This window comes from Mixophyes fleayi, chromosome 10 (assembly GCF_038048845.1).
Source record: "Mixophyes fleayi isolate aMixFle1 chromosome 10, aMixFle1.hap1, whole genome shotgun sequence".
Lineage (NCBI taxonomy): Eukaryota > Metazoa > Chordata > Amphibia > Anura > Limnodynastidae > Mixophyes > Mixophyes fleayi.
In genome coordinates, this window is record NC_134411.1 from 5,918,442 (window position 1) to 6,062,620 (window position 144,179).

Genomic DNA, 144,179 nt, shown 5'->3' on the forward strand with positions numbered 1-144,179 from the left:
TGATTGGTTGCTATAGGCAACATCTCCACTTTTTCAAACCTGCAGTTTAGTAAATCTAGCCCTCAGTGTGGTATACAGAAGAGGTCAGATTCATGTATCTTATCTTATTGATGACTTATGATTTCACTGCAGGCAGTCTGGCATGGGACTGGGTACTATGATGGCACGGCTTGGAGGAATAGTTGCTCCACTTATTCAGATGACTGCGGACTATTATATTCATCTCCCACTCATTATTTATAGCTTCTGTCCTATAGCTTCTGGCTTTGCTGCCTGTTTCCTTCCAGAGACACTTGGTGTTCCTCTCCCTGAGACCATACAAGATGTGGAGAGGTTGGTATAATATTATTCTGGTTCTTCCAACTATACTCCATATTATAGTGGAATTTCTAGTCCCTGTTCTTTACTCGTTGTTCTGTAGAGGTTAATTAGTATATTCCCAGTGCCATGGACAAAATAAATATTTGCATCTTTCTATGACCGAGAAGAAAATCCAGGCAAGAATCAGTTTGGGTTTTAGTAAAATATAATTATTTTTTTATTCATATTTGAAAGTTGTGAGGTCAAGAACAATGCTGAAACAATAACACTGCAACCGACACAGAACAAATAGCTTTGATATTGTGGAACATTGAGCAAATAATAAGACAGAAGGACTCATTTTTCCACTCCTGAGTTACACCAACAGCTGTTTGGTAACACCACGCACACAAACAGCGCTGGTCAGCCAATTCAGTTACTTTTAAACAAAGCTTTGCTTCATGTATCGGTCATAACTGAGCTCCATTAAAGTCTGAAATTGTTAACATTTTAACTAGGCTTTTGGAAAACTGAAGTGGCCAATAGCTGAATCGGCAAGTATGTGCCATCACTGGTATACCGCATTGCAGAGGGCCATCTTCTGATCTGACAGCCCTCTTCAATCTGGTCACCTATTACATTGTCAGCACTCAGCTGAAAAAAACAATTCTGCCAGTGCATGGTCAGCATAACATCTAGTTACTGTATCTTTCTGTTATTGATGAGCAGCGCTATAGGTCATACTTAGCTTACTCTTTCTTGTCTAATCACATTTCGTTTAACTTGAGTGATGGAGGTTTGTGTTGATGTGCTCACTCTGGGATGCTAGACCAATTTTCATTATGTAGTGAGTCCGTTGCACCAGGGATAATTTAGTTTTTTTTCTCTACTCTAGTGAATTTTACAATTACTCTGGATTGATGGGGGGTTTTTTTTGTACAATATTTTAGTAAGTTATTGCACCTAGTATTACACCCACAAGCAAAAATGAGCTTTTGTTTTGTGGGATAAGATATTTAAATGAGATTCAAAGGATCATAAGAACAGACAGATATTGGAGCTGCTGCTTATACTTGCAATGGAATGTCATTTGGTTCAGGCCCGATGAACCTAGAGGCTGTTGCCCAGAAACCATCCCCCTCTGGGCTCAAATGGTAAGGGGGAGTCTAATGTTTACAACATTTGTTGAAATGCTGTGTAATTGAATATGCCCCCAAATGTTGACCCTGCTCAGCAGCAATGGTGCTTTTTGTAAAAAGATATATATGAAAGCTCATCTTGTGTTATCCTTACAGTGTCCAATCCCCATCAGCACCGACAGTGGACGGTTTCTGTCTGTCTACACATCTGTAATATCAAGGACCACAGTTGGACTATTTAGCCGGACAGAAATCTAGGTGATAACTTATCTTTACCCACTCCCACCCTTTTCCCTCTGCCTACAAAGTTAGACCAAGTAGAGGGTACCCACAAATCACTGCAAGAACATAAGTCTGAGAGCACCTCTAACAGAATCTGTACAAATGTATAAGAGTATACATTTATATATTGTGAAGCTGACACCTGGCAGTTGACAGACACAACCACTTCTTACTTGGATAACTGTATTTTTATAGTTCACAACAGAAGACAAAGCATTCTTTTGTCAGGATGACACCTGGCTACCCTAACTCAGGCCTCCTGCCTAGTTACCGGTCAACTAGTTTGCATCAGTCTCCCCACCCACAACCACAAACAGGCTTTTATTCGTCTCCCAAACACTACTTAACCAATAAAAAAATAACAAACTAATTTTACCCACATGGCATACCTGTGTGTCTGTGTGCTGTAGGAAAGACTGAGTGGGAATTTAATCCTATTAGCAGTATATACCTGCAGACTCTTTGTGATTTTACCTATCTCTATGCACCTTATATGTAATGCACAGAGAACAACAGACTGTATATAGATAATATATATTGTATGTTTATATATCTAAATATACTATTACATACAGAACACTATATGAGATCAGTATATATAATACAATAGATAGGTAGACATATAGACAATGATCTACTCATGCACTGCACAGTTAATATAATACAGATATAATACAATGCATTAAATTTAAAAAAAATATAAATTATTTTGATGATCTATATTTTATAATGAGAAATCAATAGCGATGTGGGGTAAATCCTTATCCCAATAACCTCACTACACAAAATTAATTCTCGGTTCTGCCCCAAGACACACTGGTTATTCTATACTTCAATAGGAATTCTCTCCACTCTGGCTCAATATATTCTATCTCCTCTCTCCTTCCTGTGCAAACCCATCCACCTATGGAATGTTTGTGTGTAATTGGAAAGTGCAAAATGATTCCATTAAAACTATAGGATGAGACCCGATCTCTGGCAACAAGTCATTCTGCAGAGTCAAAATGGCCATGCACTTCTGAGAATACTCTTAAAAATGTGCCCTATCTACCTCTTAATATCACTTCAGTAATCTGAAAACTGATTTTTGCCGCGCTCCAGAAAACTAATCAATGCACCTACTCCATACATTATAATTAAAACCCTCACTCCACCCAACTACTCCCAACTTCTGCACTTCTGCAAAAGCTGCCATCTTGCTTAGCAAACAAAATGCTCAGCGATCAAGGCACAGATAGAGTATTTTAATCTGTGCCTCCATTGTATACGCTTAATAAATAATACCCATTTTTGGAGGATTTAAAAATTTAGTCAATGTGCATCTTATTTGAGGGTACTCAATAAAAATCCCCACCTATGTGTCTAATTTATTAAGATGTTCCATAATGGAATGTGTATCAGTCAAACATATGTTTTTTACCTCTTTCTCCTCCATGTTGTATTGCACCTATCTGCTCTGTAATGACAACGATGGTTGACCATGTTCACTTCTTATATCTTTACAGACCAAGGCATGCAGAGGAGATCACCATCTACAACAAAGAGATTTCTTTGAAAGAGACTTAATTAAATCTCATAAACACAAAATCCTGTTACTGTCATGTTTTCCATCAATTCCATATGGCTTGACAAACGTATACGCACAAGAATCTGGGACTAGAACTCAGACGTGTGTTATTATAACTTATTACTAGTCATTTATAGATTTATACATTTTAAACAGTGCAGTTTAGCCACTCTTGTAAACAGTAGCTCATGAATTTTCTTTTTCTTCCTTTTCCATTTTTAATACTTTCTGGTTGCCTGGTCTTTGTATTAAAAAGCGTCAGACCTGTATGTTCTTAAAAACAAACACATACAGCACATATAATTAGCATACACCACATATAAATTTAAGTTAAATATACAAATTCTGTAGAGGTGCATTTGACTCCAAAATGTTCCTGCTGTATTTTCACAGGTCCCCCGCAAAACTACTCTGTGCTATAGAAACACCCTGCTCCTTCCTCTATCTCTGTGACTTCCTGTCCCTTTACGCCTCCTGATATTATGACACATGGGCCCTGTTGCCACTGACAATGACACAAGCTGGCAGGTCCCTTCCCCACAGCAGACTAGGTAAGCAGACTCATCTGAAATACACTGTACCTCTCTGCTTATTCTGATATTCTAATTAGCGACAAGTTGTTCTACCCCCCCCCTCCCCCAACCACACGCACACACACTTAAGATGAAGACTGATAACAAAGCGGTGCCCTGACCCTAGCCAAATCCAAATGAATAATCCAGGGAAGTCATAAAGAGATGTATTATAGACCCTAAATAAGGACTAAAATGAACAAAATAGGGACAACTGGTAAGTATGAAATAAGCTTTGTGATTGTATTTAAGTTATTGTTTTTAACTGGTACCTTATATAAACATTTCCAGTGTGGGTCCAGAAGGCTAGCTATGGGTCACTGAACTAAATATGATGTCCAAGATCACAAGACAGAACATCTTATCTATGTTGTCTATAGTGAACTGTAAAACATATGCAGGGTATTTAATGACCATCAAGGTGCTCATCATGAAGGTACCAAAATGAAGATGAATATGGAGATCCCCATCCCCAGCAATGACAAGGTTAGAGTAATTCATAGAGATTGAGAAAAGCACAAAGGGTAGATTCTGGCAGGAGCAGAATTTCATCCAGGGTACAGGGCAGAAGGGAGGTGGTTTAGGTTTCAGTGTCTGTTCCTGTTTTTAAGTTTGAAATTCTCAAAGAAGACAAGATGTAGGATTGAAATGTCCTGGTATAAACTGCAAATTTATTATGACAAAAAGGTCAGTCCAGTCCAAGAGTCATCTCACCTTTGATAATATATGTATACATTGATGGATTAATAAGGACAAAATAATAACCTTATATGGGTTAGTAAAATTTAAAAGAATACGTATTAATTATATCTCCACCACTTCAACCACTGTACACTACACAACATTATAACCTGACCATTTATATTTTTGTGCTCAGTATGTTCATTGCCCATCTCACTAATTACCATCCCATGCTCCCATTCCAGCTATAGAGCTCTAACACCCACAGCAGAGCCATTGCTTGATCCCAAACTGTGTATAGTGTTATCAGGCAAAGCAGCTGTTTTCAAATATCCTGCTAAAAAGTAGACTGCTGAGTTTTGGTTTTGGTTTTGGTTTTGGCAAAACTGCCCTTGCGTGTTTTGGTTTTGGTTTTGGATCTGTATTTTTTAGAAAAAATTGCTAAAAAAAAAATCACATAATTTTGCTCCTTTTTTGTTCTTACATTATTATTAACCACAATAACACTAATTTCCAGTCATTTCCAGTCAATTTTGAACACCTCATAGGTCACAATATTGTTTTCAATGACTTTCGAATAAAGACTGCAGCGAGCTAAGCGAAAGAGCAATGACACAAACACACAGCAGTTCATAGCACATCTAGGATACATTGCCACACAGCATTGATAGAAAAAAAGAAAAGTGGTGCAAGATGGAATTCTCCTTGGGCCCTCCCACCCACCTTTATGTAAGATATTGAAAAGGACAGTTTAACAAAGCAAGTGCTCCAGCAACAAGGAGTGAAACTTTTATAGCTGAAGTGCTTGCTTTGTTAGGGCCCCCACAAAACAAGCTAACAATGGGCCTAAGGCACCGAAGCAAACAGTGCTGTTAATGAACTCTACTGTGGCCAGTCATGCACCAGTGGAAGCAGTTCTTGCCAGTGATAAGAAGAAGGCCATTGTCATGCCTGGGCATAAGACCAAAAAATCCACCTCTTATGTGTGGAATTATTTTTACCCAAACCCTGACAAAAGTTGTCTAGCCATTTGTAGCATTGCAAAGCCACAGTCAGTAGAGGTAGGGACCTTAACCAACTAGAAACCTCATCCATGTTACACCATTTGCAGTGAGTTCATGGAAAGCTGTTGGGAAAATCAGAAACGTATGCTGAAAAAATAACAAAAAGCAGTCCAGCATCAGTTAGGTCCCTTCTCTTAGCAAGATCCCAGCACATGCAATCTACACCCCCAACACCTTCATCATCAATATCCTCAGTAGCGATTGGAGTTTGTCCTGCATCCAAGTTGCTAAGGCGAGATGACTCCTCTCCTATCCAGGACTTCACAGAAGAATCCTTGAGCGATAGGCCCACTGCTGCTGCTGCTGCTGCTGCTTGGGGTGAATCTTCAACCCAGAAGCAGACCAAGAAGAAGACTACTAGTAGTTTACAACAATTGACTGTTAAACAATCCATTGCAAGAGGAAGCAAGTATGGCAGCTGTCACCCAGTCGCACAGAGGATCACAGACGCCATGGCGACTATACTGATATTAGATCTGCATCCAATTTCCACCATTAATGCAGCAGAAATAAGACAGTTAATTGAGGTCCTGTGTCCCCGAACCAAATTCCATCTTAACACCATTTTGCTGGACAAGCAATTCCTCACCTGTACCAGGAGATTATAAAGAAGATAATAATTGGGATATACAATGCCATTCTACCCACTGTACACTTAACCACAGATATGGGGACAAGTGGAACTGGGAAAACTAAACATTATATGACTGTGACAGCCCACTGGGTTGACCAATCGCATTCAGCAGCAGGAACAGCATCTAACAAACAATGCCAGATCTTTCAGAGGCAGGCTACTCTGTGTATCATATGCTTCACTAAGAGGCATACCACTGACAACCTGTTTGAAAAACTAAGAGATGTCAGTGCAACATGGCTTAGCTTGGACATTCCTGAGAATATGTGATTTTTGATAACGCCACCAATATTGTTAGTGCATTACAGCAGGGGAAATTACCTCACATTCCCTATTTTGCTCACACATTCAACTTGGTGGTACAGAACTTTTTAAAAAATGACAGTGACATGCAGGAGATACTGTCTGTGTCCCGAAATATTTTGAGTCACTTTCGGCATTCTGCAACTGCATGTAGGAGAATGCAACAGCTGCAAGAAGAATAGAATTTGAAGGGGAATAGTCCAGTGTAGTGGAGAATACTTTCCGTGTTGTGCAAGGTGCTGAAACTACTCAAAGTAGTCACCTGTGAAGAGAGTGCAGACACTGTTAGCTGAGTCAAGTGATTCCCCTAATTAGACTTTTTGAAAAGCAGTTAGAGAAATTGAAGGAGGAGATGAAACAAAGCAATTCCGCTATGTTGGACTTGTAGATTAATAATTTATTTGCTTTTCCAGGATCCAAGAGTTATCAACATCTTGAAATTGGATCACTACATTTTGGCAACTGTGCCTAATCCTAGATTTAAGAACTCTTTCTTTCCAACTGACCCAGATCTCAAGAGATGCAATGAGCTCCTAGTCAGCAAGCCGACAGCTCAAGTGGTACATGACACAGCGACGTCTGTTCCTTCAGTTTCTCTGGCAACAGCTTCAAGGAAAAAACTTAGCTTTCCAAAGACACCCAGTGGTGATGCACATGAGTCAGCATAACTTTTTGACATATGGTCTGGTCTAAAAGAATTACCCAAAAATCATGACAGCTGTGCCATAAAATGAATGAACTACAAATTCCATGAGGAAGGCCATTACCGGCAATTACATCAAAGTACACAGACTTCTGTGATGGTGGATTCCAGGGATGAATTAGTATTGTTTGAGGATGATGTACACACTGATGAGGGTGAGGATGATGACAGTGTAGATTGCAGGTGCTGAGATCAAGCTGAGAGAAGTGAGCTAGCTGATGCTAGTATGCTTGGTAATATTTTGGGTAGAATGACATGTTGGCAATTTTATGTTTTTCTACAGTAAACTTTCACTTTTATTAGAGAGGTGTTTTTTTCTTTAAAAAGGTACAAGCTTTTTATTTACATTTTTGTTTCCCTTACTTAAAACCACTATGCACTTGAACATAGGCTTTAGCACATGAGGTAGAGGGATTAGTATCATCATGACTGAGGCTGGAGAGTGACAAGAACAATGTAACTGAAGACTGGAGAGTGACAAGAGCAATGTCATTGGAGAGTGACAAGGACAATGCCACCCCCCTGTTTCTGTATGAGCTATGGCACAGTAGAATGTAACGGTAGACTTTTAAAAACACTGCCAGCCTTATTATTTGAATTTCTGCTTCAGCACTGAACACTGCCACCTCTCCTATATCTGGATGAGCTATGGCAAAGTACAATGTGACTGCAGATTTTGAAGAATGCTGCCAGCCCTAATATTTCTATTTCGGCAATGACAATTAGCAATGGAGCAATGGACCTCTCCTGTTTGTGTGTGAGCTATATAACACAGTACAATGTGACATCAGATTTTGAACAACACTGCCAGCCCTATTATTTCTACTTCAGCAATGACAATTATCAATGGAGCAATGGAGCTCTCCTGTTTGTGTGTTAGCTATATGACACAGTACAATGTGACTGCAGAATTAGAACAAGACTGCCAGCCCTAGTATTTCTATTTCAGCAATAACAATTAGCAATAGAGCACTGGAGTTCTCCTGTTTCTGTGTGAGCTATAACTCAGTAGAATGTCACTGGAGACTTTAAAGAACACTGCAACCCGTCCTCTTTCTTTTCTAGCTATGATGCTGCCCAACAGCACTAGAGACTGCCAAGAACTGTGCTACCCCTTCTGTATCTCTCTGTGTATTGGCACTGGATCGCCATTGAGGCCGGTACTTATAGAATCCAAAACTCGTGAGATCTGACGACGTAACAATGAAGTTTTGCCTCGTTTTCAATTCCGAGGGCGTGCGAAAGTCGGCTCGGCTCTGTACTCAGATCTGCTAAGTTCGGGTGGACTCGGTTCTCGAGCCTGAACATCTCTACTAACAAGTAATAGTGTGGTACCTCCAACATTTTAGGAGATCATAAGCAGTGTGATACTAATTCTTGCAAAACGACAAAATAAAAATGTCTTTACTAAAAATTAATTGCAAGAATCCAGACTGTGTCTTTTTGTGTGTCCCTTGATCATTTACAATACAATACATCTTTGTTTAGCTCGCGGTCTTGCGGGTTGGGAAACAACGTGTTGGTGTAAACTTCCAGTATTGAAAACTCATTGTTTAAAACCATTGGAAATCATTTTTCAAATGCCTCAATTCATTATTATAATCCACATGGGACTTAAGCTAGGTACACACTGCCTAATTTTCCAACAACTTTTTATGCCGATCGATTTAACATCTGATCGATAGTCCGATTGCTCGTTCTATAGACTGCATACACACTAGCCTCGTTTTAGACAATAAAGGGAAGAACGACCGTCCCAATAGCGACTTTTTGCAGCCATGTTGTCGTGAACAATCTGTGACGAACAGACTTGCTCTGAAGGTCTTACCTGCAGGTATTGGTGCTGCTAAGCTAGGAGGCACAGAGTCTAAACATGCCTCAATTCTTCGCCAGGGACCCCCGCAAGGGGTTTTTTTTTTTTTTTCAGAGACGTGCAGGTCGCGACCCTCCCAGTTAGCTACCAGCGAGGTGTAGGTAAACTAGCATAGTCGTGCAGTCCAAAGGTCAAACCGTGCAGCCAATAAGGTACCGTAGGAATAGGCAGGAGCAGAGTCAGAAAGCCAAAGAGCAAAATCAGGAAAATCAAAAAGAGCAGTCAGGCAGAACCAGGTCAGAATCCAAGCAGTCAGGTATATACAGGGAACAAGCAAAGTGCCAAAGTCTAGAGACCTAGATACTCTGGCACCCTAGTGGTGCCAGAGTCAGGTTTAAATACATGATAGCTCCCTGTCATTGGTGGACTTGGGATCGGCAGCCAGCTGTTCTGACCAATGACAGGAAGCGCTGTTGAAAAAACAGTCAGTATTTAACTTATGTACAAAACAGAAAACTAATTTGCACCCCTTGTAACAGGGGACTGAAATAAGAAGTTTCTTAAGTTAAGATCCTTAATGAATCAGGCCCCAAGATATTAACTGAAAATGCTAGGGATGAGACATATCAGAATGACTGAGAAGCTAGGAGACTGTAGAGCCAATATACAGAGAGCAAGGATCAGCTGGAGAGTATGCAGGTATACAGAAGGCTGGTTGCTGTGATCTGCGGATGGATATGCGGTGGGCAGCACGGTGGCTAAGTGGTTAGTACTTCTGCCTTACAGCACTGGGGTCATGGGTTAAATTCACTACTAAGGCCTTATCTGTGAGGAGTTTGTATGTTCTCTTCATGTTTGCGTGGGTTGCTCTGGTTTCCTCCCACACTCCAAAACATACTGGTAGGTTAAATGGCTGCTAACAAATTGACCCTAGTCTGTGTGTGTGTTTGTTAGGAAATTTACACTGTAAGCCCCAATGGGGCAGGGACTGATGTAAGTGAGTTCTCTGTACAGCACTGCGGAATTAATGGTGATATGCAAATAAATGGTGAGGATGATGATGGATGCGCTGAGGACAAGTAGCAATAATCTGCAAAGCATTACCACAGGTAGTGGAGTAGACATAGAAGCTGTGATGATCTGCAGATAGATGTGCTGGAGACTCAGAGAACAGGTAGCAATAATCTGGAGAGCGTTACCACAGGTAGTGGAGTAGACATAGAAGCTGTGATGATCTGCAGATAGTTGTGCTGGAGACTCAGAGAACAGGTAGCAATAATCTGGAGAGCGTTACCACAGGTAGTGGAGTAGACACAGAGGCTGTGATGATCTGCGGATGGATGCGCTGAGGATTTAGAGAACAAATAGCAATAATCTGCAGAGCGTTATCACAGGTTAGTGGAGTAGACACAGAGGCTGTGATGATATGCGGATAGATTTGCTGGAGACTCAGAGAACAGGTAGCAAACAGAAGCCAGGCAACAGGGCGTCTGAACTGGAGGATAGACCTGAAGATCTGGCAACTTACACAGGTAAGAGGTGTGTTTAAATAGTGGGGTCAGGCATCCGATTGGTTGAAGGAACTGAACCGGGAGAAGTGCTGGATCGCGTGTGCGCAGTTCACAAGATGAGATGGCGTCCCGCCAGCAGTGCCGCGGCATCCGTCCCGGAGAAGCCCAGCCGCCATGAATCAAATGAGCAACAGCGGGGAGCCCGTCGATCAGCAGGTCTGGTGTGTGACAAAATGACAGTGACATGCAGGAGATACTGTCTGTGTCCCGAAATATTTTTAGACATTTTTCGGCATTCTGCAACAGCATTGTACAAGTTTGCAGCAGCTATAAGAAGAATAAAATTTTCCCTGTCCCCAAGTGAAGCAAGAGGGGATAACAAGGTGGAATTCCACCCTTTATCTGCTGCTGTGGATGGAGGAACAGCAAAAAGCCATCCATGCTTACTCAATAAGCCATGACATTGGGAAAGGAGGGGGAAAGTACTTTACTCCAGCGCAGTGGAGAATACTTTCTGTGTTGTGCATGGTGCTAAAACCATTCAAAGTCGTCACCTGTGAAGTGAGTTCAGACACTGCTAGCTTGAGCCAAGTGATTCCCCTAATTAGACTTTTGGAAAAGCACATCAAGAAATTGATGGAGGAGGAGATGAAACAAAGAAATTACGCTAAGTATGTCGGTTTGCCAAGATCACTACATTTTGGCGACTGTGCTTGATCCTATGTCCTCTCTTTCTTTCCAACTGACCAAGATCTGAAGAGATGCAATGAGATCCTGGTCAGCAAGTTGATAGATCAAGTGGTACATGACTCGACGACGACTCCTCCTTTAGTTTCTCCGTCAACTGCTTCTCGGAAAACTTAGCTTTCCCAAGAGACCCAGTGGTGATGCAGATGAGTCAGCACAACATTTTGACCACTGGTCTGGTTTAAAATAATTGGCCAAAAATCGTGACAGCTCTGCCATAAAATGAACTACAAATTCCACGAGGAAGGCCTCTACCGGCAAATACATAAAAGTACAGAGACTTCAGTAATGGTGGATTCCAGCGGGGATTAATTAATTAATGTTGTGTGAAGATGATGTACACACTGATGAGGGTGAGGATGAGAGTGAGGATGATGATAGTGTAGATTGCAGGTGGTGGGATCTAGCTGACAGAAGGGAGCTAGCTGATGCTGGAATGCTTATTAATATTTTGGCTATAATGGCATGTTGGCAATTTTATGTTATCCTACAGTAAACTTTCCCTTTATTACAGAGGTGTTTTGTTTCTTTACCAATGTGAAAGCTTGTTTTTGGAATTTCATTTTCCCTGACTTACACCCAGCATATCCTTAAGTATAGGGTATAGTAGATGATGGAGAAGGACTAGTATCATCATGACTGGGGCCAGCAGCTGGTTACCATATTGGTGCCACTGAGCTATGGCACTGGAGACTGACAAGAGCGCTGCTACTCCTGTTTCTTTGTGAGCAATGGCACTGGAGACTGGAGAGTGACAAGAACACTGCTACCACTGTTTCTGTGTGACCAATGGAACGGAGACTGGAGAGTGACAAGAACAATGTGACTGGAAACTGGAAAGTGACTAGAACATTGCTACCCCTGTTTCTGTGTGACCAATGGAACTGAGACTGGAGAGTAACAAGAACAATGTGACTGGAGACTGGAGAGTGACTAGAGCACTGCTACCCCTGTTTCTGTGTGACCAATGGAACTGAGACTGGAGAGTAACAAGAACAATGTGACTGGAGACTGGAGAGTGACTAGAACACTGCTACCCCTGTTTCTGTGTGACCAATGGAACTGAGACTGGAGAGTGACAAGAACAATGTGACTGGAGAGTGACTAGAACACTGCTACCCCTGTTTCTGTGTGACCAATGGAACTGAGACTGGAGAGCGACAAGAACAATGTGACTGGAGACTGGAGAGTGACAAGAACACTGCTACCCCTGTATATATGTATATATATATATATATATATATATATATATATATATATATATATACATATATATATATTCTGATTGATTATCGTCAGTATATAATGGTATAAAACTCCACCCCGTCCACCTTGCCAAAGACCAACAATGCGAGAAATGCGTTTGGAGAAGTGAAGAGAATAATTTGTGGCATTCTTCTTACCTACAACAACATCTTTGGGAATTACTGTTCGCTGATTTCCGCACCCCAGGGAACTTAACATCTTACTATACACTGTGACATTTATATCCTTTGTTTGGTAGGAAGAATTACACACATATGTTGGATACCTATTTATTTTTTATTGTGTGAGTGTGTTTTTTACTTATTAAAAAGAAAAATCTTTTACAGCAGTAATGCACTAGATCTGTCTTCATTTATGTTTCCACACATATTTGCCTATGAGGGAAATGAGTGAAGAATAAAAAGAAGAAATTGAAGACAAATCCACCTATACCGAGTAATGCTAAAACACAAAATTATATATAGTTAGTGCATCACCAAAAGTGTGCAGCACCTTCTGGAAAATAGCCACTATTATTTGGAGTATTTGGAACTGTGGGAAGAACAGCTAGAATCAACACTGGATTTGTTTTGTGAATATAACTATAAAGCTTAAGGTGTATCACATGGATGACACAATTTTATAATTGAATTACACTATTTTATTTATATTTTTTACTTCACATGTTGATTAAAATTTTGAAAGCAAGGAGAAAACAAGAAGAGTCATGGTGTTACGGTTTTCTATCAGTCAGTGTTAGCGCTGGCCTTCCTAAGGCTCGGAGTTTAACGAACCAAGAACCGCCGCAAGGCGGGATGAATTTTGCTGCCGGAGGTCCACAGGTTGCAGTCCTTAGGTTAGCCCACTGACGTGATAGGTTGGCAAGAGATCTGGCAGAATAAAGGAGAATAGACTCTGTAGAGTTAGTGCAGTACGGCACAGAGGAGCAGGATCGGTTAGCTAAAGAAACACAGCACATACAGAAGAATCCAAGCCGAATACAGTGGAACTTCGGGTCAGATACACTGAGGACACACCACACTCAGGAGAGTCACCGGGTCGGAATAGGCAGCAGCGTAGTCAATAAGGATAGCCGGGTCAGATACACAGATGCACAGGCAAAAGAGTAGTCAATAATGATAGCCGGGTAGGATACACAGGTACACAGGCAGCAGCAAATTAAGAAGCAGAGGTTAAACAGGCCTAAGGTCATGCACAGGTAAACACCAGAAACAGCACAGGATACACAGGGAGAGTCAGACGCAAAATGGTAACTTGTTGCTCTGACAAGGCTGCTGTGTCCAGGTGAGCTTTATATAGTCTGCAGATTGTACATGCGCCTCCCAGCCATGATCATGTGACCGCCCAACCAGGAAGTGCTGAGCTGTACACAGAGGCAGGGAAATCAGCAGCACAGGAGCTAGTAAGTTTGTGACAGCACCCCCTCTCTTAAGGGTGGACACTCGACACCTTAAAAGGTTTGTGCGGAAATTTGTTATGATTTTTTTTTTAAAAGACCAGGAGCATGAAGAATTTTAGTAGGAATCCAGGAACGTTCCTCAGGTCGTAACCCTTCCAGTTAACTAGAAATTGAAGAGAGCCCCTGGAAATACGAGAGTCTAAGACTTCATCAACCTCATACTCTTGGTATTGTACAGATACAGACGCGGGAGGTTTTTTAGAGGAAGAACATTTCTTAATAACAAGTGGATTTAGAAGGGATACATGAAACATATTAGGTATTCTCATGGTGAGAGGTAATTCCAATCTAAATGCCACCGGGTCGATGACCTCCAAGATCTTAAACGGACAAATGAAGCGGGGAGCAAGTTTCCCGGAAGGAAACTGGAGGAGAAGGTTGTGAATGGATAACACTTTATCACCTGGGTAAAGGATGGGAGCAGGCAATCTCTTCTTATCAAAAGACTTCTTGCTTAGAGTAGAGGTTTGAAACATTTTCTGCTTGATTTGAGCCTACCAAGAAGAAAAATTTTGTAAAAGAGAATCTGCGGCAGCAACTCCGGAGGGTGGTAGATCCGAGAATAGAGGAACCTTGGGTGGAATCCTTGAAGGGTAAAGAAAGGAGAGAGTGAAGTTGAGCTGTGACAATGGTTATTATGGGCGAATTCTGTCCAAGGTAATAGGTCAACCCAGTTATCGTGCTTGGCAGAGATATAGCATCTGGGAAATTTCTCCAGCTCTTGATTGTTTTTTTCAGTCAGACCATTGGTCTGGGAATGGCAAGCGATTGAGAAATTCAACTTGTACCCACATACACAACAGAAAGATCTCCAAAATTTTACCACAAACTGAGTCCCACGGTCAGAGACTATCTCATCTGGATAACCGTGGAGACGAAATATCTCTTTTATGAATAACTGAGCAAGGGTGGAGGCCGAGGGTAAACCTTTCAAAGAACAAAATGAGCTGCACGAGAAAAGCGGTCGGTGATAACCAACACCACAGAGTACCCTTTGAAACAGTGCAAATCGGTTATGAAATCCATAGAGAGATGACTCCAAGGACGATCAGGAATGGAAACTGGATGCAGAAATCCATAAGGAGATTGTCGAGGGACATTGCTGTATGCACAGATGGAACATGAAGAGACAAAATCTTCAATGTCAGAGTATAATGAAGGCCACCAGTAACTTTGGGAAACTAGTTCCTAGGTCTTCTTTTTACCGTAATGGCTGGCAAAGCGTGAAGCATGAGCCCATCTGAGGAGTTTAAGATGCAGATGAGGTTTTCCCACAGGAAATTTTTAGATGAGTAGGAGTAGTAGCCACGATGCATTCTGGATCAATAATAGGTCTTCTACAATCCAGGTCTTCAGAATCAGCAGAATCGAAAGAGCGAGAGAGAGCATCCACTTTTTTGCTTTTGGAACCAGGCCTGAATGTGATTATCATAGCGGTTAAAGAATATGGACCACCTGGTCTGTCGAGGGTTCAGACAGGATGCAGATTGAAGATATAAGAAAGTCTTATGATCTGTATAGATGGTTACAGGAAATAGGGACCCCTCTAGATGATGTTTTCAATCTTCTAGGGCTAATTTAATCACAAGAAGTTCCCTATCTCCGATGCCATAATTTCTCTCAGCCAAAAATATTTTCCGATAAAAGAAGCCACATGGACAAAGTTTCCCCATGGAGTTTTCCTGAGGTAGCATGGTTCCAACACCAATGGAAGAAGTGTCTACTTTGAGAAAGAAAGGAAGTGTGGAATCAGGTTAGAGTAATATAGGTGCCGAGGTGAATGCTTTCTTTAGTACCGTAAAGACCTCAAAAGCTTCAGGAGGCCAGTGTTTGGAATTGGTGGATTTTTTGGTTAATGCAGTAATGGGTGCCACCAAGGAGGAGAACCCCTTGATGGATTGCCGATAATAATTAGCAAATCTGAAAAAACGTTGAACCGCCTTGATTACTACAGTTTGGGGCCATTCTAATATTGCCTTGAGTTTCTGGGGGTCCATTTGAAAGGATGGGAGCAGGCCATTTCTTCTAGTCTGCAGATTGTACAAGCCGCCTACCAGCCACGATCTTGTGACCGCTCAACCAGGAAGTACTGAGCTGTACACAGAGTCAGGGAAATCAGCATCACATTGGGGTCACATTGGGGTCACTTTCACACTGCCGCACAAATCCCTGGTTTTTGCTGGGACAAGCTCTGATGACCCAGGAATTAGACCTGGGACTTTTGGAGGGTTATTCACTTGTCAGTCCTGGGTCACCTGCAGTGGGAATGGTGGGACCCGGGTTGAAAAACCCAGGTCTCACAGAAAAAAGCTGATTGGGTGTCTCAGACGCTGGAGGATGATGTAATTTCAATGCTGCAGAGAAGCCGGATAGGAGAAAGCATGGCACACTGGCTAGATGACGAGGTGCTGGCCGTTAGAGAAGATGAGGAGATAAATCAACAGATAACAGACACTGTTAAGGATGCAACAGTGTACAATAACATTGCCAAAATACTAACTCAATGTGGGATAAAGTGCAGCCAGCAGCAGGTGGTCAAAAAATTGAAATTGCTGCGAAAACAATACTTCAAATTGCATGACCACAACCGGAGAAAGGGTGGTGTTGCCCACATGGAATGGCAGTTCTATGTGCAATGTAATGTAGTGTTTTGGAGCTCAGCCCTGGCAAATCTGATCGCATTGTCATCATCAAATGCTGTGATGCTCAAAGTGCTACACCAGAAAGCAGTCAGTCAAGCGCGCCCTCACAGCTCATTAGCGACGATTCGCTTGAAGAACATGCTGAATTGCAGTGTTTCAATACTACAAAAGACAGCATCAGTATGTCAGCTGAGGAATTCCCAGACTCGCAACCTTTGCCAGCTGCACAGCCTTCAGCACATACGCAACCGTTGCAAGAGACAGAATCGTTGGCAGCGGCACAACCTTCAACATCAACGCAGAACACAAGCGTTACAGTCAAACAATAATTTTATTAATGTTAAAATTTTAAAAGTAATAATGAAATAAATATATGAAAGTTTAACATTGCTAAACTAAAAACTAAACAAAACTCCAAAACTAAACGTAAAAACATATTAAAACATAAACACATATGTTGCAGCGTGAAGCTAGTTGGCTGGAGAGAGGAGGCCTCAAAAATATATCAGCTTACAACACTGCTATTTAATTTTGCAGCAATATTCGTTGAAACTCTAAAAAGTGGTGCTGGGGAAAATAACAAAGAAGTTATAAAAATGTGTTTTCCAGAGACTGTAATTTTTTAATGTTGAACCCTAAACGTAATGAGGGATAAAATTCTGTTATAAGAGTAAAGTGAAAAATAAGACAGTTAAAATGTTATTTAATTGTTAGTTGTTAATAAGTGATATGAGCAGTCAAAATTGCATAAATTTCAAAAGAAAGCAGAAAAATGAAACAGCCTTTGCGCAGCGTATAGCATTTTCATGTATCAGCTCTCCCTCAATAAGTGAATGATACCGCTTTCATACTGCTGCCCCGGCAATATCCGGGTTTTTGCCGGGGCTTGGAGCGTCCCAGCTCAGAAACACCATTCATACTGCACCTCGGACCCGGGAATTTCCCGGGTTGAACCCATTCATACTGCACAAGTCTGTGCCCTGGCAATTTGTGGGAGTCATCAGCAGAGCAGTTTTCATTGGCTGAAAAATGGTGATGTCATTGAAATACTGAAAATAAAGCCCTCAATGATATGTTTAAGTGAAGGGGAATGACAATAAAACACACTCATATCACTGTGCTGTTGGGAGGACCCTGCTTCTTCCACCATCTAATCAGCTCTGTCCTCATTGACACAGTCACTGCCTACCACAAAATTAACTTTCCTGAAAAACGTTGTGCTTCTGTGAATGCTCCAGTGATTTGATTGGCTACAGGTTGTTATACTGCCCAGTTAAAAAAAACAAAAGCAAAAACCCACAAATGAGCAGGAGATAAAGGTAACAATAAAAGTGCCACAACATCCACTGATATTAAAATCCTGTTTCCTAGACGGAGTGCTAGCAGTACAACTGAACATCAAGAATTCCGGCCCTGATGCTGGAGAAGCCAGTCTGTGACATCACAAACCAATCAGCTTGTTTTCTGTGCAACCCGGGTTGAAAAACCCGGGTTGCACCATTCATAGTGCAGGCAACCCGGGTCCGACCTGGCAATTACCCCTCGATAAATCCCGGGTTGAAGACCTGGGTTTTTAGACCTGGGATTTTTGACTTGTACCATTCATACTGCACCAAGACTCGGGTCGTTTGAGCTCGCCCTGGCAAAAACCCGGAATTTTGGTGCAGTATGAATGGGGTATGACTTTTTTTTATATATTCTGATGGTTTGCATGTGTAACTAAATGTGTCTACCGTGAAAATACTATTGGTTCACTGCATATTGTACATTGTAAATTGAGAAATATTGTGAGTATTTCATATAAACAGATGCATATCGGAACTACAACTAAGATGTTGGAATTACATCAAACTGCATCCAGAGGACAGGTCTGGTAGCAAAGCTACTTAAGAATTAATAGCTGTCCTGCTGTATATGTCTAAAATACTTCATCTGTTTTTAGAATTGCAAACCTTACTTCAGCTGTTTTAATATTATTGATCAGTGAATTATTTGTTCCATATATGATAAAAATGACATGGTATATTTGTCTCGTACTTCTGTCATTCTGGGGCTATCAACTCAGCTCTATTTCAATAAATGCTGGACATTTAATTTCTTTATCACCTTGGTGACAGAGGTGTGAATAAATATGTATAGATGTAAATAAGTCTGTTTTGTGAAGACAGTAGACTAAAGACAGTCTGATTTTTGTTTTTGTAGTGCTTGTTAAGACTTGTAAAATAATAAGATTTGGTTTTAAAGTATAGATAAACGTCCCATTGCAAGCTAAGTGTTAACTTCTCTTAAGTTTATCTTGTGAATGCGCATTCCAGAGTTTTTGTGTGTGTGATTTCAGCGAAACAGCTGGTTTTAATAATGTGTCCAAATGTTAAACGTTAAAGAAATTGTGCCTTTACCTTTTTATTTCAGAACGGCTGGGAGATAGAAAAAAAAAAATTAAACAGTTTTCAGATTCAGTAGAAAGCTTGTGATTGATTGATTTAAGTTGTATTTGTGCTAGAAACAGTTGTTGAACATGATAAAAGATTGTTAGTAAATTTGCTGGTTTTATGAATTTGAAAGATGTTTAGATTAAGCCTATGATTAGAGGACTGTTTATGGATGGATTAAGCAAGCAAATACGAGACTTGGTCACTATCTCACACCCAGGGCTAGATTTACTAAACTGCGGGTTTGAAAAAGTGGAGATGTTGCCATTGGCAACCAATCAGATTCTAGTTGTCATTTTGTAGAATGCACTAAATAAATGAAAGCTAGAATCTGATTGGTTGCTATAGGCAACATCTCCACTTTTCCAAACCCGCAGTTTAGTAAATCTAGCCCCCAGATTGGAAGAGACTAGACATTTCTGTGTTGGTTGAATCGGCAGAAAGACATGAGAAAAACATATTTTACAAAAATAGTAAGACAAAAGAGAGGTTGATGTTGTTGCAGATAAAAACATTGGAAGATAAAATAAAGAAAGATGGGAGAGGAGCAAGGAAACAGGTTAAGACAACTCCACAATATGTTAATGACAAAGTTTTGAATCATGATTTTGCAAACATAAAGTCTGAAAAATGTTTTGCATGTGAAATTAAATGTATATTAAAATATTTTCAGAGGGATTGCCCAATATTTTTGGCATGTAGTGTGAACCGAATCTCCGATCATAGAACACAATGTGCGTGTGTTTAAACTTTGAGAATTCTTTGCTGGTTGAATTAGGTTAATTATTATTTAAAATATGGCAACAAAACCTGTGTTATGTTAGCTTTATCAGAAAATAATTGCATTGAAAGATAGTAGTTATTTTGCTTCGAAAATAGCAACTGTGTAGTGTTACATAGTGAGATTAGTAACTGCGTCAGATTATTGTTTGTTTGAAGTTTCCCATGTTACATCTCCCTCCTCCTATGAAATGAGGTGGATGACAAGAGGAGGTATATGGAAATTTTCTGTGTTCTGAGCCTGAACACAGTTTGTACCACAGAATGGACAAATGACTGGACCCCGCCCTGCTTTTTGATGCAGATCTATTTATTACAGTCATAGATTTTTGCAGCGTTGATTTTTAATGCTAATAAGAATTATTCAGAATATGTACCCACAGGTGACCAGAATATGTGACTGATGTTCTGCTGTGAAGATACTAAACAATTATTGTGTTTCTTTCAGAAGTATCCAAGAATGGGAAAATTCATTTATGTACTAACAAGGTTAAATTGTTTGACACCTGCCCAGAGATATTTAGATTTCCTAAAGGGTGGTCCTGATATTTGAACACCCTCTACCTCAAAAAACAAAGAAAGAAATAAAAAGAAATAAATGCAGTACATTTATTTCTTGATATGTCACAACTCTGTAGACAGTGAATACCAGAATTTTCAGGCACAGCTATATGCCAGATAAATTTGAACACACTCCTGAATTCATTGAGGCATTTGAAGAGATTAATAGGCTCTTGGCCTTTACCCCGGCATTAGGCATCCACAATTATAAGAAATGTTTTCTATTGTAATGATGATGAGAACACTGTTTAGGATATTTAAAATATAATTAGTGTACAATTAGATAGATAGCAAAAGCATTAAATACATGTTTAAGGTTCATAGCCATAGCAGCTATTATTGTGGAAAAGACACAGGCTATTGTGTTGCAGCGTGGGTTCCATTTATTTGTCCCTCGTGCTGTAACACAACTCCTGAATAGTGCACAGACTAGACATGTGTCTGTAGCAAGGTTTATACAATGGGAAATTAAAATTAAATTAAATTGTATTAATTCTTCTAACATTACAATACGCAAATGTCAGAATCTCAATCCTGCTTTATTGTTGCCCTCTAAAACCTCACAGGACAAGGAAGACAATGAGCATGATTAAATTAAGCAAATGTGTAAGTTTTCCTGTGTGACTAGACATTTCTGAAACTACATTGGAGAATCTAGATTAAATTTTCATTACTGATGAAAATGTTTCATAGATAAACACATGATAGCTCACTAGTGACAGGATATACAGTCACTACACAAGATGAGATAATTAAAGCCAAGGCGTTAGTTTCACCTCACTCAGTTCAGGTAGCTGAACTTACAGCACTCATCAGAGCATGTCAGCTAGGTAAAGGAAAACTAGTAAACATTTACACAGATTCCCGTTACGCATAGTAACTACACGCCGTAGTTCATGATTTTGGAGCTATTTGAAAACATAGGGGTTACCTAATATCAACAGGAACACCTGTATCACATGCACAAATAGTCAAACAACTGATAGAGGCTATACAGTTGCCAAAAGAGGTTGCAGTCATTTAAGTGCCAGGCACATACCAAACATACAGATGAAGGCCCAGTAGGAAACAAACTAGCAGACTCAGCAGCTTGAGAAGCAGCTTTAGAAAGGCAGCCACACACCCAATTGATTATTTTTCATGATATCACATTTGAGAACTTACGACAATGTCAGGAAAAGGCCACATTGAATGAAATTAATACATGGAAATTGAAACAATGTTATAAAACAAAGGATGACATGTGGGTATAGAAAATAAACCAGTAGCATTAAAAATGTTGTTACCAGCTTTTGCAGAAATTTCTCATGGATTAGTATACATGGGAGCAGATAACAGGATTAGAATTGTTATATCTTGTTGGTATGCCTAGAAATTACTACAGTTGCTAAGAGTAAATGTGAAATATGTATAATTTGTCTTAAGAACAATGAAGTAAAGATATTACCTACTAAGGTCAGACAGTTGCCTAATATAACCTTTTCCAAGGTTACATATTAGTTTATTGATTTTATTCAATTAAGAGAAAAAAAGATAAGAGGGTTACAGTATGTGTTAGTTGGTATTGATATGTGTTGGTGGGTCGAGGCCTAGTTAACTACCTCAGACATAGTGCAACTTACTGCTAAGAAGTTTTTGCCAGAATTTGTATGTAGATGTAGTTTACCTAGAGAGTGAACTCATTTCACAGAAAAAAGTGTTTCAAAGAATGTGTAATATGATGGGAATAGATTCAAAACTGTATACACTATATCATTCTCAAGCTTTAGAGAAATTTGAAATAATAAATGGAGTAATTAAAGAATAACTAAGCTTACTAAAGAAATAGGATTGGCACTTCTTTAGTTTATCATAGTTTTAGAATCACTTCTAAACCTCTTCTCAATTTCTCTCCATGTGAACTGCTATTTGGACTTCAGCCAAGATACGTTATTAATCCACAGACTTACTTGAAGCTGCATCATGATCTAACTGCTCAATATGTCATACAGTTGTCTGAACAGTTGCAGAAGCTTCAGAAGGCCCAGAAGAACACTTGAGCAAAGACATTCAAACAGAAGCAGCTCTTCGGCCTGCACACAGAATACAACCTAGAGACTATGTTATGGTAAGAAATTTCTTACGCTCTGGTTCCCTTACAGATCGATGGGATGGTCCTGCTAAAGGCAAGTTCTATTATCAACTGATACTGCTGTAAAGGTTGCAGCGAAAGACACTTGGATCCACAGTTCCCATTGCAAACAGGTCAAAGACCCAAGCTTAAAGGAACCAAAGCACTCAGAACTTAACACAGATAAAGAGACTGAGTTATATTTAAAAGAACTCTTCAATCAAGGTGGAAGTGATAATGTATAACCAACTACATGGTTATCGCCTTATGATGCAAAGAACCTTCAATCTTGTTGCCTGTCTTATAGAATCAATGATATTTGTAGCCTCAACATGTTATTTACATATTTTGGAAAGTAATTGAGGAGAAGGTGGGAAAGTGATAGCCCATCTGATATATTAGATGATTTTAATAAGATCATTTCTGCTTCTTTTCTAAACAGGAAAACCAGAGAATTCAGAAATTGTAAGGGATTACCATCAATTCCAAAATGTATTTGTAAGTATTGTGGTACTCCACCAAAAGAAAGGTGTTTAATATGGTGGTCCGATAATAATAAATATTGCTAGAGAGAATATCCAGTTGACCAATTGCATGTTATGTTAAGTGAATTGTTAGGAGTTACAAATTGTTGGGTGTGTACCAAAACTCCTTTATTGAGTAAAAATATGCCAATGTTATCATTTATGAAGAATGACACATATTAGTCCTGATATAAAATGTCAAGAACAATATTGAGATCTTAGTGATTATGGTCGAATTGTTGAAAGTATATATAACTTGACTAAACCTCCGATTATGGTTTTAGCACCACACAACAAATTCCTTTTTGTTTTAATAAAACAATAAATGAGGTTAAAACGATAACACCTCAGATAAAGGACAGCATCAGGTATATACATTGCTGCCGTAGAACAACAAGTACTTCAAGTTGTAAGAGTTAGCATGAAAAAGTGTAATACAGTAGTTACAGTGCCTAGAACATATGTTCCCGAATGTAAAGAACCTTGTACGTTTGATGTAGACAGAGATTTAGAAATTACATAAAATGAGAAAGCTAAACTAAAGATAGAACTTTAAACAGATGCAACTAAGTTTGAAATATATGCCAGCAAGTCTCTTAAGAGTAAAATATGTACACAATGCACTTTGTATTATTATAATCGACTTTTTAATCATGTACTACCAGAACCAGGCTCAGATTCTAAATTATGCTGTTTAGAAAGAGTGGTTCCTCAGTTTATACAGTGTTGTACGATTAGTTAAAAAATTGGATTTAATTGGTAATGTCACTGGAATTTATCATGATACCATTCGTTATGTTGGACTTGAATTACAGGTATTTAAAAATGAACTTTTACAACATTGAGTAGTTTTGGACTATCTAACGGCTCAAACAGGAGGATAAAGTTTAATCCTTGAGACTGAACTTGAAGTCCATTGTTTTACCTAATCAATGACACTTCCGATCCAGACGCTGTAATTACACGTTATATAAACAACACCCATAATATGGAGAAGGATTTTGATGACAAAATTATTATGAAGACTTTTAAAATGATTCATCATGGATATGGTTAAATCCAAGCATATAGTTCTTTGGACTTGGAAAGTGGCTATCTAACCTATTGTATATTTACATGAAATTTATTGTGAAATGTATTATTTATTGTGATAATAATTGTGGTAATATTGTTTCTGTATTCTTGATTAAAGTATGGTTTGTGTTGTTTACAAATATTTGCGAAAGCCAAACCAATCCTAGAACATCAGTGCTGACAGAACAATATACTCCTATTCAATTAATTATAATCACATGAAAAAGTGACCAAATAGGGTTTTGATATCTCTACTCAATATATACAATCTGTATTGACCAAATAGGGATTTGATATCTCTACTCAATATATACAATCCGTATGGACCAAATAGGGATTTGATATCTCTACTCAATATATACAATCCATATTGACCAAATAGGGGTTTGATATCTCTACTCAATATATACAATCCGTATGACTACTTCATCCCCTTTTTATTTTTATTTTTGGATCTTGTTTTATCCATAATTTTACATTTAGTTTTTTTCGTTTTGTATATTGCTGTGTGGTATTGTCTGCAGACATATTACAACTTCTATTTTTTATGTTATGTGTATATTTATGCATTTTATCTGGTTTAGCCATTTGTGGTATTCATTTTATAACTGATTGCAATTTATGCTAGCCACATATAAAATTATTTACTCTTATTCTCCCTTTTATCTCTCTTTTGGGCACCAGGGAGTGTATCTTACTACCACATGAAAAAGTACCTTTTTATGTGTATATAAAATGGTGGCATTGTCAAAGTAATAATTAACAAAAACCCTATATTACCAATTAGTTCAAAAGAATGAACCAATGAACTTGACTTTTATGTGTCTGTACTTTTAAGAAGGAAAAAGTATTGAACTTTACTCTATATTTTACACAATAACATATTACATAATAAGACAAAACAACAAGACACAGATTTTTAGTACATTTCCATTATTTCACAATGGCTGGACAAGGCCAAGGACATTGTTGCTTAAAAAAGGTTGAGATGACCAATCCAAAAGCCCTTCCAAGGATATGTCATTTTTAAGGAGGATTGATGATATGATGTCTGTCTTCTTATAGGTCAGAAGGTTTGGTTTTTGGCAAATGATAATTAATGTTTATGACAATGATCGAGACTTAGGGCTAGATTTACTAAGGTGCGGGTTTGAAAAAGTGGGGATGTTGCCTATAGCAACCAATCAGATTCTAGCTCTCATTTATTTATTGCTTTCTACAAAATGACAGCTAGAATCTGATTGGTTGCTATAGGCAACATCTCCACGTTTTCAAACCCGCAGCTTAGTAAATATAGCCCTTAGAGACTTAGAGTGCCAGCAGTGATGTAAGCTGGGAAGGTGTGTTTTAAAGTAATGATGAGTAACATTTTCTATAAAAGAATGACGTATATATAGATTGTCAATTGGCATTTAAGATCCTGGGCTTATGTCTGCTTTGTCCAGTATGGCTGTATCTCTGCATAATATCTTTTTAATGAAAAATAGAAATATTATATTTTGAAAATCTGCTCATCTCATTTATTATTTAAAAAGAAGAATAAGAAAAATCTTATACACCTCCAAATTTTGTTATGACACAAAACACCCCACATCATCCTCCACAAATGTCTCCCCATAACCCTGAGTACCCGGCTACTCCCCATAATCCGGAGTACCCGTCTACTGCCCCTAACCCAGAGTACCAGACAAGTCCAGATAACCCTGAGTACCCACATTGCCGACAGTTATAGATAACGTTATAGGTAATGTTTAGTAAAGTTATGTTTATAATGCTTATGTTTGAGGCTACAATATTTAAAATGGTATTTATTTTTTATAATATGTGTGATGTAAGCACTTAGCAAAACATTTGTTTAGCATTACTGTTTTGACATGTGTGTCTAAAGTGTCTATATGTAATAAAAAAAAATATTAATACAATATTATGACATTTTTGATAAGAAAAACAAGCACTTTTTTATTTAAATTGGATTTGTATTGGTAGATAGGAGGTAATATTTACTGTTTAACAAAGAAATTACCAACTTGAATAAAAAAAATTGTTAAGCTAATCGTTTCTCTACTCTACACAATAATGGATGACAGATTGGCGGTGATGGAGGTACGAATTAGTTCTGCAGAGGTATTTGTATGTTCTCCCTCATGTGGCATATGTTTGGTGTCAATGTCAGTGTGCTTCAATATGTCAACGTCCTTTCAAGCATCCAAAGGCATTTTCTACCACCGTCTGAGCTGAGCTGAGGAGTATGGGTGAAGCAAATTTGTTCCGCAGACAGTTGATGTTGCTGTGTGAAGCCCTTCATCAACCATCGCCGCAAAGGGTAAGCTGCATCCCCGGTGAGAAATTTTGTAATCTCAACACTATTCACGAACTTGGATTTCTGTAGAGAGATACAACAGATTCAATTTCTGTAGTGCTTTATAGAAAATATTGGAACTTTGACAACAATCACTACTACTATAGATCTTGCAATCTATAATGTCTAGCTTTAAAAAAAAAAAAAAAAAACATACAAACGGTACGCAAATGTTGGTTACAGCACACAATACACCTGCTTGTTGGTATATGTTTTAATTGCATTTGGAAAGCAGAACACCTACAGCTGGACAGGGGCAGTAAACAAATAGCACAAAATACTTGAATGTATTCACTAGATGAGGAAAACATCCATACAAAATTATATCTTTACCTCTCTAGGGAACATCCAGCTATCTTGCCTCTCTGTTGCAATCTGGTAGAGATCCGAATTGGCCAGAACTCTGGCATCATAGGAATGTTCAGGCCAGCCAATAAAGACATCTGTAAATGTAAATAAATAAAATATATTTAGCTTTTTGTTACAATATATTTCATATGACAGTCACATTTCAATAAAACTTTATGCTTACCAATATTTGTGGTCAAGTACAGCCTGCAGAATGTTGGAATGCCACCCTTTGCGGTAGTAGTAATCCGTAGGGTTGTCTTTGGGGGCAATGATAGGGATGTGTGTCCCATCGATTGCTCCAGTAAACTGTGGATATCTAGGTCACAGAAATGCAGTGATGGTGTCATCCAGTCGCTGTTGTTGAGGTAAGGAGATGAAGTGATGGTAAAGGCCTTCCAGCAATGCCTTGGTGCTTTCATGCACTAGAGTGCAAACTGTGGATATCCCCACTCCAAACAAGCAGGAGATTGTGCGGTATTCGCCAGGGGTAGCATACCACTGCAACACAATTGCTAGTCTCCTACTTGGTACAATAGGTTTTCTGAAGTTAGTGGTCTGTCTAGAAAGTGCGGGAGTGACAAGGTGACCCTGACAAAATAAAGATGTCGCTTTAACCAGGCTTTTGCAAGTAAGCGAAACGTGCGTCTGCATTCGCCTCGGTTTTTTTTTATCAGATAAACCCTACGCTGCAATTGATATCTAATATGAAAGACTGAAATATACAAGATAAGGGGGAGAAGGGGGATAGAAGCTCTATTATGCTAATGAATCAACTTTAGGTCATCTTATTATAAGCAGTCTAGTGAAATCGAGATTCTATCAGCATCAAGGATAGAAGAGAGCTAGATAGGTGCTTTATAAACAATACCTCATTGAATAACATTGACTAAGAGGAGAAAAGATTTAATAACATCTGACATAGCTAATTACTGCTCATGTCTGTATCTGGGAACCCCATGAAACTGAGAAATATAAAAACTTTTACCGGTACTGAAGATGGCTGCTCAGACGAGGTACCAGCGCTGGGGATCTGCACCCCAAAAATATATATATATAAACAACCACAAGATTGCGATGGTATAACCAAGTCTGCCACAAAGCACTTATGCACACTATATTCTATAAAAAAGGGTAAATTTATTAAAACATTCCATAAACCACATGGAGAGTGGTATATATAAATTTAAACACATAAAAAAACATGTGAAGTTGTATCAGTGCCAAATTGAACATATTACAAAGTGAGCAGACAGGAGCGGTGTACAACTAAGAGAAGGGATATTTCTACTCCAGGAAACGGACAATAAAACAAGGTATTGGTCCTACGAATTGTCACCAGGAATCTGGTAAGAGACTCTATCTAAACCTTTGATATGGAATAAAGTGGAATCCCACAACAACACTGTAGCCGCACCCTCCGATCAACAGCTCCACACCGCAGTTCCTTATGTGGTTTAAGAAACTCTGATACAAAGAGAATTTTTCACACAAATACAACGCACAACAATAGAAGTGGATAGCGAACAGTTGTCGGACTGGTTTATATATACATCTAATTTTCTGAGCATTATGAAGGTGCACCTACTTTGTGATATGTTCAATTTGGCACTGATAAAACTTCACATGTTTTTTTATGTGTTTAAATTTATATATACCACTCTCCATGTGGTTTATGGAATGTTTTAATACATTTACCCTTTTTTATTGAATATAGTGTGCATAAGTGCTTTGTGGCAGACTTGGTTATACCATCGCAATCTTGTGGTTGTCCATGAAACTGAGAACCTATAGTTATCACAGATAGATGATCGCTAAATCTTAGAACTGGAACACAATTAAAATCTATATACTCCCCCCTGAGAATTCAATATATACCTCCGTTTTTTGAACCAATATGTTTTGAATTATCTAAGCGGTTTATATTAACCTATATATACAAACGGGTGGTTTGCAGCGTGAGAACTTTAATAAACCTCTTATAAGAAGTTATATATCTATAGTAATACACTAAGGATATCAATTGAAAACACAGCGTAGCCTGGCGGTTTCCCTGCCATTTTATGATTATTATTTCATCACTTTATTTTATTTCTCACTTTATTTTTATTTTTATTTTTAAATTTCGCTACTAGGGATATTCAGGTTTATTCTTGGGAACATTATGTCATTATTTTAAGCTGATTTAATAAAGTTTATGTTTTAATAATAATTAATCAATCATGGAGTGCCCCTATTAAACATGTTTTCCTCTTTTTGCAATTTTGTTTATTATTCAGATTAGTCTTGCATGTATTGAGTGTACCATCCCAGATACGAGATAGCCATATTGCTGAGCGCTAATATAGACTGGGTATGTGATTACCTTGTGCGTTGGTATTAACAATTTTTCTCACTGTTTGTGAGTGTGCAGAGGGTGCTAAGGGAAACAAAGACACACAGACTACAATCCCCTTCCCGACACCACAGGTACCCACCTGATCCTGAGGGACAGTTATGGACACACCGTCCCTACTGCTGCTCACACTTCCTGAACCTCCCGGGTCTGCTCATACTTAGCTGCTCCACAGGCCTATGCCCATGGCCTGACCCCTGGCTGTTATGCCCACCTTCTGGGGGCACGGGACTTTAGGTGCCCTTTCGGACGATTAGAGGGGCTACTCTTAAATATAACTAAACTACTCACTACCACAGGACCAAGAGTCCCACCATTTTGAGAGACGAAAGCCCGCCTACAACTATCAGGACCTAATGTCCTTATTACCAAAGTGGGCCAGTCACCCTTCTAACCAAACTGGCCTTTTGCCCTACTAACAGCTATATAGGCCTACTGCCCTGCTAACAAGGACCAACTGTCCTTCCTTAACACTAACAAGGACCTAGCCCTTTGGTAACAATGCGGCTTTGTGGCCTTTAGAACTATGAGGCCTTGTGGCCTTTATAACTATGGGGCCTTGTGGCCTTTATAACTATTGGGCCTCGTACCCTTTATAACTATGGCGCCACCATAACTAAGGCTCAGGCCTAGCACCTGTATGCAGCTTCGGCCTAATACTGGGTGTAAGCAGAGTGAATTTTTATTGCCAGAAAAAGTGTAGGGGAGTGCGGTCGGGAGGTGCCCACAACGGCCCTACCTTCTTCCAAGGCAGAGCTGTCCTCAAGGATCTGCCACCACCCCGCCGCCATCCTCAGTGCTCTGCTGCCGCCTTTTTCGCTTGATCCCGGTGAGTCTTCAGGAGACAGAGTTGCTCTCAGCCGTAGCAAGTGCTCACTGTCTCCTCTATCTGTCCGCCGTCTTCCGGCTTCTATGTTGTCCTCTGTCTTCTTTCTCCGGTGCTTCCTCTTCTCATTCCAGTTCCGCCCGTTGTCGTCTTTCTTCTTGCTTGCGCCCGCAGTTTCACAACATCCGTCTTCTTCTCTCTCCACCGGCGAATGACTAAAATGGCACCGGCCGCGGCGGCTTAAATAGACGTCATGATGACCTTGCGCGATCAAAATTCAAAAGACCGAGCGGGAATCCCTGATTGGCTCACCCTCCCGGCCATTCCAGATGATGCCTCTGTGGAGCTGCGACGGACTGCGAGGGACCCTCTGGATGCATCCCATCCAAGTAGTCCAAGTCCCCCAAAAGTGCATAGTCTGTTAGATTAAACTGGTTGTTTTAGAAAGTGAATAGTAAGTGATTAGTTTAACACTGTAAGCATAGAAAGAGACTGTTTGATGCAGTTTAATGTAAACGCATAACAAGTAATAACATTGTATGGGAAGAGACTTGGGAAAGAAAGTTTAAATGGGAAATATACTGACATGGAAGAAGTATTGCAGTTCTGGTGTTGTAATAGTAGGGACTTGTTATATATTATGTGTTAAGGGATTGGAAAGTGAAGAAAATGATTGTTACATAGTAAGTGATAGGATTGTATTGCATGGAAATTGTAAGGTGTAAGTGCATATACCGTTTATTAAAGAATATAGCTGAGATCAGAAACATAGAAGATGAGAAAGTGAAATTGTTGAGATATATGAGTTGTGTACTGTACATGCAGTTTAGTGCTGGATAAATTGAGTGGACAAAATGGCTCTTTTAAACATAGATTTCACTGAATGACCGTTCCAAAACAAAGTAACAAGTATTGTAAAATATAACAGAATAGAATATATAGCATTTTTTGAGGTGTGCTGAACCTCACAAACACAATTTTTAAATATAGATTTCACTGAATGACCCTTCCAAAACAAGTATTGAAAAATAGAAAAGATTACAATATAATAATATATAGCCTTATTTGGGGTGTGGGGGTGCAGCTGCTGCTGAATCGCATACACAAACAACCAGTTTTTTTTCAAAATTATTTCAGTTGTCACTGCCCCACACCAGATTACTTTCACTAGAAAAACTTTCAATTTTAAAACAAATAAATCTGTTTGTCTTTTGCATTCTGCTGCTAATAGTCTGACAGCAAAAGCACTGTTTTTCTCAAACAATATACTAGTTAGATCAGAATGATATCTATGCAACTCAGTCTGTATAGTAATATTATATATATGCAATGCAATGCATTAACAACAACCAGTAGCCATTACTGTGTAAAGTATATTGAAGATTGAAATTAAAAGCAATTGATCAGCATACTATTGTAGCTGACTATTCTCTAAATAAATGCTTTACAATAATGACAGGATTCTATTGCTTTCCTATGTCCCTGATTCACCCTGAAAGCTAGTTTATGAGCAGAGCACTGCAGCTAACCTCCTCCCTACACACTGTCTGTTCTAAAATGGCACATGAGAGAACAAGGGCAGACTATATATACCAAAGATGGCGATCCAAAACTTACAAGAGTTTTGCAGAAAAAAAACCACAGAAATTACTTTTCGCTTTGTTTTGAGGTCCAAGTTTAGCAGGAGAAACCGAGTCATAATGCGGTTTCACTCAAATCCCCAACGTCGAATTTCGGCAGATTTCAAGTAATCCGAACCACTCATCTTTAATAAATATTACCAGAGAATATAAAAATCAAATGTGGCTGTTGTATCCCTGCCCTCACAATGGGGCTATTATAAGATTGAACACAACAATTAAGTGGAAATAAATTTATTATTAACACGATGGATTAGTTAGCTTTTCGCTGCATAGGCTGTTTTGCCTGATTGAAATAATTAACAGAGATACGACAGTTTATCCAGAACAAACACTATTATGAAATATTTCCTTTATGTTTTAGTTAAACAAATGTAATGGATAATCTTTTTTGTGACCCTGTAATTTCCTTTAAAATCATTATAACTTGCACTTGTAAAACAGCTACTTTAACGTATCACTAAGCAAAAACAACTTGCCTAATATATAAAAAAAAACTATAAAAACATCCAAAATATAATATAAGTAAACATTCAGAACCTGACACGTTTTAGTGTATTTACATTTTATATCCAGTCTTCAAACTATCCCCATGCTAACCAGAACATCCTGTCCTTCACTGCTGAGCCATAGCAAGGGTGAAGCAGTCTGTCCTTAGGTGAGTGCTCTAGGTCAGCACAGAATTCTTCTATATGTTAAAAATTGTATAAAAAAAATGAAGAAATGGCACAAATGTCTGCTACACAAATAACATTTCCCAAAAGTCTATTTTCCTGCATAACAGTAACACATGTTTATGAATGTTATTTGTAGAGCATTTATAGATAACCTGTATTTCAGATTTAGTGGCTCTTTAAGACATGAGGACTCATTTTCAGGGGCATTCTGTACTTTATTAAATCACATATTTCTGATATTGTGTGGACTGTGGTAAAAATGAAAATGAACAACTAACAATTAAAACATGTCTGAAACAAAAAATGAAAAGTTGGTGTTGGTATTGCTAACCTTTAAGTCAGAAATGAAGTGCCATGATCAAGATACACCAGGAGAGCTTCTTTTCCAAAGCTTTATAGCTTTATTATCTCATATGACAATGCTTCGCCTGAAGTGGGAGAAACATATTGATTAAGTCCATTGGTTACTTTTAAGTTTTGTACGGGAAATTGCCCTATATACCTCCTAAAACCTTGCCCTTTATCCCTTATTCATTTTTTTACTTTTCACAAGTTAATATTTCAGTATACCAGTAAAAGTTTAACACAATCCTATTAACTAATGGACTTTCCCGCCTCCAAATCCTAATGCACTCTACCCTTATATAAGACCGCAGCACACACAGTGTCTGTGAGTGCCAATCGACAGAAAAAAGTCTACTGTTGGTTTAATGATAAGTATGATCTCTGCAACAAACATTACATGATCCTAGTGTGTGGAGAGTGGGAGCAGCAACATGGCATTTCAGGAGATCCTGGAGAGGATAGGGGGCATGGGACGTTATCAGATCATACACGTCTTCCTGCTGTCCATGCCAGTGTTCATGTTAGCAAGCCACAATCTCATGCAGAACTTCACTGCAGCTATTCCGAAACATCGTTGTAGACTCAACGAATCATGGGAGGATGGCAATTTTACAGGGATTTGGTTACCTGCCTTTATTCCAGCGGGGTCTAGTGGAAATCCCTCTAGCTGCTTGAGGTATACAGACCCCCAATTTAATTTACTCAATGGAAGTTCTACAAGCAACACTAGTGACATAGATACAGAGACGTGTGCAGATGGCTGGATCTACGATGACAGCGAGTTTCCTTCAACTATTATAAGCCAGGTGTGAATTTTTGAAATGTATTATTCTCTATCTCTTGTTCTGTCTGCCTTTAACTCCCACTATCTTTTACTCATAATCAGGGCTATTTACTATTGTGAAATTACTTAATAATAGCTTTTATCACGCACACTTTAATGAGAGAAACATATCTTATTTGCAAATTTATTTTTGTAAGTATGACTGAAAACTGACATGTTGTTAACTAACACCTATTTGCTCATAACTATGATAGTGCTGCTTATTGGAAAATACTATATACAGTTGGTAATATAAATGGGCTATATAATATAACAGCGGCAATCATAAGGTCCTTTAATGTACTAAGCGCTCAAGAATAGAGCATGCATCTACAAAGGCAGAAGGTTTTATTTATGTAACTGCGGACATGCAGAGCAAATGTTATATTGTCATGTCACTTTTGTTTGATTGCACCTATTTATACGTAAAATGCATGAATTAGGCACGGTAGTAGTGACTGTAGGAGTGCAAGAGTTAGGTCTTCTGATGAAGAACTTGGGGATCAGGTATTCCTTGCTAAATCCAGACTAGGTGCAGCAATGAGCCTTGTATTGAACCCACATGTACAAATTTGATGTTGATTTGTGGGACAAAAAATATTTAAATGAGCCATAGGGGGTGAATATTGTGCATTTTTGTGGGGCGTTCCAAGGATATTACTTGGCTACAAACACCTTCCCCACAACCAAAATTTGACCTGCTTTTTCCACTTCATAGAATGTACAAGTAGCCAGGTGTCAGCTTATACTTTCAAGGAATCATATTTTCCACCATGCAGATGCATTTTACGCGGGAAAGCACTTTTAGAAGCAATAGAGTACCATTAAAATGTACAAATGTGACAAGAAAATAAACACTGTCCTAATGTCACCCTACTCACATGACATATTTAACACATGAATGAGAAACAATTGAGCAAAGCAACAATTTACAAACATTGACTACATTTTGGTGAATTTTACTTGTTGCTCCTTCATATAAACATGCATTATTGTAGGTGGTCATTATTAGTGAATAAAAACAAAATGGAGATGATTTAGGGTGATACAGGAATTACTGGGATTGGAGGAGGGTGAGTGACAACATTTTACATAATTAATATTTTATTAGAACACATTTATAATTCAACATTTTACTATTTTGCAAACATAACAGATTGTATTCATATTATTCCATGTCCTGTTCCCTTGGTCTATTAAGTCTCCTCTTCTCCCTCCATACTTTCTTGCAGTGGGATCTGGTCTGCAGTCATCGCAGAATGAGACAGCTGGCTCAGTCCATTTACATGGCAGGTGTGCTGGTTGGGTCCATTGTGTTTGGGGGTCTATCAGACAAGTAAGATTTTTCCAAGTCCAACTGAGTTTTTACTCTCCCAATAGTTTTTGATTACCACATGTCTATGTACAACTGTACATCATAATTATTTCCTTTATTTATAAGACGTAATCATATTACACTGAGCTGTACAGTAAGAGGATCATATTATCATGCAATTCCTATATGACTATTTCACTTGCAGGAGGTCCCTCAAAAACTTCCTTAAAACCCACCTCTCCTTGCTTGCCTACCCTATTCAATCCTAGACCCTCATGTCTATTCGCTCTGCTTCCTCCGTCCACCACATCCACTCATGTCCTTTTGCTCCTACTGTCTCATTATCACTGCCTTCTAGAATGTAATCTCTCTTGGGCTGGGTCTACTCTACCCTATATCATGGTTAACGCTGAATTGTTTGCTGTATACTTACTGTCACGTATTGAATTCGTACCTCTCTCCATGTTAGCTATAATTGTTAGCAGGGCTGTCATCAGAAACTGTGGGGCCCAGAACAAATTAATCTGGCAGGGCCCCCCTCCCTTGTTACAATACATGCCACTCCCCCATCAACATACATTTTTCCCTTCCTTTTCACTGTATATGTCCGCTCCCTCTTCAACATACATGCCCCCCTCCCTCTTCATCGTATATGCCCCCTCCTTCTTCACAATACATGCCCCTAATTCACTTACCTTGCTCTTGACACAATGTGGCAGCCCCAGACACTGATAGACCGGGAGAGCGCCACACAGAGATGAAGTTGCTGAGCCGCACACTTCCAGCCTATCAGTGACTGGGAGCCGCCGCATAGCAGAGGGACGCAGAGTCACAACGGTCAGACTAGGAGGCTTGGACCGACACAGGGGTCTGTCCAGGACCCTTACAGCTGTAGCGTCTGTACCACCCTGATGGCAGCCCTGATTGCTAGCTCAAGACTTTCCATGTTTGTGTGTTGATAATTTATTGTATTCATGTATATGTTATTGTATTCATAAACTGTATGTCATATCTGTACAATAATAATTGACCAGTGCTGCTGAATCTGTGGTACCCTAAAATTAAACTGTGATGATGAGGTAAAGGTATAGCCACATTTTGGAAACTTTACCTTTGATTCAAAACAAACACAATTGTTCTCTTTGTTAAACATAGTACAGATGCACCCAGTGCCATGTTATGAGAAGGAATGGTAGCTGTGACACTTGTTGTGTTAACGATTTCAAATAAGATTTAATAACTGTGCACTAAAATGACTATACCAGATTGTGTCCATTTATTTTTTTAACCTACGTAAGTGTTTATCGCAATGTGTATGTATGTCTTGATTCGCTAGTTTCAGCTCTAATGCCTGGTTTGCTGGGTTTGATAAAGGGAATTGTCACTTGGTTTAGTCTCAGCTGACAGTTCCTCCACTTCAACACTTGTATGATTGAGCTTATAAGGGTCAAAGTGGAAGAACCCTGCCTGCTTTACCCTTTGCCCATTAACAACTCTAATATAGACTTATTTAGAGTTGCATATATGTCTGTTTTTTGTGAAAGATGCGCATTTCCATACTGTGCATGCGCACCAAAAATGCAAATCCATATGTAGACTGTTGCATATCATTGACATATGTCTCCCTACGTCTTGAGTGGCTGAACTTGGTTGGAAGGGGTGGGTAAATGTAGGGGTGGGTAAAATGTAGGGGAAATACAGTGTTCATATAATTGGCGACATAAGGAGGCGTGGACAATTCTGCAAATACACCTTTTAGGAGGCGTGGGTGCCGGTGTAACTATTTGCAAAGATGTTAATAACTATCTGTAGCACTAGCTAGATGATTCTGCTTCACTGATTATATATTGACGCCTCAAGTTAATAGCACTTAATTCATTAGCGCTGTATCTATGTTATATGAACTTGTGTTCGCCTATTGACATTATTTAATTGGCATTTCCATGTGAACTACTGCAAGATTTACCTAAAAAGTAAGGCATAATCACTTGGGGAAAGTCCTACTTTGTGAACCTTGAGACCCTTGTGCCTATATGAAAGATGTTTGTCCTGATGTTTTTATTTTAGTTACTGAGCAAGATCTAATCTCCTACGCCATAAACTACATTAGGCTTTGCCGAGATCTTTTGTCTCAACTTAAGACACCCATATGGATGAATCTTAGTCCTCAGCCTGTCCTGCACATAATATCTGAGAGAGCATGGGTGTTTCACTCAGTGGAGGAGGTGGAGAGTTCCCTGCTCTGGAACTTAGAGAGAAATGGGTGATGTCTTGAAGTTTTTTGTTCCTCTGCATTTCAAGGTTCTTAGTTCAGAAAAGATCAGAGTTGGGAAAGAATAGTAATATTAGGGTAGTTCAGTCTTTTTGTTTCAGGTTTTGGCCACCTAAGGCGAAGCTCGAGCTTTAAGTTTCAATCTCAGACAATGATATCACTACCTCTCCATAAATTCAGTCCTAACACTATGGGGCTGATTAAGAGAAAGGTACAAATAATTAGCATACTTAGCAGCCAAGCAAACCATGTATAACTGCAAAGGGTGCAAATGCAAACTTTTTTTTGCATCGACAAATACTGCACGCTGCTCACACATACTGGCAAGCTCAATTTTTACACCATATTTTATACTTGGATTAGGCAACGCCCCTATCACTCTAAATCAGGTTGTGCATTTTCTATTTTACCTGCTGCAGCACAAAATAATTTCTCCAGGTTAAAGTACTAAATATCATAGAATTTTGTTGACGCTAGATAGAATTTGTTAGCTAGTGATTTATGCCTGTGCATAAAGGTATTAATTAATTCAGTCTCTCTTCTGTTACATTTTAACAGCTCAATGGAGATGAAAAACAATCTTACATAAAGATCATTATCTATCAGTCCAAAGTGTATTATGTGTTACATATATCACGTGCAATAAAGATTTTCCGATGCAATCGCTGTGGTTCCAAAGCACATAGGTTTTATTTGCAAAATACTACAAGGCAAAGTTTAGCATGCCCCACAACGATTGCATCAGAAAATCTTTATAGCAAATGATATAAATGGACGTAACAGTTTGGGGCTCTGAGCAGACTCCACACTACTCTAGGACTCCCTGATCTACGAAATATGGTTTATCAACAAAAGGTGGAAAAAGCATCACACAAGGCAAGAATGCATATCAATCTATACTTTTATTTTACATCTTGTGTTGATAAGCCGAATTCCTGATTTGAGAGTCTATCAGAGATGCTGGAGTGAACCTGGAGGGACAAAGGTAATATTGTTTTACATAGTTCTATGCATAGTCCTATGCAATTGCTATGCACAGCGTTTTTTTGTTTAAATATCGCATGTTGGGCCTGTTTCATTAAGAAAAGTAAGGCAAACAAATTATTAAGTTTTCTCCTGGACCAAACCATGCTACAATGCAAGGGGTGCAAATTACTTTATTATTTTGCACATAAAATACTGTCTGTTTTTCATGTAGCATACAAATTCTTGATAGCTCATTTGCACACTGAAATTTGAAGTTGATCTAGGACATTCTCTATCTCAATTATAAATATGTCCTTACATTTTAAATTTACCTCCCCCTTTAAAACAAGATGGTTTTGCCAAGGTTCAAAGTTACTCCATGTTTTTGCTTTACTTTCCTTAATGAATCAGGCCCATTATGTTTTTATATTGCCACATATTTAAATATAGAGATATACACTATATGGACAAAAGTATTTGGCCACACCTGTTAATTATTGAATTGAGTTCTTTCAATCAGACCCATTGCCAGAGACGTATAAAATCAAGTACCTAGCCATGCAGTCTCAATTTGCAAACATTTACGATACAAAATGTGTCGTACTAAAGAGCTCAGTGACTTCAAGGGTGGTACTGTGATAGGATGCCACCTTTGCAATAAGACGGTTCATGAAATTTCATCCCTGCTGGATATTTCAACTGTAAGTGATATTAATAGAAAGTGGAAGTGTTAAGAAGCAACAGCTTCCAACTGTGTGGCAACAGTTTGGGGAAGGTTCTTCTTTCGTCCAACATGACTGTGCCCCGTGCACAAAGCAAGAACTACAAAGACATGGTTTGATGAGTTCGGTGTGGAAGAACTTCACTGGCCCGCACAGAGCCCTCACCTCAACCCCATTTAACACCTTTGGAATGAACTGGAACGGAGATTGCGAGCCAGGCCTTCTCGTCCAACATCAGTGCCTGACCTCATAAATGCTCTACAGAATGGATGGGCACAAATTACCACAGAAAGATTTCAAAATCCTGTGGAAAGCCTTCCAAGAAGAGTGGAAGTTGATATCGCTGCAAATCGTGGACCAACTCCATATTAAATTATATGTATTTGAATACAATGTCATTACAGTCCCTGCTGGTGTAATGGTCAAGCATCCGAATACTTTTGTCCATATAGTGTAAAATAGATTTTGGATTGTTATAAGAAGTAAAGTAGATTGTAAAACGTATCTAGTAAAAAAAGTTGTCAACAATAGGAAATTGTACTAACTAAATGTGCTTGTGAAAGTAAGGGTATGTGTGGGTGAAACGAAGATAAGAGTTTGTATAAATGCGCAAAGCGGATAGATAATAATACTGTCTAGTGTGGCAAATATTTTGTATTTGTACGCAACACAGACAGTTAATAGTACCGCCTGGCTATGCAATTAATACCTTTAGAATATAGAATATAGTTTACTGTATTTTACATTATATATACATATTATTATTATATTTTATATATGAAAAATTTAAAAGATTTGCCTCGCTGGAAAAAAAAGGGTTTCTAGAAAGGAAGGATTTGCCTTGCAGCAAAAAGTTTCCAGCGGGAGGAGTTCCTCATTAGGAGAAACAGTTCCCAGTGAGAAGAGTGAGTTGATGTCGCTTTAGAAACGCTTAGCTCCGCGGACACGTGATAGTGTCTGACCTGTATTGGATATAATTTGACATTTTCTTAACCTATCCTAGAGTCTGAAGGACCACAGACCATGGGAGCTAGGCAGGCTTGACATGGGGAACATTAAAACAGCATAAGTATATGGTAAAACCCGAAGGATCTGCAGTATACATTATGTTTAGGAAATGTGGTCAGAGAGCAACTGTGTATTGTGAGAAGTGGACAAAAATGATTGCTGAATGTGTGTTTCCTAAATTTGATAGCTTTGATCCTGATATACTGAATACAGTTAATGTTCAGATTTGTATGCTAAGTTCAAGAAAGTTATGTCTCAAATATATCACGTGTTTAAAATTGTGGCAGTATGAGGGCAAATTAGCGCAGGTGAAAAAAGATAAAGAAAATTGTTCAAAACCTGACCACACAACAACGCCACCCCCACCTTATGTGGGAGTGTAAACAGTGAACCCTGTACATTATATCCTGATTTGGGGAAAAGTAAAAAGTATTATTTTTAGTGAGGGAAATAGTGAGGAGCCTCATACATTACAGTTATCAGAAGGTTTTCAGAGATAAAAAAGGGGGGATATTGTCCCATCCTCATTTTCTGCTACAGACACCAATAAAACCCCCTCACATACTATTAAACACAGGAATCTCCATTGTGCAGAGACAATAATTCCAGCTATTGACCCTGGGTGCAGTGATATTGTAGAATTACACCCAGTAAGAACAATAGATGATCCCAATGATAAGGCAGATAAGGATGAGGTGATTCCAGTCAGATATGTGGCCATATATTGCCTGTGGAATAAATCTAAATTGCATTCTATTATCTCTGATTTTCCTGACCCTAGGAAAATTATTGCCAGAAAGAAGGTAATGCAGAGTGATAAATTAATGACAGTTAGTATACTGGCTTTACAAGAACAACATTCATTACAGCAAACGCAAGATTACACAAGCAAAACAATTTACAACTGTGGAAAAAAAGAGCAATAAACTGGGGAGAGCTTTGCATCAGGGAAGTACTCATTCAATGGCAGCAAATGTCAGGAGTACGCATGCTAATCTCTGAAATCTTTGCCACACCTGTAATCTATAGATGGTTAAATTAACTAATAATCAGAACAAGAACCAAAGGTATAAATGAATATATCTGGTACTAATCAAATTAGTTTTTTCTTAGACACAGGGACGGCCAGATCTGTATTCATTTCTCCTCTAAATTTGTCTATCAGTAGGGAAAACGTTCTAGCTGTGGAAATAACAGGAGGGGTGCATCATTAGCCCTTGACGGAACCAGCAGAAATTACTATTTGGCCAATTGTATATTAAACATTCTTTTCTTCTAGCTGCAGCGGCCCCTATTAACTTACTTGGCCAAGATTTATTATGTAAAATTGGGTGTGTAATATACTGTAGTTCTGATGGGGTGTTTTTAGATATTTCAGGAAGGCACACACAGGAGGTACAGGATATCCCGCACCCTTCTGTTACAGAGACAATTCCATCACAGGTACAGGAATATTGTCATATATACCAGGTACCTTATGGACTAATGATGGACAGAACACTGAATTGATGGCTAAAGTAGCTCCAGTTATGTTTAAAAAGAAGGTGGGAGAAGTTGCAGATTAGTTCAAGCTTTAAGGGGGAATAATAAAGTTGTCAAGAGGCAATTCCCCATAGTGCCCAATCTAGCTGTCATTCTAATACCAATTTTCTTTTCTACAAACCATTTCACTGTTGTTGATCCTTGCTTTTCCTTCTTCTCTGTCCCTATCCATGCTGACTGTCAGTACTTCTTTGCTTTCTCTTATAAAGAGGTACAATATACATAGACAGTGTTTCAAGGATTTATAGACAACCTCAGTAAATTATAGACATGCCAGACAATGGTTAAATACTTAGGGCACTCTCTCACCCAGGGGATGAGAAATGTTGTCAAGACATTTGACAACAGACATGATTCAGGCTATACAGGACATGACATTGCCACAAAGCCAGTAACATATTTGTACTTTCTTAGGGATGTGTGGGTACACTAGATCCTGGATATCGGGTTTTCCTATATTGGCTTTAGCATTGCACAAGTTAGTCTCATCCTCTAAATCTGAGCTTGTCTCACATATTGTGGAGTTAGAGCAAACATGTTTTAACCTTATAGAGAGTTTGACTAAAGCACCTGCCCTGGGAATACCTTTTGAGTTATACAGTACTGAAGCTGCTCATTGTGCTACAGGAGTCTTGACACAGAAACATGGTGACTCTAGCAAACCAGAAGCATACTACAGTGCACAATTGGACACTGTGGCAAGATCTCTCCCTACGTGTTTAAGAATTGTAGCAGCAACTGCTCTTCTTGTAAGTAAGAGCAAGGACATAATACTGGTATTATTATTATTATTATTATTGTTTATTTGTAAGGCGCCACAAGGTTTCCGCAGCGCCGTACATGGTACAAACAGTAGACTATACAGGGTAAGACAGTACAGAACAATAAACACAAAGTACCAGTACTTCAGAAACTCCAGGCAGGCAGAACATGATTCAACTGTCTAAACATCACATGCGGTATCTGCCCTCTTAAGTACTGCCTAAACTAGGCATATCTCCTCAGCAAGATTTATGAAATGTGCCTCAAGATGCACAAAGTGTGGAAGCAGAGGAGACTCTGGCTTAAGGTGAATTTGGCAGTTATACAGATACGCATGATTGTACTTGACTCAGACTTTTACCACAAGACCTGACATAAGAGACACCTCCTTAAAAAATGTAGACTTTACATTTTACATGGATAGGAGTTGACATATACAAACAGATACAGGAGTATTCTGTACTGGTTATGCTATTGTAGATGACTCACAACACATAAAAAGACTTCTGACAGTGATACAACTACCTAAGGAAGTACCGTTATCAAGTGTAAGGCAAAACATAACATAGGGATCCCATATCACTTGGTAATGACAAAGCAGATGAGGCTTCTAAGAGAGGAGCAGGCTCCCTCATAAAAACAAATGCAACCAAATGAATGACTATTGAATCTCTCAGTGTACAGAAATTATTAGAAATGCAGGATTTGTGTCCAAGAAAAGGCTGTCTGGAAGTCAAAGGGATGTGATCAAGAGTCATCTGGACTCTGGAAAGATGGACAAGGTAGGTCAGTAGCTCCCATGACATATCTTCCAAGATTAGCAAAGACAAACCCATGGTCTGACTCACCTGGGTAAGGAGCGTATGTGCAAATTAGTAAGAGCATACTGATGAGCACTGGGTTTTTCTTCACAGGCTAGTAAGAAAGCAATATCTTGTCTTACTTGTCTGAGAAAGAATATGGGAAGAGCGATAACACCAGAGCCATCCCAATTTCCTCCTACAGATGGACCTTTCCAGGTCATACAAATCGACTTCATCCAATTACCACCATGCAGGAATCTCAAGTATCTATTAGTATGTATCAATGTATTTTCTAATTGAGTAGAAGCTTATCCAGCTGCTTCTAATACTGCTGATTTTACTGCTAAAAAAAAATCATTCAGGCGTTTGTAGATTTGGTATCCCCAAAATCATTGAAAGTGTATGGGATACACATTTTATTGGGGATATCTTTCAGCTTATGTGTAAGCTTCTGGGTATTAATAGTAAGTTACACACTCCCTATAGGACACACTCCAGTGGGAAAGTAGAGAGAGTAAATGGTACTATCGAGAACAAATTGAGCAAAGTGACAAAGTGATGGCTGAAACTAGATTACCACTAGTTCTCCACAGCATCAGAACCACTCCTAGACCACTTCTTAACTTGTCATCTTATTAAATACTTTTTGTCAGACAACCTCATTTAATGGTAGATCCCCAAGATGATTTAAAATGCAACAATGTAGTGACAGTTCAATATATTATGAAGATGAGCAAACAGCTTAGACAACAACAAAAGAACCTCAAAATACTGTCTCCTGCTATGCCAGACACTAACTGTCATGATGTTGAACCTGGGGAATATGCTATGATGTGCACTTTCTTATGCTCAGGGGGCCTGATTCATTAGCGGGCATATACTGTGCGCAATTTACGCAACGTATTATACGCAAATAAACGCAAGAAATGTACTCACCGATTCATAAAGCAACAGATCTCCAAATACATACCAAGATGAATTTGGGTCCAAAGTCGTTTATACAACGTAAAAAGCTAAGTAACGTAGGGATGCGTCGAACCACAGATATCAAGCATTGAGGTCAACACAGAATTAAAACTTGAAAGTATTTAATAAAATTTCCGTATTCAGATAGATCAGTAAAGTTGAGTAGCCTAGTGTTAAAATAAGATGCGCATTTGCTTTATGATTTTTTAAAAAAAATAAAATATATCCTCCAGTGTATTGGTTATTTTTTATTATCACTTATATATTTATTTTGTCATTGTTACATTATATAGATTATTATCTGTATTATTATTATTATTATTAATATTGATATTAAATCATCAGAACACAATAGTGCAACTAAAATCTAGTGCACAGAACTTTTTATTTTTATTTTATATGTTTGATAATATCTATTTTAAAAAAATATTAATAATGTATTTAAAAAGAGTTTACTTTGCAGGGCAGATAATTTTGCATCATCTACCTGGGTTTCCATCTATTTGGATCAAACTATCATGTAGGTGACCAATAATGTGTGTGTAATTTTTGACATTAAAAATGATGGGAAGCACAGTGGCTAAGTGGTTAGCAATTCTGCCTTACAGCACTGGGGTCATGAGTTCAATTCCCGACCATGTCCTTATCTGGAAGGAGTTTGCATGTTCTCCCTGTGTTTGCATGGGTTTGCTCCAGTTTCTTCCCAAACTCCAAAAGCATACTGCTAACAAAATGACCCTATTCTGTGTGTGTGTGTTAGGGAATTTAGACTGTAAGCCCCAATGGGGCAGGAACTGATGTGAGTCAGTTCACTGTGCGCTGTGGAATTAGTGGTGCTACATAAATAAATGGTAATAATAATAATGTTTAAACGTGGGTCTGTGTTGTATTACGCTGGGGTGGGGGGAATATATGTGGAAAGACGATTTTCCTCATTCATTACAGTCATAGGGGAGGATGTAAAAGTTTGAGGATACCTGCTACCCTCATTACAAATTTCCTTATGACTAAAAATGTATGGGAGTTAATATCAGCAGTTAGCACTTCTGACTCCCAGCTTGGGGTCATGAGTTCAAATCCCAACTATGGGCTTATCTGTGTGGAGTTTGTGGGCCTGAATCAATAAGGAAAGTAAAAGAAAAAAATGTGGAACTTTGAACCTTGCCAAAACCATGTTGCAATTCAAGCTATGCAAATTAGTTTAGTATTTTGCACATATTTAAAATAGTGGCTGTTTTTACATGTCGCTTTATTTTAACACTGACATTAAAAGTTGATCTAGGACATGCTTTACCCCAATTTTAAATCTGTCCTCATATTTTAAATTTACCTCCCCTCAAATGCACCTTGTTAGGACAAGGTGCATTTTTGATTTATTACAATGCTTTACTTTCCTTAATGAATCAGGCCCATAAGGCATATTCACATTATGTGCATGCTGGCATCTATTACTATGACTGCCCTAAGACTTGGAGGGGGGGGGTGTGGTTGATTTTGAGGAGACAGGCTCCGTTGAGGTAAATGCAACTAGTGTCTGCAAATCTTGTTTTCTTCATCTACCACTTGTATGTTATGTACTCAGCTTTACCAAAAATCAATGCAGACAACACTGGAGCAGCATGGTGGCTTATTGGCTAGCATTTCTGCCTTACACCACTGGGGTCATGAGTTTGATTACTGACCATGGTCTTATCTGTGTGGAGTGTGTATGTTCTCCCTGTGTTTGTGTGGGTTTCCTCTGTGCACTCCGGTTTCCTCTAACAATCCAAAATGATTCTATTAGGTTAATTGGCTGCTATGAAATTGACCATAGTTATTTTCTGTGTTTGTTAGGGAATTTAGACTGTAAGCTCTATTGTACCAGGGACTGTGTTCTCTGTACAGCGCATTGGAATAACTTGAGCTATATACATGAGGAAATGATGATCTAGTAGGAATGGACCAATGTAAATGAAAGATTAATATATGTTGTAAATGTACATTCATTATTGCCAAAATTCACATGAATACATGTTTTAGAATTACATTAAAAAAGACACACACACATACCAATGTTTTTTTTCTTTACTAAACAAAATGTAAACAAAATATAATAAAAAATCTAAGAAGTAAAAAACTTAAGTAGTATATATGTTTCATAAAGTACAACATTTTTTTAAAATTAATATTTGGTATTTTTGTTAAAAAAATTGATATTTTTAATATTTTGGAAAATATTGTACACAGATGGTAGGTTTCCTGCCTCAGTCAGGGTGTCTTTTTGAGCTGTAAAAAACAAACAAAACAAAAAATTAGCTTGCTTAGGTAATTGTGAAAACATAAATGACTTCTCTGGGTGTACTTTTCAGGGATAAGCAGAGGTGTGAAGCAAGGGTTAGTGATATGCTAAATACAGTAGTAGCCAGAAGACTAATACTTTTTGGTGGCAGATGTATATATATATATATATATATATATATATATATATATATATATATATATATATATATATACATTTGTGTGGTGGCCTGGGGGGAGAGTTGTTTTCCACAAAACACTTATTAGGCCCATTATGGTCAAAACCTGTGGAAAGGATAAATAGGTCTAGGGTAATGCCATGTGGAAAATCCAGGCTTTCTGATGACTTCAATGGACCTCCAAGCCCAAGAACAGTTTGCAAATTGTTTCACGAAAATACTTACATTCTACCAAAGCCATCGCCTGGTGCAACTTCTCCTCCCTGTGCTCCTCCCTGGCCTCCTCCTCTCTGTTCTCCTCCTCCTCCCTGGCCTCTTCCTCCTCCTCCTCTCTGGCTTCCTCCTCCCTGGCCTCATCCTCCTCCTGTCTGGCTTCCTCCACCTCCTGTCTGGCTTCCTCCTCCTCCTCCTCCATGGTCTCCTTATGGCCCTCTTCCCTGGCCACACCTTCATCCCATTTGGGACGGTGCCGGGTCAGACAGTCTGTTGGAATAAATATGACACATAAAGCTTATTTAAAAATGTTCTCCCTGTTTCACACTTTCCTGCGCATAGCCAGATAATGTGATGTGACATTGTAAAAAAAGCATTTAAAGACAGAGGAAATTCAGAGTCTTTAAAAATAAAAAAATATACACATACACCACTTACAGATGGCCTTGTATTTGGATGTATTTGGCTTATGTAACATATTGATTGAGAAATATCACTATTACAGTCTAATTTTTATTAATGTCAAATAATGTCAGACTCATTGACAGGTGAGGAAGACATATTACAGTAGGTATTTGGGTAAGGCCTTGTAATATGTGAAATTAAGCGTTGCAAAAAAATTATCTAACATAACAGCTATATAAACAATCCGATTACTAGAGAACTCACGTCTTCTGATTTCCTCCCTCAGCTTCTCTAACTGTCCAGACTCCCACCGCCGCAAATTGTTCCTGTTGCGCTAGAGCTGGACAACAGTCCACCGTCAGTTGAAATGCCACCATATATGGCAGCAAACTGCCTGATAAGCTCTCAGCTTGTCTTCATTTGTTATGTTGCCAGTACAAATTATCCATCACTTGAGCTGGGACTTAGAGCTCTCTTTGCGCAAAAGTTGTGGCTCTCATTTTCCTAAGAGACTAACTTTCCAACATTCGGCAATGTGATTGGTTCTCAGTGCACATCTGGGTGAGCTCACATCATTTGTGGATCTCTTTAATACATCTATGTGAAATGTCTGTCATTCATTCATTCATCGTATCCTAGCACATGGGGGTAGAGACCTATGAGAATTATACACAGCTCATCGCACCTGCATGGTGTATTTAAAGACTGCTCCGCCGTTCATTCAGTCCTGCTATTTTCCAACTTGTGCACCATTTGTATTTGAGATTAAATTCCATCTTGTTTGGCACTACATAATTGGGGTAAGTACATTTTCCTATATCTCACTATGTGTTCCAGAGCTGTTTGAAAATATAAAAAGCAATTAGTTTAGCAAGCTAAGGCCAGTTTGACATTATATATATCTCCTAGAGATATAGTTTGTCTGCCTCTGCAGAGGTGTGCAGTGTACCATTACCTGCAACTCTATGTAATGCTATTCCCAGTAGTAGCCAGAGGAATGAACTGTTTGTGTGGTATGCAAATATATATATTTATGTGATGGTCTGTGGGCGGGGGGGGCTTTAATATACCACAAGCACTTATTACAATATAACTCCTTAGTTCTCTCTTTTAGTCTCTCTTTAGAATATTTGAGATAAATCATCTCCAAGTGATTAATAATTATACTGCACAAAAAGCTGTTGGATAGAAATTTGGTGAGTTACTAGGCCTTTGGCAGTGCCTTAAAGGCCATGTAATGGTGATTAATGAGGTCTCTCTTTTTGTCTCTCCTTAGAATGTCTGATGAGGATAGTGGACCTAGTCAGACCTCTGGCACCACAAGTTCCAAAAAAAGACTTTACACACCATGAGGTACAAATTACTGTGGAGCTCTACTCTTCAAACCACCAGCTCTGCGCCTCCTTCAAAGCCTACATATGGGATGAAATTACTGTACAGGTCAATGCCATGGTTCCATATCGTCAGATGTCGAGTGAGGTTACAAAACGGTAACATTTAAATCTTTTCCACACTAGTTAATATATTTGTTTACAGCAAACATAGTACAGATCAGGTTAGTGTTAACATTAAACATTATCAGAAAATATAAGCATATGTCTATGTATTTTTATATTAGAAGGCAAAATGGTAAAAGTGTTGAAGAGGTTTTGAAGACGGATCGGTGTATCTCAACAGAGTGCAGTGATTTTCTTTTGGAAGCCATAGAATTTATTTTGATGCACAATTATTTTTCGTTTGATTCTGTTTTAGATTTACAGGTCATGGGGACGGCCATGGGCACCAGGTTTGCCCCGAGCTATGCCAATCTTTACATGGGGGAATTTGAAGAGCGTCAGCTGTGGGGTGGTCCGTTTGGGGCGAACCTGGCGCTCTATGGCCGTTATATTGACGATTTATTTATAATTTGGGAAGGAGGTTATGATTTGGCACTTCAGTTTGTCACTTATTTAAATTCCAATGATTATAATTTAAATTTTACCCACCAATTTAGTCTGGTGGAAATGAATTTCTTGGATGTGACTTTCTCTTTGGAGAATGATAGAATTATATCCACTAATTATAGTAAACCAGTGGATTCTAATTCGTATTTGAATTATGCTAGTGGTCATCATCGCCCTTGGGTGAATAATATCCCCAAGGGACAAATGAATAGAATCCGTAGAAATTGTACAAGGTTGGAAGATTTTGAAACTCAAGCAACTATATTACAACAGAATTTTACAGATAGAGGGTATCCAACAGCATTGGTTGAAGAAGCGAAAAAAGTTGCTCTTGGTAAAAATAGAGAGGATCTACTAATCTCAAAAATCAAGCAGAAAGATAAGGGGAGAGATTGGAGCCAGAATACTTCATTATGTTTTGTGTCAAAATTCAACAGTAAATCTATGACTATTAAGAAGATTATTGGAAAAATTTTTAGGTTCTTAAAGCAGGATAATATCCTGCGGGATTTGATAGGAGAGAGACCTAATATTGTATTTAAAAAGAATCGCAACTTTTTTTTTGGCTCCCAGTTTTTTTAAGCCTGAAATGAAGTTGAATGTAGAACCATCTTGGATACCATCAAAACCTGGTGGTTGCTTCAGGTGTAATAAGAGAGTCTACCTCCGTTGTAAACATATTGTCAATGGAGTAAAAGAAGTTATATCCACCACTAACAAGACAGAATATAAAATTACACAATTTATTAATTGTAAAACGATTTATGTAGTTTACGTATTGAAGTGCCCGTGTGGCCTCCAATACGTTGGAAGGACTACTCGCCCCTTGAAAAATAGATTTAGAGAGCATTGTTTAAATATCATCAAAGGAGTTTTGACAAACGGAGTTTCTAAACACTTCGTTGAGAAGCATAATAGCGATCCATCCCATAGCACTCTTATAGGACTAGAGAAAATAGAGTATACTTTTAGGGGGGGTGATAGATACAACAAATTGTGCCAGAGTGAAGCTATGTGGATTTTTAGACTACAAACCATGTACCCTGAAGGACTCAATGAGACCATTGAATTTAATGATTGGCACTGTTAAAAGAAATGTATGGGAATCGGTATCATCTTATATATATAATTATATATGTACCGTATATACTCGTGTATAAGCCGAGTTTTTCAGCATACTTTTGTATGCTGAAAAAGGGCACTCGGCTTATACACGGGTGAACTTACCTGGTGTCCGGTCCCTCGGCTTCAACTTCTGCATATGCGTTCCAACACAGGAAGTTCGGCATTTGGAACGCAAACTTGCGTTCCAAATGCCGAACTTCCTGTTGTTGGAACAGCCACCATGTTCATACATTTATATCCCTACCCCTTATATACCCCTTTATTTAGGTTAGGTTGTACCCAATGCCAATGATTTTATAATCATTTATGAATGTTCCTTGTCATCTACTGTTATTTATGGTTTAGCTAAAAATGATTTCATAGATTGAACCTATCATTTTTATTTAGGTTTTTAAATTAGCGCTCTTTTCCACCCTAGGCTTATACTCGAGTCAATAAGTTTTCCCAGTTTTATGTAGTAAAATTAGGTGCCTCGGCTTATATTCGGGTCGACTTATACTCGAGTATATACGGTATATGTATGTTTATATGTGTACTTTTTTAAAAACATATCATAAATTGGTTCACTGATTGGTGGAACTAGGTTCTCTAACCACTGAACGTGTTTTTGTATTTACTTTAATATCCAAGGCAATTGTTAAATAGAAATATGCAGAATTTCATTTTTATTTTTATTTTTATTTATTTTTATTTATTTAATTATTTTTTTATATATATTTTTTTCTACTGTGTACAAATGTAAATTAACACAATGAAAAAAAGAAAAAGTGTGTTTATACACATTATAAATATAAAGGAGTGAGAAGATAAAACTCTTCTTAAGAAAAGGAATAACAGAGATTTATACACAAAAAAGACCAGAGACCACTCCCTTATGCCATTTACTTTATGGGAGTGTTACCATCAAGCCTAATTAGGTAATGAATGTGCAATATCCAATGTGATTGATACTAGAGGTGTACTTAAGACCTCAGACTCATGGAAGTTTGGAGAGGCTTGAGAAAGACCATCTGTTCGGCGTACTCTACGATTTCCCTTACTGGAGTGGACAATTCAAACAGGAACTTATCAGCCGGTATTTTGTTACGCGGAACTTATACAGGTGCGCACCTGCATTATTACCAGGAGTTCATCACAGCCGGACGAGTACTGGAGAGCCAGCGTGAGACCGTGATTCATGTGGAGTGATACCAGAGAGACAGTGAGTGCATATTTTTGCTAATATCTCCTACATCTATCCAAGTCCCTGGCAAGACTACTCAGCTCCGTTAATATTTTCTATCTGGACGGTCCAGTGTGCTTTTCCATCAGACACATAGTGTCATTTTTCCGGAGTGGTATTTGCTTCACGGAGGAGTAAATGTATCAGTCTCCAATAATTATACTTGTGAGAATATTGCAATTTTTTTGCTATTTTCCGGATATTTTTAACTAGTTCCAGATTTATTTATGTCAAGCTGTATACCGTGGATACTAATTTATCATTTACATCTTCTATAATAGTTCCACTGGTGTTTACACTTGTTAATATGATTGATGATCCATAATCGAATCAAATCAACTATTTGTTTATTACTGCAGTAATATATACTTCTGATATTGAGTATTGTGATTTGTGATTTTTAATTGTTTATATTAAAATGCTATATTGTATTCCATATTGCCTTGGATATTAACTTTTTTCACTCTGATATTGTTATCGTGTGATATTCACTTCTCTGGAACCATTTTTCAGCGCTGTGTATTTTTCTTCTTTTGAGATTATCTATTCTAGGATGTGACACCATCCTCACACAGCTGCGTTATCTGATTCCATTGAGTGTTTTTACTATTCCATCTAGCGCCAGGTGATTGTTTTTGGTTTGTTAAAATGGTAAAAGTGTGATTTTATTTTGCTGCTTAAAAGTAGTTTGTTAAAAATGTTTTTGTTCGCTTCTTACAAGTATACAACAAAGTTAAGACACACATTTTGGATTGTATGTGTGTTTTTGCACAGCTGGTATGACTTTAAGCGAAGGCTAAAAGAAAATAATGAGGGACCAGAGTGTCCCCGCTCAACTCGACTTCACTCCGCTGAAGATCACAGCATTGCCCTTTATTGATGTTGCAGGCGTGCAAGGTGTGAGTTGTATTGATACAGGCTGCAACCCACCCCTATTACGACCTTTAACTCCACTAGGTACATGGTAACTCTATAATAATCGTAACAGATATTTGTTTGTTTTGTCTTGTATAATTTTGCTCCTCTAACAGTATGAAGCTTATTGATACCTTTCAACTACACATTACAAATAATTGAAACTTCAGCAGCAACATCTTACTGTACATTCATTCCACAGTGTATAGCATGTATGTTGTTATTTTTCACAAATCATATCCAAATTCTAATGATGCCAATTTGATAATCTACCACTCATATATGCTGGTTGATACAATGTGACATTCACCTTTTCCTCCAAAAATAGTTGCATGTCATGTTAGAAAGGTATTACACATCTACATGGCTGGCAAACTATTGCCAGTGTTTCCCATAGGGTACATGTTGCTAAGATTGTAATTAACGATATACTTTTCTTCTTCATATTTTTACAGATCAGGTGAAGGAGGAGGAAGAGGAAGAAGAGGAAGAACCCAACCAGGGGACAGTGGTTTGAGCTGCCCGTCATGTGGAGGGGACTCAGAGAGAGGAAGCATGGGTCATTCAGCAGCCAACATTTGCTCACTTATCTGACCACCTGCAAAAAAGTAATGAAGAAATTAGAGACAATACCCATGAGATCTGCACAACCCTCACCCGTCTCGAGCATAATTTAGACACCATTTTACAAACAATTAGTTCTACCCTCACAGATATGCACAACTTCTTCTCACGCTTCTTATACCAGCAGTTCCAGCATCACACTTCACACCTTCCTCAACAAATGTTCACCCCTATACCTCATCCAAATTTATCCAGCACAAACCCTCAGTCCCATCATTCTATATTTTCCCCATTTATAGTCCCCACTTTCCCCCTGCTATGACTATAACCCCAACAAACACACAACCTGACCACAATACATCTCTGCCTCCAGTCCCTCCTGTCACATTTCTGCCTCCAGCCCCACCTGTCACATCTCTGCCTCCAGTCTACCCTTCTGCCCAACCTCAGCCCAACCCCCTGGCCTAACCTCAGCTCTACCCTCCGGCATAACCTCAGCTCTACCCGCCGGCCCAACCTCAGCCCTACCCTCTGGTCCAACCTCAGTCCTACCCCCGGAAAAACCTTAGCCCTACCCTTAGTCCTACCACCCGGCCCAACCTCAGGCACAACCTTCGGAACACACTCCAGACCCTTATGTTCACACTCCAGACCCTTCGGCACGCCATCGGTCACACCCTGCTGGCCTATTGACCTCTGCTTCCTCTTCCAAGCCTTCCACATGACGGATGACCCGAAGCCAGGCCAAAAAAACAACACAACCACAATCCAAAACACCCAAAAAGTGATGTAACCTTTAACTGTTTTTTATGTTTTGTTTTTGGTTTGTTTAATGAAAACTTTAATATAAAAATGTATTAATCACAAAGCCAAGTGTCTGGTTTTTATGTAATCTAGTTCAAATATTGAAAATTTCAAACAATTGATTACCAACATTAACATCAAAATAAGTACACAGAACAAACATAGCTTGCCACAAAAAAAAGTATTTAAAAAAAACTGCCTTATTGAAATAAGTAAAAACAATTAGGCAGATTTTCTTTAAGGGGGATGTTGAATACTGTCTATTTTTGGGGTGTGTTTTATGACAGACAAGCATCTTACCAAACCAAAATTAAATAAATAAACAACCTATGAGTCGTGTTAGAAACATTACTACATTTGACTTAAGAGAAGCATCGTTAATGTGGTTACAAAATAAATCTCTAACAATTTTTGTAATATTTTATTTTACAAAACAACATAATACACGGTTACGGGTCCCTAAATGAGAGTTAAAAAAGCATTGGTATAGTTATAACAATGGATGCTTGACTTTATTTTTGCCTGGGATTTCTTAGGATTGGATTGTGCATCTTTTTACCAAAACAACACATACCAGATGACAGTTCCTTCATGTGGGTAACCAATAATGTATGTGTACTTTAAAAATGATGACCCGAAAATATATTTTGTGCCTGTGTTGTATGTACATGTTTTTTGGGAGCACTCATGCTGCTTATGGAAGGTCTATAGTGCGGTCTATAGTGCCTTCATTCCAGGGGTGGAAAGCCCTATGAAGGGGGGGGGGGTGAAGTGCAACATCTCCCTAGGGAATTCAGCCTAGTGCTGACTACTCTGGCCTTGATTGCCAACATGGAAGGGGCCCCACTATGCTGTGGGTGGGAAAGCAAAGTGCTGCATGATAGTGAATTTGTGGTCAATCAATTTGGTCAACTGTTTGGTTATTTCATTTCGACAGTTTTTGGGGGTTTTTGTTTTTTTTTAACATTTGTCTGTAAAAATGTAATGCTTTATACCAATCTTGTGACTGGATGACATATGATGATAATGACATAATGGCTGTGTGACCATAATGTGTGTGTAAAGTAAACAATAACTTCATTCATTACAGTCCGGTTGATGTTCAAGTTTTTGGCTTCCTGCTATCCTCATCACAAACTTCCTTAGGACTAAAAATGTATGGGAGTTTATATCTAGTAGGAAGGGACCAATGAAAGTGAAATATTAATTTAAGATCAAAATGTACTTCCATTATTTGTTAACATTATACATAGACAATTTTTTAAATTCGAAAGATACACACACAAATGTATTATTATTATTATTATTATTATTATTATTATTATTATTAATAGTGTAAATTTGTAAGTTGCCATAGTGCTTGGTAGCACCATACAGTAGGGAAAACAGTACAAACATAAAACAATGACATGCAAGGTAGACCAAATAAATACAGACATGAAAACAAAGGGTATGAAGGACCCTGCTCATTAGAGAGTTTACATTCTAAGTGGAAGAGGGTACAGCTGAAACAAGAGGAGCGATTGTGGTTCAGTGTGGAGATTTGGACCGTTGTGAGGATGTATTAGTGTGAACAGTCACATCAAAAAGGTCACATCAAAAAAAGAGATGGGTTTTCAAAGAGCATCTAAAGATTTGAAGGCTGTGGGAAAGTCTGATTAAGCGTGGTAGGGATTTCCATATGTGAGGATCAGCATGGGAGAAGTCTTGTAGGTGCGAGTGAGAGGTGGTTACCAGAGACGAGACGAGATGCAGGTCAAAGGTAGATCTAAGAGGCCGGGAGGGAGAGTATTTTGATATGAGATTCGAGATGTATGCAGGGGTGGTGTTGTTGAGGGCTTCGTAGGTAAGGGTGAGTATCACGCATCGCACCAGTTTAGTTCCGTGTGGTTCATTGTGTTCACTGGTTTCCCTTGGTTACCGCTATCTGCTGTTCCGCCTGACGTAACTCTCCCATCGGACGCCATTTTGCCTAGTGGTCTGCGCTTGCGCTACTCTGGGAGCCTTCAAACCTCTGCTCAGCGGTGATTGGATCATCTGCACCCAGTTCCCTTTATAAGGGCCCTGTTCCATTTAATGGGTGTCAGATCATCAGCTCTCTCTACTTGATAGGAAGCATCTCCAAGACTTTTCCCGTGCAGCCCCCCTTCTCTGGAACGACCTCCCTCGTTCCATCCGTCTCTCTCCTACTCTGTGCTCCTTCAAACGTGCACTCAAAACTCACCTCTTCCTCAAAACCTACCAACCATGTACTTAACCCCCATCTCCTCCCTTTGCTCATCCTCCCTTCTCTCCTCTTGCCTCAACTGGCTCCTCTTGTGCCTGGTCTGTTTATCCTCCCTTGGGATGTAAGCTCGTATGAGCAGGGCCCCCTCCCCTCCTGTCTCCATACCTGTTCTTCCGCTTCGTCTTTACTGCATATGACTAGCCGGAGTTTCTGAAGTACTGGTACTTTTTGTTCATTGTTCTGTATGGTTTCACCCTGTATAGTCTACTGTTAGTACTGTGTGCGGCACTGCGGATACCTTGTGGCGCCTAACAAATAAATGATAATAATAATAATAATCTCCTCTGACTCCTGTTCAGCTACTCCTGTGGTTCCTGACATGGACGGTGCAGCTCACCACTTCTCAGCAAAAACCTGTGCAGCTCACCGCTTCACAACATTTACAGTGCAGCTCACTGCTTCTCAGCAAACACCTGTGCAGCTCACCGCTTCTCAGTATTTACCGGTGCAGCCCATTGCTTCTCAGCATTATCGGTGCAGCTCATCGCTTCCCAGAAATAGCTGTGCAGCTCACTGCTTCTCAGCCTTACCTGTGCAGCTCATCGCTACCCAGCATTGCCTGTGCAGCTCATCGCTTCTCAGCACTACTTGTGCAGCTCCTCGCTTCTCAGAATTACCTGTGCAGCTCATCGCTACCCAGCATTGCCTGTGCAGCTCATTCTTTCTCAGCATTATCTGTGCAGCTCATCGCTTCCCAGCATTACCACTGCAGAGCATCGCTCAACATTGGCCCTGTACCAGAGTTATAACACCTGTGTGGATCTCAGTGCTATTGCTCTCTGCAGCTCATCGCTTCACTGCCTTATTGGTTCAGCTTATCTCACAAGTCAAGACCTGTGGCTTCACTGCAGAGCATCACTCATCGTTGGTCCTGATCCAGAGTTATAACACCTGTGTGTATCTCAGTGCTTCAGCTCTCTGCAATTCATCTTTTAACGACTACTTCCCTTCTGCCTTACAGTTGCTTGGTGGTTCCGTGCGTTATCTGCTCTGCTCCCCCTAGAGGACTGCGACATGCAGTTGAGAGCAGCTAAGACCATATTGCCTTGCAGGAATCCCTGGTGAATACCTCTCCTCCGTTAGACTCTGCACCTCTCTGAGGGTAAGCTGTCACTCGAGCAGAGGTCAAGACCATTCACATTATCTGACTTTTGTGACAGTGAGTAATTTAATTTTGAATCTGGAGGACATGGGGAGCTAGTGTAGGGATTTTCAAAGAGGTGCAGCAGATCTGTAGCAATGAGAGATGAAGATCAGTCTTGCAGCAGCATTTAGGATGGTTTGAACTGTGGGTATATCTGTGTCATGAATGCCAGATAGCAGGAGTTTGCAATAGTCAAGATGGAAGATGATGAGAGAATGGATAAGAGTTTTGGAAGCATTTTGTGTAATAAAATAGCGTATTCTGGCAAAGTTTTTAAGGTGGAGTCGACAGGACTGGGAGAGTCTGGATGTGACCACCCCCTCCTACTGCAAACTCTTCTCTCACTCGGCCTCACTGGCTCTGTCCATGCCTGGTTCACCTCATATCTTGCTAATCGCTCCTTCTCCGTATCCACGTCTGGTTCTTCCTCCTCCCCCTCCCCTCTCCCTGTTGGAGTCCCTCAGGGCTCTGTTCTTGGCCCTTTACTCTTTTTGCTCTATACTTCCTCCCTTGGGGCTCTCATCTCCTCTTTCGGTCTTCAGTATCATCTATATGCTGATGATAGTCAACTCTACATCTCTTCTCCTGATCTTTCCTCCTCCCTCCTCTCTCGTGTAACGGACTGCCTCTCAGCCATCTCCTCCTGGATCTCCTCTCGCTTTCTTAAAATTAACATCTCCAAAACCAAACTCATTGTATTTCCCCCACCCAGACTCCCTTCCCACCATGACCTCTCTATCGTTGTTAACAACTCCACTATCTCCTCTGTCACCCAACTCCACTGCCTAGGTGTCACTCTTGACTCCTCTCTCTCTTTTGCCCCCACATTCAATCGCTAGCCCAAGCCTGTCGCTTCCAACTCTGTAACATTGTCCCCATCCGTCCCTTCCTCTCTCAAGATGCCACCAAAACTATCATCCATGCTCTCATTATCTCCCGTCTCGACTACTGCAACCTCCTCCTTACTGGCCTCCCCTGCTCCCACCTTGCCCCCTCCGCTCTATACTCAATGCGGCTGCGAGACTCATCTTCCTCTCACGCCGCTCCTCCTCTGCCTCCCCTCTCTGTCTTGCCTTACACTGGCTCCCCTTCCCCTACAGAATCCTTTTCAAACTCCTCACCACCACTTACAAGGCTCTCTCTCAGTCTACTGCCCCTTACATCTCTTACCTCCTCTCCATTCACACTCCCGCCCGCTCCCTGCGCTCGGCCAATGATCGCCGCCTCTCCTCCACTCTGATCACCTCTTCCCACTCTAGAATCCAAGACTTCTCCCGTGCTGCCCCCCTTCACTGGAACGACCTCCCTCGCTCCATCCGTCTCTCACCCAATCTGTGCTCCTTCAAGCGTGCACTTAAAACTCACCTGTTCCTTACGGCCTACCAACCATCCACTTAACCTCTCACCTCTTCTGGTTCTCCCCTGCCCCCTTTCTCTCTCCCCGTTGCTTCACTGGCTCCCTTATGTACCTGATTCTGTTTACCCTCCCTTAGGATGTAAGCTCGTATGAGCAGGGCCCATCTTCCCTCCTGTCTCCATACCTGTTCTTCTGCTCCGTCTCTACTGTATCTGCCCTCCCGGAGTTTCTGAAGTACTGGTACTTTGTGTTTATTGTTCTGTACTGTTTTACCCTGTATAGTCTACTGTTTGTACCATGTACGGCGCTGCGGAAACCTTGTGGCGCCTTACAAAAAAACGATAATAATAATAATAATGTGAGGAATACAGCAGGGGGTGAAGTCAAGTGTGACACCAAAGCAGCGGCCTTGGGATACTGAGGAAATTGTGGTATTATAAACAGTGAAGGAGATTTAAGGGCAGGAGGGAAATTATTAGTTCTGTTTTGGACATGTTGAGCTTTAGGTAGCGTTGTGACATGTGGAGATAACAGAAAGACAGTTGTTTACACAACATAGTACAGAAGGAGAGAGGTCAGGGGAAGAGATATAGGGGTATATTTAAGAAAGCACGGTAGTGCACTATCGTGCACTTACCGTGTAAATTAGGCCAGGATGTGCTCTCCGCAAATTTATTAAAGGTGCATCGCAGCAGATATCATTGATATCTGCTGCTTTGCACTCCTGATCGTTTTTGCGAGCAGTCACCATTCAACAGAATGGTGACTGCTCCTGGCCGCAATCTAACAAGTCCCGAAAAAATATTTTTTTTCGGGAACTTGTTGTGTTAATGTACCAGCTGAAGCTGGCGTACATCATAGGAAATTCTTGCAAAACTTGTGTTCTTCGGTATGTCCAGCTCTGCTCCGGAGAGCAGAGCTGGACAGCGCATGCGCAGGGAGTGATCTTGTGATCCCTCCCTGTCACAGCTTTAAGTTCTCCGGTCGGCACATGCGCAGTAGCATGAAGAAGAGAAAGTAAGCCGAAGAGGAGGAGATCCGGAGCCAGCGCGACCGAAGAGGCAGTGGTGAGTATGGTTTTTTTATCACAGAAACAGCAGTTTTTCGGAACTGCTCTGTGATCCATTTTTAATGAATTTGAGAAATACATCAATGCGATAAGGATTGATAAGTATTTCTCGTTTTGTCCGATACATGATAAATGTGCCCCATAGATTTGTGTGTCATCAGCGTAGAATAATTAGTGCCCCAAGAAAAGAGGTGTACAATTTAAAAAAGTAGTGGGCCAATAACAAAGCCTTGTGGAACTCCAATAGATAGTGGGAGTGGAGGGGAGGATGTGCCATAGGTAGAAACACTAAAGGAGCGGTTCGATAGGTAGGAAGTGAACCAGGAAAGAACTGTGTCACAAAGGCCAATAGAGTGAAGGGTGTGTAGGAGAAGAGGCTGATCAACAGTGTCCAAAAGCAGCAGAGAGGTCCAGGAGAATGATTATGGACAAATATAAATATTTATATTTATTAATAAACAATATGTTACAAAAACTGACACTAAATAAAACATAAATAATTCAACTTTTTGAAAAATTTCCTTAGTAAAAAAAAAATTATCGAAGAAAAACGAAGTCATGAATTTTTCGACATGGGTAGAGGTGTGGTAATGCAGATCATGCTGGATCTTCCTTATCTGTTTCAAAAATTAAAAGTAAAAAATAAGACCAAGCTTAGGGCATTTTGCAAACATATATTACTTCACTGGGTGTACTTTGCTCACACCTGTACTTTCCAGGTGTGAAATCCCCAACTTATGATCCCCACACTTCAATGCTGGTCCCCCAATAAAAAAATTACAAATATTGTAAATTCAAGATACTTTAATTCTTCAACAGCCTCCTCCTCCATGGCCTGCTCCTGGGAGGAGTCATACAGTCTGTTGAAATAAATTTGACATATGTAATGTAAGATATATCCATTAGAACACATTGACAATTCAGTGGCTTAAAAAACAAAACCTATACAACACTTACTGATGGACGTGATCTGGGCATAAAATATCAGTCACATAGTGATTCTAAGATATTATTAACACAGGATATGGTTGATGGCAGAATAATTGGCAGGTGAGCAAGACATCTTCCAGCTAAGGGCTTGTAGTTTGTAAAATTAAGCATTAGCTAGAGCTTAGCTGCAAACAAACATATTAATCAAGCTTAAAATGTATTTGTAAAAGCGCTATTGCTAGAGAACTCATATCTGAGAATCTCAGACCGGAGATCTGAAGGAGTTGCATATCGAAGGGATTAGGCGGCTCTTTGCTAAGCTTACACTGCTATTCGAAAAAATTGTCAGACTGCTTAGGTATTCTCTTTACTCTTGACAAATTTTCTGATATATGCATTTGTATATATGCTTTTGTTTAGAAAATTAATACACGTTTTGACTTTAATCACAAAACCAAACATCTGTTTTGCATGTTTGAGATTTTAAACATACTTGCCTAATCTTCCGGAATTCCCGGGAGGCTCCCGAATATGGGGTAGTTCTCCTGGACTCCAGGAAAAGTAGACAAACCTCCCGGATTAGCCGATCTTCACGGCATTGAATGGCGGGGGCGGGGCCTAATTGTGTCATTAAGCCCAGCCCCTGCTATTTATAGTTGTGAATTTTCTGCATTTTATAGTGGGGGCGGAGCTATGGTGACGAGACGATGTCACCACGCCCCCTCCTACCCCGTCACATGACTTCTCGCCTTGCATGTATGATTTTAAATAGTGTGGATTTCAGTAGAGTCAAACAAGTTACAAGTTACCTTATAAATAGGTCTGTAACCTGAAGTGGGCTGCCTCCACAGTTTCAGGAGGCTGGGGATCTTTTGGAGGGGGAAGAGGAGAAAAAAAAAACATGTAACATAGACACATATAAACATATAAACATGTAACACATAGAGATGCATTGTTATTGTGCCACATAAAATGAAAAAAAACAAAAAAAACTTTTGCAGTGTCTAAGAGAAAGAGAAAACATACGACTCCAGACAAATAAAAGTACACTATACAAACCCACACCAGTAAACTCCACCATACTCACAACAATTTCAAGTGTGCGTTAAGCAGTCTTTTATAATGGTTTGTAATGAGAGAAGTGAACACAGGTGTATGTTCCGCTGTGGTATCAGATGACGAGAGCTGCAGGTATGTTAAACAGTGATGTTCACTTGTATGTAGAGATGGGCGGGTCCGGTACCCCGAGAACCGAACCCACCCGAACTTTGGGTATCCGTGTACCGAGCTGAGTAGTTCGGTACTCTCCTGCCCGCTCCGAATCCAAATCGAGGCCGAACATCATCGTGACGTCGTCGGAACTCGGGGCTCGGTTCTCGCAATACTTCAAGATTATAAATACCTGCCTCCACAGCAATCCATCGCCATTTGACAGAGGGAGAGAGCAGGGTGTAGTCACAGGCTGATTAGAGCAGGGACAGAGAATACAATATTCTAATTCCAATTGTTGTAACAAAAATCTCTAGAGAAGAGAGGAGGATAGAGGTTTTTTTCTTTTCAATATTTGGCACTCCCCAGTGTTTTTGGGGTGTCCCCCATAATTGTGCATAAATATTTCTGGCTGTCAAAATTACTATCTGTCAGCAGTATCTACCAACTAATTTTTAGCACTCCTCAGTGCTTTTGGGGTGTCCCCCATAATTGTGCATAAATATTTCTGGCTGTCAAAATTACTATCTGTCAGCAGTATCTACCAACTAATTTTTAGCACTCCCCAGTGCTTTTGTGGTGTCCCCCATAATTGTACATAAATATTTCTGGCTGTCAAAATTACTATCTGTCAGCAGTATCTACTAACTAATTTTTAGCACTCCCCAGTGCTTTTGGGTTGTCCCCCATAATTGTGCATAAATATTTCTGGCTGTCAAAATTACTATCTACCCTTTAGACATTATTTAAATATATAATTTTGTCTGTTTAACGTTGGGAAAGAGGATATACTTTTATGTATGAGCATTACTTATCAATAGTAAAAAATACAGAATAAACGATTAAATAAATATGGGATTATTTATTTTGGGTTGACAACATTTTTTATAAAGAAGTCGCTCGGTGATATATCTGAATATATTTAGGTCATTTCACAGCATAGAATAATATCTTCAATATCCCACAACCAATACAGAAATCGGAAATCAGATATCTAATAAACATACTGATAGATGTCTAATAAACATATTGATAAAATACATACCATGTAAATACGAAGCTTTGAGCTTATTAACATCCTGTTCGTAATATTTCCCCTATTCCGTTAATGGACATTTCTAATTGGCTATGGCGATATGTCACTCAATATGCTGCTCGAATTATCCTTTCTATCTAACTAATGTGCATTCTGATTGGCTGAGGTAAACATCACTCAAACATGATAAGGGCAGAAACATTACCATTGGTTAGAATGCTCCGATCTGCCCATCCTCTAACTATAAAAGAGCTGTCAAATCCTACCGTCATTTTGCCTTAAAAAAGCCTTGAAAAAGCTGTGAGCGAAACGCGCGTCGGCGTCTCGCTCCACTCTGTTCTATTGATCACATTTGCAATTCGCTCCCCAGATTACTACAGGAGTGTCTTATCACATAATCCCACGAATTGCAACTCCCAAGGGACCACTGCCGCTCATTGTAGTTCTATTTTATTGGTATTTTCTTGATATGAGAAATCTGAGCGAATCATAATGAAGAAATACTTTTCTGATTAGGGAAGTTTATTTTTACAACTGTGGAGCCTATTAGGTCACGAAGGTTATTTAAAGTATAGTAATTTGTCATGTTGAACAAGTATATCAACATTTCTACTAATAATCTAGACCAATATTGTGACAACTGGTTAAAATAATTTATTTATCCCAATGGTGTCAGAATAATTGATGAACTTTCCATATCAGTCTTCATATATAGGATAGATGTGGAGCAATACAACACCAGTTGTATTTTTAATCACTTATACACTATTTTAATACCTCTATTTTGTGTCTTTTGTTTATATTTCGCTCCAATTAGTCCTCATCTCATTTTAAGAGATACCAATAAAAGTTAATTTTTAAATTGATCTATAAGGAGTGCCGCTATATACTCTTTCTTTCTCCGTGCTTTTGATACTATGTTAATTAGTGTAGGGTGCACCCTTTCCTTCATACTATGCTACTTGTTTATCTATCAAACTTATAATTAAATATACCGGATGCAGTTTATTTTTTCCCTCATCTCTTTTCCAGAATAACAGACTGGTAGCTTTAAAAGGAGGGTGGTGCTTGAAATCATTGTTCTTCCTCTGTTAACCATGGTTATCTGCAAGGAATCACGTGCAATCATTATTGCTTTGCACAAAAAGGGCTTCACAAGGAAGCTCTTGTAAGATTGCACCTAAATCAACCGTTTATCTGATCATCAAGAACTTCAAGGAGAGAGGGTCAATAGTTGTGAAAAAGGCTTCAGGGCGCCCAAGAATGTCCAGCCAGCGCCAGGACCATCTCCCAAAGTTGATTCAGCTGTGGGATTGGGACACCACCAGTGCAGAGCTTACTCAGGAATGGCAGCAGGCAGGTGTGAGTGCATCTGCACGTACAGTGAGGCAAAGACTTTTGGAGAATGGCCTGGTGTTAAGAAGGCCAGCAAGGAAGCCACTTCTCTCCAGGAAAAACATCAGGGATAGACTGATATTCTGCAAAAGATACAGGGATTGGACTGCTGAGGACTGGGGTAAAGTCATTTTCTCTTATGAATATCTTTTGAGGCTCTGGAAAAACGCTTGTCCGTAGAAGGAAAGGTAAGCGCTACCATCAGTCCTGTGTCATGCCAACAGAAAAGTATCCTGAGACCATTCATGCGTGGGGTTGCTTCTCAGCCAAGGGAGTGGGCTCACTCACAATTTTGCCTAATATCAAAGCCATGAATAAAGAATGGTACAAAAACATCCTCCAAGCGCAACTTCTCCCAACCATCCAAGAACAGTTTGGTGACAAACAATGCCTTTTCCATCATGATGGAGCACCTTGTCATTAGGCAAAAATGATAACTAAGTGGCTTGGGGATCAAAACATTGAAATTTTGAGTCCATGGCCAGAAAACTCCTCAGACCTTAATCCCATTGAGAATTTATGGTCAATCCACAAGTGGCGGGTGGACAAACAAAAACCCACAAATTCTGACAAACTCCAAGCATTGATTAGGCAAGAATGGGTGGCAGAAGTTGATTGACAGCATACCAGGGCGAATTGCAGCGGTCTTCAAAAAGAAGGGTCAACACTGCAAATATTGAATCTTTGCATAAACTTAATGTAATTGTTAAAAAGAATAGCCTTTGACACTTATGAAATGTTTGTAATTTTACTTCAGTATACTGTAGCTGCCACGATTCTGTAGAATATTTAGTGGATCCCTGTTCTCGGTCAATGAATGGTACTCATTCAGGAGCACGGAGTCTAACGGGTAGAGGGTTTTTCCCAGTGACCCCCGCAAGGAGATATGGGCTTTGCTGCCCCTATCCCGCAGGACGCGGTTTCCCAAATGAGTGACAAAGAAGTGATGGAGCTTGAAACTACAAGTTTTGATAATTCAAGGTATCGGCACTGATACAGCAACAGTTCAAACAATCAATGAGAATGGTTTAGATATAATTGGTTTATATTTTGTAACCCAGGGTAACAACAGGAGCATCATTGATATAGCAACATTTCAAATAGTTCAATGAAGATGATAGAACTAGCTGGCTTGCAATTAGTAACTCAGAGTGACGGCAGGAGAATCATGATACAGCAGCAGCTCAAATAGTCAATGAAGATGATAGAACTAGCTGGCTTGCAATTAGTAACTCTGAGTAACGGCAGAAGAATCATGATACAGCAGCAGTTCAAATAGTCAATGAAGATGATAGAACTAGCTGGCTTGCAATTAGTAACTCTGAGTAACGGCAGAAGAATCATGATACAGCAGCAGCTCAAATAGTCAATGAGGATGATAGATGAAACTAGCTGGCTTGCAATTGGTAACTCAGGGTAATAGCAAAGAACTCACTGATACAGCTGAAGTTCAAACAGGGCAGACGTGGAATAGAACTTAAGCTGATCCATACATGATAATTGTAACTACAGGTGAGTTACTGGTTACAGCGACAGTTCAATATGCACATAATAAGGAAGGAGAACTTAGCTGATCCTTAAATGGTGATTCCAATAACAAGTGAGTTACTTGTACAACGCCAGTCCCAGTGTAGAGGCAGCAATGGAGTTGAGCTGGCTGATCTGTGGATAGCGATTCTGGCAGCAGGTGAGTTTGCTTGTTACAGCGGCAGTTCCAGCGTGGAAGTAGTAGCGGAGTAGATCTGGCTGATCCAAACAAACGAAGCAAGGAACAACGCAGAGGATAAACCAACAGGAGCCTAATCCCATAGGAAGAGTAAGTAACTCAAAGAACAGGCAATCAACAGAGGGACCATGGGAAGTTTAAATATAGCTCCATAATCCTATGCACCAATGGGAACCAGTAGGAGGTAACAAATAAGGGCAATAGGCAGCACATGCGCAGAACCAACTACATAGGAGCCTTGACACAAAGGCTTCCAGGTAGGAGGTAACAACGCCGGCACTTATCTATGGGACCAGCGTGTGACAGAAGCAACATCTGACAAAGAGGTCTAAAAACATTGAAGCAGCAAACTTTGCGAAAAACCAATATTTGTGTCTATCTCCAAACGTTTGGCCATGACTGTATATATAATCTTTCAAAACAACCACTTAAAACTCCAAACAATTGAAAATGTGCATCAACCATGGTTTAATAATAAAATAAAACAAATTTTATAATAATGGTTTGTTATGAGAGAAGTGTATGCAGATGTATTGTCAGCATATTAAATAGGTGACCAGGGGAAGAGAGTTTATTCCTGTGCTTATTCCGCGCTGCCGCTATAGCTTTTGAGCTTAGACATGACCCTGAGCTTGTATAAGTCTTGTGCATAGATCTACTTAAATCACTGTGCAAAACAGAGTAATTTTCTTTTGTATCCTGGGCTTAATGCCTACTTTCAGCAGTTCCCAGAGGTGTCCGCCCTTTTTACGTCGAAGGACATAGGGTTTCGTAAATGGTATTTGCGCACGTATGCCCTGTTACTTTGAGTATTTGTAATTAGTACTCAGAGCAATTACTGGTGGATATGTACTAACAATTACTGGTGGATATTGTGTGATATTAGCAACCCAATTTGGTGTTATGTGTTGCACTTACATCACCAACAATACAGATGACCCTAAAGAAATAATGGACTGTAAAATGTATAGTTAAAATGGAAACTTCGTCAGATCCACAATTCCTCTTTGTATGAAATAGGGGAAAAGGTAGTAAGGTGGTTATGATGGTTGAATCCTGTCACATGGTTTTCAGGTTTAGAGGAATGGGCACAAGAACTGGTAGCTGGTATAGGTAAGCTCCTTATCCTTATAGATGGTGTCTTTATAGTAATTGGCTTATGTATCAATGTGTTCCTGTGTTGATGTGTAGTAAACCTTCGACTGAGGTGACCCCACAAAATGAAAATGTGATGGTATTAAGAGGGACAGGTATCACAGAAAATTAAGTGTTATATTACAATTCTGCAATAGAACCTTGAAGGGGTGAGAGTGTTGGATATACTCTCAAATGGTGGATTGTTGAAGTTTAATAATTGGATGAAGGTGGTAATCAATAATTTCTGTACACTACAATCAGTTGCGTTGCGATTAATAGGCAATGTAAGTGTTATCATAGTGACATATAAATATGTTTAACGTGTTTTCTATCTTTAAATATAAAATATAATATGGTTAAAAAGCTAACTAATGTTTCCCACATATCAATTACATCGAGTTTGGTCTCATTCTGCCCGCAATCGCATGAGAATGTTGCCGGTATTATTTAAGTAGCATTTGCACACTGCGAACGCTAGTTTTAACTAATATTAATTTTCATATAACAAATAGCAATTCCATGGAGGTCATAAAAGAACCAGTTTATAAAGGTTCAGGATCGGGAGCCTGAGAAAGGATACCAGGTTATCTCAAGGAACAATGGCCAGAGGAATCACCCAATGGCATGTTGAGTTCTTGGGAGGTCATGACCCATCGACCTATGAATGTAGACCTGTGACTGTGTATCTTTTTGATGTCACTGCTTTTTACAACAGTACAGTGTATAAGATAGAAGCTTGTGTTAGTACTAAGAGCGCAAATGTATGCATGGCAAATTTTGCCTTGCAGTATTCTGCAAATAAAACCTATGTGCTTTGGAACCCCAGCGATTGCATAGGAGAATCTTTATTGCCAATGATATAAACGGACGTAATAGATGGAAAAGAGAAAAACATACTAGTAGGTTAACTGTCTGTTTCAAATTGACCCTAGACTCCCTCTGTGTTTGTGTGTCTATATGTTAGGGAATTTAGACTGTAAGCTCCAATGGGGCAAGGACTGATGCGAGTGAGCTCTCTGTACAGTGCTGCGGAAATAGTGGCACAATATAAATAACTGCTGATGATGATGATGGTGATGATGATGAAGGAAATATGCCTTGCGGCATTTGTACACTGCTCTTAGACTGTGCACAAAGCACTGACTGCTTCAGAAGCTGGAGGAACAGCTTGGGGGAACAGTAAGATCACACTCTCGTAGGCTGCACACTCAGTCTAGTGGGGGGGGTCCTAAGAAGAGGATGCACCAGGACCTGAGATTATTCTTGGATACCCTAGTTTGAAAGAGCTCCACTCTTTAAAAGGAGACTGCCCCCATTTATTTTTGACCCAGGTGTGAGATCTGAGCTCTTGAGAACCCCCTTCCTAATATAACCTTCTATATTATTTTTACTATTTATAAAGCGATGAAAGACCCTCTCCCTCTTCCTAGCATTTTCAGTTCTTATTGCATGGTAAGCGAGCACACACATTTCTTATAGCAACATCCTGGCTCACATAACATCATGACGGTGTGGCAGGTTTCTCACTGCAGCACTTAGGGCCTGATTATCCAATAGGCTGTCTAGGCTGCAGCCTAAGGTGCAAGGCTTTTTTGAGGGGGGGTGCAAAATTGTGACAGGTAGAGCAATAAACTGAAATTCATTTTAAAATATAAGAGAAAAGCTGTTCTCCAAAGTAAAAAAAAAATATGAAAGAGAAATGTAATAAAGTTTTCGTATGGTAAAAGCTGAAAACAATGATTCATCTTTGCGTGGGCATTTGAGATTAAGGGCCCGATTCATTAAAGAAAGTAAAGCAAAAAAATTAGTAACTTTGAACCTTGGCAAAACCATGTTGTATTGAAGGGGGAGGTAAATTTAAAATTTGAGGACAGATTTATAATTGGGGTAAAGCATGTCCTAGATCAACTTTTACTGTCAGCGTAAAAATAAAGTGTCAAATATTTGTGTCCTACATGAAAAAACAGCCAATATTTTGCTTATGTGCAAAATGATAAACTCATTTGCACCCCCTGCATTGCAACATGGTTTTGCAAAGGTTCAAAGTTACTAATTTTTTTGCTTTCCTTTCCTTAATGTATCAGGCCCTAAGTGTTTAAAAGAGATAAGGATGACAACAGGTGCAGGCAAGACAACCCCCTTAACATCTTCACATGGGAACATAAACATTGAGTTCAATTTTACCTACGGCTTATTAGTCTAGAGTGCAAGGCCAAGCCACCCATCATGGTGGGCAGTAATCTTTTTAACCCCAAGTGGGACTCGTCCTTCACAGCTTTGGGCTGCATGTAGAGGGCAATTTCCACTCACTCACAGTGGTCAATGGGTTAATGATTAGGTTATCTCAGTTATTCGAAATAAACAATTAACATATGTACTTATAGAAAGCAAGCCTGATTCAGTAAGGGGAAATCATATCCCAGTATTTAATGTAATGTACGTATTTGCTACCTTTGCCCAAAAAATTGCACAGGCTGCCTAAACCCTGGTGCAAATACATGTTGATGATGATTAAAATAGGCCAGCACTAGCCAACTGCTTCTGATTGGCTGATTGTAATTTCACCTCTGATGCTGGGTGCTTTCTTCATTGCTAATGCATATATTACAGGATTGTGTGTGTGTGTGTGTGTGTGTGTGTGTGTGTGTGTGTGTGTGTGTGTGTGTGTGTGTGTGTGTGTTTACAATAGAAAATGTTTTTATTACTTTCATTTGTATGTACGCGAGAAGGAAGGTTACATCTGCTATATAATATAAACCCTAATAGCAAATGCATTTTTCCTATGAAAACAAATGTTTACAAACTTTTATTGTGCTTATAAACTGGTTCTGTTTGTGGGGGTGTAAGTACATAAACCTGGCACATATGAGATGTGCCCAACTCAGCAAATGTGCTGGAATACGCTATACCAGCTTCTTACACTATCTAACTCCATTTCAATGTCCAAAAGATCAGCTCACTCATCTACTGCTGCTGTGACCATTCTGAGGGTTTGATTGGCTACAGGTCAATCTGTCTACACCCATTTTTAAAACTGAGGACATTTGGACATGAAGGAGGTGCAAGTGCAAACCTCTCATTAGTCCTGATTCTCGCAATTTACAGACCCATAAATGGGGTGGGGCTTATTGGAAAGTAGGTATGTCGTTGTGTAAATTTGGGCATAGCTGGGCAGTCCGAAGCAGGTTTGTGCACATTAGACAGACTTATTTTGTTCTGGTTTTGCAATTTGTTCTTCCATACCTCCTAACACTGATAAGTGTTGGGAGGTATGGAAGAGCAAAAGTGCTCTTACCCTAGTCCAATACAATGTAACAAAAATAGACAATATGCTTAAAAAAATATTTAGCAATATGACAGATTCTGCAGATTCAGCAGCAGTTAAAGGGATTTTCTACCTGCCTAACATTTTTCTTTACTCCAGCTTCTCAGTGGAGACATCTGCTGGTCAGATCTAATAATGATCTCTGAGTATCTGGAGTATCCATGACCAGAAACCATAACAGCTCCTGACCGGATAGCTGAGACAGACACATTCCAATTAGGAGTTGGCTGTCATTTCTAACAATGGATCAGATCCCTTCATCCTCCAGCACACTGAGACCGTTATAGAGGTTGAACTGCAGAGACCCCTACTCTTTAGAAGTACCATGGCCTTGGTGAATTGAGCAAACACCAGGGGCCCGATTAATTAGCAAACACAATATGAACGTAATTTGCAGTTTTTAAATATCACATGTGCATCAAGCATACGCACTTCAATATTCAACAAGGAGCGGATGTAAAGATATGTCTGCTGATGAATATGGCTCTAGGTACACTCTGCTCTATCAGACAAGACACTACAGGATACATCCAATACATATGTGGAATATAAAAACACAAAAGAATGCACAGAAAAAAAAACTTCTGTACAAGTCACCTGTAAATGATATAGTCATTAATGACAAAACAATAAAAAAGTTTTTTCATTTTTTCATACATAAAATACATTTATCAGGGTGTTCTTAATGTCTACTATACATAAAATGCATTTTTACATTTGCTCCTGATTGAAAACATGTTCTAGCTCGTGTACGCCACCATCATCACTACCACTCGGCATGTACAGCAGACCTGTAACTAGTTCAAGTGATACGACTGAAAATTACATACCTCAGAGACTCCCAAAGCTTGAAATCAGACACTGCTTCATGCAGTCAAGCTTTGCAAGCCCTTACTGTATATTGACTACGTGCATATGACCAGTCCCCTCCCTGTTCCGCCCATGAAAATAAGGGTCGCAGATGGATGGGACGTTGCTGCATTCTCTGCTATATGTGTGATTTTACACAAAATACAGCATGTATCAACATTTATAACGCAGGGATCCATTTAAGTTAAAAAAAATTGCACTTGCCACTGTGTTTTCTCTGAGTAAACGGAGAAGGCACCTACAAACATTTTTTAGTCCAACCCACATAACACTCCATATTAGAGATATTCATTTATAAATATACATAAACAAGGGAAAGATCCACTGTAGCATGCATGGTTTTAAGCAGAGCAATTTATTTCCTAATCCAGGTCAGTTACTATGGATGTAAGTAGGACTTTTCTATAAATAAGGCAGTGTGCATTATTGAAAAACTTGTGCCTTCTTGTGTAATAAAATATGATCACTTAATGATGCAGATAATCTAAAAAATGTATTCTTTCCTTGTAACCTTAGGTTTGGTCGCAGACCATTGAACATCTGGTCAAATCTTCAGATGTCTGTGACTGGAATATGTGCAGCATTTGCTCCTAACTACACACTGTACTGTGTGTTCCGTTTCTTGACTGGCGTATCTCTTTCTGGCATTGTTCTCAATTCCTACTCTCTGAGTAAGTATAAAATTCATCATACTTTTGTATCAAGATAGATACATATATAGATAGATTCTCCTGCCCCTATGTATGAATCCACCAATATGAAGTCTGTAAGTCTGTACATTTCTGTTACCTAGGAGACTGCCAGACAGTTACATAATCCATTTATTTCAACTGTCAAAGAGTGATGAAATATAAAAAGGCACCACCACTTAACTATTTTTTAAACTGTTTGCCATATAGGTTTAGTTATGTATAAACACATTAGCGATACTATTTAGTTTTTACCCATGTTAATGTCTAAAAGTGACTTTACTTGCTCTTGAACAGTATGATTTCTCTCTAGTTGTGGAATGGATTCCCACAGAATATCGGGCCCTCACCAGCACAGCCACTGGGTACTGTTACACAATTGGTCAGCTGGTCTTGGTGGGACTGGCTTATCTGATCCAGGACTGGCGCATGCTGCAGTTGGCTGCATCTCTTCCCTTCTTCATCTACTTTTTATATACATGGTATTGTATATCTTTGTTTCTCACCATTCTTCCTACTACAGCATCTCTCTATAATACCTAAGTAACAATAATATATGGGATAATATAAAGTAAATTATTACACAATTAAAAATTACCAAGCCAATATAAAGGTGCAAGGCTGATAAGACAAGCACAGTTATATCAGTTTGAGGATACCAAGTTGATTCCACATATTGTAATCATACCCAACATACAAAACAATTGCGTTGACTATAATGATAAATTATGTTGTTAGCAACAGTTTGTTAAAACATATTATTGATAATTTACAAAACTATTTTGGTTTCAATACTACTGAGTATTGAACAGACCTATTGTCCTGTTATCGGGTAAGAGCAGAGATGAACAACATTTTCAAAACAGTTGTGCAAAAAAAAATGGTATGATTCCAACTTTGGACCCAGAATTTCATATTTTCCAAAGGAATTTGGCCAAAGGTGTTCCATGCAGATTTGCCCCTATCATTTTTTTCCACCCAGGACCCCACAATCATTTTTGTTCCATCTGAACTTCTCCTTTGTTATACCCCAATCATATCACAAAGCAGAATGAAATGACCCATTATGGTCCCAGCTCTATTTGTAGAATATAAATTCCTCACAATGCAGACTTTACAAATACTGTGTAGAACAATCATTCTGTGGCAAAGCAAAAGAGGAACTTAAAGATAGTTGCGAAATTCAGCCACAACTTCACTCATCTCTAGGTGAGAACTTAAGGTAGAACACAGCCAATGAAAGGCTTGTAATATTGGCCTGGGAATCTGGCAAATATGGTACAACAGAACTGTAATTAATTGACATTAACAGCCCATTCTTTGTACAACTGACAGTTGGAAAAAGCCATGTCAGTATCTATTTCCTTGGTGGAGAAGTTTGTTATATGATTGGTGATATGGGCCAAATAAATTAGTTAAAAATCACTCCATTGTACTAGTGCTATATAAATCCGCTTGCACTATTTAGTGCATTATCACAGCACCAATGGATATGTGTTAGGGAATTTTGACTGTAAGCTTCATTGGGGCAGGGACTGATGTAAATGAGTTCTCTGTACAGCGCTGCGGAATTAGTGGCGCTATATAAATAGATGAGGAGGCCCCACCTTTCTTTCACTACTGCCGTTCACTTGTAAGAACAAGAGCTTTCCAGTGGGCAATTGCTTTCCTGCCTCTCAAGCTTCAGAAGCAGACAACTCCAAAATTTGCCATACACCAACCAAATTGTCCCAGTTTGATAAACATTGCTGTTCCATACCGTCTACTAAAAGTTTCAGACTGTATCAAGATCTCCAAATTCTTGCAATGTGGTGAAAAAAGTTGGGTCTGAGCTACCTGTGAGCATGGCCAGGATGATCACACTGAAGCAGTGGATATCCATGGGTGTTGTCAGGTAGTCCAGGGACATGAGAATTACAGTCCTGCTTCTCAAACGCAGAATTTATGGAGAGGGGTATCCACACCACGCCTCCAGTGTGGGCATAGCCAGCATATAAGGGGCATGGCTATCATTCGAGACAGTGCTGCTCTCCAACTCTTAACCATTCCCTTCAAATATATGAGCAATGCTGCGTGCACTACTGTTAGTTACTGCACACAGCTCCCCCTTCACAAGCAGTATAGGGTAAAGTAGTACACACCTCCCAAATCCTGATTAAGCGGGACAGTCACACAAATTCAGGACTGTCCCACGAGAATTAGGACAGTTGGCAGACTGCCCTTCTCACTCCTATCTGTTCTTGATGCTTACACTACCTGTGGCTGGTTGTGTCTTAAGTTCAGTTGCTGCTTGTCCTGGAATATTGGGGCCCTGTTTGGGAACAAAAGATCATGAGATATGGGAAGTCTAGCTGTGAGTGAACCCTCTAGGCGTACCTACCCCAAATCATTCACATTTATTAAATAGACCTGTTTCCCCCAAATATCCCCAACATTAAATTAATAGAAGTCAGAAATAATCAATATACCTATTTCCCCCAACATGCCCTGACATTAAATTAATAGTACTCACAATTCATAAAGAAACCTATTTCCTCTTCAAAGAGCCCAATGTTAGAAAATTATTATTCACATTTTATGACTAAACTTATTTCTCCCAAAACTGTGCCAACATTAAATAAATGGTATTCACATTTAATAAATAGCCCTCTGTCTCTCTAAATATAGCCCCATATTGAACTATTAGCCCTCAAACCATCCCAGCTTTCAATCAATAAAGCCATTAACTAACCTTAAATTAATAGGCACTATCATTGCTCCACCATTAAATAAAATAACCCCCAACATCAAACAAGTTGCACCCACCAATAAATTAATATTAATTAATTAATTTCTCCCACTCACTATTAAATGATTATCACCCATCCTAATCATTAAATTAATACCCAACCTCCACCCCCATTAAATTAAGTGCCCAGTCTACCCCCAATACTTACCTTTCTCCCTTTAAAACTGTGTGAATTGTAGGGGGGGGGGGTAAATCCTTAGATGTGTGTGTTAAACACTTTAGATGTATGTAGAGAAGTGACAAATAAATGGCTTAACAGATACAACAGCAGGCAATGTTTATAGCTCGTTCGATGTGTTTGCAGCATTGTGGCAGTTAAAATGATGTTCAGATTCAGATACAGATGGTAAAGGAACGATAAAAGTGTACCCTATTTTCATACTCTAACTCATTTCCTGTGTGTCCTGTCCAGCGCTGCTGTTGGTTCAGGTCTTCTCAGTCAACGTAAATCGTGTCTCCATTGTTCACAGTGTTGTTTTGTTCTTCAATCCAGTGTTCTGTGTTGGAGAGGCAGACTCTTGTGTCTGCCTCTCCTTTCCAGCACACATAGGACTACACGCATGTCATGTGATGCACTCCCCACGTGTGTTAGAATTCTGAATAAGATTTCATTTTGACGGGCACAATGTAGTGGAGGAACAGATGCACAGCAATGGTTGGACCTGAGGGAGAAACCAGCCTGTCAATTAGTCTTGGCCAGAGGGGGGCTTTCCAGGCAACTGTAGGCCCCCATCCCCAAGTGAGCACCTCCTTGGCATAGACATAACTTGCATTACACAATTTTCTCCAAGTGTAAAATTACTGAACGCTGACCCTGCATATGTATTGTGAAAAGCACGCCAAACAAACTGCTCCACACACAAGTTTTGCTGAAATATTCTGCTGTTTATTTTCTTGTCAGGATGGATAAAACAGCCTCTGCAGTGTCTTCAGCAATCACACCAAACATATTAAAAATATTTACAACTCCCATACAAGTCCCATAGCCCTAACGCTGGCTATTACAGTTAGAATGATCCCTAACTGGACACTTGTTGGCACCAGTCTTCCCACCCATAGCACAAGTTAGCTATTTATGCTTCCTCCCAAGCACTGCACTAGCTGTTCCCCTCATTAATTAAGTCCAGGTACTCCATGTGTGTGTGCAGACTTAACCCTCTCTATATCCTCAGCCTGCATCTCCCCAGGGAAACCACCTGTCTCTCCTTTACCAGTGAGTGGCAAAATGCCCCTATTGTCACATACCCCTCCACTTAGCTTCGTCAACCCAGGCGAAGCGGATACTGCAGGCAGTGCATGTTTACGAGAGAGAATCAGCATTTTTATGCTTAGCTCCTGGCCTATGCTCTATGCTAAAATGAAAGGACCGCAGTGCCAAGAACCATCAGATCACTCTGGCATTGTCCTCCTTATTTATCTGCATCCATTTTAATGGAGCATGGTCCGTCACTAATGTGAACTCCTTACCCAAAAGGTAGTATCAGAGGGCTTTCAAAGCCCATTTGATGGCGAGGCTCTCCTGTTCAACAGTCGCATATTTATTTTCTCTAGGTAAGAGTTTGCAACCTAGATCCAGGATGGGTATTTCCTCTCCCTCTATTTTTTGTGACAATACCGCGTCTAGACTTACTCCCAAAGCATCGGTCTGCAGATAAAATTCCTTAGTGAAATTGGGTGCTTGTAGCCAGCCATAGGTATTCCCAGGCAGCTTCTGCAGCCTCAGACCAGCTTAGTTTGTCTGGACAGGCTTTCTTGAAAAGCTCTGTCAGTGGTGTAGCCCGAGTAGCAAAGCTCTCTATGGATAGGCGGTAGTATCCTACCAAGCCCAGAAATGTCCTCAACTGGGTTTTCCTCTCTGACTTGGGCCAATTCTTTACGGATTCCACCTTGTCAATCTGGGGTTTGACCTTCCCACGTGAAACTATATATCACAGGTATTTTGCCTCTGACATGGCTAATGCAAATTTTTTGTAATTGGCCGTAAGGCCATGTGTCCTCAAAGATTCCGACACCGCCTCCACTTTGGGAAGATGTGACTCCCAATCTCGAGTATAGATGACTATGTCATCAAAATACGCAGTGGCATATGCTCTATGGGGATTTAAGAGCTTATTCATAGCCCTCTGGAATGTGGCAAGTGCCCCATGCAGCCCAAAAGGCAATACTTTATACTGGCATTCAGGCAAAGAAAACACATTTTTTGGCTTGGCAGAGGCTGTTAGGGGTATTTGCCAATAATCCTTTGTGAGGACTAATGTGGATAGATAAATACTTCTGGCTTACTACTCTACCAGTTCATCTATTCCTGGCATGGGACTCGTGTAAATCTGGGAGACCTTATTTAAATATCTAAAGTCATTGCAAAAGTGTATCCTCCCATTGGGCATCGGGACCAACAATCAAACTATTCCACTCGTTGGTGGATTCTTCCACAACGCCCAGTTGAAGCATGTTTTCACCTTCCCTCTTGACCGCAGTTCGTCTGGCCTCGGGTATATGGTAGGGCCATTGTTTACCTACCACCCCAGAAGGTGTGACTACATCATGCTCTATCAGAGTGATACACCCAGGGACAGGAAAAAAGGCATTCCTGTTTCGAGCCATCATTTCTACCACCTGTTGCTTTCAAGGCGACATCAAGGAGGTCTCAAATGGTACTTCACAGGCTTCTGTTTTTTAACAGCTAGCATTGAATTTCCAAGATTCTCCTCATGCCAAGGTTTTAGTAAATTGACATGCTAAATCTGTTCTTCTCGCCTTCTACCTAACTGACAGACCCTATAGTTCACCGGACCAACCGCCTCTATGACTTCATAAGGTCTCTGCCAGTGTACAAAGATCTTTCTTTCCTGGAAGGGAACAACAACAAAACCTTGTCGCCTGGGTTAAAGGAACGAACTACTGCCCAAGTGTAATAATGCCTTCTCTGACGCTCCTGGGCATCCTCTAAGTATTCTTTCACTAGAGGTCCTATTTGTAACATCCTTTTATACAGTTGGGCAACAAACTGAACCACATTTGGCTCCTTGGGTTTTTGTTGTTCCCAACCTTACTTAAAGATGTCCAAAATGCCCCTAGGTTGTCGCCCATATCAGAAGTCAAATGGACTAAACTCCGTTGAGGCTTGTGGTACTTCCCATACCACGAACATTAGAAAAGGGAGTAGTGTATCCCAGTCTCTCTTTTCTTGGGCCACTGTCCTCCTAATCATTTGTTTTAGAATACAGTTAAAGTGCTCCATCAGCCCATCCGTTTGTGGGTGATAGACTGAGGTGCGGACAGCTTTTATGCCAAGTAGCTGATTTAACTCCTTCATTAATTTTGACATAAAAGGGGTGCCCTGGTCTGTTATAATTTATTTTGCAATCTGCAATCTCATATAAAGAAGTAGAAGCTCCTTTGTGATACTACTTGACTTCATATTACCAAGGGGAACGGCTTCTGAATAGCGCGTGGCATAGTCCAGAATCACTAAACATACTGCTGTCCACGAGCCAATTTCTCTAGCGGACCCACCAGGTCCATTTCTATTCGTTCAAAGGGAACTTGAATGACTGGAATAGGAATAAATGGAGCTCTATAATCAGGTTTTGGAGAGGTTTTTTTTTACATACTGGGCAGGATAAGCAATACCTTTTTACCGCCATATGTATTCCTGGTCAGTAAAACCGTAGTAGAACCCTTTCCCGAGTCTTATCCACTCTCAAATGACACCAACAAACGTGTGTGTGCGGCTTTCAATATTAAAGGTACGTGTACCTGCGGTATTAACATTTTTCTCCTGAACAACCCCCGCTCTATACAACAAATCCCCTTTAACAAAAAAATAAGATACACCATCTGCCGGCCTAAATAATCGTCATACTGCAGCGCTCAGCCAACTTGTATATATAGAGTATATAGTATATTATAACACTTTGAAAAATGAAACTTCAGTTGTCACACAAATAGAACCACTTGTAAGACCCACAATGTTCTATAATTGTCTGTAACTTCTGTTGTAAGATTTCACATACACGGACCTCGCAGGTGTTCATCCCGTTCCATATGTGTATAAAGAGAAAGACACAATCAGCCTTCAAATTGGTAGATGGAAAATAGTGCAATCCGTTACTTACATATAGGTTTGTAGAATACGATTCTGCCCGATGGCAAATCACGGGACCACCACAGTGATGTCTGGTCTTGATACCTGCCGACTTGACTGCAATAACACGGTGTCCCAAATCTTACAACAGAAGTTACAGACAATTATAGAATATTGTGGGTCTTACAATTGGTTCTATTTGTGTGACAACTGAAGTTTTCTTTTTTCAAAGTGTTATAATATACTATATACTCTATATATACAAGTTGGCTGAGCGCTGCAGTATAACGATTATCTAGTGTTTTTAGAAGGGTGGGATCTCCTACTGCAGCTGCACGCCAATTATTTTTTTAGGCAGATAGATTTAGTGCGCAGAGGTCGTTGTTTTGTATATCACCATCTGCCGGCCTAGCAACTTTCTCCACACCATTAATTTCCACAACAGTTTTAAATGCATTTTCTAGAGAGGCATCAATAAGCTGATCTCTAGAAAAGTCTTGTTGTTAGGAACCCCTCAGCCAGTACAGCAAAACCCAGAGTCTGCTCCGAACATCTGGTGTTCACAGTTGCCCCAAGGGGTGGGGACAGACTTAGCTGCAGACAAACAGTGGGTTGTGAGATGTGCACTGTCTGGGGAGAACCCAGGAATAGAGTTACAAAGGCCATAGAATAGGAAGTGCAGGAGGGAGTCCGGTGAGACACCGAGTGGATGGTGTCAAGACTAATATATAATTTTTGGCCACTGGAATAAATAAGGAACAGTTGATAGAGAAGTCCCCTGATACACAGCGACTTCTGTACCGGTGCTTGTTCGGAAAGGAATGGAACTTGCAGTGATAGGTAAAGATGAGAAACTGAACGTAGGCAGTAGTCAAGGGTAACTACAACCCACAGTATTACAACCCACAGTACCGGTGAGAATCTGGAGACTGGAGGAAAACAGTTCCTAGTGGTAAATACAATATAGGCACACGGTGATATAAGTAAACAGTCAATAGTACCTGTGGCAAGGTTGAGTCCGGAGCCAAAGGAAGATTGTAGAATCATCAAGGGAAAAGCAGGGTCCGTACACGGGGAATCCAATAGAGAATAGTCAGGAACTGAAACAGGTCTGGCACATGGATAATCACACAGGAGAGGAGTCAAAGCAGAGCCGAGTCGGTATACAGGGAAATTCAATGAAGAGTTGACAGAAACGGAAACGGTCTAGTACACTGAGATACCACAAGCCGGCAGGAAACAACAGGAACAGGTAACAAGGAAAACACAAGGGAGCAGGAATACTAAGGTAAATGTATTACGGGCAATCCTGCAGAGGATTAGCCAGGCTATTTAAGGAGAGTAGAACCAACAGGCTGCAGGTGATAATGAGAAAGCCAGGTGAGTGAGCTAAGAGAAACAGGCTGGCCAGGTCAGGCATTACATAGAAAAGACAGCATGAATTGAGGGCAGATTCTGACAGAGAACAAACCTAACTGACCCTATCTAATACCTATCTAATCTATCTAGTAACTCTGACAGATAGCCCGGCAAGTCATAACACTTATAATAAAATCAGCCTTAGAATTGGGGATCAATCCTCAACTTCGACTGGTGGCTCCAAATTCTCCACGACAGTGTCACTAGCAAGTGATTGTCACAATGGCTCCTTTTGTTTCCTAGGACGAAACTTGGGACAAGCAGCGGTTGTGAACCTGTATTCAGCATCCGTAGGCGACAGTTCTGTAATTTCTTTTCCCGGGTCCTTCGAGAGTTGGACTGGTTCCTTTAAGATTGGACTTTCGGCCAGTGTATCAGTTTCCGACGCATCCAGCCGGATCCGGTTGTGAAGACCCGGGTTGTTAGAGCCTAAACTCACAAGGGGTACCCTGGGACTTCTGGGTCAAGTGATGCAGACAGGAGACAGGGAAAAATACAACAATATCTTTATTAGAGAGTTGTCTAATACAGGTTCTATAAATCAGCAAATAGATGCAACATATAAATATATAAACCAGGCTAACAGGTCCCAATAAACACCAATGTAACTCTAGACTTGCCAGATCTTTCCCACACTGTCCGTAAGTAATGTTCAACCAATTCAGATGCGATTGGATGAAGTGTTATGGAGCTACTTACTATTCGGCAGAGCCAGCAAGTCTGCAAGTCCCAGAAAAGTTTGTAGTCCAGTAATCACAAAACTTCCAGACAAAATCCTCAGCACACCGATAGCAGCTGAAACTCCAACGCCAGTAGATTTTTAAAATAAAGTGACACCCAAGCCTGTTCTGTAAGCCTTTTTTAAAGACCCATCAAAATTTCACACACTGGGAATCCCTCCCTGCAGGGTTATCCACAGGTCTTAAGAAAAAGGTCTGCACTGATTGGTGGAGTTCAAAGAGGGGCTGTACAGGAGAGTAGTCATCTTTCAGGGCCAATTGAGTTCCCCCCCACTGCTTTCATGCCTCAATGTCTGACTCAGACCCTAGGGGAGAACAATGGGATCTTGATTTCATTAATCCCTTGGTGATGGTTGGTGATAGCCAGTCACTCCATGTTTTAACCCCTTATAGTCATTTGTGATGTCAGAGGGCCTCCAGCTGCTCCCAGCTTTCTGTCCTTAGTGTCTTTACAGGAAGTGACTGGCCCAGAATAAAACATCACACCTGGCCCTGTTTAAGAACAATAGCTGACCACTCAATCCTATACTTCAGGTTGACTGCTGGCAAATAACAAGCCTGATTATGTCCATCCCATTCACTGGTCACTAAGAAAAGAACCCTCTGGAGCAGGGGAAAGTCTCGCTCCAGGATAAGGGGTGTGTAGTTTAGGGGCTATGGCAGCCACTACCTCAACTGTTTGGCCTTTTAGGGTAATTGAAATGAAAGTTCGCTCATATTCCTCAGTAGCTCCATGGATGCATAGCACCTGTGATTAATGAGATGTAATGTGAATTACATCTGCTTTGTGATTAAGGTTTGAATCACTTTTAACTTCCTCACATTTGCAGCAAAGATTTTTGTAGTAAACAGTTTTACAAATTTGCTTTGTGATTAAGGTTTGTGTCACATATGCATTTCTCACATTTGTCTATATAGTAAACAATTTTTGCACTTCTGGCAATCCCTAAAAAAACTTCATGCATTTGCTTTGTGTCTAAAGATTGCAACACCTTTGCATTTTCTCAGATATGCAGCGAAAAAACATTTGTAATAAGCAGCTTTTTGCACTACTTGCAACCAACAAAAAAAAACTTCTAATACATTTGCATGCAGCAAATATATTTGTAGTAAGGAGGTTTTACAAAACTCACCACCATGGATTTGTTGGCTTGGCTGACAGCAAGATCTAGCTGTCCTATTGCACATCCCACAATGATACCACTTGTGAAAAGCATGACAAACTAACTGCTCCGCACACAGGTTTTGCTGAACCACTTTGCTGTTTATTTTTTTGTCAGGATGGATAAAACAGCCTCAGCAGTGTCTTCAGCAATCACACCAAACATATTCAAAATATTTACCAGGTCCCATAGCCCTAACACTGGCTATTACAGTTAGTTCTCTTACTGGGCACTGGACACTTGTTGGCACCAGTCTTCCCACCCACAGCACAAGTCAGCTATTTATGCTTCCTCCCAAACATTGCACTAGCAGTTCCCCTCATTAATTAAGCCCAGGTTGGCAAACTTCCCCTATAGCCATAGTATATTTAAACAAATAGACTTGCACTCATCAGGAAGCATTGTAGGTCCACACTTTTTGTAGGTCCATTTGTAACTGATCCTTATGTCAATAAGCCTTGGGCACCCAAGGCTCACTGGTTGTTCACTGGTTGTCCTTCCTTGCACCACTTTTGGTAAAGCATGCCGTTTTGGAGATGCATTCACCTAGTCATCTAGCCATCACTATTTGGTCCTTTTCAAAGGCTCTCAGATCCTTGCACTTGCCCATTTATTCTACCTCCAAAACATCAACTTCAAGAACCAAATATTCACTTGCTGCTTAGCTAATATATTCTACCCCTTGACAGGTGCCATTGTAGTGAGATAATCAATGTTATATATATATATATATATATATATATATATATATATATAGATATAGATATAGATATATATATAAAATCGTTTCCAATAAAAATCTTGGAAAGCACTGCTCTAACATGTGTGCCTTACATATCAAACATTTGTGATCTAATCCTATCCATTAATATAGCTCTCCATGGTACATTCTTCAGAATGGCCAGTGATGATGTCACTCTTTGTGCCCCCCAGGTGGCTCCCTGAATCCTGCCGCTGGCTTGTTCTTGCTGGTAAATATGAACAAGCTATCAAAGACCTGAATAAAGCAGCCAGAATTAACGGGAAGGCAGAGGAGATGAAAAAAGTTACTGTGGAGGTAAGTAGTTTGTCCTGGATTTACTTCAGCCCTGATGTTTTACTTGTACAGGTCAAGTTTCCACAGAGGAGAAGAGTACCAGGGGTTAGGACATACAATATGGTGTGTTAGTGTGTTATAATGAAACAAGTATAAGAAGAATGGGCAATCACCAATGCAACTATGTAGCTATATAACGACCAGATTCAATTGTGTAATGTCAAAATCCGTTGTCCATAATTCTGAAAGTGAAGTAAAGAAAGTTTCAGTATAACAATGCAGTAAAGTAATAAGCAGGTCTGCAAACGAATGAATGCAGTTGATTAACTTGATGGGGATAACTGGTCAAGTAAAGCTTTAAAAATGTATTTAGGATTTTTTTGTGTTTTAATAAAAAAGTGTTTTACAAGGGCAATTATACAGCACAGTAGCTTAGTGGTTATCACTGCTGTCTCACAGCACTGGGGTCATAAGTTTGATTCCCAACTATGGCCGTATCTGTGAGGAGTTTGTATGTTCTCCCTGTGTTTGTGTAGGTTTCCTCCAAGTGCTATGGTTTCCTCCCACACTCCAAAAACATACTGGTAGGTTAATTGGCTGTTATCAAATGGACCCTAGTCTCTATCTCTCTTTGTCGGTCTGTGTGTATATTAGGGAATTTAGACCGTAAGCTCCAACCAATCAGGGACTAATGTGAGAGAGTTCTTTGTACAGTGCTGCAGAAATAGTGGCGCTCTATCAATAGATGATGATGATAATACTTCATATTTAAGTATACAGTTTTAGGCGACATCCATTCCCACATTCATATTTGTATTTTACCTCTGTAATCAACACTGAAAAGAAACTGAACTAGTGAATAGAAAAAAACTAACAAAGATCATCAACATTGCAAGGGGGAACAATATATACGTTTACAGAGATTAACCGCAGCCTCACCATTTATACATTTTTATTTTTATTTTTATATGTGTAGCTTGATGTGAAACCAAACAAATAAGAACCAGGTTTGCATTGGACAGAGCCAGTGTTTACATAGTAGTCCTATGTCTATGGGTATAGTCTAAGAGGCTTGTCCTCCCCTGAACAGCATGCATGTCAGCAGGGTGTAACGGCCACTGTTGCCAAGGGTGCAGCAGCTATGGGACCCAGAGGTGCACTATAACAATGAGTTTCCATTCTTACCTTATCATTTTCTTTCTCTCTTTCTACAGACAATTAAATATGAGATGCAAAAGGAAATAAATGCTTCTTCTAAGTCTAATTATTCTGCATTAGATCTGATTAGGACACCTGTGGTTCGGCGGATATCCTTTTGTATATCTTGTACTTGGTAGGTATTAAGCTTGTTGTTGACCCAATACACATAAATAAATGTGTTACTTTCATTTTCACTTGTTATTCAAACGTGGAAGAAAACTGATATTTTTGTGTTTGTTTTGTGCATCTAATATTTATTTGGAAACAGAAATTGTTTAATATGTGCATGCTATTTTATCCGGTGGTAGTCATGTTCCCAAACACGAAAATGCCGACAAGGATTACAACGCCTTAAAAATGGCGATTACAATAAATACGAGATAGATGAAATAGAGACTTACCACAATTTAGATGTCCAGTATGCCCGACACTGGTTATAGCCGAGAGGCATAAAATGTGACTGTAGAAAAGGGTGGCGACTCTTTATCACCAGATAGCCGCTTTTAAGGTGGCAATGCCATGAGCAGATGCCTGTATAATGGGTACAGGCGGATGGCCGTAGCATTGCCGCCTTAAAACCGGCTATCTGGCTGTGACCAATGAAAATGACACGAGTTGGCGCCCTTTTCTACAGTCGCATTTTATCCCACTCAGCTATAATAAGTGTCGGGCATACTGGACATCTAAATTATGGTATGTCTTTATTTCATTTATGTCGTAATTCTTGTAATTGCCGTTTTCAAGTCATCGTAATTCTGGTCAGCATTTTCGTGTTCTGGAACACGTACCCCACCCATTTGTTTTCATGCTTTTTATAGGTTTTCCACCAAAACAATAAAATAAATCAAACTTAAGATAATGGTAGAACAATCCATACTACATTTCCCTTAGTCAATGGGAAACATTCTCAGTTCTGTCATTGTATCTTCTCCTTGGCCTTGTTCTCTCAGGTTCTCCACCAGTTTTGCCTACTATGGTCTGGCCCTGGACCTTCAGAAATTTGGGCTCAGCATCTACATCATTCAGATCATCTTTGGAACAGTTGACATCCCAGCCAAGTTTATCTCCTATTTCGTGATGACTTATTTGGGGCGTCGTGTTCTGCAAGCTTCTAGTTTGTTCTTAGCTGGTGCTGCAATCTTAGTGAATATCTTTGTTCCTGAAGGTAAAGAGTTTCTTGATAGTTTCTGTTGGTTAGATTAATTAGATAAATTATTTTTCCTAGCCATCTACATTTCTCTAGAGATTGATACTGCTGAGATAACACTTTACTTTACAATAGCTAATTTGACTGATTGTGATTAGTGCACCCAAATAGTCTCTTCATCTGAGAGAATACATTAGGACCAGTGTTTCAACAGATGGACAATTTCACATGGCTTCAGCAACTATTGTCTGTTCAAAGATTTTTTTTTTAAATTGTTCATATATTCTGAAGTTGTGGAATAAATCAAATTCCTATCTTTAATTTTAGCTCCATGATACACTGTGTCTTCCACAGAAAAATAGCAGGGAAATCAGAAAGTGATTTTGGTTACCTGAATTCTAAGCATTTTACCGAACTCTAAACATAGAAACGTAGTATTTGATGGCAGATAAGAACCACTTGGTCCATCTAGTCTGCCCATTTTTTAACCTACGGTAACCTCAAACCCTATTTGATCCTTAGTTCTTTGTAAGGATATCCTTATGTCTATCCCAAGCATGTTAAATTGCTCTAATGTATTAGCCTCTACCAGCTCTGATGGGAGGCTATTCCACTTATCCACTACCCTTTCTGTGAAGTAATCTTTCCTGAAATTTCCTCTGAACCTACTTCCCTCCAGTTTCAGTGCATGTCCTTGTGTTCTAATACTTTTCTTGCTTTGAAGACTGTTTCCCTCCTGTACCATATTAAAACCCTTTTAAAGTTTCTATCATGTCCCCCTGTTATCTTCTCTGCTCCAAACTATAGATATTAAGATCTTTTAGTATTTCCGGGTAAATTTTATGCTGTAGGCCATGTACCATTTTACTGGCCCTCCTTTGTACAGTTTCTAATGTATTTATATCCTTCTGGAGATATGGCCTCCAGAATTAAAGATTAGAATTAAGTATTAGATGAGGTCACACTAGTGACCTATACAGTGGCATTATTACCTCCATCATTCTGCTACTGACTCCCTATGCATCCAAGCATCTGACTTGCTTTCTTATTGCTTTGTTACATTGCCTTTAAGTCACCTTAAAGAGTGACTCCTAGATCCCTTTCCTCCTCAGTAGATTTCACTATAGTGCCATTAATATTATAGTCAGGCTTTGGATTTTTGAGACGCAAGTGCATGATTTTGCATTTTTTGGCATTAAACTGTAGTTGCCACACTCTTGACCATAACTCTAGCTTAACTAGATCATCAATAATTTGTTTTACTCTTCCTGGTGTGTCTACCCTGTTGCTTATCTTTGTGTAACCTGCAAAAAATCATACTTTCCCTTCAATACCATTTGCAATGTCACCAGTAAAAATCTTAGAAAGCACTGGTCCAAGTACGGATCCCTGGGGTACTCCACTTGTAAACTTTACCTCCTGTGAATGTACTCCATTTACTACAACTCTCTGTTTTCTAATCTTGCTAAAAAGTAGATACACATCTAGAATTCATATAAATATCCTCTACAAAAGGTATAAGTCTTGAGATAAACTAACAATATATGCAGGGGCGGATTGGCCATTGGCCTCACCGGGAGTTTTCCCGGGAGGCCGACAGGTTAAGGGGCCGCTTAAGGCATTTTAAAACACATTTTTTCTTTTTCTTAAGTGATGCACTGAGTGGACGAGCTTATCGGGGCTGACTCTGTCTCACTAGTGGCCAGCCCCGGCATTACACTCCTTTCTGCTTTAGTCCCTCCCCTTCTTGCTTCTCACCGCCCTATACCCATTCAGCATGGGCTGTCAGTGTATGGGGAAGCCTGCTGTTTCTCCACTGTCCAAAGCACTGCAGACTCATCTCAGTGTTTGAGCAGGGAGGTCAGAAAATCAAAACCGAAGAGAGAGGGGGAGAAAAACAAACACTGTCACACATAATATTTGCCTACACCGCCAGAGAATATCAGAATCTGCAAGGTGGGAGTTACCAGATACCTTGTTTCCTTCTCTTTCCCTGAACACTGCAGACTGCTGTGGATGATTGGTCACAGGGAACAGCTAAGTCTGTGAAGAGTTGTACAGGACAGGCCAGGTGTCTGCACAGATAACAGTGTGTTGGGCACAGCTTACATTCCGTGGAGAATGGGCTGGTATTATATTTTACCCTATCCTTAGTCTGAGTCTGTGTAAGCACATACATGCTTTCATACACTGATTATTTTGAACTAATGCTTGTTTTCTAGGATTGTATGCTGGATCTAAAATCATTAAAGTAAAAAGAGGGAGGGGGTCATTTATGGTTTACAATTCAGCACAAGAGTTGAAATACACAGCACAAAATACAATACACCTACCTAGCACACATAGGACATACTTGCCAACTCTCCCGGAATGTCCGGGAGACTCCCGCATTTTGTGAGAGTCTCCCGGACTCCCGGGCGAGTGTGGCAATCTCCCGAATTCTGCCCACTTCACTAGGAAGTGCCCCACTTCCTAGTGAAGTGGGCAGAATTAGATCCCAAACGCCGCGATTCCCGGTGAATCGCGGCGTTTGGCCCCGCCCCCGCTGTCAAATGACGCAATTTGCGTCATGACGTCACAGGGGGCGGGGCCGAAATGACGCGATTTCGGCCACCCCGCCCCTTCACGCCCCCCTCCACTGGCTGGCTCCCGGAAGGGAGCTGAAGAAAGTAGGTAAGTATGACATAGGAAGATGCAATTGTATGTTTACAGTATAGAAAAAGCACAGCTTTAAAGTGACAGGTGCCTATTGTATTTAAATGTAATGGTAAATGACTGAGCAGACCCTGAATAGTTGCATTTAAAATAATGCAGAGCTGCAAAACAATTTTCCTAGTTAAATAAAGTAGGAACTTAGCCATAAATTCAAACAGCACAGTTTAGTTAAAATTTACTAACTGCAAAATTAACAAAAGTGCAGCACATTCATTGTTTTATATGCAGATGCACCTATATGTCAGCCTGGAACATGGGGGGACTGCCCCTGTAAAATTACTCTATGCCTATTTTTACGCTAGTTGAAAGTTTAGATTTCGATGGTGGAAAGTATTAAAAAGAAAAGGAAAAATAAAGACTGATAACTACTATCTGTTTAGTACTAACCTTGGGCCAATGGGTATTTGCACACATATTGTTATGTCCCATGTCTGGATAGTAAAACAGGCATACCTTTGTAGGTATATGTTGACTCTCCATCTCCAGCAACGGTAAAGAATAACTAATTTTTCAGGGAAAACAAACATTCAGTAAACCAAAATGTACCATTTCCAGCCTGTGAATTTCATATAAACATCTGGCCCATGCATGCAATATAGTGATTGAGTGCACCTATCCTATATCCAGCTACACACCAATCTGCAACTTCATTCACTACTACTAACTTCGCAACTACTACTAACTTCGCAACTACTACCACCAGAGGCCGCAAAAATGTTGCACACTTTTTAACAAAGTAGTAGGTGTAACGTTTCTTGTTTAATTCAGCAAGGAAAAGTCTACAAACAGATTTTTTTTTTCTTTAAATGAATAATCTTTCAATATTCTGTTCCATTATACTGTTTATGCACTCATGAACAACCACCCCATTATTTGCATGGTCCCATATAGTAAACATGGGGAATCCCTCCTCCAGCACTGACAGCTCTACTTGCAGTCAGGAGCCTTATGACACTGCTTTTGTGCATGCAGCCGCTGCAGCTCCCAGTGCAGGACGGCTTAATCTATCCACTCAATATAACTGCTGTATATCTAAGTTACACTGTCCTTCTAGACTGTATCAGGGCAAGTGCTTGTTAAATTCAATAGTGTAAAGTCATCTATTAATTAGTGATCTATCTTAGAGATGGGAAACTGGGTACCTGGTTTGGGGGGAGTCAAGTGTTTATTAGTTGCTCAGCTTTTCAGGAGGTGAATAGTATCTAACCCTTTTCCAAATAGGGCCCCAACATTCCAGAATCCGGTCATACAGCAGCTGAACTTAAGTCGCCAGCAGGTAGTGAAAATTGCAAGAACAGTTAGGAGAGACTGTCTGCAAACTGTTTGTAGTGGGATTGTTTCGCACACTCAGGACTATAGGGAAAGATGGGAAGTATTGTCCTTCTTCCCTCTGGTTTTCTTTATGGGGCAGCCATATGCAGCTAACGGTGAGTGCAGCGTTGTCAGTGTGTTTGAAGGGAAAGTGGCTGAAGGATGGCCTAACACTGTCTCAAGCGGTAGCTACACCTTGTGCGCTGGTTACTCTCACATTCTGGTCCATGGTGGCACTAATAACAGTGGTCCAACTTCTGTTGATTTGACACCGTCTACTGATCATTTCGCTACACCTACCATATGAAGCCACTTTCATAATATTTTCCAGGGCCACTTTAAATTCCCAATCCGCCCCTGAATATATGCAAATACCTGCTGCCATCTGCAGAAAAATGTTGGTTAATGCTTTGTCTTCCCTAGAGTTTCATGCTGTGCGAATGTCAATGGCTGTCTTCGGGAAGGGATGCCTAGCAGCATCATTCAATTCTGTGTTCCTGTACACTGGTGAATTGTACCCAACTGTGATCAGGTGAGAAACCACAGTGTGGTTTACAGAAGAGGTCAGATTCGTAGATCGTATCTGATTGATGTCTTATGTTTTTCATTCCAGACAGTCTGGCATGGGACTGGGTACTATGATGGCACGAATTGGAGGAATAGTTGCTCCACTTATTCAGATGACTGCGGACTATTATATTCATCTCCCACTCATTATTTTTAGCTTCTGTCCTATAGCTTCTGGCTTTGCTGCCTGTTTCCTTCCAGAGACACTTGGTGTTCCTCTCCCTGAGACCATACAAGATGTGGAGAGGTTGGTATAATATTATTCTAGTTCTTCCAACTTTATTCCATTATATAGTGGAATTTCTAGTCCCTGTTCTTTACTCGTTGTTCTGTAGAGTTAATTAATATATTCCCATTTCAGTGGTGCTATGTTCAAAAATAAATATTTACAATTTTTATGAACGGGTAGAAAATCCAGGCAAGAATCAGGTTGCGTTGTAGTAAAACTGTTACGGCTAGCGGCTATTATCATAAGCTTGCAGAACCAGGAAAAGAGGTCTTCGCCTATAGCAGCTGCCTTTCCCATAGAGCTTCACATGCTCACAGGTACTCAGATGTCAGCAGGTCTTAAACTCTAGCGTAGTTTAAACTTGTGAATTATCCTGCAGCGAGGATATTGGAGGCAGTAGACAGGATGAAAACAGGTTGTCAGAAGCAGGCAGAGGTCAGGGGGTGAGGAGCAAATAACGTGGTCAGAAACAGGCAAAGGGTCAGGGCTGAAAGCGAGCAAGAGAATCCAGGTAACTAGCCAGAGGTCAGGGCAATCAGCAAACTAGCAGGGTCCAGATCAAGTCAAGGGTCAGCAACGCTAATACAATCAGGAGTCAGGAGACTGAAACAAGCAAGTCAGCAAAACAGAAACTGAGCGCTAATTAATTACAATAGTACACATGTGCCCGCAGTCTGACAACTTGCCAGGTGCAACTTCAGGGCAGAGAGAGCGCCCAGGTCATTGTCTAGGTGACCAGGATGCTCTGACAAGAATGATGTCCAGGCTGTCAGACAGCCGGGGCTCGATCAGAGGGGCAAGCCGAGCCGTTCTAAGTAGTGTGGCGACTCATGATAACATAATTTATTTATTTTATTCATATTTGAAAGTTGTGAGCTCAACAACAATGCTGAAAACAAAAACATTGCAACCGACACAGAACAATTGGCTTTGACATTGTAGAACATTGAGCACAACACAAGACAGAAAAAGTCAGGTAGGACTCATGCTTTCACTACTGAGTTACACCAAAAGATGTTTGGCAACACCACCCACACAGGCAGTTTCTTCCCCTGGAATCATATTTCTTTTGATTCTGTGTTCATACTGTGTGTGTACATATGGAGGTGTAGTTGTTCTGTGAATGTCAGTCATTTTATCATGGGAAATTGTCATTATTTCAGGAACTACTGTTTGTAACCTGTTATGTGAAGTCACATCCTGCCAGTATGGCTAATTTATTTGCTCTGAAAGCAAAATGCTTGCTATATATTCCTAAGAAATGGCCGGTAATCTCTCACACACACACACACACACACACCACCTCACATCTACACAACACACACACCTCTGCACATCTCCGCCACAACTCCGCACAGCCACACCTCCATACATCACCCTCACACACCTCCGGACATCACCCCTCGCAAACCTCTGCACATCACCCCAGGAAAACCTCCGCACATCACCCTACACACATCACCCTACGCACATCTCTGCACATCCACATCACACACATCCACACCCCACACACACCCTCACACATCAACACCACACACAGTTCCGCACATCACCCCCAAACATTTACACTACACAGCTCCTAACATCATTCCCACACACACCTCCACAAATTTGGTAAAATGTTTGCTAATGACTCTTTTGTGTACTTGATTATTCCTACTGACTAGATTTTTTTCATTTTCTCGTTTTCTTTTATTTGGTTTATTTATGTTTTTTGTGTGGCAGCTACCATTTATAACGAGCTTCGCTATTTCAAAATGATTCGATGTCCTATCTATTCCTATCTATTCGTTTGGTCCAACATGACCTTACTATATATTGTAACAAAAGGAGGCATTTAGCTGGCAATATACAGAGAAAGCAGGAAAGTAGAGTAAAACATTTGTGCAGTAATGCACCTAGAGTGAAGACTTATGTATGAAAAGCAATAGTTTAAATTTGGTTAAACTTACATGATCTGAAATCCTTCCTCTCAGCAAACAGACAGGGCGTGATGGGTGTTTTCTTTTAAAAAGAAGGTGGGTGTGTCACCTGTCCATCAAGCTAAGGCTGGGGGAGGAGCATCATGTATAAAAGCTTGTTTGTTTCATTTGTTCAGGGAGACCAATGCTGGGTGAGCTGGCTGGTCCTGAGAGAGAGCTGGACTATGTATAGCTAGCGTTTAGGGTCTCCATGATTGCTGTGCAAGTATACGGTGTCAAAATATTTACCATCCTGATAATAAAGCACCATAAAAAGGAAGAAGTTGTTCGCGTGTGCTTCTGCAGTAGCGGGCTCTTGCCACAATATATATACCACTTCTTATTTGGATAACTGTATTTTCATTCATAGTTCACAACAAATATCACAGCATTCTCTTGTCAGGATGATACCTGGTGACCCTAACTCGGTCCTCCTGCTTAGTCACCGGTCAATCAGTTGGCATTAGTCTCCCTGCCCACAACAACAAACAGGCTTTTATTCTCCTCCCAAACTCTACTTGTACTTGTCGGTGTACTGTAAGACTGAGTGGGAATTTGATGCTATCAGCAGTCTATACCTGCAGGCTCTTAGTGATTTTACCTATCCCTATGCAGGAGATTTGTGGCAAATAAATAATTATTTTGATGATTTTTTTAATGGGAAATCAATTGCAATGTGGGGTAAACCATTTACCTCATTTCTATAACCTCACTCCACAAAATGAATTATCTGTCCTTCCCCAAGACACACTGCTGTGTCTATTCCATATTTCAATAGGTATTCTCTCACTCTGGCCCAATCTATTCTATCTCCTCTCTCCTGCCTGTGCAATCTCCTGCTCATCTGCAAACCCATCCATCTTTGGAACATGCAAATTGTATCCCATTAAATGTAAAGGATGAGACCTGATCTCTGGCAACATGTCCTTCTGCAGAGTCATTGGCCATGCACTTCTGAGCACATCAAGGAATGCCACTAAAAATGTGCCCTATCCACCTCTTTAGATCACTTCAGTAATCTTGATGTGCAAAATGAAATCTGATTTTTGCCCTGCTCCATGAAACTAGATTAATTAATGCACCTACTCTGTACATTATAAGGAAAACCCTCACTCCACCCAACTACTCCCAACTTCTGCTCTTCCACAAACGTTGCCATCTTGCTCAGCAAACAAATGTGCTCAGCAATCAAGGCACAAACAGAGTATTTTGCTCTGTGCTTCCATTCTATGCGCTTAATAAATAAGGTACCTTTTGAAATTATAATAAGGCACCTTTACAAATTTAGTCAATGTCTATATTTGAGGCTGCTCAATAAAAATGCCTGCCTATCTGTCTGATTGTTTAAGATGTTCCATAATGGAATGTGTAGCAGTCAAACATCGCTTTTACCTATTTCTCTTTCCATGTTGTATTGCACCTATCTGCTCTGTAATGACAACGATGGTTGACCATGTTCACTTCTTATATCTTTACAGACCAAGGCATTCAAAGGAGATCACCATCTACAATGAAGAGATTTGTTTGAAAGAGACTTAATTAAATCTCGAAAATACAAAATCCTGTTACTGTCATGTTTTCCATCAACCATCAATTCCATATCGCTTGGAAAACGTATACGCACAAGAATATGGGACTAGAACTCAGAAGTCTGTTATTATAACTTATTACTATTCATTTACAGATTAATACATTTTTAACAGTGCAGTTTAGTCACTCTTGTATTCAGTAGCTCATGAATTGCTTCATTGCGAATGTGTTTAAATTTTATGTTGTGAAGCATAAGTAAATAAGCATTTACTTAAATGTGTTACATTGTTGATTTTGTTTTACCCATACTATCTCTTTTTATTTTTAGATGCTGTTAAGTTTAATCCACTCTAAAGGCTAGCATAATAATTATGGGCACACTTTTTAGAGGTGCGGGATCTTCTTTAGACAACATTTGTGACTGTGTTTTTTTAGGTTAAGTTTTATTTATTCCATTACGTTGAACACCATAGCTAAAACATACTTGCCAACTACTGAGATCTCCCCTCCATCTCGCTGCCGAGTCACGGGGTTGTGCCCATGCAGATTGCATCATTAGGCTCCGACCCTCAAATGAACATCACCATTTTCATCTTATTACAGCAGGGGGTAGGGGTCACGATGACGCGATTCTCCGTGAACTGCATTGCTAAGCCCCCCCCCCACCCTCTTCACTAATGATGTGAGCAGGATGTGGGAGTTTTCCCTGCTCTCCCAGGATTCCGGGAGGTCTCCCATAAATTAGTGAGTCTCCCGTACATTCCAGGAGGCTAGGCAACTATGAGCTAAAATGTATAAAAACATATATAAAAAATACCCCTTTTGATTGCTATTCTGTGCCAGGCATTGCCCTCTACATTACATTGTGTATTAGCGTTCCTCACTGTTACTACAGGTGACAGGTGGCCACACTCAGTGACACTTGTCTATGTGTATGAAATGATCATTAAGCCACAGGAATTATTGTCCTTTTTCTTCCTTTCTGGTTTGTGATACTTTCTGGTTACCTGGTCTCTGGAATAAAAAGTGTCTTACATGTATGTTCTTAGAAACAAACAAAGTCACGTACACCACAGATAATTTTACAAGTTGAATATATTAATTCTGTTTCATACAGAGGGTCATTTGAGTCCAAAATGTTTCTGTTGTATTCTCACAGGTCCCTCGCAAAACTACTCTGTGACATAGAAAGACCCTGCTCCTTCCTCTATCTCTGTGACTTCCTGTCTCTTTACCCCTCCTCATATTTATGACACATGGGCCCTGTTGCCACTGACACACAAGCGGGCAGGTCCCTCCCCCACAGCAGACTAGGTAAGTAGACTCATCTGAAATACTCTGTGCCTCTCAGCACATTCTGATATTCTACTTAGCGACAAGCTACCCCCCAAACAAATACACACACACTTAACATGAAGACTGATAACAAAGCTGTGCTCCAACCCTAGTCAAATCCAAATGAATAATCCAGGGGGAATCATAAACAGCTGTATTATAGACCCTAAATAGGGACTAAAAAGAACAAAAGAGGGACAACTGGTAGGTATGAAATAAGATGAGTGATTGTATTTAAGTTATTGTTTTTAACTGGTACCTTTATATAAACATTTCCAGTGTGGGTCAAGAAGGCCAGCTATGGGTCACTGAACTAAATATGATGTCCAAGATCACAAGACAGAACATCTTATCTATGTTGTCTATAGTGAACTGTAAAGCTTCTGCAGGGTATTTAATGATCACATTGTAATTCACCTATGGTGCATATAAATGTTTCCAGGTCAAGATAACGACTGTAGCATTGTGATCTCTGCTTTGGACAGTTGCAGCCCTGTTGCATTTCAGCTATTCGATGTCTGAGAGATGTTCAAAATATGTTGACAACATTTCTAGTTTTCATATTGCACGGAGAGAGCCAAAGAGAGAACACTTCAGTGCTATCTGTCTGCTTGGGGACTTTTCATTTGTATCTGTTTCAAATCTTATCAATGGAGAAAGGAGGGTGAAGATGAATAGGAAGATCCCCATCCCTGGCAATGGCAAGGGTAAATTCTGTCGGGAGCCGAATTTCATCCAGGGTACAGGGCAGAAGGGAGGTGGTGGAGGGTTCAACGTTTGTTTCTGTTTGTAACTTTGAAATTCTCAAAAAGGATAAGATAGGATTGTCCTGGTATAATTTGCAACTTTATTATGACATAAAGGTCAGTCCACTCAAAGGATCACCTCACCTTTGATAATATATGTATACACTGATGGATAAATAAGGACAAAAGAATGTATTTAAAAGGATACTTATTAATTATATGGCCACCACTTGAACCACTGTACACTACACAACATGATAACTGGACCATTTATGTATTTGTGTTCAGTATGTTTGTTTCTGTCTCACTAACTACCATCCCAGGCACTTTAACGCTGTATCTCTGAACACCCACTAGCCAGACCGCAGTACATGCCCCGATCCAGCTCCAGTAAACCCACCAACCCACCAGGGTCTCTGTTATTACTAGGTCCAAGAGCCAGCCAACAGTGGGATGGCACACCATTACCTGCCAGACTGCAGCGCATGCCCCATCCCGCTATAAAGTTCCAACACCCACAGAAGAGCCATTGCTCGATCCCAAACTGTGTATGGTGTGATCATGCAAAGCAGCTGTTTTCAACAAATAAAATAGTGAAATAGAAAAAAATAAAAAAAGTCAAAGTGATCTGAAAAACAATCTTTGTGATGTTGCAATGAAAAGAGCATTCAATGTTCTTGGCATTAAAGACAGTGCTGTTTGTGGATCTTTTAAGTCACTTGGTCTTGCCAAGATCAATTAATGAATTAATACTCTATAGGAATGACAGTTATACAAAATTGTATATATTCAAGGAGACAAAAAAATGGAAAATGAACAAGAAAAATATATATGATCTCCTCACCACTTGGAAGGATATCTGCTTATCCAAATATCTTGCTCCCCTGCCGACTGGTTTCAGGTAAGAAGGAATATTTACGCACATTAGCCCTCAACTATAACCTAATTATCCTTAAATATTCATGATCCTTTGCGCCGCCTTCAGCTTTGCATCCTGGCCCCTTTTGCACAGCCCTAATTACGACCCTGTCTTAAATCAGTCACTGATCACGGTCTTTGAAACAAAGATATTGTTGCATATTGACACAAAGTCTGTTTACATATATCATCAAGTCCAGGGCCGGACTGGCCATCTGGCACTTCTGGCAAATGCCAGAAGGGCCGATGGCCAGATGGGCCGGTTGCTAGCTGGCCGGCCCCATCGCTCAGCGCACAGACTGTCATGCCGGATGGGGTCGGTCCTACACTTACTTGCTGGTGTGGCCGCGCGTCCCCTCCTCCCCTCAGCTGAATGGCTCTGCCGATGAGTGTCACATGGGACGTGCACCATGTGATAGGTACCGTCCCATGTGATAGAAGAGACTACAGAGCGCGCCGCGGAGCGCACATGGTAAAGGGGGGGGTAGTTTGTGTGACAGGGGATCTCTGGTAGGTTGTGTGTGTGTGACAGGGTATGTATAGTATGTTTTGTGTGTGTGACAGGGTATGTATAGTATGTTTTGTGTGTGTGACAGGGTATCTATAGTAAGTTTTGTGTGTGTGACAGGGTATGTATAGTATGTTTTGTGTGTGTGACACAGTATCTATAGTATGTTTTGTGTGTGACACGTTATGTATAGTATGTTTTGTGTGTGTGACATGGTATCTATAGTATGTTTTGTGTGTGTGACACAGTATCTATAGCATGTTTTGTGTTTGTGACACGGTATGTATAGTATGTTTTGTGTGTGTGACACGGTATCTATAGTATGTTTTGTGTGTGTGACAGGGTATGTATAGTATGTTTTGTGTGTGTGACACAGTATCTATAGTATGTTTTGTGTGTGTGACACGTTATGTATAGTATGTTTTGTGTGTGTGACACGGTATCTATAGTATGTTTTGTGTGTGTGACATGGTATCTATAGTATGTTTTGTGTGTGTGACACGGTATCTATAGCATGTTTTGTGTTTGTGACACGGTATGTATAGTATGTTTTGTGTGTGTGACACGGTATCTATAGTATGTTTTGTGTGTGTGACAGGGTATGTATAGTATGTTTTGTGTGTGTGACAGGGTATGTATAGTATGTTTCGTGTGTGTGACAGGGTATGTATAGTATGTTTTGTGTGTGTGACAGGGTATGTATAGTATGTTTTGTGTGTGTGACACGGTATCTATAGTATGTTTTGTGTGTGTGACACGGTATCTATAGTATGTTTTGTGTGTGTGATACGGTATCTATAGTATGTTTTGTGTGTGTGACATGGTATGTATAGTATGTTTTGTGTGTGTGACACGGTATCTATAGTATGTTTTGTGTGTGTGACACGGTATCTATAGTATGTTTTGTGTGTGTGACACAGTATCTATAGTATGTTTTGTGTGTGTGACACGGTATGTATAGTATGTTTTGTGTGTGTGACACGGTATCTATAGCATGTTTTGTGTGTGTGACACGGTATGTATAGTATGTTTTGTGTGTGTGACACGGTATGTATAGTATGTTTTGTGTGTGTGACACGGTATCTATAGTGTTTTGTGTGTGTGACAGGGTATCTATAGTATGTTTTGTGTGTGTGACAGGGTATCTATAGTATGTTTTGTGTGTGTGACAGGGTATCTATAGTAAGTTTTGTGTGTGTGACAGGGTATGCATAGTATGTTTTGTGTGTGTGACACAGTATCTATAGTATGTTTTGTGTGTGTGACACGTTATGTATAGTATGTTTTGTGTGTGTGACACGGTATCTATAGTTTGTTTTGTGTGTGTGACACGGTATCTATAGTATGTTTTGTGTGTGTGACACGGTATCTATAGCATGTTTTGTGTTTGTGACACGGTATGTATAGTATGTTTTGTGTGTGTGACACGGTATGTATAGTATGTTTTGTGTGTGTGACAGGGTATGTATAGTATGTTTTGTGTGTGTGACACAGTATCTATAGTATGTTTTGTGTGTGTGACACGTTATGTATAGTATGTTTTGTGTGTGTGACACGGTATCTATAGTATGTTTTGTGTGTGTGACACGGTATCTATAGTATGTTTTGTGTGTGTGACACGGTATCTATAGCATGTTTTGTGTTTGTGACACGGTATGTATAGTATGTTTTGTGTGTGTGACACGGTATCTATAGTATGTTTTGTGTGTGTGACAGGGTATGTATAGTATGTTTTGTGTGTGTGACACGATATGTATAGTATGTTTTGTGTGTGTGACAGGGTATGTATAGTATGTTTTGTGTGTGTGTAGAGTGAGCAGGGAAGCTCTTAGTCTCACGAGAATAATAAATCTCATGAAACTCAGAGCTCCTCGGCTTGCTCTGCAGTCTGTGTCCTGCCCTGGACTGGGAGCACAGATTCCTCCTGCTGACCAGAACTGGATTAAGGCTCGTGGGGTTCCGGGCACTTAAGTCATAGGGGCTCCTATGATGTAATTTGGCTATTAGACACATTTTTGACAAATACACAGGCAATACTGTGTGCACTACTGTTAGGTGCATGCAGTTCAGCAGCATTAGAAGCATAGATAAGTACAGTGGGCTAGGGATGTCATAATGTGTCTTGGGGGTGATGTAATGTGGATGGGGAGGGCCTGATAAATGTAATGTTTTATTATAATGTATGTATCAACGCACCATTTTGACCATGCCCCCAACATAATGTAGGTACGCTGCAAATGCGCTGTGACACACGTTTTTTTTCCTGCTCGTCAACAGAGGTGGGCCTGTGTGCTTTAAATGCCAGGGCTGATTTTTAGTTCCAGTCCTGCCCTGATCAAGACCTTACTACTTCAAAAGAGTAATATCAGTGGAAGGCTGATTAACTCATTCAGGGGGATTAGATAGTTATCTCTCACAAGCTCAGCTATCTTAAAAAATTGTATCACAGGATTACAGTATGTGCTGTTTAGTGTGACCAATGAGTAACAGCTAATCATAGCTATGCAATTATACTAAGAGGATAAGCTAGTGTGCTCTAATTATATATCAACATACCAGTTATACTTTGTTATAATGGAATCTATAGAATGTTACTGATATATATGCTGCAAACTAACTAAACATTGCTGAAAAAAACACTGTCTTGCCTCATGCTGACTTTGTTCTGTATCTCCCTCTGGTAGATGGTGGAACATGACCAATCAATCACCTTGTAACGTAGTGTAGGTAATGGATGTTTCAGTAATGATTTGCCACTGGTTGATCACTGAAACAGGCATTCAGGGCTCTTTTAATTGATGAACAGTGCATGGCCATCATCTCGTTTATTGTCCTTTCTGTTTTGCAAAACTTGAGGACACCAAAGACTATATACTGCAAACAGAGTCATACATGTCAGAAAGTGCTTAATTTGTATTTTGCTTCTAGTATGATGATGGCATAAAAATTAGCCAGTTTGCATGTATCCACAGGTGACAGAGTTTATGCATTTAAAGCACACCTTCTTAGAATATATTAGAGATACTCAGGCTCGGTTCCCCGAGAACCAAACATACCCGAACTTAGCAGGTCCGAGTACCGATCCGAGCCAGCTCAGTACTTTTGCGCTTTTTTGGATTTGAAAGACGAGGCAAAAAATTATTTTTACGTCGTCGGATCTCAGATCTCGCAATTCTTGGATTCCTTTTTAAGATCCAACATAACGATGAGTGGGAGGGAGGGCACAAGGACAATTCCATCTTGCACCATTTTTCTTTTCTGCCACTGCTGTGTGACAATGTTTCCTAGATGTGCTTGGAACTGCCATGTGTTTGAGTCATTGCTCTGTCGCTTACCATCCAGCCAGGTCGCTGCAGTATTTGTCCGAAAGTGTATGAAAATAATATTGTGATCTGTGAGGTGGTCAAAATTGACTGCAAATTACTTGAAATGAGTGTTATTGATGTTAATAATAATGTAGGAACAAAAAAAGAGCAAAATTATGTGATTTTAGCATATTTTAGGATTTTTTCTAAAAAATCCAAAATCAAAACACACGAGGGCGGTTTTGCCAAAACCAAAACCAAAACACGAAGCTAATCCAAAACCAAAACCAATTTACGGGGGTCAGTGAGCATCTCTAGAATATATAGTATCTTATGTGGGAATATGTTCAATGGGGGGGTCTGTTATTGGATAAACTAGCATATCTTTCACGCTCCATACTCTTCAATAACTCATTAGAGGTTGGGTTTCTTTAAGAGCTGGAAAAGTCTTGTCATTGAGAGTATATCTTAATTACACTCTTTTAGCAATATTGATGGAGTTATCTGTGTACATTGTCACAATGAGAATCTTATTTACAAAAGGATGTCTACTCTTAGGAAGAAGAAGCGATGTTCTATTGATTCTATGGGGTCGATTCAACCCTGTCGTGAATAACACGACGTTAACAATATTACCCTTAATACGGTAATTTTAACTTGTTCCAGCGTTCAAATTACCGTATTAAGGGTAATTATACGCAGTTTTACCGTAATAACGGTAATACTGCTAACGCCGCGTTATTCGTGGCAGAATTGAATCGGTCCTTATGTGCTTGTTCACCCAAATCAGTAACCTCACTCATAATGAACCTGTTAGCCATCTTCATAAGTGCTCCATCAAGATCTGAATTACTGATTACTCAGTATTCTTCTTACTTTCAGAAGCTGTGAATGTGGTAAAACTTTCTTATGTGGGAGTAGATGGAAAATAGAAACTGGTAGTAAACTATTAACATCTGTAGGTTTAGTGTAGTCCATAGTCTGCAGACATCCTCCCAGTTTGGTTATATTCCTCTCCAGGAAGTGGAACAATTCAGAGCTATGTTCCATGGTCAGTTTGATATGTGAGTTTAAGGAGCTCATAATAGCTACATGGTCCACCAACATTTTGATCTCTCCACCCCAATGCATAAAATATTGTCAATGCAGTGGCAATAAAAGTGAATATGCTTATTAATGCATATTGTGGCATGGGCCTCCTTAGATGATTCACACACATAGAACTTCTTGCTTGAAATAAACAGCACTTTTGTTGTTCCATCACAATAAACAACATATACTTCGTCAGGACTACACCAGGCAACCTAACACTAGTTGACATAAACCTCCTGTCTAGGCACCGGCCACTGTTTGGCATCAGTCTCAAAGAATAGTAGCACAATTCAGGTTTACATACGTGACACTCCTCTCAAAGTCCTGGCTTGACAGACAGGCGACACTCCCACCTTGCGTTTAGATGGATGTCTCCTCAGGTGCTCTGTAATTAATCTTTGCTGCAGACACACCTTTTCAGCCTTGCTATTAGCTGTGAAAAGACACTTTTAAAGCATGTAAGTTAAATCACATTTATATTTTTACTTTATCACACATGTTTTACACCGAAAAATCTCTGAACCTAGGTGCACTGCTATACCTGTGTGTAACCCAGTCTGCAGCCTTTATCTACAGGCTGTCAGCTGAATAGCTGATTCCTCTCTTAGAGCCCTGTGGAAATCTTTTCCCTTTGTCACAATATGTTATGGAGAAAGTGTTCATTGCAGTTCTGGTGCACTGCTTATAGAAGGTCCCCTCACAAGCAAAATAGCTCTACTTCAACATGATTCAAAGAAGTTCAAGAAAAAAATTAATGTCAAGTGTCTTATATAAAGGGTTATCAACCAACAATGATCCAACTGCTTGTAATCCACAATTGTGTATAACAATGGTGTAAAGGCTCTGTAGAACACTAGATGATCTTCATCTTCTATTAAAGCTAATTCAGCTCATTTATTTAGGAAGTTCATGATGTGACATAAGTATAATCCTTTTGCTTGCACTCATTGTTGAATAAAAAAATTCAGTGTATTTTGGCAGAGTCTGTAGAATGGAATTTCTTGCAGAAATATTAGGATGGAGCTGTAAGATTCTTGTTTATTTTTGGTAAAGTCTAAATAAATGGTTTCTCAGTAAACTTCATTGTCAAAAGGTTTTGTTTGTTTACAAGATTGTTTCATAATCACTACGCATCTGTCAGCACCTAAAAAAAATTAATAGTATCTGTGTAGGATCATCTATTAGCTTATTATAAATGTTATATGTCAAATGTAACAGTAATATGGCTCTATAGAGTCCATTACCTTGTAAGATGATGGAATTTTCTATCAGCTAGGCATATATCTAGATGTGGTTAGAAAAGGGTGCCGTACAAATTGAAAATAAAGGTTAAGCCCGCTTGGCAATGCCTCTTGTCCAGTACTGTTTTACATGTGTTTGAATGTATGTATTTTTAAATTGTGCTGCTTTTATATTCTTAAATGTCACCAGGTGGGTTCTGAAGGTACCGCTAAATTATCCAAAATGTCCCCTAAAAGAGTTTTTTTCACCCGGACTTATCAGGGCAGCCAGTCAACCTGTGAAATTGCAGTAACTGCTATCTAAAGACTTTGCGGGACATCCTCCGCTAATGGTTGGCCATGTTGAGCCAAAAACCACTTTTGCCTAAAAGACATTGGTTAATTCAGGGATGGGAGTTATGGCCAAAAACAAAAATGAGCTCAGTGTTCTGCTCCAGCTTTAGCCAGACTTCCCAGAGACCTATCCACAGGGTGCTGTAGGTACCCTATCTATTGCGGAAATGCTAAGAACAGCCCCACTGAGGAAACACCACATTGGGAACCGAAACAGGCTTAAAAGAGGGAGCTCAACCATATGCTCCATATTCTATGTTCTTCTCCAGACAGACTGACTAGGGGTTATGACTCCTGTTGGACTGGTTCAGAATTATAATTATTTGGATATCAAATTATCTGAGGAGTTTGCTTCTTTGTGGACTTGAAAAAAGGAAAGAAAATGGCGAGCATACCCAACCCTCTTGCTGGGTAGAGAGGTAGACTCCCTTCATAGCTGTGATCTTACATCTCTTATCCTTTAAGATTAAGGACATCATCTCCTCTGCAGTTAGGAACTCTCCTTAAATACTCTTCAATGGATGTCGCATTCAGGTGTTCCAAGATCTTGCCCCTTCAACAATCGCTAAACGTCGAGACCATAGAGATGTGAGCCGTACTCTCAGAGACAATGGATACAAATATCGATGGGGCATTCCTTTGCACCTGGTAGTTGAAGTGAAAGGCCAACAAATGTTGATTTTTACACTAGAAGAAGGCAAAGACTTGATCCACTGTCTCAACCTTTCACGCCCAGGACGGGACACAGGAGAGGGTCCCAGGGCTCTACTGCACAACAACCCCCATGAATTGTAGTCCTGACTCTCATTTAGAGAGGAGCCAAATACGTATGTCATGCTTTGTTGTTAAGCTGATTTTGTTTAGTAGCAAAAGTTTATTCTTTAATCTTCAAAGTAATTTCTCCACTGTACTTTTACAGGTGCAGTGTAACTGGTTGTTTAGTACATATACTTTTTTTCTCTATTTTCTCTCAGACGGGCGGGGGTGCTTTCTCTGCCCCCTAGGCCACGCTCCCATATATACTGGGAATTATATACTTTCTTTCTCTTGAAAGCGCACACGTTTAATTGCATTCCCACACTCTGTGCCTTGACATAGTTTATTACATAGGTAGATCCCACCTAGTGTACTGTTATCCCAGTCCTTAGGCACTATTACTGTAGGCTGCCCCTCTGCCTGTGAGGCTCGAGCCTACACCCTCACCCTCTCTTTCTCCTCTGCTGTCTGTTACCTATTCCCAACCTTACCTCTTTTTCCCCCCATTTCTGTTCTCCCCCCCCTTCCTTTTTACCCTCTGACAGCTCAGTATATTACATTGCTACATTTGGGGACCATCATTTTCTTCTCTAGCAGCCCCTCCTTCTCAGCAGGGTCCCCTCTCCCTTTTTTTTTGTTTGGTTATTTTGACTGCCTACAAACTAGCTATGTCTCTCACAATTTTCTCTCTCTCAATGTCAAGGGTTTGAACACTTCCCAAAAAGGCTCTGACAATGTATTTTATATGAAATGTAGGTCCTCCCCTGATATGGAACAAGTCCAGTGACCAACGGAGCAACAGCGGGCTTAAGGAGAGGACACAGACACTAAATCCACATGGTGAGTAGATTTCTGTTCAGGGTCTGTGTTTTCTCTAACATCTTGCTAAATCCGTGTGTCTCTGTACTACTACAATTAAGAGCCAAACATTGGATTGAAAACATTGAAACATTGAAAAAGGTATACCATATTACATAGGTGTCTATCATAGTATTGTTTCTTTCGCTATCAGCTACCAGACTCGCCCCCTCACTATCCCCACACACAAAAACTCTACAAGGTGATTGATGCCGGACTACCCCTCATCTAGAAATTACACATTCTACTCATTTCCCCACCAATACTACTCTTGGATAGATATGTTTAAGGGTTGTACACAAATTTTCCAACACATAAAGCAGGCCAACATCATTTCTAATACGTGGTCCGATCATTCCATTTTATCACTGTTAGTTGACCTCTTTCAAAATCTCTGGAGAAGGTCCTCCTGGTAGGTAAATGAGACTCTCCTCAAATTACCTATTTTCAAGGAAAACAAATGCAAAGCCATAAAAATTACTTTGACCTCAACTCAAACTCAGAGGTCCCATCCCCCACTACCTGGGAAGCCCATAAAGTAGTAATTCGGGGAGACATTATCCAATTTGCCTCTCGGCGGAAGAAGGAACGTGCTGAGACACTTAATAGTCTATCTTCCCAACTTAAAGACCTAGAAACCCTGCATAAACAATCTAATTCCTGCTCATTATTCCAACGGATACAAAAAATTAGAGGGGAAATCCAATTGATTCATGCGAAACGCACTGATTTTCAACTACGGTGGCTTAAACAAACCTTCTTCAAGAAGGGAGAGAAAGCTGACATGCATTTTGCCAATAGACTGAGAGTAAAACTGGCCTGCAAAACAATCACCTCACTCAGAAACAAAAAAAGATAACATGTCCTACGACCCAAGGGTCATCAATGACACGTTTCGTAGCTATTATAAGAACCTATAAAACCATCATAAAGGTCAGAGCGCCTCGGAAGCCAACTCTCCGGCCATTCATTCATACTGAGACAAGTGTTCCTTGCCCACACTTTCCCCTCATCAGATCTTCTTCCTGAACCGTGATATTACTGACAAAAAAGTTACATTTGCTTTGAAATCACAGAAAATTTCTAAAGCCCCTGGCCCGGACGACTTCATGATGTCATACTATAAAACATTCTGCAAAGAACTAGTGCCTCACTTGACCCACTTGTTCAATAATATATTACAAGGAGGGAGGTTCCATGATGAATCCACCAGATCCACCATAGTGGTTATCCCCAAACCTAACAAAGATCCAAACATGTTGTAGTATTTATCACCCCATCTCATTAATTAACGTTGATGTAAAACTTTTTGCCAAACTTCTGGCGATCCATCTAAATGCCTATATGTCAACCTTGGTGTTTCCTGACCGGTAGATTTTGTCCCCACCAGGCAAGCTCTGGGCAATACTAGACGGACAATAGATATTATTGCACTTGTTAACCAACACAAAATCCCTTCTGTCGTCCCGGTCTTAGACACCGAAAATGCCTTTGACAGGCTTTTATGGCCTTTCATGTTCCACACCCTCAGTCACTATGATTTGAAAGGGGCGTTCCTACTTGCTATTCATGCCTTATATCACTGCCCCTCTTCAACGGTGCTGAATAACGGCTCAATGTCCTCCACTTTCTCCTTGACAAACGGCACGAGACAGGGGTGGCAACTATCGCCATTGCTGTACGCCCTGTGTATTGAGCCTCTGACAGCTGCTATCAGGCGAAACCCAGATATCTCCGGGATCCAAATGGGGACGCGCCATTTCAAGCTAACCCTATTTGCTGATGACGTATTGTTAATGCATTCCAACTCCCTGTTCTCACTTCTTAACTTACTCAAGGAGTTGGCGGAATATGGTTCCCTGTCGGACTATAAAATCAATAACTCCAAACCAGAGGCCCTGTTGCTCCAAGTATCTAGCGCAGTCAATGCCACGCTACAATCCTCGTTCATTTTTCAATGGCACCCCTAGGCCCTGTGTTATTTAGGGGTTCAGATCACTAAAGAGAACAAACAGTTGTTTCAGGCTAACTATACCCCTCTTCTTGAATCAATAAAATGTGACCTTATTAAGTGGTCTTTTTTTCCCCTGGTTTGGCAGGATTAGCATCATTAAGATGAACGTTCTATCCCGGATTTTATACCTGTTCCAAACATTACCCATACCAGTCCCAGGTATCTTTATGTCAAACTTGCAACTGATTTGTGGTAGATTTATTTGGCAAGGGAAAAAAATCGAGGTTCAAACAATCCTGTCTAGCCAAGTCCACCCAACCTGGGGGGTATGGTCTACCGCTCTTTGAACGCTACTACCAAGTAGTCAACCTCAGACACATTGTTTCCTGGCAGTCAGCCCCCAGGACTAAGAGATTGGTCGCACTAGAGAACGCACTCACACCAGCTCCCACTCTGAAATATCTCTCCTGGCTCCCCAGTCAAAGACCGGCCGCAGTCTACTTTTACCCCACTATACAATCTACACTTCATATTTGGGGCAAGCTTCATAAAAGATGGAAACTCACTTCATTTCCCTCCCCCTCACACCGGTTTGGCACCACCCAGATTTCAAGGCAGGAAATTCCACCTCATACTATTCACCGTGGCAGAAAATTGGGATCACTCAGTTCATCCACATATTGGGGGAATATGCTCCACAGTCCTTGCTGGATGTGAGAGAGAAGACAGGCCTTCCTTTATCTTTGTACTTATATTCAAAGATGCTTTATACAAGCTCAATGTAAAATGACTAAACTGCGTAAGCCCACATCTTTTGAGAGGAGTTGTATTTTCCGAATTGGAGCTTCTGAATTGGTACCTCTTGTTTACCACCAATCCTCACTCCACTGTGGGTGGTCTACATAGCAATGCACACGGAGCTGTGCTAAAATACACCTTGGTTTCTATGCCTACGGAGGGAGAGGAGTCCATACATCACTCACCCTTTCAGCATTGTGGGTCATTCACATAGCTGCGCACACAGAGCTGTGCTGATTTACATCTCGTTTCCCCTCTCAAGTCATCTGGCTGAGAACATCGGCTCATGTAAATATACCCTGTCAGGATTTATCTTTATTCAGCATTCATACTTAACCAAGTATGGACATTTGGCGGTTAAGTTGGTCCCTGGATATTATTTGATATAGTACATTCTTTAGTTTCCGCTCTGAAAACTGAATTACTTTGTTCAAATATACAGTAAATGTGCTTAGCTCCAGCAACATATTTGGATTGTTATTCCAGCTATTGATTACATATGATTTTCAGCATGTCACATCATCGTACCATTAATTGATATTGTTCTATGTTCATCAGTATCATCATGTGTTTCAATTATTTATTCCACTTTTAATGTTTTTATATATGTTGAATTTTTATGAATAAATAACAGTTATTATTAATATTTGTTACCGCAGCCCACTTGTCTGATTTGGTACAACACACACTATTGCATATTTGTTCATTTATGATTACATTTTTGGGGCTAGCAGACCCCACGAATATTAGTGTGGTTGATTGCAGCAGTCTATCAAGTGCAGGGGGTTATTTTGTTGTATTTCTCTTGTTTACCACGCCTTTCTGAAACCTGAAACTTATCCCACTGATTCATTTGAGGCGCCACAGGAACATGACACTTAAAAAAATCTGGATCAGGAGGAATGGTCCCAGCTCAGACTTAGGATCCCTAAGATTTCCATCAACACGTTGATTAGAGAAACACCTATAAAGTATAAACAATGTGGTATATGGTGCCTACGAGACTACACAAAATGTATCCGGGTACTTCAGATCTGTGCTGGAGGGCCTGTGGGGGTGCGGGGTCTTTCTTTCACAGTTGGTGGACATGCCCTAGCGTTTCCACCTTATGGTCCCAGGGTTCTGCTCTTATCACTAGAATTTTGGGTGTGGAGGTGACCCTGGAACCAATGGTCATGCTTTTGTGCTCTCCAGTCAAATCCCTTACTAAACACAGTTATAAGCTGGTACAACATGTTTGTTCCGCGACGCATATGCAGATAGCTAAAGACTGGAAGTTCCGCTGCCCTCCGGGCCTCCAAGGCATAGTTTCTCGGGTCTGGAATGTGGCCTCAATGGAATATATTACCAGTCTCCTCCATAACAAAATCCCTCTCTTTCACAAAGTGTGGGATCACTGGTACTCCTTCTACTATTCTTTAATGCCCACTATTCAGTAAAATGCTCTACTTGTCTACATCATATGAATTTTACATTTTGCCTTTTTTCTGTTATTTCTCCATTTAAAGGGCCCCACAGAGACAGATACAGGACCCCATATAGGGCCTTTTCCCAGCCCCTTTATTGGGGGAGGGGGCCACTTATCTTCTATGCTTCTGTGCTCTCAGGAGTTTGATGCGCAGGACATATCTCCTCTTGGGGCTACACTGAATCCCTCCTTTTTCTTATTCCTTCTCAACTTTTCTCCCCATAGGACCCAACTTTTTAAAATGATTAATGAAGCTCATATTTGCTCCCCCCCATCCCTATACCATATGACTAAAATGCCAGACATGGTAATTGGCAACACAAACAATAGGGGTGCATCCACAGAGCTGAAGCATCTGATCCTTACTACTAAAACACATCACCAAGCAGCTGCTGGCACCAGTCATGATCATAGTAATCCCTCTACGTCATCTGGTAAAGTCTATGTAAAAGTGCACAGTGTTTTTAAGCCAGGAAAATAAAAATGTAAAAAAAAAGCACCCTTTACCTTGGTCAAGAAAAAAAGACCTGTAATCCAGGCAAAGTTATCTGCAGAAAAAAAAGAATTGCCAACATGCCATTCTACACACGCAGTGGCAAAGAAAGAATGAGGCCTTCGCCTTTCTCTATGAGTGCGAGTTCTGCAACTGAGGCATCTTCTTGTAAGGTCAGTCGTGACCAAGCAAGACCTTGTCATTCGGACTCCAAAAGTGGTGCCCAAATACTTTTACATGTAAAAGCCGAGCTGGAAGAAAACAGTAAGGCATTAGAGGAAAATGTATGTTGAGATTCAGTAATGACACAAATCCCTGAGGAGAGTCTATCCACGAGTGCTATGTGTAATCGTGACCATTCTGCTAGTGTACCCATAAAAAAGGCCCCTTTCAGCATTTCTACAGATGTGTGCCTGAACAGCCCAAGTGTAGCCGGTGATACACCAATTGAGGATGCCACTTTGGGATTGGACTTCTATAATGGTGGATTCCAGCGGTGATAATTTAATAATGTGTGAGGATGATGTACACACTGATGAGGATGATGACAACAACATCTTGCCACAGTAGAGTTCATTAACAGCACTGTTACCTTAGGTGCCTTAAGCCCATTGTTAGCTTGTTTTGTGTGGGCCCAAACAAACCAAGCAATTCAGCCACAAGGAGTGGCACTTGTATGGCTGAAGTGCTTAGTTTATTAAAGTGTGCATGTCCCTTTTAAAATACAACATAATCCCAAGGACAATTCCATCTTGCACCACTTTTCTTTTCTGCCACTGCTGTGTGCCAGTGTGTCCTAGATGTGCTTGGAACTGTTGTGTGTTTGAGTCGTTGCTCTGTCGCTTAGCATCAAGCCAGTTCGCTGCAGTATTTGTCCGAAAGTGTATGAAAATAATATTGTGACCTTTGAGGTGGTCAAAATTGACTGCAAATTACTTGAAATTAGTGTTATTGCAGTTAATAATAATGTAGGAACAAAAAAAAGAGCAAAATTATGTGATTTTAGCATATTTTAGGAATTTTTTATAAAAAATACAGATCCAAAACCAAAGCCAAGACCAGTTCATGGGGGTCAGTGAGCATCTCTAGTTTAGAGTAAGCATGCTTGTTTTCAGCCAGATCTTTTGCACCTGCTATAGGGCACGTGTAAATGCCGGATGTGAGCATTGTCTTTGCTTAGTACTTTTCATGCATTCTTTTCAGTAGCTAACACAAAACAACTGTACACATTGAAAATGAATTAATTTAGTTAGTTAATTATTTTTAAACTATAAATGAAAATACAAAAAATATTATATTGAAAAAAATATTATAGTTACAATTTCTTTTGGTTTTTTTTTTTAGTTGGTTTGTTATTATATTATTACCAGTTATTTTCATTTCATATAATTATATGATATAAAAGTATATAATGATATGATCATATAAAAGTTATGTGCGTTCTGATGTGAATTCATTGTAAATATGCACGCAGTAAATATATTGCAAGTGTTCCTAAAAAATACTCAATCCTATATTAATGTATACGCTGTTTATATATAGCGTATCTCCACTCCTATTCAAATCATAGCGTATCTTAAGAAACGTTTGGATCAGAACACATGGAAATTACACTCAAATTGTGTTCCAACTTATCCATATTAGAACACATTTATATAGTTGGGAGAGTAGTGAAAAAGCTGGAAGAACTAAAACGTTTTTCTGATCGCACACTAAGTAAAGACTGTAATATCTGCAGCCTAATTTAGGTTATTTGGGTGCAACAGTAGCATAAAAATGTAAAACATTTCTTTCTGTATTACCGCTTTCTGAAGCCCTCGCCCCATCCCCTTCCAGTAAATGTTCATTTCCCTTGGTTGTTAGTTGAGTCAGGACTTTGTAATTTACAAAAAAAATAATATCTGGGAACACTAGGATATTCCAATTTAATTCTAATATTTCTAAAGCGTTCCTGAAGTCTTAATTTTACAGAGGATTTTGTTTCCCTAATATACGCATTTCTAACCACAACTGCACTCAAGCAAATATATTACATATGTGGCTTGGCAAGGGATAAAGCAATCTATCTGAAAGGAGTTTTTATTGTTTTAAACTATAAATGTTTTCTGTTCTTTATTTAGAAGGTTGCATATTTAGCATTAATTACACTTACACTCTTTCTTTAAACATTCTCTTCTTAGCCATGCAAATGCTGATCATTCTTCTCTGGTTGTATTTTTAAGCAAATTGCAACTAGTAAATTCTTCAGAGTTTTAGTGCACAGAATATTGTTACTAGTTTTAAAGGTCTTAAATTATTATAATTCTGAATTAAAGTTTGTCATAAAATTACAATCATTCTTTGGTCTCCATTCTTTTTTTATACGTTGAGATCTCATGTTTTTTGGTTTCTACCTTTATGGACTTCTTTCAATACAGCTTTTGGATAGCATCTTTTGCTAAATTTACCATAGTATATTTTAGATTATTATTCAAAACCATCCATATTACAATAGCTACACTTTATCCTTGTCAGAAGGTACATTTAAACTTAAAACTATTTTCTCCAATATAGTAGAATTTAAGAAACTCCTCTTTCATGCCCTGACAAACTATAACATTAACATCGATATAATCCTAGAACAACCTAATATGTTAAGAAAATGGGTTGTTTTCATAAACATAAGCTCCCAGTTGCCCTTCAGCAACTCAGTGTAACTGTAACGCCAGCGGGGGAACAGGACAGACACACACAGATATCTTACCTTCCAAATGATGACCAACTTCCGTCCGCTTCGGATTCACCCCAGCCGCTCTCCGCCTCTACACCATCTCTTTCCCTTTCTGGCAGGCCAAAAACTGTACCTCCATCAGATCACTCCCCTTCTCTATGGGGGAGAAACAGAAATTACAACCCGTGCTTACCAGAAAGGGACTGTCCGAGGCTTCGGCAAGGTGAAGAGACCTTCACTCAACCTTGTCTGCCAACACCTCGTTTTGCTCTTGCCAAGAGTGCAGGACTACGAGTACTTGGGACCAGTAACAGTCCCGACCCAACTACTCCACTCACCCCTCAGTGAGGGCCTAACCAGAAGTAGGAATTGAGAGCAATACTCACCCGGGGCACTCCAACTTCCAGTCCCTGCTCTCCTGCTTCTCTCCGTCACCTGTGGAAGACAGAACACAACAGGGTCTCCCTCTACTCTACAGGTGAGGCTAGTATGTACCACCCACACAACGTACTAACTAACAACAGGTGCTCTGAACCTACAACAAACAACTAATGTTCAGGTAACGCAACTTCGCTAAGTACTGGGTGTAGTGCACTCCTTAGACCTCCTCCCTCTACCTGCGGGGAACACCAGCCGGTGTTCACCTTTTACTCCGGGGCTGACCCTGTCCCTCACCCAGGTCGGACCGAGAAGACTATCTTCTCACTATGGGGTCACTCACAAAATCCCAAGGACCAGTTGCCAACTGCCCTACCGGGACTCACTGGATCAACGCGCCACCAGGGTGGTGACTTCCGCTCTGAACCGTTAGTGACCATTGTCGGATCTCGAGATGGTCGAATTCACCCTAGTGGAACACCGCCCCAATCTGGAACCACCAGGGAACCTGCCGGAACTCAGACTGGGACACTCAATTAGAACCACGGGATGTACCCCTGGAACTCAAAAGGGCTGTGCTGCACTGCCAGTGAGGTGCCCAAACACTGCCTCATGAATTCTTTGTAACCCCAGGGACCAAAGGGACGGGAAGACTACCGTGTGTTCTACCCTAGCTGGGTGTATGCTCTAACTACCACTTATCCCCACAGATACAGAGTATCACAGGATTACAGTCAGGAAACAAGAGCCTACCTTTAATGGGGACATGACGCCTTGCACCTGGAAGGAAACATACACAGCACAACCAAACACAATACTCAATAGTGTGTTTCACCACTATTACAGTAATTTCATTGTTTTCCAATAATGATTGTCTATGCGATTTGTGTAGTTCCAAAGCACAAGCAATTTATTTAGCAAAAGTAAAAGAATAAGTTTAATATATTAGTACAGCAGATACATACACTGCGCGGTGCTGCTCTCTGCTGGATCCAGCTAAACAGTCCTTCAGTCCTTAAGACTGTGGTCAGAGTGACTGACTAGCTGATTCCAGGGAGCAATATATATACATTTGGTGTTACAGCAAATACAATACAGATGACTTGGCAAGTTTCCATAGGTTCAGGCTTCAGGAAGGTCCAGTGTAATGCAGTCCATAGGTCAGTTCAATAAACACCCTCCAAGGGTGGGGATCAGTTTCCAAGGGTGGGGGTCAGCTCTCCAGAAGATGAATACTAATGTTCTCGCCAAGAACTAGTTTAAACTGGTCTATTAGCATTACACAAACAATATTATTCCAATTATTTATTCCCTATCATCCATAACTAGCATACACAAGGAGCGATCCTTTCGGCGAATGAACCGGACGTCTGCGAATAAATAGGGATCAGAATGATACCAGACATGACATATTTCCTGTGACCTGAACCTTAGATTTCACTAATGTGTACATGAAACTTTATAATATTTATCTATAAACCAAATAACATCTGTTCATAAACAACTATGGATTGGAACTAATATAAATATGAACTATATACAAGTGAATGTGTAAGTGCGAGTGTATGCGTGCGTTATTTATCGTGCGATTGCGCCATGATATGCAATTGCACGGTAAAGCAATATTAATCAATATACTTTCTTTCATCCAATTATTCGTCTTTGACACCACACAGGCGCAATAACAAGTCACTACTGATTATGGTATCCTGACAACAGAAGGCACTTACCTCTACCTAACCGGCCAGTTATGAACAACAACAACAGGAGCCTTCTGCTCAACTGTTACCTCAGGTCTATTGCCTGAGACTCACACTCTCTCGTGCCACTCTACACCTCTGGGACTTGCGCCCTATTCTAACTCAGCGCTGTCATGCCCACTCTAACTCCAAGGGCCTGGTGCCCTGTCTCTCTACTGGGACTTTGTGCCCCTCTTTAACTACATGGCCTTGTGCCCCTTCGCTACAGGGCCTTGTGCCATCTATAACTATGAGTTTTAAGCGCAACTAACAAGGGACTTGTGCCCTTATAATTCCCTACCTATACCTATCTGTGCCAGGGCCTTGTGCCCACTAACTGTAGCCACAGGCCTAGTGCCTGACAGTGCCCACGAGCCTTGTGCCCGACCTAACCGCACAGGGTATACTTACCTGCAGGATACTCAGCTTTTCCCGACGCCTTTTTCTCCATGTATCCAGACCCTCCAGCCAGCGGCGCCTCTTCTCCTGTTCGGTGTGGCTGCATTGCACAACAGCTGCAGAACTAGGGAGCTGTGGGCCCTGATTCCCTCTTCTCCTCTTCCCTGCACCGGGTCCCACAGCTTGCTAGTTCCGCCTCTGCTAAAGCTTATCTATGTGGTTTGATTTGCTACCTCCCATCTAGCTAAAATCTTTAGTCACATATTGTGTGCCTAGGGGTCTTGAACCACTTACCTATTACAAATCCAGCGCAAAGCTAAGTGTGTTTTGTGTTCAATTTTTAATACAATATTTAATCATTCCGTATAATCACACATAGTAATCAAAGTATTTTTTTCCATCTGTGTCCCTCTAGAGTTCATACATTCTACACGCACATACACATACACAACATGAAATATGTTTGCTTTCATTAAGAATGCAGACAGCAGGTTTGATGTATTTTTAATGCAAACTTATGACAACAAACATTTCAGATATATTATTTTACTAAGCAATTGATCTAGTAGTGGGGTTTCGGATTTCTTACTCTTTAAGCAAATAAATATCATGCATGTTTGTTGTTATATTCAGTGCCCCTACTGAGACTGAAATAAGGAATACAGTATATGAAACGAAATAAAATTGGTGAGTCTGCATCTAATACATTAGTGGCAGCAACTTTTCCTCTAACTGGCTCTTATTTTGCACACAGTGATATACAGAGTGAACACATTGTTATTGTTGCAAAGATTATCTTGATGTGTTGACAGCTATTATATATAATTATATGACATTATATGTCAGATGTGCAATAAACAAGTTTTGGCTCTTTAAACCCAGAAGTTACTTCAAGTGTCAGAAAAGTTAAGTAGCAGAAAAAGGGAGATGCAGACTTTTGACCCTCTGGCTCCAGTGTTGATTCATAGTGAGTCCTTAGAGGCTGGTTAATTGTTAAGGTGTTAACAGGAGCAGGAAAAGGAAGTGCTGAGAGTGAAATCCAAAAAACAACTCACAACCTCTCATCTCAGTCATGCAGAGCATTACATAGTCTCTCTCCTCACATATGCAGAGCATCACATAACCTCTTTCCTTATTCAAAGCATTACATGGCCTGCCTTCACACATGTGCAGAGCATGGCCCGACTACTTCCCTTGTGCTGGATGTTACATAGTCTCTCTTCTCACATTGCATATGCAGAGCAACACATAACCTCTTTACTTATGCAATGCATTACATGGCCTTCCTTCACACGTGTGCAGAGCATGGCCTGGCTATTTCTCTTGGGGAAGATATAACATAGTCTCTCTTTTCACACATGCAGATTATGACCTAGCTTCTCCCATAAGGCACAGCATCACTTAACTTCAGCCCCCCATCATGCACAGCATTGCATCATCTTCATCATCATCATTTATTTATATAGCGCCACTGATTCCGCAGCGTTGTACAGAGAACTCACTCACATCAGTCCCTGCCTCAATGGAGCTTACAGTCTAAATTCCTTAACATACACACACACACAGAGAGGAAGACTATGGTCAATTTTGATAGCAGCCAATTAACCTACTAGTCAATGAACCCCTGGGGAATTCTTGTCCACGTGTATTGTAACCCCCTATAGAAAAATGCAAAAAGATACTGACAGTCAGGATGGAGAGGGACAGAAAAGAAGGCAGAACAAAGATCAATGACAGTAAAATGATTGGCAGATGGTGGAATCTGCATAAAGATGGCAGCTGGATTGGGCACTACGGGGAATTGGCTCTCAGCTACTTTATTAAATCCCCTTAGATCTTGGACTAATCTGTAGCCTCTCTCTCCTTCTTCTTCTCTGGAAAAATTGAACTATTGGCTGTGCTGGATGTATGAATTAAGATCCCTTGTTGCAACAGCCTTTCAATAACAGGATACACCCCTAATTCCATCTCCGGTTTTAATGGGTACTGTGGTATTTTTGGAGCTTGCCTGCCACTTTTCAGATGAACCATTACATGGGCTACATTTTCCATCATTCCAGTGTCCTGTCCATCTTTGGTCTATAGGAAACCCGGCATTTGTGATAACATTTCCTCTAACTAAGGTAGACTTTGCTCTACAGTGCAGCATTAACATTTGTGGGGTATCTAGTATGTCCTGTACTTCATGTGCAAACTTTCCTGGAATATACTGAAATACACCATCAGGGGTGTAGTAAATAACACATCCCATTTTACACAATAAATCCCTGCCCAGTAGGTTAGTAGGAGCTGCTGCAGCCAAGAGAAATGAATGCTTGGTATGCAAAGGCCCTACAGTAACCTCAAAGGGTAATGTAGCACTCTCCCCGTTACTCCCATAGCTGGAACAGTTTTGATAGTAACCTGTAAATTTAAAGGAGAAGTTATCACTGTCCTGACCGTGCCTGTATCTACATGAAAAGTTTGTGTTACACCAGATACATCAACTGTTAATGTGGAATATGTATCCTTTGTTGTTGGTACCTATGTGATTCCCTCCTAGGTGGCCCAAATCTTCTATTGTGCCTCTGTTCCCCTCTATCTGTTCTTTCACTACAGTCTCTTGCTAAATGTCCTTCTTTATTGCATCTGCAGCACCTCAATATCTCCTGCCATCTTCGTTCCCCATAATATGTGTTGTGAGTTTGTGGTCATGTATGTAATACCTCTAGTGCCTAGTGAACCATAATTAACCTCTCACTCTGCACCTCCTTCCTTTTATTTATATTTCTGTCATGTTCTACAGCTGATTCCCTGAGAGCATCTACTGTGATCCTTCTCCAGTTGGGTAATGAGGTTTGCACCATGATTTTCAAATTTTCCTTGAGGCCATCTTTAATGTCTGATAAACCTGTGTATGTGGCTATTGCTGTCAGGGCTCTAGCAAAATAGTCTGCTGCAGCGTCTTTGTTTGATAATAAAAATTTTGCTCCAGTTCATTACTACTGGAAAATATATACCCAATTGGAGAGTAATGTGTTTAATATTTGCCTGATTATCGTTATCTGTTAAGGACTTATCTTCCTCAAACATACAATCCTTAATAAACTTTTGTATGTCAGTATTGGGAGGAAGACAGGTACGCAACACCTCTCGCCAATCTCTATTTGGTTCACGTGCATTATCTAAATCTTTAACAAATTTCTGACATTTGGCCAAATCTTTCCTTGGGTCTGGGAAATCAGACATAATTGAATGCAGCTCAGACCTTTTCCATGGAAAATGCATTGTTACATGTTTTATGGGAACTAAACCATCTTTGTCCACTTTCCCATTGGGAACTGTTATTGTATGGACAGGAAGTAAACCTACCAAATCACTACATTCCATACTAACTGCTGGAAGCACTGTTTCAGTACAATAAATGTCTCCCCGCCAATTGGTTTCTACACCAATCTCACAGATTTCAGCCGCTGCCCCTGCTGGTGGGACCGCTTCCTTTCCTTGTCTGTGTGGCACTTCTTGCATATTAATTGCATGGGCAATGGTTGAAACAACAGTGGGTTTGTCATCTTCTTTGAAAACATTACCTTTTAAACCACTCAATATAGGATATAAATTACTTATGTTATTTTTATAATTTTTGGTATTGGCTGTACTTTTCCCCCTGTCTGCATATGGCGGCGGAGGCGCACTTGCTCTCGCTTCTCTTCGCAATGCTACCTTACGCTGCGCATGCGCTATCCTGCCATATGCTCACTCCCTTGCCACAGTTTTAAACAGTCATTGTATTTTATTCTCAGTTTTAGCGATTTTATCAGAGTTTATCTTTAACAGTACTTAATACCTCTTGATCGAAACTCACGCATTGGTCATCATGACCCACTTATCACAGTACACCGCTGCGTATTAACCATATTTCACACTCGTAATATACTTCGCCGAACCTATCGGCCCTTGCTTAACCTGCACTTCAGCCATCTCACATGTTTGTTTAGCACCCATGTGGAAACGTAATCCTCAACACTTCACAGTGCAAAACTCCTGTTAGAGATTTGTTGTGGCCGTGGTTGAATTCTGTAAGCTGCATCCACTCACTTCTTCTCAATTGGGTATAACTTAACAATTCATGCGATGGCAAGCGTACACAACGAGGACCCTAATGCAGTCACTTAGCTGGAAAAAAGGAAATATCAACACTTCATAGCATAAAACGAAATCCCTCCCCTCCAGCTGAGTTTCTGAAGATTACTTTGATCTGAGAGAACTGAATATTGAATAATATCAGCCTTTCTAGTGAATTTCCTCCCACCATACACAATTTCACAATCACGTGCGTATACAATACGTGCGGTCCGATTGCACATCCTACAGGTACTAATTATCTGCAAACTTATGCAATTACAACGTCAAGTTTTATACTCTGTCTTCTCAACAGAACATTTCAGAGGTCAATTTTTATACCCTGTTTCCTCAACAGAACCTTTGTCTTAACCTGTATTTTCACAGTCACCCAATTCACAACTCACATACCTTTGTTTTCTGTACAGAAAAAAAAAAACTTTCCAAAATTATATTAATAACTTCTCAGAGGTTTTAACAATTCACTATAAAATACAATACGGCTATCTATCAATACAACCGTTTAAACATATGGAAAATATACAGGGAAATCTGCATACTCTATGCAAACAAATCACATTTAAATCACAAAATGGCATGAAAATTAAACAGTTTTTCTTTCTTGTCCCTAGGTTTTAGCCAGTGCCCCTTGGATTACACAAAGCGGATATTCGGTTTTATAAAACTGACTGATAAAAAGGAACAGAACTATTTGCGTTCTTACCCAATTATAACGCGTCTTCCACCCTTTGTTGAGAAACCGAAATCTGTAGGTTTCGCAAATTTTCCAGTAGTGTGATTTCAACTCACGAGCCCCCAAGTTGTAATGTTCGCTTGGTCGCTATCAAATAATAATTGTCCTCTGAGATCAATGTGGTTCCAATGCACAAAAGAGATGTTTGAAGTGTCGATCTAATACTGTCGACCATGTGAATTGTCAACCTAATAATACTGTCGACACCAGAATTGTTGACCTAATGTTGTCAACTTTCTGAATGTTGACCTAATAAATGTCTAGCTTTCGACCACAAAGCATTTTACACAAGATAATAGACCAAGGCCATAATGTAAATTAGTGCAAGATGGAATTGTCTTTGAGACCACCCACCCATATGGTAAAAAGCACATGCATAGTTTAACAAACCAAGCACTTCTGTGACAGAAAGTGTTGATTTGTGTGGGGCCCCACAAGAGAGAACATTTTGGTTGTTGGTTGATTAACTGGAGAATAGATAGGGATTTTAACAATTTACTAATGGACATTTAGCTAACAGTGGTCATCTTCCTCTATGTTGACAATGTCATCACCCTCATCATCATTATCATCACTGATATCAAGATCATCACAATATTGGTCTATCCCCACTGGAATCTAGCGTCAAAGATTCTGTTTGTAATTGGCGGCAACAATGGTATTCCTCATACAATTTGTAGTTCATTTTGAACACCAGTTTTTCTACATTTTTGGAAAGTAGTTTCTTCTGATGATCACTCACAATATTCCCAGCTTCGCTAAACACTCTTTCCATGTACACACTGGAGGGTGGCATCTTAATTACACCATAACAAGTTTGTACTAGGGGCTCCAAATTGCCTTTTTTTCCTCCCAGAATTCAAAGAGAATGTTTCTACTAATATAAGGTGTAGCAGATTGAGATGTGGTAGAGGTGTCAGTATATTTGGGCATTTCTCTTAAGCCTGACCAGATGTCATTATAATAACCTTTCACATTGGTGTGCTGTGTTGACTCATCATCAGTGAGACTCTAATAAAAGGTAAGTTTATTATTGGCAGTAGCATTTGCAGGAGAAGCAGAAGCAGGGGATGTGTCATGTGCAACCTGAGAAGACAGCTAGGTCACAAGAAGTTGTTTGCATCTGTGAAGATTTGTGTTAGTGGGAAAGAAATACATTACATATGACAAACCTAAGATCAAGCATGGTTACCATAATGTAGTGATCTAATTTCAAGATGCTGCAAACCCTTGGGTCCTGGCGCAGTGAATAAAGAACTTGATCTACAATGCAACATACTTTGCAGAATTGCTAAGTTTCTTCTCCTCCTTCAGCTTCTACAGCTGCTTAGTGTAATTAGGGGTGTGACTTGACTTAGGCTGGCAGTTTTTGAACTCACTTAATTTGTTACAATTTCAAATGGTTTGAGCAGTTTGCATAACACAGTAAGGATTCTTCAGTGTGCTGGATTAAATTAACATGTTCCAGGGGTGGACCCAGACATTTGCCCTACCCGGGGCGATTTTAGGGGGGGGGGCGATTTTAGGGGGGGTGATTTAGGCCCCGCCCCCTTTCTGTGTTCTAAGGCTTCCGGCAGCTGCACAGTATGTGCAGGTCCATTCAGCAGTGAAAGTGTGCTGTCCCGTTGCTCTGATTGTGTTTAAAACACAATCAGAGCAGCCGGGCAGCATACTGTCCCTGCTGAACGGACCTGCACAGTGTGCAGCTGTCGGCAGCAAGCCCCTGCTAGGGGGGGGGCGATCGCTCCGATCACCCCCCCCCCCCTGGATCCGCCCCTGACATGTTCTTTCCTCCCCTATCTCATGGCTTGCTGTGTAGGTCTTGATGGCTTGTTGCTGTTCCTCTAGTCCTGAAGCATATATAGTGTGGAATTTCACCTTGTTACTACTTCTTGCTTCAGAAGGTGGCATGGCAGATGATATATTTTTGCAGCTGCCGCAATATTCTATATTCAGTCGCTGAATGCCCATAAATTTTATGAGCCACCGACACAATCTCCTGCACTCTCATTTTTCAAGAAATTCTGCACTACCAAGTTGATTGAGTGTGCAAAGCTTGGTACGTGTTGAATTTCACCCATTCGTAATGCACGCACAATCTTTGCTCCGTTATCAGCAATGAGGAATCCTGAGGAGAGTCCTACCAGTGTGAACCATTTTGCTATGACATTCCTGAGTTTTCCAAAGATTGATATCTGTATGTTTCTTTATGAAACCAGCAATACAAAGAAAAGCTTCCCTATGATTGACTTGGTATTGTGTGCTAGCACTAGTATGCTGAAAGGATGAAAATGATGATGATGATGATGATGAAACTACCAGCGCCACTGCTGCTGATTGCAATACACCTACTCAGTGGGTTGTCACGTTCATGTAGTCTTTTGTTTGATCTGTACCACTTTTCCTCATATCTATAGTTAATTGAAAAATCGGTACAATGGCATTTTCTAGGAATTGAAGTACTTTTTATTTAACCTCCATGTACAGCTGAAGACTTGCTGTTCAGGAGAAATGAAATCAAGATGGAATTTGCTAGACCTCAACTAATCAGCTAAAACTGGATGCATTGATGGCAGAAATTAGACTCACTTCCAATATTAACACAGCTGCCATGGCTTTAGTAATCCGCTATGCAGCAGGATGCCGACTGTCATACTTGGCTCCTCTGTCAAACGCTTGCTTCAAATATAATTGTGTAAAACTATTGTGAAAGAAGCACTGGGAATTGGTAAATCACAGATATATATGTCCCAGGCTTTATGTCTTATGTGCTCTAAAGCCCCAGGGAGATTGTTTGTGGTTGGGAAAGAATTCCCAGAGAGTGTGTTCAGTTTTAGGAAAAGCTGGTAAAGGTCCCTGGGTTATAATTGGAGAGGGTGGGCTCTATTTATAAGGCCCATTTGGGGATTTCCAACCAGCTAGCAAGTTGCTGGTAATAATTAGTTGTACCTGGAAGGTGCTGATAAAAAGCTGCTAAGCAGTTTCCTCACTCTCTCAGACCTTGGGAGGAGGTTGGATGCCTCTTGAGAGACACTGAAAATGTGACCAGTAAGTCCTCTATTCTGTATGTGTGTGGGACACAATGTCCCTCACTTGAGAGAGGGTGCTCCTGTGTGTTAGGATGAAGCCAAACAGGCTAGGAATTTTGTTTTGAACATGGTGAATAAAACTAGCTGCCGCTAGTTAAACAAAATCCATTGACTGGTGTTATATATTTGACTGATCTGTTTTAATTGGAAAATTGGACGCTGGACATATATACTAATAATGAGGGTGTTGATGATGACGATTTTGACGGTGAAGATTGCATGAGGTGTCTATCCATTCAGCTGCTAGTTGATGCTGGGCTGCTTGCTGCAATACACAGTTTTCCACCTTTTGAAGAACTACTTGAATAAATTTGCTGCAAATGACAACAGGGAGGAGATGCTTAGATGGTCAACATCCCTACCTGTACTTATTGGTGCATCACAAAGGCTACCGATGTCTTGACAAACGTAGTCTAGGTTGGGATAAAAATATTTCCAAACACAAGAAGTGCTATTTTTGATCTTATGCCTTGACAAGACAATGCGCTCATTATGACCATGAGTTGTTACCATTGGCCGCCTTACTTGGTGGCTGCCTTACTTCAACACAATCATCATCATCCTCCTCAGTATATTACTCAAGTCCAACACATTCATTTGAAGATCCACAATTATCTCCCTTACCCTCTTGTACATTTGCAAGTTCCAATATAGCATCCTCTATCTCTAAATCATCATCATTACTGCTCCTCCTGGTTGAGAAATTTTGGAAGGAGGCTGCTCTATAATTACAGTGTCAGAATCTGAAACATCAGACTCACATATAGCACTCACGGATACCCTTAGACTCTCCTCAGGATTCTGGGAGTGTCCAAGTTGTTCTTCAACCTCAGTGTTCTTTTCATGCACTGATGTGCCTGTTTTGGGGGTAACAACATTCACTCTAAGCATGATGCTGGTGCATGGGAAGTTAAGGATGATGCATGTCTATGTTGGGTGCTCTCTTTTGCAATGCGCATTCTATATAGTGTACCAGAAGTAACAGGGCCCCTACTAGTAAAAAGTGGGCATGGTCTGACTCTGAGCCTTTTCTTTCCACTGCGGGTGGTGTATAGTGACAGGGAGCAGGAGAGATGGTGGAATGGATCAGCCCTGGGCTAAAACGTGACACCTGTAAAAAAAAGTGGCTGGTCCGTGAGGAGGAGCCAATCACCAGGAAATGGCTCCGATCTGTGCCAGCCAAGGCATATTAGTAAAGATGCTCCTGCTGGTGATTCGCCTTCACCAGCCGGATCAGCAGCAGCATGTACCCAACTATGTCAGATTTTTCTGATGCAGGCTACTCTGTGAATCACTGGCTTCACTAAGAGGCTTATAGCTGACAATCTGTTACAAAACTAAGGGATGCCATTGATACAAGTCTTATCTCACTTGGACTCTCCTCAGGATATGTCATTTCTGATAACACCACCAATATTGTGAGAGTATTACAGCTGGGTGAATTCCATCACATTCCGTGTTTTGCTCACACAATCAACTTGGTGGTGCAGAGCTTTTTGAAAAATGACAGGGACGTGCAGGAGATGCTGCCTGTGGCCCGTAAAATTTCTGGAGATTTCCGGCATTCTGCAACATCATGAAGGAGATTGCAGCAGCTATAAGAACAATATAATTTGCCCTGCCACCATCTGAAACAAGAGGTGGTGACAAAGTGGAATTCGACCCTTTATATGCTTCTGAGGATGGAGGAACAGCAAAAAGCCAGCCACGCTTACTCCACAAGCCACGGCATTGGGAACGGAGGAGTAATGTATTTTAGTCCAGCGCAGTGGAGAATACTTTCCGTGTTGTGCAAGGTGCTGAAACCATTCGAAGTAGTCACCTGTGAAGTGAGTTCAGACACTGCTAGCTTGAGCAAAGTGATTCCCTGAATTCAACTTTTGGAAAAGCACCTTTAAGAATTGAAGGAGCAGATGAAACAAAGAAGCTATGCTAAGTATGTCGGACTTGTAGATGAAGTACTTTAATCGGTTCGCCAGGATCGAAGAGTTATCAAATTTTTGAAAATCGAATCACTACATTTTGGCGACTGTGCTTGATTCTAGGTTTAATAGCTATCTCTTCTCTTTGCTTCCAAATGACCTAGGTCTCAAGAGATGCAAAGAGCTACAGGTGAGCAAGAAGACAGCTCAAGTGGCGTCTCATTCTTCAGTTTCTCAGGCAACTGCTGCTAGGAAAAAACTTCCCCAAGAGACCCAGTGATGATGCAGATGACTCAGCACAACATTTTGACATCTGTAGATAGATTTATCAAACCTTCTAAAAAGGAAAAGTGGTGATGTTGCCTATAGCAAAGAATCAGATTCTAGCTATCATTTATTTAGTACATTCTACAAAATGACAGCTAGAATCTGATTGGTTGCTATAGGCAACATCTCCACTGTTTCTTTTTAGAAGGTTTAATAAATGTAAATGGTCTGCTCTAAAAGAAATGACCAAAAACCGTGACACCTCTACCGCAACTCCACCTAATCCTACTATTAACATCCAAAGGATACTGGGATGCCTTTTTTACTGGGAGGGAAAAAAAGGCAATTTGGAGACCCATGTACCAACTAGCTTTACACTGCTTCAGCTGCCCACCCTCCAGTGTGTACTTTGAAAGAGTTTTCAGCACAGCAGGGAACCTTGTCAGTGATCGGCGATGAAGGCTACTTCTTAAAAATGTGGAAAAGATTATGTTCATAAAAATGAACTACAGATTTCACGAGGAAGGCCTTTACCGGCAATTACATCAAAGTACAGAGACTTCTGTAATGGTGCATTCTGCCGGGGATGATTTAATATTGTGTGAGGATGGTGACCAATGAGCAGGGCCATCTTAACAACATTATGGGCCCACGGGCAAAGCAGTGCACCGGGGCCCCTACATATATATATATATATATAGATGTGTAGAGATACAGATATAGATATATAGAGATAGAGATAGATAGATGTACTTGCTCAATGACCCTTGAAGGTTTTTTTTGCAGGTTTTTTCTTTTCCAGGGTTATTTATTCTAATTAAGAGCCCTGCATATGGGACCCCCTTGCCCGTGGGGCCTGCGCCCATCGTGCCCAATGGAAAAGATGGCCCTGCCTATGAGGTGGTCAAACTTGACTGGAAATTAGTGTTTTTGAGGTTAATAATAATGTAGGAACAAAAAAGAGCAAAAGTATGTGATTTTAGCATATTTTCGCAATTTTACTAAAATTACAGATCCAAACCCAAAACATGCAAGATTGGTTTTTCCAAAGCCAAAACAAAAACACGGGGATCAGTGAACATCTCTACATATTAGTGGATGGCCTTGCTGTAGCTTCATCAGGCCCATTGTTAATCCTGAATGAGCTGAATATACTCATTTGGTGTACTGAAAAGCATTGCATGTTATTATTTTTTTTCATTTTTATTTTTACACAGACCCTTTGTATTCTTACTTCAATAAATTATGAAACAAAATTGTAAGGAACAGAAACATCAGTACAATGGTAAAGTTCTTGAAGCCAAACAGCACTACAAGGCATTTCTTTTAAGTTTCACTGAATGAAGCAAAGTGTACTAGATGTACAAATAGTTCCTCATTGAAAACTAAGTTAAAACCATCTTTTAATTGGCAGTAAAAGTCCACCCTGTTTGCACTACGAAAAATCTTTATTCGTAATTGTTATGTCAACTCCCCTTTCTTCTAATTTAAATAGCAAGGCTACACATCTGCCTTTCTGTTTTTGTCATTTTGCAATGAAGTCAGGACAAAACATGTGTCTAGTTAACAAACAGATCTAGTGATAAGACCACTATGCAGACAAACAATACATGTAAATTAGTTGCGATGCAAACTCAGAGCCACTCCCAGGATCACCACAATAAAAAGTATCTTCATAATGTTGTTAAATGTCTTGATTTCATGCACTGCATTGAGTGCACCTCTATTCCATTCATTCCTGCCACAGGCATGCAGAGAATGGCATTTAGTTCAGCAATAATTGAATATCCTAGCAACTCCTTACTGTGCCAGAGCACTATAGCAAAACATGTCTTTGTTTGATGCTAAACCTTCACATTCCCATACAGATAATAATAAAATGATTTGCAAATATTGTTATTTATTTCCCCTGCTTCCTGGAGGTAATAAAATACATACAAATTTTTAACACAATTGCTTGCCTGCTGGAAAATCCACTAACATAAGAAATCTGGGATTTCAATGAACCCCTTGTATTTTTCACTTATAAAGGTGCCCAGATGTGCTACAATTCCGCAATTTGCTGCATGATGGGCCTAAAATGACCTACCAACCCTATCAACATCTGATTAGGATACTTCTGATCACACTAATTCTCCCCCTTAGAATCCACTGAATCTGCCTCTGTATTGGCACCTTAACTCATTCATTACTACAGACCTTGACAGGCAGTCAACAAAGCTGTCTGACTGTAGGTGCAGTTTAGATGCAGCTATCCCTCACAGCTCTTTTCCCACTGGCGTCATTACTAGCATTTTGCATTGCTTGTAGGAGCATGTAAACATGTATGGGGATGAAACCTATTGGACCCACTGAGTCCATACTCACTGGTACCTTGGAGCAATGGTGGCACAGCAGAGTGATTTGGATACTGACTGGACTGCTCTATTTAAAAGTGTATACAAGGGGATCAGTGGGTCAAGAGTCCTCCATCGACCTCTCTTCTCCATTACACAAGTACCAGTGCTGGGTAACACTGCAGTGTCACTGGACTTTTCCTAACACCAGCTGGAAAGTGTGAGAGAGTGCCCTTCCCCCATGCTGTGGAGCCTGTGAAGAGGGCAAAGAAAACAAGAAGAGACTGTTATTCCTGGGTATAGTGGATGCACATGAGCAATCAGGATAGAGACTGCACGAGCTGCTGACTGAAAGGGAGTCAACCACACACCTCTATGAAACAGTTAAAGTGCAGGGGGGAAAAGAAAGGCATGTGATAAGGGTCTAGTATGGCAGATGAGTGGATATGAGCAATTAGCATATACAATACAACAGGTTGTATCGAAGAATCACAGGACAGATGGTATAAACAGGGTACAGTGCTAAAGTCCAATAGTTGTAGGCTCAATAGGTAATGAATTCGGGACTGACCAAAACTCAAATGTCTGTATATGTAATGTTCCTGAGATTGCCTTAGGGAGATGCGTGCAATAACCGGATGATACCCGGGTGATCTTGCTGTGTGCAGGGGGTGGGGGGGGGGACCTGAAGGCGGTATGGATGGCATCTGATGTTGAATCTTTGACGATGTAAGCTGTGTTGGGATGAACTCATTGAGTACCATCTCCGAAGTGCTGTTCAGTAGGTGTTCCTGGCTTTGAACCTCTGTTGAAGGGGATGTAGTCTTCCTGGGTGTATCGCCGTTATGAAAACCGCGCATGCACGGCTGGCGAACTTGGAGGAAAGTAGATCGACATAGTGAAGTACTGACAAAAAGCTATATTCGTAAGTAACAGAATCGTATTTACATTCTGAGGAATGAATGACTGCGGTGTAACAACAGTGCGGTATTAGTGGTAGTCTCGTAGTTATCCTGGTGCATTTCGTCCAGCAAGGGACTTTTTCAAGGTGTAGATAAGTGCTTAATGGGGTGATTAATATAAAGACTGGGACAGCTAGTGATTGGTTGGGAGCGTGTCCCTAATCTGATTGGCAATAGTAGGAATATGTGTTATCGAGTGTTTGGCATATATAACATACAGAAAAAATGCTAGTGGAACACAATATCTGTTGGGTACGCTCCAAACCAATCACTGGCTGTCCCGATATTTGGGGTGTTTACTGTATGAGGTTACACACAATTCCAGCCCACAGTCTCTCTCTACCTATCACACAGGTTATAGACCTACTGAATCGCCCCCACACAGCGCTTTCACACCCCCACACACTTCAGGTTTGCCACCACCTATTGAATACGGGCAATAGGACCCCAATATACTGTCCCACACTGGCACACAAGGCTTCTGGCTACCCAGAGGCCAGCAAAGCCCACACCAGCAAATAGTTAATTTTTCACACCTACAGACTGTTATGCAAATGTAAATGCAAGCACACACTAGGCTTTATTAAAGTAATTTTTCCAATAAGCATTGTCTAAGCGATTTGTCTGGTTCCAAAACACAAGCAATTTATTTAGCAAAAGCAAAAGTTTAGCAGTTTAATAAACAAGTATAATACCACCGATACCAAAAACATATATACATACGCTGCGCTCTCTGCTGGATCCAGCTAGACATTCCTTCAGTCCAGAAGACTGTGGTCAGTGATGACTGTTTTAGCTGGTCCCAAGGAGCTGTATATATATACTCAGTGATACAGAGAAAACAATACAGATAATGTGACTTGCTTCTATAGGTCCAGGCTTCAGGAGGGTCCAGTGTAATGCAGGTCATAGGCCAGTTCAAACGAAAATATCCAAAGGTGGGGGTCAGCTCTCCAGGGGATGTACTCCGATTTTCCCGCCCAGAATCCAGTTTAAACTAGTCTATTTATACTATACAGACAATATCATTCTAATAATTTATTCCCTACAATCTATAACTACCAAACGCAAGGTGCATTTTGTTTGGCGATTGCACTGAATGTCTGCGAATAAATTGGGGATTAGGATGATACTACACATGACATACTTCCCGTGACCTGAAGTTAAAATATCACTAAAGTGTACACATAACCTTATAATATATAACTATAAACCAAATAACCAACTGCTCATAAAGGACTGTGGAATGGAATCATTATAAATATGAAATATATAAATAAATGATTGTGAAAGTGCGAGTGTATGCGTGCGTGTTTTATCGTGCGATCGCACCATGACATGTAACACGTGGCGTACTGATAGCAATCGCACGGTAAAACAATATTATTCAATATACTTTCTTTCATCCATTTATACGACTTTGACAGCTTGTTAGTCAAATGTATCAACAAATCACACACCGGCATTCAAAGGGTTAACTTGGTTGAGCTATATTCTTCTTAACTGACTAATGGATACGTTAGAGTTTCAAGAACGCCACTTACTAAATTTATAGATTTAATACACAAAGGTACAGGGCATTCAAATATAAAAAAACACAATTAATAAATAATTGACATAACATACACAAGAAAAACAGTTTAAAATAAAAGGGGTTACATTCAGAGTATAACTTACATGTGTGGTATAATCTGTGCCATGGGAAATTGGCTAGGAGGATGGACAGTTTATCAATGTGGATTGATTTTCCCAAAAGACTGACAATTTGTTGTAACTGGTGTCAGCTTTTTAAAGACACTTCCACACCTGTCCCTACCCCCAGGGGTTGTGGTCAGTTTCCATCACTATTTGCATGTTGCCTGATTTATTACCCAATTCTATTATGTGACCTAACTTTTCTGTGGAGAGTCAAACAGACCCAATATTAGTAAATAATAGATCCCTTATGAATGTACTTCTCTGTGTGGCAAAATTCTTAATTGACATATGAGCTGCCCTTCATCATGTTATTGAGGAATATGTGGTTGATCACTACTTTTATTGATTTTAAGTGGCATATTTTAAAACTGAATTATTCTTGTCTATATACTATAGCCAAGTCAGCACATGGTCTCTTTAAGCCAGACACCATGCTGAGCAGTTCCTAAAAGTCTATTCAGGTATCAAAACTCCATCTCAGGCCAGGATATATCTCACCACAGGGGTCTTTGAAGCTGCTACAGGTGACACTGCTATCTTCTAACACTGGGATGGGCAGAGTTACCGAATACACACACAACAGACTTTATGACTTCACATTTTACACTTTAGTAGCTGAATTTATCAATGGATTTATTTGATATACCATATTTACACTACCGTTATGATTTAGGCCTTATTCCCCACAATTATGTGATGGGTTAACCTTTATAAATAACTGTAAGTTCTCTATGTTCACGACAGTGAGTATCATCTTTCCTTTTCATCTCTCTCTTGGTGAGGGCTCTCACCAGTACACCAGTGAATAGGTTATTCGTGCAGTATACTTCCATGTACTGAATATCCGTAGTCCTGTGCCCATTCCCAGACCAAATCCAGGGGTCAGTGATAGTGGTACAGTGAAGTGTTTCTGCTGCTGGCCGTCAACTTGAACACCCCCTTCCCTTCCATCTTGTATTCCTGCCCTTCAGTAATCTGTATGTTTTCTTACCTAGACTGAAGTGGTATGGAGAGCCATGCTGAGGGGCCCAATCAAACAGTACGTGGACCAATCATGGACAAGATAGGAACTTTGTGTGCATCTTTCCATTCCCCACAGGTGTTATATAAGCACTGTTGGGCAAGCGACCGTTTGCAGCTGAGTCTCATGTTCATCATCATTTATTTATAACATGCCACAAATACTGCAATGCTTAACAGTCAGGATATAGATACATGAATGCAACATTACAAATACATGAATACACATAAGTATAATAATAAATACAATTTAGCATAATGGCAGACATATGGTACAAAATCAAGTATGAGTAATGCTCAAGCAATAACTGGTAATACAAAAACAAGTACAAATTCCAACTCTATGCATGAAAAAATCAGCAGTCACACAAAGAATTCAGCTTTAGAACATCATATGAACAAACAAGGTAGGCAGACAGATGTTAGACATAGAGTAGAGAGGACCTTGCCTGTGAGAGGTTACATTCAAAAGGGAGGTTACTGAAGGGCAGTAAGAACAAGTGAGACACAAGTGTACTTGGTGGTTGGTGGAAGTCAATGAATTGGAAATGTGGGTCTAGGAGGTTGAGGAATATGAAAAGGGAGAAGCAGCCCTTTGATATAGCTACAAGTAGATCATTGATCACTTTAGTAAGGGCAGTTTCAGTCGAGTGAACAGAGTGGAAGCCAGATTGCAGAGGGTTCAGCAGCAAGTGGGATGAGAGAAAGTGGGACAAATGGTTGAAGACAATCCGTTCTAGAATTTTGAAAACAATGGAGAGCAATAATATGGGGCAGTAGTTGGAGGTAAATGAAGGATCAAGAGATTGTTTCTTGAGAATCAGGGAGATAATAGCATGTTTGAAGGCAAAGGGGAAGGGGAAGACACATGTGAAGAGGGAGAGGTCAGTTAGGTGGAGGCAGGTGTTTGGGGAGAGTGAGCGGAGGACCTGGGAAAAAAAAGGGTCAAGGGAGCGGGTTGAGAGAGAATAGGAAGAGAGGAGAGTGAGTATCACAGACTCTGTTACAGGCGGGGAGGGACTGATGAGAGCCAGATGATGGGGTAGGTGGGTAAGGGGAGGTGGATATGGAGAGAAAAGATTTAATTGTGGATGGTGTTGATTTTGTTTTTGAAGTAAGTGGCGAAGCCATGAGCAGTGAGTGAGGAGGGGCAGGTTGTGTCGGAGGTCAGAGTCAAGTTTCAATGCAGCAGAAAAAGGAATAACAATGTTTGCAAATCACCGTATTTTCAAATGTGCCAGGTCCATGTGTATCATGAATTAAGAAAAGAAATGGAAGTTAATCTCTTTCAAAGTAAATCACAGCGTTGTTCAATAACAATCCCTGTAGAGCATTGTTTTCTGACACTAAAATTCTTTACAACCATTGCAGCTTTGAATAGGAAATGGAGGATCCTGTTCTTTTTTGGATTTCTAAGTTTAAAACCCAATATATATTTGACTATCAGATTATTAACATCAAGTCTCCTGGTCTCTATAATTCCTTAGAAGTCTAATTCTTTAACTGTGTGACTACCATTGGCTCACTTTATTACTATGTGCTTCTGAGATAATAATACTGTAAATAAGTCAATGACACGAAGTGAGAAGTGAGTTTACACCACCTTGGGAAAGATGACACTAACTCATCATGTCATTTGGTTTCTAAGTGGGTGTAATCTATAATCAATTAAATATTGTTATTCTTTGCTGTTACCAAAGGCTAACAATCCAAATATAAAAGATATGTGAGACTTGCCTTTCATCTAACATGTCAAGTTTAAGCCCTGCATCTCCAAGTACTGATGTTTAATTGCTTGATCATCTTGAAATCAGGCATAACAATCCACCCATCTTGAAATCTGTGTTTTTCTGTGCAAGTGAAAGGCATACATTTAAATTTACCCAGTTAGACCTATTTGTTGTTCATTTAAATGTCAGACTTGCACAACCACTATTTTGATTTAGAGCTTTTGTTCTGACATGGGGCAAAATATGCATTAGCTTGCTATACCTAGGGGCCGTACAGATCTGTCTGAAGTCTAGCTAAATTTTTTATTTGTTTGTAAAGACACAATCTTTGGTAACATTTTGACACATACTTTATATCCAGGGACTTTAAACAAAAGCAGACATAAACATTTAAATGCAGGCAATCTCTGGCTTTGCAGTGTGCTACAGCTACGCTGTTATTCTAAATGCACACCTTTTGGTTTTGAACAGGTTTTCTGATTTTTAATTTATTGTACATGCCCTCCTAGAATGTTTACTAAGTCTAAATCATTGGAAGGTGGAAACCTCCTTTGGATTAAAAAATGTATGCATCTTTCATTTTGTGTGTAAGGAGTATATAAGAATGCAGTGTATGCAAAAAGTGCACAGTCTGGGCCCCAGCTCCTAGATCGGTACAAAGCGGAACAGTCGCCCAAAATCAGGACTGTCCCACCAGAATCAGAACAGTTGGCAGCTATCCTGCTCTCTCCTACCATTTCTTTCAGCTTTCACTTCCTGGGGGTAAATGTATGAATCTCCGGATTCTTCATCTCCGGCGTGTTCAGCCTCTTCCCTTTACAATGCAGCGCCGCTTTAAATTTAAGCGCTGAAGAGGCTGAACACGCCGGAGATGAAGAATCCGGAGATTCATACATTTACCCCCTGGTGTCTTAAGCTCAGTAGTTGCTTGTCTCTATCCTGGAATGTTGGGAAAAGTTGGAAAAAAGTAAATAAACAGGAAATATAAAAAGATGAGCCGTGAGTGAGCACTCTAGCCCCCTTTCCCAACCAGCCCAGATGTTAAATCAATAGCAACACACAGACACACACTAATACATTTCTCATACACACGGACACACACTAATGTGGATTATTATAACATTGTAAGGAAAATCTCTGGGGCGCCATAAAGAAATTCTACGGAAGAGAAAAAAAACAATGGAACTGTAAGAATGGTGAGTTCTGCAAGCAGACTTCATAAAATCATTAAAAGACACTAAAGTTCTACAATTAAAGTACGTTCATATGTTAATCGTTTGATTTTTACATTAGACCAATTCCAAGGGAAACAAATCCCCTGTCTTAAGGGGATACTTTTATTATAAGTAATAGTGTTTTGGAGAAACGGAAAGTTGAACATAATGAAAGGAATGATCCTAACCAGGTAATATGATGGACTTTGTACTGACATTTTTATTCTTCCCAATATGCATATTTCCAGTCAGGCACACAAATAATCAAATAGACACATATGCACAAAGAGAAAATCTCTGCATGTTTGCACTATCATAAAAAAAAAATAGTTAAACAAACAAAAACAAAAAAATCGCAAAAAGTGATAAGCAGTGTTTTGTTTTAATGTAAACCTTAAAAATGTCAATAACTTTGTATTAACGTAACAGTAATTTGTTTTCAAGGATTAGTGTGATGTGTAAGAATAAAAAAAACCTAAAAGTAAACAATCCCTTCTGGCATAAAATCAAGGTTGTTGTGCATACTGCAGGAGTTACCAACTGTCCTTAATTTTCAAGGATTTTAAAGATTTGTCCCTGGAAATTTATTGTCCCTGCATATATCCCTGTTTTTTTTAATTAACTAAGTCAGCAGTATGATCCCTCTTTTTCTATGTACTGAGTGTACAGACACTAATACATTCCTCATGCACACTAATACAATTCTCATACACACATTTGTCATACACACTGACTCACACTCTGATACACACAAACTGACTCACATTCACTCTTATACACAATGACACACATTCTCTCTCTCGTACACACACAGACACATAAACTCCCATAAACTTATCTTTTCCTGCAGTGCTACCTCCAGCCTCCTCAATGGAACAGTGGGTAGGGAGCGTGTCTGTGCTCTGATTGGTTGGCACAGTCACTCAGTCAATCAGAGCGCAGCACAGACAGTGATGAGTTCCTGCATGAGCAGGGAACTCCTCTGCATTACCAGTAGCACAGGCTGCTCCTACACATCTTCCTCTTGGGGGGATCTGGTGATCACACTCCGCCTCCGCCCTTTTGTAAAGCCGGGAGGGGGGGGGAACAGGACAGACACACACAGATGCCTTACCTTCCAAATGATCACCGCCTACTGTCGAATTTAGATTTACCAAAGCCGCTCACCGTCTCAGCACCGCGGTAGGGAAGGTCTGACTCCTGAATCCTGCTCGGGAATACTCCACTGTTTCCTATTCCAGCAGACCAGGAACTGAACCTCCGTCACCTCACTCCACTTCCCTCTAAGGAACAAACAGAAGTTGAGACCGTGCCTACCAGAAAGGACTGTCCGAGGCTACGGCAAGGAGAAAAGACCTTCACTCAACCCTGCCCGCCGCCACCTCGTTTTGTTGTTGCCAAGTGCGCAGGACTACGCGTATTTGGGGCCAGGAAAACTCTCGCCCCAAATACTCCACTCACCCCTCGGTGAGGGTCTAACCAGAAGTAGGAATCAAGAGCTATACTCACCTGGGGCACTCCAACTTCCAGTCCCTTCTCTCCTGCTTCTCTCCGTCACCTGTGGAAGACAGAATACAACACATCCTTTACAGGTGAGGCTAAAATGTACCACCCACACAACTGGCACTAGCTAACAACAGGCACCCTGACCCAACAACAACTAATGGTCGGGTAACGCAACTTTGCTAAGTACTGGGTGTAGTGTACTCCCTAAACCTCCTCCCTCTACCTGCGGGGAACACCAAATGGCTTTCACCTTCTACTCCGGGGGCTGACCCTAACCCTCACCCAGGTCGTACCAAGAAGACTGTCTTCTCACTACGGGGTCACTCACAGAATCCCAAGGACCAGTTGCCACCTGACCGAACGGGGCTTACTGGAGCAACGCGCCACCGGGGTGACGGCTTCCACTCGGAACCGTCAGTGGCCACTGCCGGAACTCGAGACAGTCGCGTTCACCCTAGTGGAAACAGCACCCCAATCTGGAAGCGCCAGGGATCCTACTGGAACTCAGACTGGGACACACCTCTGGAACTCAAAAGGGATGTGCTGCACTGCCAGTGAGGTGCCCAATCAGTGCCTCAGGAATTCCTCGTAACCCCAGGGACATACGGGACAGGGAAGACTACCGTGTGTCCTAACCCTCACTGCGTGTGTGCTCTAACTAACCCCTTCGTCCCCACAGACACAGAGAATCACAGGATTACAGTAAGAAAACAAGCGCCCACCTTTAATGGGGGCCGGACGTCTTGCACCTAGAAAGAAACGTACACAGAACAACCAAACAATACACAATGCTGTATTTCACCACACAGGCTCAATAACATGTTGCTACTATATATGGAAGGCTTACAACGGAAGGCACTTACCTCTACTACCTAACCAGCCGTTTATGTAGCACAGTAACAGGAGCCTTCTGCTCAACTGTTACTTCAGGTTTATTGCCTGAGACTCATTCTCGTGTCACACTACACCTCTGGGACTTGCGCCCTATCCTAGCTCAGGGCTCTCATGCCCACTCTTTACCTATAAGGGCCTTATGCCCTGACTCTGCCTACTGAGGCCTTCTGACCCTCTCTAACTATGGGCTATAAGCCCAGCTAACTAGGGCCTTGTGCCTGGACTCTAACTATAAGGCCTTATGTCCTTCTGTAACTTATGGGCTTTAAGCCCAGCTAACTATAGAGAATATACTTACCTGCACTGTGGATTCTCACCTTGTCTCCGGCGTCTTCGCCTCCGGGTCTTCCAGACCCTGCAGCCGGCGGCGCCGCTTCTCCTGTTGGCGCGCAGGTCTCTGCTGTCTTCTGAGTGGGGGCGCTCTCAGCAACTACAATGGTATCCTGCCACTTCTGCCGGCGTCTTCTTACTTGATCGCACAGACGTCCTTTTCTCATTGCTCCGCCAGCGAACTTCTGCTAAAATGGAGGCACCCAGCGGCTTAAATAGCTGCCGCTGCGAGCGCTAATTGGCTCGCAGCAGCGCCAATAATTCAAATAGCCAGGGTAAGCCAGGATTGGCTCACCTATCCGGCCGCCGATTGGGCAGCAGGGGGAGGTGAGCCCTGATTGGCTCACTTGCCCTCTGTTTGCGGGACCTGCGGCGAAAGAGGAAAAGTACTAACCGGCGCTGGAACGCAGGAATGGTGAGTTCTCTTCTTTCTTCTTACGTTCTAGCTGGGGACGGCAGCGGGGCACATCTCCACATTTTAGTGAAAATGGACAGGTCCATTGGGCAGTGGGGCCCACCTTGGATCTCCCTTGGACCCCGCTGGGCCAGCCCGACTGTGTGAAAGAGAATATTATATTTTTTTAATACTCAGTTAAATGGATTTCAGCATGTAAATTGTATTATTCTACAACTTGTTTCCATTATAAACTACTTACTCCACTAAAGTATATACTGTATGTCTCCTACACACAGAGGAGGCAGGGATTTCTATAGGTGAGCCAAAGATTATGCAACCTATTGATTCAATGAGAATGCAGCTGTAATGTGCACAGGGATGTTTTCTAATTCATATTAAATTAATAGGATGCATTCTCATGAATATTTTATCACCTCACAAATGGCTTCTTTATTTATAAAGTACACTCAAGGCGCACCACAAAATGTCTTGGTTTTTAACCTGTACACCTGGATTTTTCTCTTCCGCAAATGCCAAACTAGGTGCACTTGCGCAAACTAAGACACACAACGATTCCAACGCTAATTTTGCACAGCATGATTGATGCTTTGCTCTTGCAATTGATTTATTCTGCGTGTAAGTAACATGTGCACGCAGAGGGCCTGATTAATCTTTGTGAGTGCAAATTGCGTTACATACGTCCGTATTCAAGGACAAGCAGATTTCAAGAACCGTTTCCATTTGAATATGGGTATAAGTGCACACTGGCTATATATTACTAGCTGTATGCAGACAGATACAGCACAGTGCAGGATACGCATATGCACGTGCGCAATGTAATGTCCGCATGCAAAAAGAAAGATTTCATAACATTAATTTACAACTTTTAATATTATAATCATTAACAAAATTATATGCAAAAAAATGTTTTTAATCTAATAATATTTATTCTAAATACATAAAAATCAATAAAACAGGTAATCTGTATACAATTGTTAAGAGCATTTTGTCGCTATCCAATAACGATTGTCCTATCTCGATTTGTGTTTCCAACGCACAAATATTTATTCTCAAAAAGTAGCAGAATAATTCAAGCAAAATAATAATAAGTACAGCCGTTACTTATCGCAGGCGCTCTGGATCCAGCGAACAGTCATTCAATCCTGAAGTCTGTGGACAAGAAGTCTGTTCACTGGATGTGAGGCTCATGCTTATATGCAAACAGAAATACAGTAAAACAATGCAGATGATGTGGCTTGCTTCTATTGGTCCAGGTTTAAGGAAGGTCCAGGGGGTTGTAGATCATAGGCTGGTTTAATCTAAGGAATTCAAAGGTGGGGGTCATCTCTCCAGGGAATGAGCTCTCTTCTTCCTGCCATAACTCCAACTACAACCAGGCTATTAGCATTTTACAGTCAGAATCATATTAAAGGTTTATTTCCTAACATCAATAACTAGAGCATGCAATGTGCGATCTCTTCGCCGAATGCACCGGACAGCTGCTGATGTAAAGAGGATTAATATGATATCAAACATGACACATTTCGGTTAACCTGAACCATAGGTTTCACTAGTATGCATATATCTTCTTTATTAAACATGAATTCTACTATATTTCGACATAAATGACTATGTGTTGCAACTACAATTAATGTGTACTATTTACAAATGTTTATGTTTGTGTGAATGTGTGTAAAAGTGTAGAAAATGTTTATTGCCACGTGTTGCGGCTGGATACGTCCTTACACGCCGTAGCGTGCTCTATGCATAATTTCAGACAAAGACAATCAAGTTTGCTCGATATTAATTGAAATGACTTTATCCAATTTGCTGACTTCGACACAATAAAACTCAATCACACGTGTGAATATTCAGAAACAACTTGTATAATATGGTATAATATACCGAATCACTCCGGAAAAGGATGATACGTAGAAAAGGCACAGAGCTATAAATATCTCAGCAGTTCAAGAATGCAAATGGTAGTAATAGTAATAACCAAATGTGCCGCTGAACAATTGACAAGTGTAGTAAACGGTTGAAAAAAAGCAGCTAATACGAGGCGGAAGCTGACAATTATGTATGAAGTAGCGATATGCAGCAACTCGTCTCCTTACCAGATACCTGGAAGACAGATCCTTGATGTTAGTGTGGAGAAAAAGTGTCATGCAAATGGAATAATGCTGTCTCATATCGACCACCGTGGCCGTGGAGGGAGTAGACGGAATGACCTCCTCCAGCAACAAATCCAATGAAGATTGGTTCCTGCCTCAAATCGGGGATGAAGCTCTTGAAGAATAGAACAGCTATAATGTCCTGGTCAGATAGCTTTGCCAGTAAAGTTTTTTTGCCAATGAAGTAGTCGATAACTGATCCTATATTCATAACAAACTGGCAGATAGCCAGCAAATCCAAATAATAATTCACGGATACGATTCCTTTTCAGAAAACGTTCAAAAAGATATAATGTAACCACACATGTGTTAAATAATTCTTTAATATATCTGAGAGACTCTATGCAGAGGGAAACAGTGCTGCAGGGAAGCAGTTTAACAGCATGTGATGTGACCAGAGCAACAGAGGACACCAGAAAGGATGTTACGGCCGAAGGGGTGAGTGAAGAGACTGCAAAAGGACACTAGTGAGGTTGAGAATCCCAGTAGGGGCAAAGAGGCCACAGCAAGCATGTGTTATAGCCCAAGGAATACTGACCCCGCAGAGGAGGGGTGATTAAATGTGCTGGAGTGAGAAAAGAGATGTATATATTTATTTTAGTGTTGTTTGCAATTCAAATATTGTGCAGGAGCGAAGAGGAGCGTAAATAAAGAGTTTATTTTGATAGAAATGGTCTGCCACCGAAATTATTGAGACATCTGTTTGCAGTGCACCCCAAGTTACCACACCTGTATCCCAACACCTTTAAATAGATTATATTGAAAATACTGAAAGTAAAGTAGTCCTCTATATCCATGTATCATGTACCTCAACACCACACACAGGGGTTAGACAAGCAAGCACAGTCTCATACCTCCTGGCCTCCACCCACACGACCCACAGACAAGGCAGATCAACAGCACTGGATGTGCTCCTGACGCTAAGCAGTATCATTGGCGTCTATCCCCCTGTGTTGCGGAGTCTTCCTCTCTGAGCTCATTTGAAAACACTAGCGCAATTGACAGCATGTACTCTGGCAGTCAGGGTCAGTCACATCACTCGAAGGGAATAAGGTTGAAGGAGGTCACAGGTTAGACTCGAACATTGATGAAAGGTTTGACCCAAAACATCACCCCAATACGCAGAAGATGAAGAATAATAAGAATCCTACAAGAATCCTGGGGGCATAAGTTACTTATGCCCCCATATACACATACTACAGGGGGCACAAGTTACTCCTGCATACACTCAAGGTGATGTTACAGGTTAAAGATGCAATCCATAAATCAATGTGGCAGGCTATAAGGTAAAGCCTTGTAACTGCCATTTTTTCTTTGTTTGTTTCTTCAAGGAGCTATTAAAAATTTATAATTCTTTAGTGTTTCACAGTGTCATGTAACTACCATGGCAATCACTCACATGGCACATAATTTAGTGAGCAGAGAGGCATTATAATCCACCCATTCCTTCTCACCTCTCTGCCTACACTTGACATGCTGGGAGCTGTGAGTCTGCGTTTGTGCGTTACTGGCAGCCACACTGATCTCCTCTCCAGAGATATTTTGAAAGCGAGATAATGATTTGTAGGAGGACAACTAAGATTATGACTATCAGATGCAAAAAAATGTACTAAAGTTATTATAAAAAAAGGAAAAAACTTTCCATGTGAGATTGTTGCTTTAATTGTGTATGTTACGTTAATAATTATTGATATACACAATATTTATTTAAATGGCATGCAAAGTGAGCAGAGTGACACCTGTTTTACTCTGCCACCCCAAGAAAACATTTCCAAAAATCTAGGCTTGGACACAGCACAATCCTGACATGATCACGCAGACCCAATGTCAGGATCTGCCTGCAGCCCTTTGCATTGGCAGCTTCTGCCTCCAGGACTGTAGGACTTTATATTTGTGTCCATTGTATATATTATGGCAGTACTTCTAACTCACCAGAGGTGCTGCTATTGTGCTTTATCCTTCTCACTGCTAGGGATTAACCTGTTGGACTAATTATATCCTACACCTGGGTGTTCCCTATTTATACCTGCCTGTCCTGTGCTGGTAATTGTTGTTTTGTTGCCTTCCCCTTTGGTTTGTCTCCTGGTTCTCCTGTGTTCTTGGACTTCACATCATTACTCCGGATCCCTTTTCATCCATCATCATCATCATCATCTATTTATCTACTATTCTTCCTGTCTCTGCAGTATTCCTTGCAACCAGTATCCAGTCATCTCAGATATTCCTGTGCAGTTTCACCATTATTTGGTTTATACTATTTATCTGCATTTTGATCAATAAACACCTATATTTTTGATCACATCCTGGGCTCCATAGTTGTTACTTACTTTGAAGTATGACACCCAAGCAGATGTTTTAGTCAAGAAAATTGGTTATGCTCCATTCTCCTAACAAATCTTTTCAAACTGTCCCCTGAACTAGTAAAATCAAGTTTCTCACGCCAGCACAGCTCCACTAAATCTGTTCTCAAGGCGTGCTCAGGTTGTGAAAAACACTGCTAATTAGAAGCACCTTGAAATTTTGCCTCATGTCCAATTAGCATTGTCTCCACGACTTCTACACGCCCTTATCAATTTTACAATTTTCTATTCACAGTGACCTGAAGAGGAAACCAACTAACTATGGTGATTCTTAGCAAAGAACTCTTGGTTATACTATTCAGGAGGAGGGTGAAATATTAGGAACATTTTTAGAATTGCAGTGTTGCCTTTAAGGGACCTAAATCAGGGTAGTTGAGAGGTATGATGGCAGCATGGTACATGCCATTCCAATGCTCTTGCCCCCCAAATAGAAGTCCCAGATTGTGACTTCGCCACTAACCCCTTCCTATGGCTGTTTGTTGTGCTCCTAGAGTAATAATGAATATCGGCTCGCAGAGTGTTTTGAGGGAATTAGAATAGGGGAACTCTTATTATTGTCATTCTCTAAAATTTCAAATAGAAAGGCCAGAAAAGTGGTTGCTCATAACCCCAGTTTGACAGCCATAAACATGGAAGCAGTGGTTTTCAGGCCCTGAGCATAACAGTGCTACATGTATGTCATTTTATTTTGGGGTGGGCATCTCCTTTAATTGCACATTCTTTTTCTTCATCTCTTCCATTTCCAATAATTGTTTGCAGAAAATTAGGTTTTCATCAGTGATGGCCATTCTCTGCCAACCCGTTCCACTACACTTTTTAGGGTTTTGCTGCTCTCCAACAACTATCTATCACTGACTACACCTACTAGCGCTACTTGGCTAAACCAGACACTCACCAACTGTATCCACTGCTATCGCCGGGTTCATTCATCAGCACCTGGATCAGATCACGCTTCTTGGGCAATCTGTAGCTGCTGGTTGCATCCTTCCTGACGACCTACTCTGTGTCATGACTGCTGGGTCTAGTAGAGCTCTGACTCAGCCCAAAACAGGTATAGGATGGATGAAAGTGTGAACTTTCTTCAAAGGAACATTCAGAATCCTTATAGTAATAGGGTGTTTATAGGGTAACTTAGCTCTAATAAGAGTGGTTCTTTCAAGAGCATATGCATACCAAAAGCTTGTAGTGTTATGCAGTTTACATGAACTACCAGCCTTTCCTTTAAACAGTTTTACAAACAGGTCTGGGGTGGTTTAAGCAGCCCTCTTACCTAGTCCAGACCAATTATTTGAACACAAGGTACACTAAAGTTGCTGGGGGGGGATGTATGCTTTCCTGTCCATGTGCAACCAGCTTCCGGGGGCTCGTCCCTCTCTCAGCTCCTAGTCTGGACTGGAAGAACTAATCTTTATATCCCCTGCTCAGACTTACTTCCAGGACTAAGTCCCCAGTGACTAGGTCCACCTCTGAACCACAATCGTTTCCAGGACTTTTGGAAACAGATGCTGCGGTTGCAAGTCATTAGACTCTGCTCCAGTACTTGACTGTCTGGAAATCCCAGGATGCAATGCTCCTTCCACATTCATTATAGTATTCTGGAACTGCTGAGAGGGCCACTAGCAATGCTATAGACTCAGGACAGGAGGCACAGCAGTCTAACACTGACAGGCTTTCCAGTAGACTACAGGGTAACTGTATTCTACATTTATGTGTATATTATAGATGGGCGGGCTCGGTTCCCCGGGAACCGAACCCACCCGAACTTTGGGTATCCGAGTACCGAGCTGAGTAGCTCGGTACTCTCCCACCCGCTCCAAATCCAAATCGAGGCCGAACGTCATCGTGACGTCGTCGGATCACGGGGCTCGGTTCTCGCAATACTTTAAGATTATAAATACACGTCTCCACAGCAATCCATCGCCATTTCACAGAGGGAGAGAGCAGAGTGTAGTCACAAGCTGATTAGAGCAGGGACAGAGAAACCAAAATTCTTATTCCAATTGTAACAAAAATCGCTAGAGAAGGGAGGATAGAGGTTTTTTTTCTTTTCAATATTTGGCACTCCCCAGTGCTTTTGGGGTGTCCCCCCTAATTGTGCATAAATATTTATGGCTTTTAAAATTACTATCTGTCAGCAGTATCTAACAACTAATTATTAGCACTCCCCAGTGCTTTTGGGGTGTCCCCCCTAATTGTGCATAAATATTTCTGGCTGTCAAAATTACTATCTGTCAGCAGTATCTACCAACTAATTTTTAGCACTCCCCAGTGCTTTTGGGGTGTCCCCCCTAATTGTGCATAAATATTTCTGGCTGTCAAAATTACTATCTGTCAGCAGTATCTACCAACTAATTTTTAGCACTCCCCAGTGCTTTTGGGGTGTCCCCCCTAATTGTGCATAAATATTGCTGGCTGTCAAAATTACTATCTGTCAGCAGTATCTTGCCAAATAATTTTTAGCACTACAAGTGCTTTGGGCTGAGAATAGATTCAAAGCATTTCACATATGAGCAGAATGAGCAACCAGGTACTGTCACCAGTCCTGATGTTAGTTTTCCCAGTACGTCATGTGGGCAAGGCGATGTCAAACTACAGAGTGTTTCGAAATCAGTCCAAAAAACAAAAACAAAAAAAAAATGTACTGTGTTGAAGCGAAAAAGAAGTGTTACTGAGCAAAAGTTAAGTGCTGATAAAAAAAAATTGCCAACATGCCATTCTACACACGCAGTGGCAAAGAGAGAATGAGG

General features: G+C 40.3%; 2 protein-coding genes across 2 annotated transcripts in view; both read left to right on the forward strand.

Moving 5' to 3' along the window:
- Window positions 1–3,287, forward strand: part of LOC142104075 (solute carrier family 22 member 6-B-like) — a 25,801-nt gene extending 22,514 nt beyond the window's left edge. Inside the window, exons 9-10 of the mRNA XM_075188534.1 lie at window positions 133–333; window positions 3,227–3,287. Of these exons, the coding sequence (XP_075044635.1) occupies window positions 133–333; window positions 3,227–3,287 (262 nt within the window). The remainder of the gene's footprint in view (window positions 1–132; window positions 334–3,226) is intronic.
- A 29,898-nt stretch (window positions 3,288–33,185) lies between these two features.
- Window positions 33,186–93,841, forward strand: LOC142103356 (solute carrier family 22 member 6-B-like). Its single transcript, XM_075187418.1, has 10 exons — window positions 33,186–33,560; window positions 34,810–34,913; window positions 71,582–71,736; window positions 72,068–72,236; window positions 82,885–83,008; window positions 84,202–84,320; window positions 85,138–85,352; window positions 89,784–89,892; window positions 89,974–90,174; window positions 93,596–93,841. Exons 1-10 carry the CDS (start codon window positions 33,186–33,188, stop codon window positions 93,654–93,656), a joined length of 1,632 nt encoding a protein of 543 aa, XP_075043519.1. The 3' UTR covers window positions 93,657–93,841.
- Window positions 93,842–144,179: the final 50,338 nt, after the last annotated feature.

What these genes read in the sequence shown, in the direction of transcription:
- LOC142103356 (XM_075187418.1), top strand. Translation starts at nt 33,186, where the DNA reads ATGGCATTTCAGGAGATCCTGGAGAGGATAGGGGGCATGGGACGTTAT. An exon ending in TGAAAAAAGTTACTGTGGAG is followed by an intron (nt 83,009 to 84,201) that starts GTAAGTAGTTTG and finishes CTCTTTCTACAG; the next exon opens with ACAATTAAATATGAGATGCA. An exon ending in TTTTGTATATCTTGTACTTG is followed by an intron (nt 84,321 to 85,137) that starts GTAGGTATTAAG and finishes TTGTTCTCTCAG; the next exon opens with GTTCTCCACCAGTTTTGCCT.